At 46.6% G+C, this 127,078-nt stretch overlaps 5 protein-coding genes across 9 annotated transcripts; 3 read left to right on the top strand and 2 right to left on the bottom strand.

Annotated features, from left to right (window-relative positions):
• Window positions 1–2,543: 2,543 nt before the first annotated feature.
• On the top strand, window positions 2,544–14,498 carry Dhodh (dihydroorotate dehydrogenase (quinone)). Of its 2 annotated transcripts, none has more exons than XM_028768655.1 (9): window positions 2,544–2,718; window positions 4,631–4,843; window positions 6,974–7,173; window positions 8,673–8,755; window positions 11,983–12,170; window positions 12,483–12,596; window positions 13,193–13,346; window positions 13,483–13,642; window positions 14,129–14,498. In XM_028768655.1, the coding sequence occupies exons 1-9, from the start codon at window positions 2,698–2,700 to the stop codon at window positions 14,181–14,183; spliced, it is 1,188 nt and encodes a 395-aa protein (XP_028624488.1). In that variant the 5' UTR covers window positions 2,544–2,697; the 3' UTR covers window positions 14,184–14,498. The 2 variants fall into 2 exon arrangements, with proteins under 2 accessions (XP_028624488.1, XP_028624489.1); XM_028768656.1 differs by having other exon boundaries at window positions 2,692–2,821.
• A 14,231-nt stretch (window positions 14,499–28,729) lies between these two features.
• Window positions 28,730–32,873, top strand: Hp (haptoglobin). The gene is made up of 5 exons (XM_028768755.1): window positions 28,730–28,805; window positions 30,331–30,413; window positions 30,663–30,764; window positions 31,107–31,181; window positions 31,946–32,873. The coding sequence occupies exons 1-5, from the start codon at window positions 28,798–28,800 to the stop codon at window positions 32,722–32,724; spliced, it is 1,047 nt and encodes a 348-aa protein (XP_028624588.1). The 5' UTR covers window positions 28,730–28,797; the 3' UTR covers window positions 32,725–32,873.
• Window positions 32,874–33,997: 1,124 nt separating this feature from the next.
• Txnl4b (thioredoxin like 4B) lies at window positions 33,998–42,015 on the bottom strand. Of its 3 annotated transcripts, none has more exons than XM_028768626.1 (5): window positions 41,900–42,015; window positions 40,664–40,869; window positions 38,745–38,950; window positions 36,846–36,997; window positions 33,998–35,358 (listed from the first exon to the last, which is right to left on the bottom strand). In XM_028768626.1, the coding sequence occupies exons 3-5, from the start codon at window positions 38,874–38,876 to the stop codon at window positions 35,193–35,195; spliced, it is 450 nt and encodes a 149-aa protein (XP_028624459.1). In that variant the 5' UTR covers window positions 38,877–38,950; window positions 40,664–40,869; window positions 41,900–42,015; the 3' UTR covers window positions 33,998–35,192. The 3 variants fall into 3 exon arrangements, with proteins under 3 accessions (XP_028624459.1, XP_028624461.1, XP_028624460.1); XM_028768628.1 differs by lacking the exon at window positions 41,900–42,015 and adding an exon at window positions 41,807–41,883; XM_028768627.1 differs by lacking the exon at window positions 41,900–42,015 and adding an exon at window positions 41,797–41,883.
• A 184-nt stretch (window positions 42,016–42,199) lies between these two features.
• Window positions 42,200–59,423, top strand: Dhx38 (DEAH-box helicase 38). The gene is made up of 27 exons (XM_028768529.1): window positions 42,200–42,441; window positions 45,005–45,344; window positions 45,653–45,840; window positions 46,456–46,560; window positions 47,190–47,337; window positions 47,423–47,541; window positions 47,701–47,777; window positions 48,220–48,375; window positions 48,828–48,989; window positions 49,185–49,292; window positions 49,666–49,778; window positions 50,416–50,553; window positions 50,904–51,090; window positions 51,230–51,415; window positions 51,667–51,807; window positions 52,164–52,274; window positions 52,368–52,484; window positions 52,649–52,756; window positions 53,136–53,248; window positions 53,870–54,078; window positions 54,162–54,316; window positions 54,690–54,845; window positions 54,942–55,076; window positions 55,235–55,360; window positions 55,802–55,897; window positions 57,648–57,769; window positions 58,939–59,423. Exons 2-27 carry the CDS (start codon window positions 45,022–45,024, stop codon window positions 59,021–59,023), a joined length of 3,684 nt encoding a protein of 1,227 aa, XP_028624362.1. The 5' UTR covers window positions 42,200–42,441; window positions 45,005–45,021; the 3' UTR covers window positions 59,024–59,423.
• A 5,333-nt stretch (window positions 59,424–64,756) lies between these two features.
• Pmfbp1 (polyamine modulated factor 1 binding protein 1) lies at window positions 64,757–107,977 on the bottom strand. Of its 2 annotated transcripts, XM_028768738.1 has the most exons (21): window positions 107,897–107,977; window positions 107,058–107,118; window positions 101,804–101,959; window positions 93,988–94,236; window positions 90,927–91,148; window positions 84,306–84,476; window positions 83,639–83,749; window positions 80,703–80,829; window positions 80,460–80,617; window positions 78,814–79,054; window positions 76,226–76,415; window positions 75,907–76,060; window positions 74,809–74,976; window positions 74,294–74,431; window positions 70,123–70,287; window positions 69,416–69,583; window positions 68,929–69,096; window positions 68,079–68,182; window positions 67,522–67,596; window positions 65,507–65,745; window positions 64,758–65,013 (listed from the first exon to the last, which is right to left on the bottom strand). In XM_028768738.1, the coding sequence occupies exons 2-21, from the start codon at window positions 107,106–107,108 to the stop codon at window positions 64,997–64,999; spliced, it is 3,072 nt and encodes a 1,023-aa protein (XP_028624571.1). In that variant the 5' UTR covers window positions 107,109–107,118; window positions 107,897–107,977; the 3' UTR covers window positions 64,758–64,996. The 2 variants fall into 2 exon arrangements, with proteins under 2 accessions (XP_028624572.1, XP_028624571.1); XM_028768739.1 differs by lacking the exons at window positions 101,804–101,959; window positions 107,897–107,977 and adding an exon at window positions 107,574–107,699 and having other exon boundaries at window positions 64,757–65,013.
• Between the last annotated feature and the right edge of the window lie 19,101 nt (window positions 107,978–127,078).

The raw sequence follows: 127,078 nt of genomic DNA on the forward strand, positions 1-127,078 counted from the left end.
AGAGAGAGAGAGAGAGAGAGAGAGAGAGAGAGAGAGATCCAGCCAAAAGGGAAGCCTTGAACACTGCCTGTGTGTGTGTGTGTGGGGGGCTTGAATAGGAATGGCCCCATAGACTCATGAGATTGAATGCCTGGTCCATAGGGTGTGGTGCTATTAGAGAGGTGTGGCCTGGTTGGAGGAAGTGTGTTATTGTTGGGGTTGGCTTTGAGGTCTCAGATGCTCAAGCCAGGCAGTGTTTCTCTGTTTCTCTTTCTCTCTCTCTCTCTCTCTCTCTCTCTCTCTCTCTCTCTCTTCCTCTCTCTCTCTCCCTGCTGCCTGCATATCAAGATGTAGAACTCCCAGCTCCTTCTTCAGCACCGAGTCTGCCTGGATGCTGTGATGTTTCCTGTCAAGATGACTGTACTGGCTGATTTTGTGTGTCAACTTGACACAAGCTGGAGTTATCACAGAGAAAGGAGCTCCAGTTGATCCAGTTGTAAGACATTTCCTCAATTAGTGATCAAAGGTGGGAGGACCCATTGTGGGTGGGGCCATCCCTGGGCTGGTGGTCCTGGGTTCTATAAGAAAGCAAGCTGAGCAAGCTAAGGGAAGCAAGCCAGTAAGTAACATCCTTCCATGGCCTCTGCATCAGCTCCTGATTCCTGACCTGCTTGAGTTCCAGTCCTGACTTCCTTTGGTGATGAACAGCACTGTGGAGGTGAAAGCTGATTAAACCCTTTCCTCCCCAACTTGCTTCTTGGTCATGATGTTTTGTGCAGGAATAGAAACCCTGACTAAGACAATGGTAATGGATTAAACCTCTGAAACTGTAAGCCAGCCCCAACTAGATGTTGTCCTTTATGAGAGTTGTTGTGGTCGCTGTGTCTCTTCATAGCAACAGAAACCCTAACTGAGACACTGTGGGAATATAAACTGGCACTGCCATTACATGCAAAAGCCTGAGAGCCTGAATGCACAGGATACAGAATGCACAGGATACAGTGGCAAGCACCTGCAATCTCAGCACTTCTACTGGGAGATTCGGACAGAATTGTCTGGAAGCTAGAAGTCTAGAAACAAGAGAGGCCTTGCCTCAACAAAGCAGACAGAGAGAACAAACATTCAGCCACCAACCCAGACTCCTGGATATGTCACTTCTAGGTACAGTCCCTAAGGAATCCAAGCTGGCATATGACAGAGGCACCTGTACACCTATGGTTTTTAGAGCACTATTCAAAACATCCAACTTATGAAATCACCAGCAGATGAACAGATTTAGATAATTATATATATATATATATATATATATATATATATATATATGACACATATATCATATGGAACAATATTCAGCCACTAAAAAGAATGAAATGAGATACTTTACAGGAAAATGTATGGGACTGGAGAGTGTGTTACATGAAGCAAGCCAAACTCAGACCACCAAATATGCTTTTTTTCTCATATGCGGAATACAGACCTTAAAAGGATTTATTTTTATAATTTATGTACACACACACACACATGCACGCACACAGTCTGTCTGTTGGTATATGGAAACCAGCACAGTGATCCTGGTAGCTGAGAGCTACCTAATGTGGGTGCTGGAAACGGGAACTTTGGTCCCCTCCAAGAACGTCGTGTTAACAGCTGAGCTATCTCTCTAGCCTTCTGCAACTCACCCCAAATTATGACCTAAAGTGGGAGAATATTATTTCAGAAAAGGAAGGAGACAAGTGGGAAGGGGGACAAATAGGAGACAAACATAAGGTTAAAGGTCAGAGTGGGTGCTTGAGAGAGGGCTCAACAGTTAAGAGCGCTGACTTCTCTGAGGACATGGGTCCAAGCATCTGTAACTCCAGTTCCAGAGGATTCAATGTCCTCCTCAGGCCTCTGTAAACACTTGGCACAGAGGCACTTGGGTGCTGAGGCGGGAGGATTGTTTATTTTAGAGAAACCTGGCCCACACCATAAGATTATCTCAAAAATAAAATCATATTTACTTATCAACACAGCAGAGCTTCTTTTAAAATCAGTATGTAAATTTTTGTGTGTTTATGGTTTATAATGTAATGACTTGAGTGTGCTCGGTAAAACAGTACTTTTTTTTTCTTCTCCGTGTAGAGACCGGGTTTCTCTGTGTAGCGCTGGCTCTCCTGGTACTCATTCTGTAGACCAGGCTGGCCTCAAACTCACAGTGATCTGCTTGCCTCTGCCTCCCTAGTGCTGGGATTGAAGGCCGGCGCCACCACCGCCCTGATAAAACAGAATTCTCTGTTTTAGAAAGGGGTCTATGAAAGCCATACCGCAGCACTGGCATGAAGACAACCATGCGGAACCTTCGGACTGCATCGTCTTTGGTTTCCTTCCCAAGGACAGGGAAGCATTTGGGTAGTGCACACTGGCGGACGCCGGGGTTGGTCTGCAGACTTCGGAGTAGTCTCCCGACCCGAGGCTTCCGGAAGCCTCCTCCTCACCGATGCACTGAAGGAAGGATGTGCGACTTCAGAGCAGCGTTCCTTAGGAGGCGTGACGGTGGCAAAACAGAAGTAGGCACGTCCGGCCAAGGAGCTGGCTCCCGGCAGAGCGCACGCGTTCAACCGCCCAATCAACATCTAGGGGCAGGGCCAGGCCGGCCGGCGGGGCTTGGGAGATAGGTGGAGCCGAGCCCACATTCTCCAATGGAATACAGGCAGAGGCGGGCTTAGTGGCAGAAGGAGCATGGCGTGGAGACAGTTGAGAGTGAGTCCCGTGCGAGAAGCTCACTCGTGATGTGGATAACAGGCCGGGAGGAGGATGAGGCTGGGAAACCGAAAAGCTGGGGCTTTTGACGTGTGGCCTGCACGTGCGTAGCTGGGGGCATGCAAAAAGCAAGCGTGTGTGGGCAGAGGCTAGGCTGAGCCTGAGCGATCGCGGGTGTTTTTCTTTTTTTAATTGAGCGAGTATCGGGCCTTTGTGAGAACACGATCTCCTACGCTCCAAGGCGGGATGAAATAAGACATACGGCCACCCTTCTAGATTAAGTGTGGTCAGAATGGGAGTCCCGTGAGTAGAGTCCTTAGTTGTGTCCTTGACTTAGTGCTTGACTCTTGAGAGGCATTTCTGCAAACTCCCCGAGGAGAGAGAATGAATACTTTGTGTTGCAGGCAAATCTAATCATATCTGCTACTTCCTTGTTTAGTGGACAAATCCTCTTTTTTAAAAAAAAGTGTAGGCGCGCGCGTGCACATGCGTGTGTGCACGTGAGTGCAGGTACCCTCTGAGACCCCTAAAGCTCGAGTTGTGAGCCGCCTGAGAAGGGAACTGGAACCGAACTCTGTTCCTCTGACAGAGCAACAAGTGCACTTAAACAAATCTGTTAGCCAAATTTTGGCTGACACCTCTCTCACTTCTCCTGCCTCATTCCTTTTAGTTCCAAGCAGCTCTCTCCCCCACCCCATCCCCTGGCCCCTCCCATTGGCTTCATCCACCTAGAGATCTCTTCTCCTGCTGCTACCTCCTCTTTAGCTCGTGTCTAACCTTTGAAAGTCAGTTTTAACTTGCTTCCTCGAGATCCTCCCATGTTTTGTCCCTTCCTGTCACTTGTCACAGCTGTGTACTTACGTGGCCATTTGTCTCTTGGGTTACCCTCTCCTGAAGAACTCGGACCAAGGCTGGTTTGCTTGCCTTTGGTGAAGGATCGAATGAATGCATCAGCCACGTAGCATCTGGCAGTGATAGTTGTCAAGAGCATAGCGAACCACTTTTGAACTGGGGTTGTGGTTCTCTACCCAACGAGACTGAAGCTATGTTTATATTGCAATCGCTTTTATATTGTACACATACGACATTTCAGACCAGTAAACTTTCTAGGTATGATTTTAAAGTATAAACAAACACCATGTCCTTACTACAGTATAAAGGAGAAACGGAAACATGCATTTTAGTATGTAGAAGTCAGAACACCCCTATATTGATGCTCAAGTGTTTAAGCCTCTACGTAGAAACGACTGCCACAGGGGTGCACTGGTTTACAAGCGGAGCAGCAGACCTTTTCTGGTGAGGTTATAGGAATGGTGACTTATTCTTGGTAATGTTTTGTGTAAGCTGTACAATTGTCCTTCAATTACAAGGTACCAGCATTCCTGAAAAGGTCTCTGTGTGTATGTAAGATCATGTGAGAGGTAGTTGGTGTTTGGGGTGAACTATATATAGCTTGTCCCTTGGCTCAGATAATAGGAAGTTTTTTTTTAAAAAAAAACTTACATAAATATCAATAGCAAAATTCAAAGATCAGTACACGGGAAGTTAGTTTGTCGGCTTTAAGCAGGGAAGAATATTGACAGGGCGGATTTCTCTACACCAAATCTATTAGCTTTGTTTCCTCACTAAAATTTTCCCTGTACGGCCCCTAGGGGGCAGTACTGCCTGTCTTGACAATCCCCTGGCTGGTCCCTTGTTATTTACTCAGGGCTAGAACTTGTGAAAGTATGTAGATACAGCTTCTACAAAGACTGGTGTGTGAGTGGGCAGGAAATGAAGGGGTCGGTGAAAGCAGAGAAGGACTGTTGCTTTGTGTAGATGTTATGTCCTCTGGGTAGGTGTGAAGGGCCAGGAAGGGTGCTGCAGCCTGTCCTGATGGGGGTCCCCATGGGTCCTTTTTTTCCTCCACTAGAAGCGGGCCCTGGATGCAGTTATCATCCTTGGGGGTGGAGGACTTCTCTTCACTTCCTACCTGACAGCCACGGGGGATGACCATTTCTATGCTGAATACCTGATGCCAGCTCTGCAGAGGCTGCTTGATCCCGAGTCGGCCCACCGGCTAGCTGTTCGAGTCACCTCCCTGGGGCTCCTTCCACGAGCTAAATTTCAGGACTCTGATATGTTGGTAGGTACCCCTGGATCACTCTGTGTTACATTTAAGTGCCTGGGAGAGGTCAAACTCTTCAGCACTCTGCTGTGACTGTGCTTTTGAAAACCAGATTGACAGGTTCACAGGCAGCTGGAATCTGGAGCCCAGAATGAAAAAGCGTCTTTTATTATGTGTTACACCCTTAGGTACAGAACAGCATTAGGCAGAGGTCTTTCATCCTTACAACTGTTCTCTGAGATAGGTCCTATTCTCGTCTCTAACTACAGATCAGGAAACCATTGTGCAGACTAAGCAAGTGACTTGCCCAAAGTCACACAACTAGTATGTGGCAGGACCAGGATTCAAACCCATGGAGTCTAACTGCAGTGTCCAACCTTGGCCACTGTCCTGCCTTGCTGAGACCCCGGGGCTGATCAGGGACATCTTCTGGAGTCATTAAACAGCTAATGGATACAGGGGGACAGTGTTAGCAGGGAAGGGCTGTCACTTGTAGATGTTATGTCATCTGTCTAGGTGGGTGTGAAGGCTTGGTAGGCAGGATGCTATAGAGCCTGGCCTGATGGGTCCTTTCTTTTTCCTCATCAGAGTCAGGTCCTGGATGTTATATCATCCTTGGGGGTGAGGACTTAAGTCCTAGGCAACCACCTGCCCCAGCCACAACTCATTCTGCTGCCCCACCTGGCACCATTGCTGTACTGTGGTCAGCTTACTGCAGGAGACTCCAGGGAAAGCACATACCCTCCCAACGTCTGCTTCCCATGTTCATTTGGTAGTTCTAAGGCACTTCTTACCAAATGGGAGATGGCAGTGACTTGAACATGGGAACTCAGCAAAATGCCCGGAGACCTCTCTGGGGGAAGAGTCACTGTTGAGAATCTAGGACCCTTTTCTATGTATGTTTCCTTTCCATACCTGAGGGTTCTTCTCACCCCACAGCAGACAGTCTCCTGCAGCTGTACAGTTTTACCTCAAACACTAAAGGGCTTTTGTAAGACCAGAAAGAACATTTCTCTCTTAAAGTCTTCCTCACCCCAAACTTGAGTTTGACAGCCTTTGAACCAGGGTGAAGGGGATGAGGGCAGGCCTGGGTGACAGGGTTATGACAGAACCAGTGTGCCTCTTCCACTGTTTCTCTGAATGCCACCTTTTTTCTTTTGAGATGGGTCCACATTGTCCAGGTTGGTCTCAGACTTGTGGACTCAGATGATTTCTGAGCCTCACTTCCTGAGTAACTGGAACCTTATGGTACATCCCACTCTAGTCCCAGAGGTCCTACTCCTCTGTAGCTGGGAAGGCTGAGCCTCTTAGTCCGTCTACCTCCCTCTTTAGTTCTTTGCTGTTTCCTCAGTCCCCAGTTCTCTTTCGAGGTTAGACTCTCCTGGGAAGGTGCGGGAGCTTTTGAGATGCTTGGCTGCCCTGGCCTCCTGCTTGACCAATTTAACCATAGTCTCAGAGAGGCTTGACAGCACCCAGGCTCAGTGATGCAGCTAGGGTTGAGAACACCTACCCTCAAGGAAGGCCCGTTATAGTTGCACTGCCTGCCTCATGGTTCTGAAGTGCTGTGTGCATGCTTACTTTTTCTAGTGGTCTTTCTCATCTCTTGATTTCAGGGCCACGTGGGTTCTCCCTTGTAAACAATTACCTCACCTTTAAGAGCCCACTGGAGCCAGCATCAGTGATGTCCTCTCTCCAACTCTCTATGGAGAGCCATGGGCTGGCTTTTTGACAGTTGTGGAAGAAAGGCCAACTGGGGTTTGTGTACTAAGCTGGTTTTAGGCTTTGCTGCATGGTACCCATTGGTGTCAGAGTAGCACGACCCAAAGGCTGTCACCAAGGACTCCATTTCCTGTTCAGGTTGAGCAGGTAAGAAGATACCCTGTAATTGTACAAGATAGCTCCTGTCTCCTGTTCACTTGTGGTGGGACACTGCGTCTCCCCCAGCCTTGAGACCTCATGATGTCAGACTCCAGAAGGCACCAGAACACCTGCAGAGCCCCTCAGAGTGTCTTTCCTCCACAAGATCCCTATTCTGGGACCAGTGATGCTTAGGAAGCACCAAGAGAATTCTGATACAGGATGCTGGGAGCCGTGCTGTGAGACCACTTGATGTAGCCTTGTATATCTCTGACTTTGTCTCCTTCCCAGGAAGTGAGAGTCCTGGGCCGCAAATTCCGAAATCCAGTAGGGATTGCTGCAGGATTTGACAAGCATGGGGAAGCTGTGGACGGACTCTACAAGCTGGGCTTTGGTTTTGTTGAAGTAGGAAGTGTGACTCCCCAGCCTCAGGAAGGGAACCCCAGGCCCAGAGTATTCCGACTCCCTGAGGACCAAGCTGTCATTAACAGGTAAGTGGGGGCTCAGCATCACAGGGCTATCTTCCCCCCTGCTAGGATCTCTGATGGAAGACCTGCCTTGTGTTTTTCTCATATGACAGAGCAGTGGCTCTCACCCTTCTTAATGCTGGGACCCTCTAATATAGTTCCTCGTGTTCTGGTGACCCCTCTCCCCCAAACATAACATGATTTTTGTTGCTGTTTCGTAGCTTGTTTTGCTGCTGTCATGAGTCGTAATGTGAATATCTGATATAGAAGAGATCTGATATGGGACTCCTGTGGAAGGGGTTGTGACCCACAGGCTGAGAATGGCTGTGCTAGCTGGTCATTCTGTCACTGAATATTCAGGAGCCCTTTTGAACATCTGCTGTGTACCAGGCAGAGATCTCAGCCCAACCTTGGGAAACAGGGATGATGGTTTTCCCAGGTGCTCTGAGGGTTGGTCCTGCTCACAGGAACAACTTGGGAGGATGTGGGCCAGCAGACTTTACAGTATATGTCTAAAACATTGACTTTGCCTAGTGCTGGCCTATAGAAATAGAATGATGGCACATGGAATTTAATCTAATGACTACATTAAAATGGTCCCTGCTAGCTGTATAGAGCCTTGCCTTTGTTTTGTGCAGTTAGTAAGATCACAGAGGGAGGACCTTTCTACTTTTTGCTAAGTGATTTTTTTGGAGAGCCTCCTTGTGGGGATTTTGGCTGGCGTGTGGCTGGGCTTCCTACTTGTTTCCAGAAACTTCTCTACAGGTCACCGATCTTTCTGTTGCATTACAGGCAGGGAGTGATGTCTTTGGGAATGACCAGGCAACATACATGTGTTTCTGATTGGCTCTTACAGGTGACTTCAGGTCTCAGGGTAGTGGTACTTAGTATGAGTCTTGTGGGACAGGGAGTTGCGAGGGATAGACACCTGTGTTCTCAGGCACTTGTACACTTTGCCTTCTTGCTCATGTATGTGATATGTGTTTGGTATGGGCACACTGAAGGTCTGGGTGAGTATTTACTACATCAGCAGATCACCACGCCGTTTATGCTGTTTTCTGTGTAAGCAACAAAGTGCTGTGTCCAGATCCCATTAGCTATCAGTTTTGTTGCCAGGACAAAACGTCAATAGCGAGCAGCTTAAGGAAAGGAGGGATCACGTGGCTCACAGTTTGAGGGTACAAGGCCTCACGGTGGCAGGGGCCTGAGGCAGCAGGTCGCTTTGCACCAACAGTGAGGAGGCAGAGTGAAGAACGCTGGTTCTTGAGTCACTTTCTCCTTACTCAGTTTGGGACGTGAGCCCATGGGATGATGCTGCCCACATTCACGGTGGGTCTTCCTGCTCCATTAAACTTTCTGGAAACAGTCTCAGACACACCAGGTGTGTTTCCATGGTGATTCTAAATCACATCCAGTTGACAGTGAAGAATAACCAGTGGTGACAGCATGGGGATGGTCTCTGTGCGTTTTCTACATTGTCACCTTCTAACCCCGCCCCTCCACTGTGGGTTTATGTGCACCAGGTATGGATTCAACAGCCATGGGCTCTCAGTGGTGGAACATCGGCTACGGGCCAGACAGCAGAAGCAGACCCAGCTCACTGCAGGTAAAGTCAGGTGTTGGGGGAAGGTCTTTCTTCCTCTATTTGAAAGAAAATGGGGAAAACATGGAAAGGGCACACGATTCAGCAGTAGAGGGGAAAAGGAGCACACAAAGCAACGTAGCCTCCTCCCATTCAGGGACTGTCTAACCTCTACCACCAACTCGAAGGTCATAAGTGAATGTCACAAGTCAGCAGAACCTGGCTTGTGTCCTAACTTGGGGACTTGGAGGTGAGCAGAGGGCATGTGTGAGCTAAGATGTGAGCTGGACCTAAGTGCCACCTTCCCACATCCCACCCTGCTGTCCTTTCGTCTACTATGTTAACAGTGTGTATTCTGGGAGAGCTAAAGCAGAAAGTGGGGTTGTCACGCTCCCCCCACTCAGGACAGCCGTCGTCAGGACTCACTTTCCAAACAGCCTGCACTGTTGATGGCTTTCATGGGGAGCTCCACTTTGTCTTCTGTGGTCTGCTTTGTTCCATGAGGTGCATTTTGGGGTACAAGCCCTGGGTGGTGGCACCATGCCCGTGGTTCCTCTAGCGCCTTCTGCAATCCTTGGAGGCTTTTCTCCTTTGTTTGCTTTGTGTCCGAGTATGTGGCCAGTTTTAGAGAAAGTTCCGTGAGTTTCTGAGAAGAAGGTATATTCTTTTGTGCTTAGATGAGATGCTCTGTAGATATCTGTAGATAGGCACATATGGTTTTATGATATCAGTTAGCTCCAGCATTTTTCTGTTTTGTTTTTGTCTGGATGATCTGCCTCTTGGCAAGAGCGGGGTATTAACGTCTCCCACTGTGAGAGTGTAAGGGTCAGTATGTGGTTAAAGCGGCAGTAGCATTTCTTTTATGAACTTGGATGCCTGGGTGTTTGGTGCACTGGTGTTAAGAATTGCAGCATTCTCTTGGTGGGTCTTTCCTTTGGTGACTATGTAGTGCCCTTCCCTACCTCTTTTGATTATTTTAGTTTGAATTCTATTTTGTCATGTCTACACCTTCTTGCTTCCTTGGTCCATCTTCTTGGACTATCTTTTTCCATCCTTTGACTCTGCGGTGGTGTTCTTCCTTGATGTGAAAGTGTGTTTCTTGGATGCAGCAGAAGGATGGATCCTGCCTCTTAATTCAGTCTGTTAGTGTGTGTCTTTTTATTGAGATATTGAGGCCATTGATGTTGAGAGGTGTCAACAATGAGCGTGCACTGCCTCCTGTTGGCTTGTTGATGTGGTGTGGGTTCCCCCCTTCTTTTGATTTGCTTGTCTGATATTATTTATTCATGTTTTTCCCCCCCAGGTGTGGTTAACATCATCCGGGTGAAGTTTTCCTTCTAGCATCTTCTATAGAGCTGGCTTTGTATAGAGACACTGCTTAAATTTGGTTTTACCATGGAGCACCGTCCTTTCTTTCTCCATCTATCGTGATTGAAAGTTTTGCAAGGTAGAGCCATCTGGGTTCACATCTGTCATTTCTTTGTTTATAGAACATACATGCAGGTCCTTCTGGATTTTAGAGTCCCTGTTGAAAAGTCAGATGTTATTCTAATAGGACTATCTGCCTTTATATGTTATCAGTCTTTTTCTCTTACAGTTTTTGCTTTGTTCTCTACATTTTGCTTTTTGATTATTATGTATAGTGTGGAACTTATTTTCTAGTCCAGTGTACTCGCTTCTTGTACCATGTCAGGCAAGATAAATTTTCTTCTATGATTTTGTTGAGAATATCTTCTGTACCTCTGACCTGGGTTTCTTCTCCTTTCGCTAGCCCTATTATTCATAGAGTTGGTCTTTTCATGGTGTCCCAGATTTCTTGGCTGTTTTGTGCCTGGTTTTTTTTTTTTTTTTTAGATTTAACATTTTGTTTGACTAAAGGTATATATCTCCTATCTTGTCTTTAATGCTTGAGATTATCTCTTCCATCTCTTGTATTACATTGGTGAGGCTTGCTTCTGAGGTTTCTGTTCTAGTTCCTAAGTTTTTGATTTCCGGCTTTCCCTCAATTGAGATTTTCTTTTGTGACTCTGTTTCCTCTTTCGTGTCTTGAGCTGTTTTCTTCATTTCACCCCATTCATGTTTCATAGATTTTATTAATGGGCTTATTCATATCCTTGCTGAGGACCTGAGCATATTCCGAACAGCTATTCTGATACCCTTGTCTCGAGTTCCCCTATATTGCATTTCTCAGGCCTAGAGTGGTAAGGTTGCTGGGCCCTAGAGGAGACATGCCATCCTGGCTGTTGCTGTGTTTTTATGCTGCCATCTAGGCAACTGGGTTTGAGACGATTGTAATACTAGGTGCTCCTCTCTGCTCTTGCCTTTGTTGGGCTGGCATCCTGTTCCTTGGTTTCTGTTGCCCCCTAGGAGAGTGTGGTGGCTGTGGGTGGCCTGGTAGGGAGTGCTTCTGAGATGCTGCCGGTGTGGCCGCTGGTAGTCCCGGGGAGAAAGTGTTTCTAGGTGTTGGGAGCAGACTCTGAGGAGTGAGCATGAGCTAGAAAGTGGTAGAGCTGGGAGTCTACAGGAGGGCGGAGAGCTGGGTGTGCTCCTGGGGTCTGGGTGGGGATGGGGACAGAGAGGAAGGAGAGGATAAGACTGGGGGGTGGGATTGGAGGACAGGAGAAAGAGTGAAGATTACCTACGTGATCCCCTGACCAGTGGGGGTTGGAGGGTTTCCAGTGCCTCCTGGAGATGAAGGGGTAGGTGATGGAGGGAGCCTGGAGGAGGTCTGTGTGATCTGCTGGGAATGGGCCTTACTAAGTTTCTGAAGCTACCTTTTGGGTTTAGGGTTTGATGTTAGGGCCTCATGTAAGCCAAGCATGTGGTCCACCATCAAGACGATATCTCCATGGCCCTGCATTTGTTTGTTTGTTTGAGACTATGTCTCATGTAGCCCACATTGGCTTTGAACTCGATATGTTGCTAAGGATGATCTTGAACTCCTGATTTTTGTGTCTGCCCCTCCTAAGAACTGAGCTTACAAGTGCCTGATATGCCGAGTTTCCTCTAGTTTTTCTGTTATTTCTAGTATTTAGGACTTCTAACTTCTCCATTTAAAGTTCAAAAGAGAAAGGTTCAGTGTGCCCACACAGTTGGTAATCACACAGCGTTGACAAGCTAGTTCTCAGTCATCAGGCAGCTGGCTGCACCAGGCAGAGTGGTTCGTCTCTGTCATCTGGTTCAAGATTTGAAGACTTCCTGTACTTAAATTTTTTCCTGGTAAACTGTGAGGACAAACTTGGTATTTACAGATGGGCTGCCTCTGGGAATAAACCTGGGGAAGAATAAGACTTCGGCGGATGCCGCTGCAGACTATGTAGAGGGTGTTCGCATCCTGGGCCCCTTGGCTGACTACCTGGTGGTAAACGTGTCCAGTCCCAACACTGCTGGTCTGAGGAGCCTACAGGGAAAGACTGAGCTGCGCTGCCTGCTGTCCAAGGTGTGTCATTACACCACCACATGCTCCTTTCCCCAGTGTTTCCTCCTTATTCCTTTTCAGGACCACTAAGGAGAAGCTGTCCTCTACCTCTGGCCTAGGAACCCTCACCACACCTTCCCCAAGCACTCTCCGACCTCTCACATCCCCAGTCCTAGGCAGTAGGCAGTTAGTTGCTACAAGACCACAGGTCAGCCAGAGTAGGCACATCTCCCCTTGGGATAGTTGCTGATGCTTTAGTTGACTGTTTGCAAAATACTGATCTGCACCGCTGGGCTGTGCTCTGAGGTTCCTGTCTCTGGCTTGTCCACCTAGGTGCTGAAGGAGAGGGACGCCTTGAAGGGAACACGGAAGCCAGCAGTGTTGGTGAAGATAGCCCCCGATCTCACGGCCCAGGACAAGGAGGACATTGCCAGCGTGGCGAGAGAGGTTTGAGTCATGGTGGGGCAGGCAGGGCAGGGCAGGAGCAGCCTTCATTGTCCATTGCCTTCTGGGATAACCCAGAGTGGCCTGTTTGGTGACTTCCTTTCTGTGTGTGTTTGTCTGTCATCGTATAGTTCCTTTGGTGGCAGACAGTGAGTTTGAAAATATGTTTGATGAGTCTTTTTCTTGTTCCTGATCTACATTCATCCTGAAAGGATGTGCTAGCCTTTCTGCTAGTCTCAGCTGGGACTAGACCATTGTGTGTCCCCCTTTCCAGCTAGTCCGAACACCAGGCCTCTGACTACGGAGAGTAGTGGGAACACATGAGCCCAGCAGTCCTGGACTTAAATCCTGGTTCTTCTTTGCACTGCCTGGGGGCTCAGATATGATTGATTCTCCCAGACAGCTTGCTGTAAGGGTGCAACCCTGCTTAGGCACTGTGATGGGCCCAGTGTGCGACAGCTGCTGTGTCACATTGAGAGGCTCGTTCTGATAGCTTCTCCAGTCAAGATGTAGGTGAGGGTGAGGCCTGTGAGAGTCTTGGTTTTCTTTGAGTCCCTCAGGTCCATGGCTTAAGGCTGTTTCTCTGTCTCACACTGTAGCTGGGCATCGACGGACTGATTATCACAAACACCACAGTGAGTCGCCCTGTTGGCCTCCAGGGTGCTCTGCGTTCTGAGACAGGAGGACTGAGTGGGAAGCCACTCCGAGATCTGTCAACCCAGACCATCCGGGAGATGTACGCCCTTACCCAAGGCAAGGTGTCTTTGGACATGTGTGGAGCCTGGTTCCTTCCCACATCCTCTGTGTTTGCTCGGTCTGGGGACTGAGCCCTAATGGAGACCTGGGTCCTTACACCTTCCTTCCTGGTGTTGCTATGTGTTCCCTGCAGGCAGGATTCCCATTATCGGGGTTGGTGGTGTGAGCAGCGGACAAGATGCCTTGGAGAAGATCCAGGCAGGGGCCTCCCTGGTGCAGCTGTACACGGCCCTCACCTTCCTGGGGCCACCAGTTGTGGTCAGGGTCAAGCGTGAGCTGGAGGCCCTTCTAAAGTGAGTGGGGCTGGATGCAGCTTGGGACAGGGAGGTTGATCAGAGAGGTTAAATTAGAAAGTGACACTTGTCATTGGTCTGTTGTGCACCCCCAAAGGGCTGGAGGGAAACGCTGATGGCAGGGTGGGAAGATTTCTTTGCTGCACATTTGACCAAGGACCAACAGTGCCAAGAGAATTTAGAATGATTCTGAGGCAGTGCTGCTGGCTGCCAGGCAAGACTTGCTACTTTCTCAGGCCCCTGGGGATGGAGGAGCCCTAGCAAAACAAAGCAGGTAATGAATTTACATCGACTCAGTGTCTGGGAGCTGCAGGATATAAGTTACTTCCCTTCCTGCACAGAAGGCCTGGGGGGACATTTGTGCAGCTACCTGGGTAAGGGTAGAGTAGAGGTCACAAGTTGTATTGGGTGGCACGGTGTAGTAAGCAGTGTGCTCACAGTGAGCATGGGTTCCTTAGAGTAACAGACTGCTACTTTCCTTTCCAGGGAACAGGGTTTTAACACAGTCACAGACGCCATTGGAGCAGATCATCGGAGGTGACGGTCCCTGCCAGAAGCCCTGTCCAGAACGTGCCTACCAACTCAAGCAAGCCATGTGACTGCATCGTGAGAGGAAGAGCTGTGTCAAGCCATGTCCCTTGAACAGGCCAGTCGTGGGCATCGCTAGTCAGTGAAGGATTTCTCTAGTCACTTGATGAGACCACAAACCCCACTGTCTCTAGGTCTAATTTCACCGATTAAATGATTAATTTAATCCTAAATCTCTAAATCCTGGAATCACTCTGTGTCGTAAGGACATTGGCTTCTTGGGAGGAAAAATCATGGAGAAAATAAAGCCATTTAAGCCTGTTTTAAATCCTGTCCCTAGCCAGGCAGTGGTGGCTCACGCCTTTAATCCCAGCACTTGGGAGGCAGAGACAGGCAGATTTCTGAGTTCGAGGCCAGCCTGGTCTACAGAGTGAGTTCTAGGACAGTCAGAACTACACAGAGAAACCCTGTCTCGAAAAACCAAAAACCAAAAAAGAAAAAAAAAAAAAAATCCTGTCCCTTCTTGGGGGCCAAGTCTCTGCCCAGATTCCAAAGGTCCTCCTGAGCCTCCATTCCCTGGTCTGTAGGGGGCTCCCTAGGATCCTGTCTTTTAGTTTACCTTGGTTTATTTTAAATTTCTGACTTTGAGAATATTTCAAATGTAGTCAAAAGTTGCAGGAATAATCAGTGCAGTCTGTGTGTCCTTCATTCTGATCCACTAGGGGTCACTGTTTGTCAAGTGGCTTCTACCCCTCTCTTTCTGTGCATATAAACACATATACATAGAACAATGCTAGCATATACTGTTATTACTAAAACATTTTTTTTTTTTGAGACAGCATTTCTTTGTGTAACAACCTTGACTGTCCTGGAACTTGCTCCAGGCTGACCTGGAGCTCACGGCAGCATGTGTGCCACCACACTCAGCAACTGGCTCAAACATCTCAAAGACAGTGTCACCACAGCTTTCCCCATGAGTGCCTCACACACTTCTCAAACACACTTTACTGCTTAAATTTCAAAATTATTGTGTCTTAGTTAAGGTTTTTATTGCTGTGATAAAACACTGTTTCCAGAAGCAACTTGGGGAGAAAAGGGTTTATATGATCTTATAGTTCTGGGTCACACTCCATCACTAAGAGAAGTCAAGGCAAGCAAGGTCTCAAGCAGGACAGGAATTGATGCCATGGAGGAGTGCTGTCTACTTGCTTGCTCATGGCTTGCTCAGCCTGTCTTCTTATAATACCCAGGACAACCCACAGTGATCTGAGCCCTCCCATATCATTAGTCAAGAAAATGTGTCACAGGCTTGCCCATAGGCCAATCTTGTGGGGACATTTGCTCAACTGAGGGTCCCTCTTCGGATAATTCTAGCCTGTGTCAAGTTGACCTATAATCTAGCCAGCACACTATGCATTATTTTCGAAGATTAAAACATACAGTATTCTCGACTTTGTAAAAGTCCCTACGTCTTCAAACCTCACTCTGCAGACGTGATTTCTGTTTGTAGAATGTCTACTCAGACTGCCCTGTGCATGGAAACATCCACACACTTGCCGACTGTGCTGTGGGTAGTCCGTGCTAAAGCTGTTCAGCATTCATCCAGTAACACAAGAGCCTGCAGTTCCTTCACTGCCGTAAGATGGCGATGTGGCCTCCTGTGAGTCTGGCTGTCAGTAAGATGTAGGTAGCCAGTGCTCTTCTGTGATCACTTGATGATTTCCAGTATTTGATGTCTCCTGGAGCCCCAGTGGACACCTTGGCCATGCTTCTGGGCCCTGCTTGGGAGTTCAGTGGAGCTGGTGCTGAGAGTTGTCGCGTCTCGTCAGCCCTGGTGAGTCACACTTGGAGAAAGTCAGCAGGCTCCTCCATTGCTTTCCCTGAGGAGCTGCTTCTGAGGTGGGTTCTGTGCCCAGTACTTTTTTGTCCAGTTGCTCATGAAGACCTGAACAGGAGAACATGCCATCCACATAGAAAAGTGGGAGATGGACAGGGTGTGTAGCAGTGTGGGGATCTATCTGGAGGGCTCAGCAGATCACTGGAGGTGACGTCGTGGGCCTCATGACAGGGCTATCAAGTGTGAGCTCTTTGGGCTCTGCTCTTAGTGGAGAGGGTGGTCAGCCAGAGGCTCTGCTGGAAGAGGGCCTTGCCCTCTTGCTCTGGGCCTTCCACCCAGCCTTCTGACTTGGTTAGAGAAGGCTGAAATCTTCACACCTGATGTGGCATCTCCCCTTTGTATGATATGAGCTGATGAGCTAATCACCAGAACTGGCTTATGGGCCAGATGCAAATTTAGGTTTCCAGTCTAGGTCTGCCCCAGTGGGCGCTAATAGGTACATCTGAAGGGCTCACCCAGCTGGCGCAGGAGGTCCCCCACCTGACTCATTGTGTCACTGAGGTGGGGGGCAGGGAGTGGCGATGAGCTGGCCTGGGAAGTTACTTTAGGTCACTGCAGCTCGTTTCCTGTCAGCTTTGGATTAAATGTACCTGAGCAACTTTTAAAAGATGTCCACAATGTGCCAGGCTAATATTATGTTCTTATCAGCTATGGACATCTGTGTAATTTGTGTGCTTCAGTTTCCAAATAGGTAAAAAGGGAGTAAGGACTGTACTTGTCTCAAATGGACTATTGGGGAGTCCTTAGAACATCGCTCGTTATATCCCAAACTAAGAAACTTTAGCTGCTATTTCTAATATTTCTCATCATAAAAGTCTTGTATTAATATGCCAGGGGGAGAGGGGACAAGGCTTTTGAGGGATTAAATAACTTCCTCAAAGCACAAGTCCAGAAGAGTCAGGCCCCAAGTTAAAATCGTGAGGACCAGAGTTGATCCTTGGAACCTCGGTTAAGAAATCAGCGGGGTGTCATATTGTGTGTGGTACTCTTAGAGCTGGGGGAGCAGAGTCAACCAGGTCCCTGGGGCTCACTGACCACCCAGCCTAGCCTACTTGGAGAGTTCCAGGCCAGTGTGTGACCCAGCCTGAAAATAAGGAAAGCAGATAGTTGCTTGAGCAACAACATCCAAAGTGGTCCTCTGGCCTCCACACACATTCGAAGAACATGCACACTAGAGAGATGGACTTCCAATCAAATCTCCTTACTTAAAACATTTTTTTGGCAATACTTGGGATCAACCCTAGGGCCTTGACCATGCTCGGCAAGTGTTCTGCTACTGAGTTACAGCCCTGCTTCTACCACTACTTAACAAACAAACAACAAAAGGTACTTCCTCATCTGATAAGTGACACTGGTGCTGCCCTCCAGCGGGAGTTATAGGCGATTTCTTCAACGCCTGTTGGTAGTGTCTTTACAATGCTGTATCTGGCTTCTCAAACGTGTCAGTCTACAAGAGAGCAGCCCAAAGTTTTGGGTGCCTTATATGACTCAGACTTAGAAGTTAAACCGTTACTAAGCCACATTCACAGTGGGGTTGACAGTTTTAGCACTAAATAACAGGATGCACAATTAAATATGAAGGATAGTTATGCTTTTAGCGTAGGTCTGTGATACTACATGCAGAATGTATTATAGGAAAGTTCATGGCCCTTTACCTGAATTTCTCACTTAACTGGGCATCTCATATTCTACCTGGCAACTGTAGTTAAAAACAAGCCACTCAATCTAACCCACCATTCAAGACGGGAACCAGTTATTGTAGGCACACAGGTTCTTGTATAGCCAAGACTGACTTGACACTTTTTATGTATCCCAGGCTGGCACTGAAGTTACAATCCTCCTACCTCCACCTCAAGGGCTGAGGTTACAGGCATGTGCCACCACACCCAGCTCTAATTTCTACTTCTGGTGAGATGGACATTAAAGGGTTGGTGGTTAGCCGGCCAGTGGTGGTGCATGCCTTTAATCCTAGCACTTGGGAGGCAGAGGCAGGTGGATTTCTGAGTTTGAGGCCGGCCTGGTCTACAGAGTGAGTTACAGGACAGCCAGGGCTACACAGAAAAACCCTGTCTTGAAAAACAAACAAAAAAAAAAGAAGAAGAAAAGAAAAAAAGGATAAACAAAACAAAAAGAGTTGGTGGTTTTCTTTATTATACTCATTAATGTATTTGTTAGCACAGTGAGTATCATAACATCTTCCTACATAGGTACATGTATGTACCTCATGTAGGTCAAGCTGCCCTCAAACTCAGTAGGCAGCTGAGGATGACCTTGGTCTTCTGGTTGTCCCATTTCCATCTCCTGGGATTACAGTATGCACTACCATAATCTAGGAATCCAACAAAGGCCGTCGTGCACACTAAGCGAGCACTCTGCAAACACAGCCCAGCCCTCATGCCTGCTGTCACACCTTCCTTAGTGCCCCTCTCGCTGCCTTCTTGTTTCCCTTCCCTTTACCTGCCAGATACCCACCCCAAGCAGTCTCAGTGAGACAAGCAGTGTCACCTTCCTTGTCATCTTGCACACTGACAATTACACATGATGTCCTATGAGTCCTCAGACAGCCCTGAGGTGGTCATTCCTATTGTCCCGATGGATGTGAACTGACTGTTGTACAGTGACATGGACAGAAAGAGCTTCACAAACGGTCAGTAGCTCTGTCTACTCCCTCACCCTCTTGCTGTATGCTAGACCATTTTCTTTCATACACAGCCAGACTTAACCCCAGTTATTAAGGAGAAGGGTTGAGGTCTTTCATAACTGTGCATCAGCCTGGAAGAGATGTTATTTGCTTTCTGCTGAAAAGTGCTTCAGGCTCCTTTTCTTCCGGGTATGGATCTCAGTCCGTGTACCAGAGTATTCAGTGGGAGCCAAGGATCACTGACAGCCTAGTCGTGACTTCTATTGTGTTGTGTGAGTCTTGGCAGTCAGGTGGCATTCCTGTACGAACCCTTGTGGCTAGATCTGTGGGAAATAAAGCCAGTGCACCTAGACACCAGGAGACGTGGCTGGAAGGTGTCTGTGCAGGAGCCTAGTGGGAGTGACCTGATGTGACACCCAGCCGGGCTGTGAAAGGCCGGGAAATGACACACAAAAGCAACCTTTCAGCAGGGTTGGGAAGAACCTGAGAACTGACACCAGGGTCAGTTCTCAGGAGAGTTGAACCTTCAGGAGTGGGGGCGGGGCTTAGCCACTCACATTCCTCAGATGACCAGGAGGGGGGTTATGGGTGTGGAAAAACCCAGCTGGAGTGTACCTTACAGGAAATTCAAAAGGGGACAGAGTGGCTATTCCACCTGTGGTCCTGTCAACCTGTTGGCTTGAGTCCAGGAGCAAAACTGTTCAAAGGATCAGAACTGGTTCTTCCTGCCTCAGACAGTCATCGAACAGTGCCCTGGTCCATGTTGGGGATGGAGATAACTAGGTTTTGCTCTTCTTAGTCTCTGGGAAGCCACACATGAATGGGAAGGGGGTGGGTGAGTAGAGGCAACGAATCCTATGGATTATATACCCCATGGCAGGAGAAGGAGCCTGAGCTCTACAGTGGAAGGGGAGCCACTTCTGGGTTGCCTTCTGACTCCTTGGACTGACTGTTCAAAAGTTCAATTCTATTTTAATTCCAGCCCTGCTAGGGATATCTATCAAGGGATTAAGCTGGGTGGCTCCTCCCAAGATTTGGTTGGTACTCAGAAAGTCTGTTACCTGAATGCAATGAGGCCATTTCCTTGAGCTATTGCCTAATAATGTACTTCTCAGCCATGGTCCACATGTTCTGTGCTAGCATCTCACGTCCTTTCTGCCACAGTGTCCTTGGATGTCCCTGGAGGCCTGGTCTGAGAAGCCCCCAGCTGAGACAGCCTCACTTTCTGAAAAGCACTGGCTATCCCAGCTTTGGGGACCTTCCTTTTACTTTGCTGGGTGTCCCTACCATGTTCACAGTTTTAATCTGATATACAGATCTCCTCAAGACCCCCATAGCTCCTGAGAGATGATGTCAGCCTGGCTGATGTTCTGGGTAAACCATGCCTTAACCTAGGATTAAAGAGTTTGTTGCCTGCTGACTCTGAGAGGTGACTGTGGTGGGAACTAGAGGCAGTGATGTGAAGGACGCCTAATCCAGAGAAGGTCAGCATGTAGATCAGGACCCCCGGGTGATTGTAGGCTTGGTCTAGATCTCAGACCTGTCTCTCTGCTTACTGTTTCTTATTAACTTTGTTACTTTGAGCAAATTCCTAGTCCTGTGTCTCAGTTGTAAAGACAGCTTGTTAAATGATGATAGGACCACGTGCTTTAGTGATGTGGAAGAATCCAATCAGTAGGTGCTCAGAATCCACGCAGAAAAGTGCCTGGCCCAGAGTAAGGACCCTCACATGTGGCCTGTCCTTTCTGGCTTGGTAGGGTGGTTCTGGAAGGATCAGCCCTTCAGTTGTATAAGTTGAGAGCAGGGAGCACTTGGTAATGTTTTGCATAATTTCTGCTCTCTCCAAAAACTTGGAGGGCAGAGGTTCTGTTTACCCTCCATGTAGTTCAGCAAACAGTTCTGAGTTGTGTGCTGGCAATGCTGGAGAAACCGAGGGCAGAGAATAAGCAAATGCCAACACGGTCATGTGCAGCATGGGCCGAGAACCCCATGTCTTCCTGGGGTGCACATGGCTTTCCAGCAGGATCAGAAGAGGAGTGTGGGAACCCAGGGCATGTTGCTCAAAACTGCAACCTGTCTCAATAAACAAACTAAGCAGGCGCTCCCGTTCTGACACCCCTTTCTAGACCCCTGCAAACAGCTCTAGGGACTGCGAGGCACACCCAGCTGGGAACACAGGCTCTGCTTCCCAGCCATGCTTCCAACTGCCTGCCATTCTGTTCCCAAAACCCAGGCCTCTGGCAGACAAACTTGCCGATGTTTGCACCTTATGTACCAAAAGTTTCAAGATTTTAGAAAAACTTCTCCAAAATATTAACCTCCTCCCCAAAATCATCAACCCAAACATTGCATAAGTGAGGAATTTCCAAGATGTTGGCTGCCAAACTACACACAGCCCTCAAGCCAACCCCTCCCAGCAAGGACAGACCAACAGAGATGGGAAAAGGGGAATTCTGTCACAATTTTCATTAAAGTCTGCCTTTCTCCCTAAGAAACAAGTTAAGGCATGAGAGTGTTAATATAACTCTAAAAGCTGCTTGCAAGTCCTGGTTCTCTCTACATAGACCAGGTTGGTTTAGAACTCACAGAGATCATTCACCTACCTCTGCCTTCTGAGTGAAGGGATTAAAAGCATGTGCCATCACACCCAGCTAGTCAGTTACTTTTAAATTTAGCTTCAAGCAAGTTCCCAGGACTTTGGCAGAAGGAAGTCAGGTTCTTTGCAAACGTATCACAGCAATGGCCTCTAGCCCAGCTGCTAATCAAGTCCTTGCTTCTGTCTGCAACCTCACGAGCTAGGCCTTCAGTGTCTACATCACTCTCAGCACTGCTGACTTCCCGGCTCCTCCTAGAACGGCCCATCAACAGATGCTTATAACATCCAATGGCTTTTCTAGCCCAAAGTTCCAAACTCTTCCACAGTCCTCCAAAAACCCAACATGGTCACATTCCTCAGAGCAACAACCCCAATCTTTTTTTCAGATTTTTTTTTTTGTGTGATTACATTACAATTACACCCTTTGCCTTCTTCCCATTCCTCTCTTCAACTCCTCCCGTGTTCCCCCACCTGTTGCTATCTTTCAAGTTCATGGCTTCTTTTTCCTTTGACTGAAGACCCCAACCTTGATGTTAACTTCTATATTAGTTATGTTTCTGTTACTGTGATAAAACACCATGACAGACGCAACTTAAACAAAAAAAAATTATTGGTTTAGGCTCATGGTTCCAGACAGGGTACACAATGGTAAGGAAGACCTGGCAGCAGCTGGCAGGAGCAGGAAGCTGGCCGAGCATATTTCTACCACACACAGGAAGTAGGGCAAGTCTTTAAGCCCATGAGGCCCATCCCCAGTGATACACTTACTCTAGCAAGACTGTATCTCTAAGAATTCTACAGTGTTCCCCCCCCCAAAGCAGTACCACCTGGGAGACAAGTGTTCAAATACATGAGACTGTGGGGGACATTTCTTATTCAGACTATAACATTGGGATCCAGGTGTGCAGCTGGAAAGCATTCAGCAATGACAGCATTGGGATGGGAGATACAGAAATAACCCAAGGATGGAAGGCGGGGAGAGAGAACACCTTTGCTGTGAGGTCTTTGTGTTATCTGAGAAGTGATGAACGCACAAACCCAGACTGTGAATGGTGAAGAAACATCACTTGAAATCATGATGGTGACCAACAGAAAAGTTATGTAGGAACACACCACAAAAAGCTAGTGGAAGACAAAGTATTTTAAATGTTGCCAGATGTGGTAGTGCACACCTTTAGTTCCAGCACTTGGGAGGCAGAGGCAGGTGGATGGTTCTCTGTGAGTTCCAGACTTGCTGGAGTGAAACCCTGTCTCAAAAGAATTCTTTCAAATATTAAAAAACCAAGCTTTATTAAAAGTCCAAATTCATATTGTACTACTACTTTTAAGCTTGAAGTTCATCTTGTCAAAACTAGCACAAGATCTTAGTCTTTTACAGCATGTATGCTTACATGTATGTGGGTGCACAAATGTGTGTGTGTGTGCATGCGCACACGTGCTCACAGCTAAGTTGACACTGGATGTCTTCATTGATTGTTACAAACTTTCTGTACTGAGGCAGAGTCTCTGGCTGAAGCTGGAGCTCACCATTTCCAGCCAGTCTAGCTAGCTGACTTGTTCCGTGGATCCTGTCTCTGCCATCTGAGGGCTAGGATTACAGGAAGAGCCCATGGCTGCCTGACATCAGTGAGGTGCTGGGGCTCCTCACCATGGTCTTCAGACTTCTGTCACAACCATTTTATTCAGTAATCCTCCTCCCCAGCCCTTGGTAGAAATCTTTTTTAAAGATTGAGTTGGGGCCATGTTTTTGTGATAAAGGGTGCTCACCATGCAGCCCTGACAACCTGACACAGTCCCTGGAACCATGGTGGGAGGAGGGAACTGATTGCCAAGGTTGTCCTCTGACCACCACATGTGCACTGTGGCATAGGTGTGTACACACATGTACATACTTCCCTGCCTCACCTCCACACATAATAAATGAAATAAAATTTAACACACATGACAACATCTCCAAAAACCTAACAAAGCAAAATGAAATAAAAGCCAAGTAATACCAAAACTGAGTAATTAAAACAGGTGTGGTGGCTCATGACCCAGCCCGCAGATCAGTCAACAGGGTCAGCAAGAGAAAGAGTGTGGATGGAAGGGCAAGAGACATGAAGAATGGAGCCAAGACAGAGTGTCTTATCAAGTCTCGTTTATTGAAAGAAAATCATGGGTATATAAGCACAAGCAGGGGAGTGCAGCTGGAGACACTTTAACCACGAGTGCCTTGCAGCTGGGGACACTAAACAACAAGTCAGAGTGTGCTCAGGTGTTGTAGGGTTCATGCTAGAAAAGTCTCTTGTCAGGGTGGAAAAGTATCAACCTTCAAATATAAGGCCCGAGATGGCTGCAAAGATGATAGCTGTTTTCTGCTAGGAGTTGGCTCCCAACAGGTCCCCTTTTTCAATTTTTTCAAAAGGGAAGGTTGGGCAAACTTACGGAAACTGTGCCTGTCTTATGTTGGAACAGAAGACCCTAGCCTCCCTTTCCCATCTTTGAATACTCAACAGCCATTTGGTTGAGCTCCTGTCTTAGGTTGGTGAGGCCTCTCAGTTAGAAGCAGGGGTCTTAAGGTGTTCTCTTACCCGTCATTGACTATAAAGTTAGGGGCTAATCTTTGTTAGTCTCAATGACAGAGGTTTTAGAGTCCCCTACTTCCAGCCTGTAATAATGGACCTGCATGGGTTCCATTTGAATAGCGTCTATCCATTGTCATACAGAAGCCATCAGTTTGCTAAACAGTATGGGCCTGAGAGACAAGAGAACTAACAATGCCTGAATGGTCAGTATAAAAGCAACATTCTTTGTTAAGGGAAACACACAACCCCCTCTGTTCTTCTATTCTGTGGTATTATTTCAGCTAAGGAGGATAATGAATTTTACAAATGTGATATAGCAGATTCTGTTCTTTCTAAGTCTAAATCTATAGAAGTACAGAGCTGATCATAGCATTGATCTTAACAAAACATTCAAGGAAATTCCCGTCCCTGCCCCAGTCAATCCCAAACCCAAAAAGACAGCTATGGTAACTGTGGTAATGGGTTCTCTCCTGGGTCTAAACAATGTACTCCACTAAATCATAAGTCGGGGAACCAAAAGTCCAATAGAGCCACCTTGAAGGTGCTGGTGATGATGTCTCCTTCAGCATTGAGGACTTTCCAAGTCAAGTTATATGGCATATTCTGGTTGATCTGTTCCAGTTTGAAGGCAATTGTGAAGGATCTTCATGTTTCCTGTAAAGAAAAAGTAAGGTTCTTGGGGCTTCTCCTCCCTGGACTTGTTATTATTGTCTATTTGTTTAATCAGTCTCTCTGGCAGACAGCGTGTGGCATCTGCTGTTTGGGAATATATGCAGACAGAATCTCTTCCCCAGATAAACACTGGGCCTGGCCCATTTCAGGTTCCCATTAATGGATCTTTCCAGAGGACTGTTGCAAAATTCTGTCCTGGTGTTGCTTGACTAAGTTCTGAAAGGGGTTGTTGTTGTTGTGCTGGTATGAAATTGACCGCCCCATAAGCCTGTGTTGGCTTGTGTTGGTTTAGGGCCTGGGGCTGGCCCCTTTCCCATTTCCCTGATTATGGGAAAGGGTGTTTTCTTGTGTATCTGTCTTGAATTTACCTTGCTTTCCAAATTTGCAACGTGGGCATAGTCCAAGCTGTTTTCCGGGCTGTCTCTGGATTGACTTGTTTCTTGTCTTGCAGTCTTTTGCAAAGTGTCCAGGCTTGCCACACTTAAAACAGGCCTTTTTGTTTCTACTTGTCAAAAAATCTCTTACTGATTGTCCTTGCATGGCAGCCGCCATAGCTAAGCCCTGTTGGTAGCAGGGCCCTATGTCAGAACAGAGACTGATGTACCCAGTAGGGTCTGTCTTCTTCCTGTAGGGTCTAATGGCTGCTTGGCAGGCATGCTTGGCATTTTCATATGCAAGCTGTTTCACATAATCTACACTTGCCTCTGCTTTACCAAAAATCCTCCCCGCTGTTGTCATTAATTAATGAACAAAATCAGAAAATCGTTCATCAGCCCCTTGTCTGACTGCACCAGGATCTCCCTTTACCGGGAGTTTACACCAAGACTTCATGGCTGCGTTTTGAATTTGAGTGAATAAGCCTGGGTCATATTGCATCTGGTTATCAATAGAAGCAAATTGCCCTTCTCCCACTAAGGCATCAAAGGACCAACCATTGCCTGCCTGAACATTTCTCCTAGCTGTCTCTTTACAATTCTCATGATACCGATTTCCAAATAAGATGGTCATCACTGCTACAAACTGCTCTCACTAGAGTATTCCAATCCCCAGGAGTTAGCCACTCCTCTGTGACAGATTCTAAGATTGCAAGAGTAAAAGGAGCAGTGGCGCCGTATTATAACACTGCATTTTAAAATTATTCAATGATTTGAAAATTAAACCCTGTGTGATGTCTCCAAGCAATCCCTTGAGTGTCTATGGTCTCTGATACAGGGAAAGCCTCAGCCTTTCCCTCCTCTGGGTGATTTGTGGCTGAACTAAAGCCAGAGGGCAGGGACCATCTTTGGACTCCACGTTGAGAAACTCAAGGACCTGGTGGATTTTCGAGGGTAGCCTTGCCCTCGAGAGATGTCTTTCCTGTCTTTAATTTTTGTAACTGAATAATTAAGTCCTGATACTCTTCCTTTAACTCTATTTGTTGTTTAAGGAAAAAAACTGTCTTGTAACTCCTTCATGCGGTTCTTTTTCTTTTGAACATGAAATACAGGACAACAATCATTCAAACAATGAAACAAAAGCAGACAATTGGCACGCGTGAACAGCAAACAACAAAACAAGAACAGACAACTGACACACTTGGCCACATATGATTCATGTGGACTTATTTCTTGCCCCATTTTCATTACTATGACTTACATGGTCTCGACGTGACAGGTTCCAGCAGCGATCACCTTTGTTTCCTTTTTGAATTTTCAGTTGAACCTTCTTCCAGTAATGTCCTTTATGGAGTCTTTCATTCTCCCTGCCCCATATTGGGTGCCAGGTGACCTGGTCTGCGGGTCAGTCAACAGGGTCTGCAAGGGGGAGAGTGGGTATGGAGGGGCAAGAGATACAAAGAATGGAGCCAACACAGAGTGTCTGATCAAGTCTCGTTTATTGAAAGAAAATCATAAGCACAAGCAGGGTAGTGCAGCTGGAGACACTTTACCACGTTTGCCTTACAGCTGGGGACACTAAACAACAAATCAGAGTGTGCTAAGCTGTTGTTGGCATCATGCTATAAAAACAAGTCAGGGTTGAAAAGTATCAACCTTCAAATATGAGGCCCGAGATGGCTGTGAAGATGATAGCTGCTTTCTGCTAGGAGTTGGCTTCCAAAAGGCTTGTGCCCCCAACACCCACAATTTATAGCCATTTTTAGTAAATGTGATTGTAGCATTTTGCTAATGAGATTTTTCAATGCTCTTGAGTAGACTTTCTTCCTTGGTTTTATTTTGTGTGTGTGTGTGTGTGTACAGTTGTATACACATGTGTATGTGTGTGTGAACATGTGTCATTCTCATATATATATATATATATATATATATATATATATATATATATATATATATGAGTGTGAGCATTTGTGCATGCATGTGAGTGTATTTGTGTACAGGTGTGCATGTATATGCACACACATATGTTGTGTATAAGTGTGTGTGTACACCAGAGGTAGATGTTATGTGACTTTAATCTACCTGAGCATCTTTCCATGTTCTTTGGACATATGTGTGTCTGTTAAAGGATTATCTGTTCAAATTCTTTATATTTTTGCCTTTTATTTTTTGCCCAGCCAGGCTTCCACTCTACAGCCTGGGCCTCAGCCTCCCGAATGCTGTGATCTTTTGCCCATGTTTTAATTGCATTATTTGTTTTTGCTATTTTGCTGTAGGGGACCGTCACATATTTTGGATATTAAGCCTTTATCAGATAGAGCATCTGCAAATATTTTCTTTTCTGTGGATTTTGGATCTTCTTTTAAACTTGTATTGTTTCTATATGACATGTAGGTGTGTGTGTGTCTATATGCCTTGCATCTGAGTTCAGAGGCACTGGATGGATTCTCAGAGGAGCTGGAATGACAAGCTGCTTGTAAGCTGTGATTCCTGATTCTGGGAACTGAACCCAGGTCTTTTGGAAGAGCAGCAAGTGCTCTTATCCACCGAGCCATAGCTCTAGCCCTGTCTTTTCATTGCCTTGATGTTGTTTGTGATTTGGGTGTCCTTTAACAAACTGTGCTTGGCTTTGAGCTCTGTAAGAGCAGGGTACTTCTCCCTGTACTCCTCTGCTACTTTGTCCTTTCTTTTCAGAATTGTAAGATCAGCCCTGTTCTCTGTTGTCCGAGTGTCTGTATGGCCATACAATATCCCATCGAGTGACCATGCCGCACATTATTTACCCCAGTCTCCTACTGATAGGGATTTGGGCTCTTCCCAGATGACCTGGAGTAATTCTGTGACATGATCTAATTTAAAAACATTAAAAAAAATGAGTGAAGCCATTTACATAGAGTTGCTACATTTGGGTGAACAGCATACCAGAACAGGTATTTGGCTGAAACACAGGTTTTTCTCAGCTGCCCATTTGGACTAGCCACTGGACTGTGAAGCTACAGAGAGCCCTGCCGTTGAGTTTGCTCTGTGTCTACACCAGCTGTGTGGAGTGATTTTCCACTAAGAGCAAGAGCAATCAGAGGAAACACAGCAGGTTCATTTCACTGATTTCAAGTTGGAACACTTTTAGCAACAGGAAGATGTCCTCACAGGTGGGGTGCAACTGTGAAATGGAACCAATTTCTGTTTACTGCTCTCTCAATGAGATTGCAGGAATGTCTACACTGGATTTGAAATGATTCCGAGATAAACCTTTCTCAGCACTGAAAACTCTAGAGAAAAAAGCCAGTACAAAGGTCCCATGTCACTCTACATTATAGCTTTAGTCACTCTGAAATTAAATAAGAGCATTGGACCAAGACCCAATAAACCCAGTCTGCTATTTGCAACTTCCAGAGCTTTCCACACTCAGGAGAGGTCATACTTAGGTAGCATGGTTGAAAAAGGGAAATACTTACTTTATAGTCCCTGCTCAGGCTGGGTGGGTCACAAGGGTGTCTAAAAGGGCTTTGAAATAATAATAATAAAGGTCTAACCAACAACCTTTCCCAAGTAAGTGTCAGATTAACTGCCTCCATTCCCCATCCTACCCTCTGGGGGTTATCCACCACTGTGTTGGGTGGGAGGGGTAATGAAGTTGCTAGATTTCTTCATGATTTGTAAAATAACACCACTCGGAGAGCCAAGTATGAAGCAAGAGCTCAGCTTCTGACAGGGGTTTGCTTTGTGGTTTGGTTACTGGAACAGGCAGTGACCTGAGCAAGGCCGACATTGTGCAAACACAGAAATGGAAGAGGGGGAGGTGTGGTGAAACCCTGAAGCATAAAAGGTTCGGCAGGAGTCAGCACAGCGCAGCCCTTCCAGAGAGAGGCAAGAGAGGTCCATGATGAGGTGAGTCCACAGTCCACACTTCCCTTCCCTCTTTGAGCACTCAGTGTAGCATCTATGGGAGAGGTGAGAAAATGGGATGCAGGAATCGGGCCGATGGGCTAATGTTCTTTGGGAGTTAAGCCCACAGCCTGCAGTCCACATGCAGCCGAGGATAGCTGTGAATGCATGGCGATACGGAACTGTAAGCTTACCTAAAACGTTAGGAGATTTTTGTTTTGTAACTTGACTGCAGTTTGAGTGTGAATTTTGTAGGTGACGACCTCATGCTGAAATATCAAAGGCAAGATGCACCTTGACCCTCAGTGACCCAAGGGCCAGTGATTAAACCCTTTCCTCCTGTATCCATGAGAGATGGGCTGTCTATTTCTAAGGAGGACCTTTCCCATTGAGATGAAAAGGCTTTGTTTTTATCAGGCATGCAGCAGCTTCCTGGAGTGCTGACTGTGCTATTAACAAACCTCTTTTGAACGAAAAAAGGACAATAGTCATACATTTTAGTGACATCATCAAGGCACCTACCTTTTTTTTTTTTTTAGAAAGATAGAAAGACTTTGAAGGTTGCAAAAAGTCTAGAAGCATAGTGTCCAAAAGAACTTCCTGACTGGCCAGCATCTGCAGGGAATTGGTTACTGTTTAAGTGTAGTCTGTGTACCCATGATGGGCATGGTCACGCGGTTAGGAAGCTAGTTTTCCCCAGGTAACTTCTGGCATTCTTGGGTTTGATATACAGTCCTTCAAAGGCATATATGTATGTATGCATGCATAATGGTGCACACCCAGCGATTCTAGAAGCTGAGGCAGGGTGAGTCTGGCAGTTCAGGAGTTTGTGACAAGCCTGGGCAAAGAATGGGACTAAGTCTTAAGAACAACAGCAGCAACAACAATGACAAATTATACATTAAAACAACCTTTTCATTACAGAACATTTCCAAAAGTGAGAATAGCAAAGTAAACTATAGCCGTCATCTTTAAGCTAGCTATACTGTCCTAACAATGTCTTCATAGCCTGGTACTGGATGGGTGTGTGGCAGAGGCTACCCCTTGCTGGACATTGTGGATCACCACCAGAGCTAGAGGCTCACTTCGCTCTGTGCCTTCTCTCCACTCGACTCTCTTGCCCACCTCCCACTGCTCAGGTTTTTTTTGAGACAGGCTCTTGTTATGTAGCACTGGCTGTGGTCAAAGCCCTGATCCTCCTGCCTCTGCCTCAGAGTGTGGAGAGCCAGGATGACGAATATGCTACCACACAGGTGGTGCTTTCCTTCCTCTGTCACCGTGGCCCCTTTCTAAGCTTCTACAAAATTCCCAGTGACACCGAGCTCGCTGTGCATCTGGAATTTTCTGAAGACTGGATGGGGTGGGTAGGAAGCAGTTCTTTGATCCTAGCATCTCATTCTCTTCCTCTACTATCTGCTAAATGGAAGGGTGTGTGTCTGTGTGTGTGTATGTTGTGTACATGCACACATGCAAGGAGACCACACATGCAAGGAGACCAACTCCACTCCTTCTTGCCACTTCTCTACAGAGCCCTGGGAGCTGTTGTCACCCTCCTCCTCTGGGGTCAGCTTTTTGCTGTGGAGTTGGGCAATGATGCCATGGACATTGAAGGTTAGTCTCGGGGGTTTCCCGGGAGCTGTGGGCCCCAGCTCAGCTGAGCCCCAGGCTGGCCACATCAGTCCCACACTGTATTAAGGAAGACCCAGATGCTCTTCTTGTCTAGATCTTCGGGGTCCCCCTTCCTCAGCTTCTACTCAGGTGCAAGGAAGTCTGGTGTTCAGGGCCACTCCGTCTCTGCCGACTTTTCCTAGGGAACCATCTGAACATCCATGGCCTTTTCTGGCCTCTTTTTCTTGGCAGATGACAGCTGCCCAAAGCCTCCAGAGATCGCAAACGGCTACGTGGAGCACTTGGTTCGCTATCGCTGCCAACAGTTCTACAGACTGCGGAGCGAAGGAGACGGTAAGGCTGGGATGAGCACTCCTCCACCCACACCCCTGGCCCTGTTTGATGTTCCCATGATGGACAGGGCTGGGGTACCTGGCCCGAAACTTCTCGAGTACTGCCTGGAACTAGGGGAATAAGATTCGAATAAAGTTCCTGTCTTCCGTGGCAGTCCTTCCACCAAACTAACTTGTCTCAGCTTCCTGTTTTGTGTTGTTAAGGGGCCCGTTGCCTGGGAGTGTAGTCTTTACCTACAACACTGTGCGGCCTACATTCCTGAGTTTCTCACTTCTTTCTGTCCAACTCTTTAATCCCCAGGCCAGATTCATTTTCCCTGAGCTCATCTCCTTTTTGTTTCAGGACTGTACTCCTTAAACAGTGAGAAGCAATGGGTGAACACAGCTGCTGGAGAGAAACTCCCCGAATGTGAGGCAGGTGGGTGCTGAGGTCTTAGGGAATGGGGTTAAAATGTGGCCATGCTCCTCTTCTGTGGCCTGGGTCAGTGAGAACCACAGCTGCCAAAGGAGGGACAAGATCACTCCCTGAGAGCTCAGTGCCATGCTCATTCAGACTAAGGGGTTGGCTGAACCAGCTGCTTCCCATGGAGATGCTGTCTATCCAGAACACCTGCTTACAGAGCCTTGGTGAAGGTTAAAGAGGACGCACCCCAGGAAGGACCAGGCCATGGAGGAAATGACATAAGCTAAACCCACAAGGGCTAAGGCAGGATCTGGGGACAACTGGGACTCCCACATTCTGTAGCTCTCCTCTCTTCTGCCTGGACGAAGATTTTGCCCAACTTCAGCTGTCAGGTTTAGTTATCTGTTTTGGGTTGACGTCATCATCCGTAAAATCTTCGTTCCTGCCACTGCCGCTGCAGGGCCATCTTTGTCTAAGAATGAAATGCACACAGCTTCCAGCCTTTTCATTGACTTTCAGAGAACTGTGGAATTTATGTGTGTGACAATGTTTACATACGTATGTAGGTACATATATTTATATAGTAGCTTATCAGCCAGGGTTTTTTTACAAACCCTGTCTTAGACACTTAATGTGTAAATACCTGACATGTGGGAGCAGATGGAAGGGCAGAGTGTTCGCATCCTGTTGGGTGTGGAAGCAGCGGTGGCCGGTGCGTCCAGGGCCTCTGCAGGTGGGGCGTGCTCTGGACTCACATCCCTTCCTCTCTCCCTCTGCAGTGTGTGGGAAGCCCAAGCATCCTGTGGACCAGGTGCAGCGCATCATCGGTGGTTCCATGGATGCCAACGGCAGCTTTCCTTGGCAGGCCAAGATGATCTCCCGTCACGGACTCACCACGGGGGCCACACTGATCAGTGACCAGTGGCTGCTGACCACGGCCAAAAACCTCTTCCTGAATCACAGTGAGACTGCGTCGGCCAAGGACATTGCCCCTACCTTAAAACTCTATGTGGGCAAAAACCAGCAGGTGGAGATTGAGAAGGTGGTTCTCCACCCCAAATACTCGGTGGTGGATATCGGGCTAATCAAACTCAAGCAGAAGGTGCCTGTCACCGAGACAGTGATGCCTATCTGCCTGCCTTCCAAAGACTACGTAGCACCAGGCCGCATAGGCTATGTGTCTGGCTGGGGGCGGAATGCCAACTTCCAATTTACTGAGCGCCTCAAGTATGTCATGCTGCCCGTGGCTGACCAGGACAAGTGTGTGTTGCACTATGAGAACAGTACAGTGCCTGAGAAGAAAGCCGCTACGAGTCCTGTTGGGGTACAGCCTATCTTGAATGAGCATACCTTCTGTGCTGGCCTTACCAAGTACCAGGAAGACACCTGCTACGGGGACGCTGGCAGTGCCTTTGCCGTTCATGATTTGGAGCAGGACACCTGGTACGCAGCTGGGATCCTGAGCTTTGACAAGAGCTGTGCTGTAGCTGAGTATGGTGTATATGTAAGGATGACCGACCTGAAGGACTGGGTTCAGGAAACCATGGCCAAGAACTAGTTCAGGGCTGACTGGAAGGCTGCACACAGCAGGGCAGGCTGGGAGCTATGGAAGAGGGGGAAGCGTAAGGGTTGTGCTGTAATCTGAGGGGTGCTGCCCTGGATTGCTCAGTCAATAATAAAAAAACAAACAAACGTGCTTTGGACCCATCTCTGGGCTCTTACTGTACCCTGCCGCTTTTATTCTTATTTCCAGTGCTGGGCAGCCGAGAAGTATGGTCTGTTAGAAAAATGGGGACATCCTGACATACCAGGAAATCCCTAGGGTGTTATAGACTGTTGCCTACAGGAATCATGTTTGCAAGAGGCAGATCTCTGGGAGATCACTGCATTCCTTGCTTTATCCTGGGTCTGCTTGAATGCAAACTCTGGCTCTTCTCACATGACGTCACCTCTCTGGAGTGGGTGGGGAAAGCCTATGAGGAGAGCTCAGAGTGGGACGACAAGAGTTGTGACAGAGGCTCTGTTTGTGCTTCCATCTGCCAGTGCGCCAGAAACCCAAACAGGCACAGGCAGGCAGACTACGGGCTTAACAGTCCTTCCAACAGCTCAGCCCAGTTTTGCTCAGTGACTGAAGCTCTCTGGTCATTATCTGTCCCCAGACCTTTTCCATTAGGGATGAACACTAGAGACTGTAGAGTCCCATGGCTGGAATGCTCTGGGACTTGGCAGAGTTGGGGTCTCTCTCTCAATGGCTCTTCTTCCACGGCAGAGACTCTCACCCTGTTCTGGGGTTATAGACAAGCCACATGCCCTTCTACCTCCAAGATAACTCCATCTTCTGAGTCACTGCTCTATCTCCTCAGGGAAGAGCTATGGGATCAAGGGAGACCGAGACCTACATCCAGAACCAGGCAGAAACCAGCCAGAAACTGAAACGGCATAGTCACATACTCACACAGCACCTGACAGCAGGTGGCAAGGCCATTACTACAGAAAAATAAGAGACCTTTGGGCCCTCCCTCCATTACCCTGCTCCCCTCCCTGGCAGTGCTACTCCCTTTCTGAACAAGGGCCTCCTCTTCTCCCCTCAGAGACCTCTCTGCCATGGAGCCATAGCACTGGACAGGGTATGCAACACATGCTTAATAAATACTTGTGGAAGGTGCAGTAAGCAAGATAGGGTCTAGAACATGAGTCTAGACTACAGAGCCCTCCTACCTGTCCTAATCTACCCCTCAGCAAGAAAGCTGGTAGTGTTTTCCCTGTGCAAGCTCTGACATCTTGCTTGCACTGGAGTGCTTGGGCTGACAGACAGAAGACCAGGCTGACAATGAGTTGGACAAAGACCTTTTATTCCATCATAGGGATGTGGAGGAAAGTTTATCCTTCACCTAGAACTTCAGGAACATTAGGGACATGACTCTTAGATTTCGAACTTTTCTTCTATGTGTCCAGGGTAGCTGCCAGAGCCCCATGCATCCTAAGGAGGTGGTGGGAAAAGGCTCTTTCCCCATCCCTGAAGCATCTCTCAGCTTTAGGCAGAGGACACAGAAAACACACACAACCTTCTTTCTGTGCCCCATCTGTCAGAACCAGGTCCTGTTTCACTTTTCCTTAAAGGACAAGCTTAGAAGTGAGTAGCTGATGCCAGGGTTAGCCCCACAGTGATAGTGTTACCTCCCACACACCTGGGCCTCTGCTGACAACAAGTCCCTTGCTGCCCAGCAGGTCACAAGCTGCCAGCCCATAGCCCTCCAGCTCTGTACCTACTCTCATTTCAGAGTGACAAGGACAATCACTACCATAAGGCTTAAGAAAACACAAGTTTCCTGAGGTTGGGTCACATTCTTCAAAAGCCCGTGGAATTGCAAACCCCTCAAGGCATTTGTCCTTAACAATCTGACATCCTTTTGGTCTTGAGTCCTTGAAATATGAGGTGATGTCACTGTTTTTTGGGGAGCTCTGTCCCTCCCTTCCCAAGAGCAGTTAACCTGTTGTTTAGCTCAAACTGTGCTGGATGGTGAAGAGCCACATTTTTCTCATGGCAATTAATGGTCTGCCAGCTACAGATGCGTGGACGGGTTACTGCTTTCAGTCTGTGAGGACACAGATGAATTCACCTGCGTCTAATTGTTAGCTAGTTCAAGAGAACCTGGGATAGGAGCAGCAAAAGGGGCAAAGGAATGGAGGTGTGGGGGCGAGCGTGTGTGCGCAGACATGGCTGATCAAGCTGTCCTCAGTGTCTAGGAGGATGCTTGACCTTAAGGGGTAAAGTCAAGATAAAGGGAAGTTACAAACACCATGCAGACATTCGCTCACTGCTCTCAGGCTCTCAGGGAATGAACACTCAGGCATCTTGATTCTTGGAGTGCTGGGGCTTCTGCAAAGGGGCCGTTGATTACAGACACCTCAAACCTCTTTGCTCAGGCAGTGAACATGTCTCTGAGGGACTTCAGACCACAGGCCCTCTGGGTTCAGGTCCTGTTTCAGTCTCTGCCTCTCTCATCTCCAGCAGCAGTAAGTGTGTTAAATGTCTTGGTAGAGGAGGTCATATTTGGGTACGTTCTTGGGATCAATAGGACTCTGGACAATAAGTTTTCCCCTCATCGCTCCCCGGTAGATGACTTCAATCAAGTCTATGAAGTCTTGTTTGGTTTTGAAGCTTCCTACGAATTTAGTGTGATCCGGAGACCTGCATCACAGAGGGAAATGACCGTGGTCAGAGCTTTCCAGTGCGTCAAGCCTGCAGAGTCAGGAGTAAGCAGTGGGCTCTTCCTTCCTCCTTGTCTTGACTTAGACATACGGCCTGACTACTGGCTTTTCCGCAGGTCTAGGACACAGGACTCCATCCAGGCCTTTGAGCCTCCACATGGAAGTCTGGGTGTGGGAAGGAGCCTGCCTTTCCATGGCTTCCCACGCCACTATCACATGGAGCTCCCCAGTGCTGGGGTGGGCAGAGTCTGCTCTGTGTCTCTGAAAGAAGTCCATTAGCTCAAGTTCTCATCGCCGGCCTTCTGAGTTGTGGGGATTGATAAACAACCTTATGAGTTATTTTAAACATCAAGTATATTGGTTGTAGAAATTTAAAAAGAGAAACAAAATCAGCTGTTGAGGCCAGAAGTCACCTTTTGATGCATGCCCTTTTAGTTCTGTGTGTGGGTTTTTTTTTTATATAATAATAAGAATCACATCACAAACTAGTTATATGATTTTACAACTAGTATCTGCCTCAGAGTTGTAAAGTATGCATCATCAACATACTATTAAACTCCTGGAAACATAATTACTGGGTTAAAAGATTAAGCACTTTAAAGGTGTTTGATATTGTGTCCTGAATTCCATGCAGGAAGGTTGTAATAACCTAATGCAGTAACCAAGTCCTAGGAGGATATGCAGGTTTGTTTTTTTTTTCTTTTTTTTTTTTTTTCCTTTGTGCTGGGATTAAAGGCGTGCGCCACCACTGCCCGGCTGGATATGCAGTATTAAACTCTTGAGGACACATCTCCCCCCAAAGTAAAAGGAACCACAATCCCGGATATAGCCAATGGTACTCATATTGCAGTGTGTGGAGAGGAAGACATCACAGAAGACATCATGTGACTTATTTTAACAGGCATGCCTGAAGAATGACATCAAAATTCTCCAGAGAAATGTGTCTCTCTGGCAGTAATGCATCTTCTGTAAATGCCAAAAAAACCACCCCCAAATACTAGGTATTTTGTTGCAACTGATTTTTGTTAAGTTTTATATTTTATGTTCAGCTAATACATCTATTCCATATTGTCTATTCTTAAGGTTGGTTAGTCAGTCCTTTTAAAAGCTATACTTTAAGCTGGGCGGTGGTGGCGCACGCCTTTAATCCCAGCACTTGGGAGACAGAGGCAGGCAGATTTCTGAGTTTGAGGCCAGCCTGGTCTACAGAGTGAGTTCCAGGACAGCCAGGGCTACACAGAGAAATGCTGTCTCGAAACACAAAACAAAAAAACCAAAACAAACAAAAAAACTATACTTTTTTCATATTTAAGCTGAAAATTGAAATCTTTCAGTCACACTTAAAACACTCTCATTTAGCAGTAGGGTTTCCCATAAAAAATAAAGACCATAAAATAAGGAGACAATAGTCACAAACCTGGCTTGAGAAAACCAACTTTCCAGAACAGTATAGCCAACTTCACTCACCCATAATCCACTTTCATGTGCTGCCCATTGAAGAAAAATATGGTAGAGGGAATATAACTGATGTCGAAATACTGTGTATAGACTGGAGTGCGGTCCACGTCCACCAGGTAAATAGTAGCCATTTTACTCAGGTCAGCTGACGTCTTTGAGAGCTGGGAACGACAAGATGGATGGAGGTTACGCTGTACTATGTCAGTTGCATTCATGCTTCCTTAGTGAAACGTACTGTGATATTGTACATGAAACTGACTATGGAAGAAATTTTGTTTGAGGAAATTTTCCCATTTGAAAATTCCTCTTAAGACACTATTCTGGAACTTGCTATGTAGACCAGGCTGGCCTTCCAAGTGCAGGGATTACATGTGTACACTCTGCCCAGCTAGACACAGTATTACTGTTCAGAGGCTGGATCATTGGTGATACGGTCAGGAGAAGGCACTGTGTGGCTGTTTGAATGAGAGTGGCCCCCAGAGGCTCACATATTTAATTACTTGGGTCCCCAGCTGGTAGAACTGTTTGAGAGGGGTCAGGAGGTGTGGCTGAGAGGGGTCAGGAGGTGTGGCTGTGTTGGAAGAGATGTGTCACCGTGGGCAGGCTTTGAGGTTGCAGAAGCCCATACCATTCCCAGTTAGCCCTCTCTGTTGTTTGTGTCAAGATGTGAACTCTCAGCTACTTCTCCAGCACCATGCCTGCCAGCCTGCCTGCTGCCATGCCCCCTGCAATGATGGCCATGGGTTCTAACCCTCTCAAACTGTAAGCCCCAAACAAACTGTTCTGGTATAAGCTGCCTTGGTTATGGTGTCTCTTCACAGCAGTGGAAATGAAAATCAGGAGAGCCTGGTGCCCCCCCCCCCCAGCTCACTGTCCTCAGTGCTTTACACTTGTTAAACCACCTAACCTATAACCTATAATCATTTAACTTATCGGTGCTTAGCACCCCCATTTTACAGATGACAAAGCTGACGCACAGGAGGTAGTTACTTGTTCCAGGACACACAACTCCTAAGCAGTGGGGCTGGGATTTGAACTTTGGAAGTGTGGTTTCAGAATCAATCAATCTAATTTTCTTGATGACTTTGAGCATTGAACTCAGGATCTCATATACAAGAGACACCTGTTCTACCACTGAGCTACCCTTCCTTCCAGCCTAGAATGTGTACTCTTTTCCACAGCTAGAAGTAAGAGTTTCTGATCACTCCTACTTACTGATTGGTGTGAGTGTGAGTGTGGGTGTGCATGAAGGTCAGAGGACAATTTTCAGGGTTGGGGTCCCTCCTCCACTTTGGGTTCTGGAGACTGACTGAGGTTAGCAGTCCCGTGCAGGAAGCACTTCCCCGCTGCGCCACACTCAGCAGCTCCACACACTCGTCTTACGTTACATGATGACTGTTCTACATTTGGTCCCCACAGCTGAGTGTGACGGAGATGGGCAGGGAGAGATGTGAGAGTTAGTCTCCATGGTGAACAGAAACACACACAGTAACTCCTCACAATGTTCCCTTTACTGGCTGTGCAGACACGCTGTGAAGTTAGATCTCTCCACATGGCACATCCTAGGAGCTGCACACGAGAGAGCTCTGGCAGCCAGGGGAACAGTTCAGGTTTCTGTAGACCTTGGAGGCCTTTCCCCCAGCCCTCTCTCGGACTCTCTGCCCTTCACTGTGTGACTGTTGCTGTGCTGGCATTTCCTGATCTTCCCACGCCTGCTCAGGGAAGTGAGCTTTGACAGGTGCTAGAGGGGAAGGCGTCAGGACAGATGTCACCATCCATTTGGGTCTCAGCTCAGGACAGGGACTGGATTTACAGAAAGTGTGATCACCTACAGCAAGCCTGTTCCTTTCCAGGATGCCCAGTGCTAACAGATGAACTTTTAGTTAAGGCGGCTTCTTTAAAACTCACAATGTCATCCAGCTGCAGACAGACGGGGTCCTCATCCCTCCCAAACCTGAGAACCAACACCTTCTCCGCAGTGCTTTTGATCGCCTGGTCTACTTCTTTCTTGCTGGTCAGTTTGGGCAAGAGGAAGCTCATCTTGAAAAAGTCCAGAGCTAGTTTGTACTGTCAATTCTGCAGCGTCTAAAGGCTGCTTAGATGGAGCGTGAGTCCTAGCAGAAAGAACAAAACAACATCATTTAGCATTGACCAGACATTGAGGTGATTTAAAAAGAAACCTTTCAGGAAGCCCATTTTGTGAAGATGCCACACCCCTTGCTTGCCATCCTTGGGTCCATCCTGATACAATAGGTAACTTCTCACAGTAATTTCTCATGAATTTCTAAGTGAAGTTAAAGATTTGAATTAGAATAGAGTAGGAGGGCTGGAGAGATGGCTCAGGGGTTAAGAGCACTTATTGCTCTTCCAGACGTCCTGAGTTCAATTCCCAGCAACCACATGGTGGCTCACAATCATATGTAATGGGATCTAATGCCCTCTTCTGATGTGTCTGAAGACAGCTACAGTGTACTCACATAAATAAAATAAGTAAATAAATAAATAAATCTTTAATAAAAAATCTCTACTTCCAGAGTAGGAAGACAAGGCAAAGCTTTAAACTTCAGAGCGCTGTTCCCACCCGATAGGCCTGGTGGAGCCATAGGCAGCTGGGTAAGGAGGCAGGCATCTGCACAAAGGGAGGTCAGCCTATAGTTAAAGGATGTGGCTGTGCCTCCCAGCATGGCCAGACTGCAGATGGAACCGGAACTTATGGGAAGTACCGAGGCAGACAAACTTGACCTCAGCAGTCTAGAGTAGGAGGAAGAATGGCTGGAGGGTGGGGTGGCAGAGGTGGGTACAAGATTCACCCACCTTTCTGCACTTCACATTGCTTTAAATCTAACATTTAGTGAGCTTTCCATATCCCTACACAGACGTCCAGATTCTGTCATAGCGGTATACTATTTCATAGGCAGACTGTACTTCATTGGTCCTTCATTGATGGATGTTTGCATATTCTCAAGTCCTGGCTTAAGGAGTCTTCCTAGATGCACTTAATCACATGGCAAACAGACCAACTAAGAGCGTGTGAAAAATCACAATTAAATAAATGACTCAGAGGATACTGAGGTAGTGGGGCCTCATTTGTCTCCCTTTGGTGTTGGGCTTCTCATTCTATAGATTAGTTTGCTCTGTTACCCTGCAAGCTTTAAGACAAAGGCTGGAATTTGTGCTACAAAATTGCTAGTCTAGCTCCTAACTTTTGGCAAGATGTTTCCTATTTGAAAAATCTGACGATTGAAGACTCACAATCGAGAGCATCCACAGGAGATGCAACTGGGATATTAGTTACTCCGAATTTAGTTTCAAGGCTTGTTAATGCTATGAAATGGGATTTCCTTTTACCCCCCTTCAACAAAAATTATATTTCAAGGTCTGGATTAGGGCTGGGAAGATGGCTCAGTTAGTAAAGTGTTTGTCTGGCAAGTGTGAGGACCCAGTTTGATCCCCGCAATCCATCTCAAAAGCAGCCTGGCACGCATCGAGAGTGTCCTTAGGAACTCAGCGCACGTGGGCAGATCCTTGGGATCTGATGGCCGGTCAGCCGAGCCTATTCAGTGAGTTGCAGGGCAACCTGAGACCTTGTCTCAAACAATACAAAACAAACAAACACCAAACCCAAAGTGGATAGCATCCAAGGCATACATGTACAAAAGTGCATGGACGGGTGTACACACATATGAGCACATACAATGCACATACATATGCACATACAAGACAATGTATGCATGGGTGCACACATAAGCTATGAATAAAATTTATACAAGAAGTGAAATTGTTCCAGCTATAGGCCACAGTTTAATAGTTTGACGTGCATGTCTTACCTGCAATATATGTCAGATTCCCTGGGACAGGCGTTACAGATAGATGTGAGGTGCCACGTGGGGGCTGGGAACTGAATCTCTGGTCATCTGGAAGAACAGTCAGTGAGTGGTCTTAACCTCTGAGCCATCTCTCCAGTCCGTAGTTCACACTTTAAATAGCTGACTGCCAGGGAGGATTTCATCAACCGTGAGTACAGAACAAATTACTGATGAAAGAGAAGCACAAAGAGAATTTGGACCTGTCTCACCATTAGAATGAAATTAAACAAATCCTGTGCTACTAATAAAAAGAGGGAGGGGGGAGTGTGTGGCCAACAGAGAGGGTCCCTGTGGTACAGGACAGATGTTGGAAGGAGTGGGAAACTGACACCATATCCAAGACTATGTCCACATGAAGGATATAAATGGAGAACCATAAATGTTATGAACACTAAATACATTTGGAAAGCCCAGTTTTGCAAGTAGAAAAAGAACAGCAAGTTAAAAGGCATATTTAAGAATCACATTAAGTCGACAAACATTAAGTGAGACATTAACACTCAGAATGGCGAGAGAGCAAAGACATGCCTAGTTTTTGGAATTCGGAGACAAAAGCTCTTGGGAAAGAAAACCGGCCTCCTCTTTACACAACAGCTCTGCTTTTGAGAATATGAACGTAGACACAAAGACTTATGCTCGCAGACCGTTCAACACATTTATCATGGCAAAAGCTGCCAACAACCTAAATGTCTGTCAACAGGGCACTGGTAATAGTAGTCCTGCGATCTATCAACAGCCACTGAGAAAAGGTTATGAAACAGCATGTAAAGCCTGATTCTTCTTTGTTGTAGAAACTTGATGCATAATACTTTCATAGGAAAATGGAAATACGCATCCCCAGATATCATCAAAGGACATATTTAAACATGAACTTATTTTTCCAAAGGTCTCACTTAGTACCCCAGCGTGGCCTCAAATTTGTGGCAATCTTTACGCCTAAGCCTCACAACTGCTGGGATTACAGGGCTATGTCACTACGCCAGGTAGACGACTTTAATTTACTTCAGGGCCGACGGCTACAAAACATCCTGTGCGTGTTTGACAAGATGCTGGTGGTTGGGTTACTTCTGGTTCACAGGTGCCAGGGAGGATACCTCAAATCACCTGTCAGCAACCCGAGCTCCTCCACCGGACAGTAAGGTACAAATGCCTGCTTCCTCGGTGCCATCCCGGGAAAGGACTTTAACCCCAACTAACCTGGGCTGTTGCTTAGAAATGCTTCCTCCAACCTGAAATTATGACAAGCGGAAGTGAGAAACACGGACGCAGAAAATGAGCGTGCCACCGCGCGCCCAGTGACTAGCCCGGTAAGTCGACAACGTTATTTTAGTTCCCTTCCACTTTGCACCGGCCAGACAGGAAGTTATGTCATTTCCGCCCTTAGTAAATATGGCCGACCTCGGTTTGTCCTACCCCGCACACCCACAGGCCAGAGGCGGGCTGTTAACTCTTACGCCAAGCGCGATTGGTCGCAAGGAGACTCTGAGCCCAGAGGAAGACACTGAAGCTCGGAAGGCCTGTTCTCGTTGTTGCGCTCTGACGTTCAGGAAACCTCGGTTTTTGGGCTGCTCTCGATGGTATTTTTGGACGGATAGAGGGCCCTGCGCAGGGCATTATGGGACAACGATGGCCGCTTTCAAACAGCGGAATTTGCCTCTTTGAGACCATCTGATCGAGCGGTGGCCGCGCTGGCATCCCTAGATCTGGGAAAGAAGGCCTCGAGAGTCGTGCTTGGTGAGGTGAGTGTCTCCTTCTCTTTCCAGATCCGTCCTTCGGCAGCCATGGCGGCTCCAGGCGGCCGGTGTCGGCTCGCGGCTTATGTTGGGCACTGATTTCAGAGTTGCTCTAGCCCTTGTTACCCACGTTTCTCCGTTCACTTGGGAGGTCCTGTGTCCATTCAGCCTTCTCCGGACTTTGTCCTTATTCTGGTCACATCCTGGTGTTTGGGAACGGCCCCACGGAGATCCAGAGATCCTCCCTGGGCCCTTGTTTAGGATGGTACCGGAACCTGTTACCGGGTACTTGGAGAGCATGGGTAGGGCTCCTGGTGCCTTTCCTCCTTTCTCATAGAAGGGGCTCCACTAGATCTGACGGGTAATCTATAAGCAGAATGTTAACTCCAAGAGGGCAGGTTGTTTGTTTTTCCTTTATCGGTATTGTTGAGAATAGCAAGTGGCTTAAAGATACATGCAGTGAGCAATTGCTGACCTGAGAAGTCCATTGTGGCTTTTTTGCCACTGATATTTCTCCTTGATCTGGCCGTGGAACTCCTTGTTTGCTATTTTGAGCAGCTAATTAAGTTCTTCCTTGTCCTGTGTTGTGAGTACCTTCTTCCTGTCCAGAGAAATGTCTGACTTGTTCTCTTTTAATAAGTGATGTTTAATCAGATCTTTACTTTGCCATTTATTGGGCTATAGCAGTTAACAAAACAGACAGTCTGTATACAAATGGCATTTTAGGACATGCGTCATTGTTCAGGTAACTGCTGAGAGCCTGAGTATCTCAGCCTTCCTGTCAAGATTTCCTCATATGTATACAGATGCAACTTTGTTTTTCTCTTCTACGTGATGAAACTCTTGCTTCTTCATCCACATTGGTAGAGCTGTGCATGTTAATTACAACACGACCAAAGAAGTCTAGATTCCGAAGGTATAGTTCTCATGCTTTATCAACTTAATTGGAGTGAGAATTATTAACTACATGTCCAGCATAGGTTCATGCTTATAAGCGGGTAGTTTTAGGTAAAGATGAATTTGACATCAGCTGAGTGCCTGGGAGATCTAACAGCCCCTGACACACTTTCCTGAAATGCCGTTTCCTGACATTTCTCAGAAGTACTTTTGGTGAACACAGATTGCTATTCAAGAGATTTTTTTGCCTGCTGTGGGGAGTTTTTTTTTTTCCCCACAAACTACTACCGATCAACAACAAAGTCAGCAAGTGTGTAGAATATAGATGGTAAAATCATGTGCTAACTTCTCTGCTCTGTGGAGCTTTTGACTTAAAGGGAATGGGATCAGTGGGTGGGAGACTGCATATAAAACATCAGGAAGAGAACTAGTCAGGATACAGGAGCAAAATACCAAGTATGCAAGAGTCACATCAATGTACCAACTGTTGATTTTTCACAGTAGATTGTGTAAAGCAGAAGTGATTCCTGTTTCACACCGAGAGAACTAATGGCTAACCAAGGCAGCTGCTTACTGTTACAGAAATGGAAAATGCCAAGAGCCTGGAGTTTCTTTCTTCTTCTTCTTTTTTTTTAATGTCTCATTAGAGAAGGGAGGGTGTGGAGTTCAGATGAAAAAGGCAAGCATGTTTGACTGGTGTTTGGAGGCCGGGAGCTAATGGGGACTCCTAGTGGTGATTATTTGGGCCCGTAAGTGGGAGAAAGTGTGTTCTGTAGAAGAGTGAGATTCTAGGGGAATAAGTTAGATAATGGGCAGGGGAACAAACTGGGACTGAGAGAGCAAGAGAAGGAGAGAGAATGGATATGAATGAATAAGTACTTCATTAAGTAGCCTAGCTAGTATGAAGCTTACTTACTATGTAGCCTAGGCTAGCTTCCTGCTTGCCATCCTCTGGAGCCTCTGCCTCCCACATGCTAAGACTACAGGTGTATATCATGCCCAGCTCAAGAACCTGGATTTTAATTGGGGTTTCTGACTTAAATCCAGTTCCCCCATGCTTCTCTTTATAAATGTCATATATTCTGGTAAGAAGCCCTTAGTGAGGTTTATTCTTATCTAGATGATACTTTCTTGATCCTAGTGTTTGGTCTGTGTCTATGTGTGTGTGTGTGCCTTTTGGTTATGTTGGGGTAGGAACCGGCCAGCTTTTAGAGATTGTTAGTGATTTGGTGAGAAAGTCTTCACAGTAGCGAGAGAGGCTGGAGAGATGGCTCAGTTGGAGAAGTGCTTTCTTACAAGCCTAAGGACCTGATTTTAGATCCCCAGAACCCATGGAGAAGTCACTAGTAGAGGTGCATATGTGCTAAAGAGGCAGAGTCATGCAGATACAGGAGCTTCCTGGTTAGCCATCTTGGCCAAATTAGTTCCCAGTTCAGTGAGAGACTCCGGTAAAAAGTAAGTAAGGGACCAACTAAGAAAAATACCTGATATTGGCTTCTGGTTTTGTGTGCACCTGCATGACAACACACGTACACACACACACTAGCTAGTAGAAGATGCTCTAGGCTCAGTATAGAAGGTAGGGATAGCCACTTAAATGTACTTGTTATTTTGGGGTACAGTAGAGCTGAGTTTGCTTATGCCCAATCCTAATGGTTTGCCCTCCTTCCAGAGAAGTAAGAGCCTGTGATGGAGGACATTGTTGAGGACGCCTCAATCCATCGCTTAGAAGGCACTAATTTGGACTCTCAGGTTGGTGGTCTTATTTGCAAGACCAAAAGTGCAGCCAGTGAACAGCATGTCTTCAAAGCCCCTGCTCCCCGCCCTTCATTGCTGGGACTGGACTTACTGGCTTCCCTGAAACGGAGGGAGCGAGAGGAGAAGGATGATGGGGAGGACAAGAAAAAGTCCAGGATCTCTTCTTACAAAGACTGGGAGGAGAGTAAGGATGACCAGAAGGATGCCGAGGAGGAGGGCGATGAGCAGGCTGGCCGAAGTAGTCGGAGAGACAGGTAAGGGAAGAGGGTAAAATTGGTGGCCAGAAAATACTAGCTTAGATTTATCTCAGTTCCTGTTGGACATCTGAGAGCTTTATGATTTTATTGTGATTCCGTAATACTGGTAGCAGGTAGGAATGGCAAAGATGTGTGGGGAAGGCAGCTAAGAGGTGGATGATGGAGTTTAAGTGCTTGGGTTTTAGCCATGTCAGGCCTTCAGCACCAGGAAGTAGTGAGGACATATTGCATGTTGGCGTGGTCAGAGGTAGAGGGAGAGGTTTTCTTCCAGGAGGGCCCTTTCTTCATTGATCTCCCTGTTTCAGGCATTACCGATCTGCTCGGGTAGAGACCCCATCCCACCCCGGGGGTGTGAGTGAAGAGTTTTGGGAGCGCAGTAGGCAGAGAGAGCGGGACCGGAGGGAGCACGGGGTCTATGCCTCATCTAAAGAGGAAAAGGATCGGAAGAAGGAGAAATCCCGGGATCGAGACTATGACCGCAAGAGAGACAGAGGTAACGTGCCTGCTCCCCTTCCTGGGGTCCATTAGTGTTGACCCAGCAAGCCTTTCCTTTCCTGTCACAAGAACTTTTATAGTGATACTCATTAATTGGACAACTTGGTTTGTATCGTGTGTGCCCCGTGGTTTTGACCCTTTTAGACTAGGATTAGGAAGAAGTTTAAGGAAAGATACCTTGCTTGTAGTGCAGCTGCTTTGCTTGAGTGTGTGGTTCTTGTTTTATTGTGAAAACTGGTGATTAAGGAAAGGATGGCTAATCTATTGAGGAAACCAGTGTTTACAATGGCTCTGATGAGGGGAGGGGACAGTGTTGTGGGACAAACTGAGGCAGAGTCCCGCACTGGCCTCGCTCAGAATCAGGTCTGCTATACATAGAACTCCATGGCGGGCACGTAACTGGCCACTTTTGGTTCTTGTTGGAAAGTAGCTATCGCGTGAGTTTGACCTTTTTTGTCCGTTGACATGTGAGTGTGTGAGTCTCAGCCTGTGTGTGAGAGAGGAGGCTTGTGCTTTCTGCCCAGTGCATGGGTGTGTGGTGGCACTGCCCAGTGCATGGGTGTGTGGTGGCACGAGGTGCGTGGTTTTAAGCCCCGTGTGACTCTTACCACAGATGAGCGGGACAGAAGTCGGCACAGCAGCAGATCAGAGCGAGATGGGGGCTCGGAGCGCAGCAGCAGAAGGAATGAACCTGAGAGTCCTCGACACCGGCCAAAAGGTATTCTCAGCTGTCCTTTGCGGCAGCTGCTAAGGGCTCAGGTGCTTGAAAGGCAGAATGTGGGAGAGCTGTGGATATGGTAGATCAAGAAGGATTTATTGAAAGGGTACTATGGGTTTTAAGATGAAGAAGTTGCAGAGAGACATTGATTCTTTCAGCGTTGTTTTAAACAGTGAAAGCCAGACTATTAAATTTAGTCTCTTTAAACATCGTTTGCAGTGTTTTTATCAATAAAAAATTAAGAACAAGGTTATGAAACGGGAATAAGTTGTGCCTGTCTGGATGGCTCACCTGCTGAAGACACTTGCTGCCAAGCCTTTTGATCTGAGTTGATTTACCAGGATCCACATGACAGAAGGAGAACCAACTCCTGAGAGTTGTCGTCTGACCTCCACATACATGCTGTGGCACATGCATGCACACAAACACACACAGTTAGACGAATAGAGGTAATTAAGAATAAGCTGGGAAAGTAGATATGGTAGATTATGCCTGTAATCCCAGCACATTGGAAGCTGAGGCAGGAGAATTGTAAGTCTGAGGCCAGTGTCAGCTACATAGAGATATGCTGTCTAAAGTCGTGTCTCATTGACATTGGCTGTTTACTGTGGATGTCTCTGTGCCCCAAGATGCGGCTACCCCTTCAAGGTCCACCTGGGAGGAGGAAGACAGTGGCTATGGCTCTTCAAAACGCTCTCAGTGGGAAACCCCCTCCCCCACACCCTCCTATCGGGACTCTGAGCGGAGTCATCGGCCATCTACTCGAGATCGAGACAGGTGATGGATGGATGTGGGCAGGGAGTGTTGCTGGCAGGTGGGGACACAGTTCAGCTCAGTGACAGCTGATCTTGATGGTTCCTAGGTCTGTGAGGAGCAAGTCCTCAGATGACACGCCTCTGCCGACCCCCTCCTATAAGTACAACGAGTGGGCTGATGATAGAAGACACTTGGGGTCTACCCCACGACTATCCAGGGGCCGAGGTAAGGCCTGGGGGCAGGAGGCAGGAAAACAATTTGGCTGGTCCAGGCGGGGCTGAACAGAGGCTGTCCTTAAGAAGCTGTGCAGCTTTGCAGCTCCTGTTGTCTTCAGAGGTCATCTGGGGTCAGATGGACTGACCTCTGTCATCTGCTTTCCTTCAGGAAGACGTGAGGATGGCGAAGAAGGGATTGCATTTGACACGGAGGAGGAGCGGCAGCAGTGGGAGGATGACCAGAGGGTAAAGGCGACATCTTGGAGGAGGTGGATGGGAGGTGGCAACTGTCCCTATAGGTGTGGGTGAAAGGTATTAGAGCCAAGGGCTCGAGGGTCCCTCCAGCAGGGCTGGGCTTTGTGGTAGGTGGTGAATGCTGTCCAGAGCCCTGGAACCTTTTGAGAGGTCCAGGCTTGACAGAAGCTTTCGTACTGACACAGCCAGTCAGACTTGACTCCCTCTGGCTGGGGGTGCCTCCATGTGGGAAGTGTGAGACGCGTGGCTCGGGGGCCGGCCATGTGAAATCAGAGCTGTGTAAGGTCTCCTGCTCTCCCCTGGTCTCTCACACTGATTAGGAGGTCTTCTGGAGCTCTTGCCTCTTACCAGATACCTGTCTTGCCTCTCTCTGGCTGCATGTCCCCATGAGTATGACCTGGCCTTTCTTCTCGTGCTTTTCTCGTCTTTGCAGCAAGCAGACCGGGACTGGTACATGATGGACGAAGGCTACGATGAGTTCCACAACCCTCTGGCCTACTCGTCTGAGGACTACGTGAGGCGGCGGGAGCAGCACCTGCACAAACAGAAACAGAAGCGCATTTCAGCGCAGCGCAGGCAGATCAATGAGGTGAGGCCGAGGCGGTGGCTGGCACAGGCTTAGAGCAGAGGTGGGGCATGTGGGAGGAGTCTCCATGTGCCAGGCGATGACACAACACAGCTGGCTGTTTACAGACAGGACCAGGTCACGTACGCCTCTGCAGGACAGGAGCGTGAGTGGGAAGCTTTGGGTAGCTTAGGAATCCTGGCTCCTGCTTCTCTCTCATGCACTAGTCTGTGAGGATCCTGTCGGGGAGTGGTATAGTGATACTGCCCTGGGTGTGTGGTTTATGTCTCAGTGGGGTAGGCCTGGTGCCCACCTACTTCTTGGGACAAAGTACTGCCAGGCCTCAGCTTCAGTGATTTCTGTCTAAGGAGCTGCAGGGTGCAGAGTCCCATTACGATTCTGTGGACTTGCTTGTTGACCTTTCAGGATCACCTCTTAGCTGCAGGCTAAGTGTGGCGCTCCTTGTGTCCCCACAGGATAATGAGCGTTGGGAGACGAACCGGATGCTCACCAGTGGGGTGGTCCATCGGCTGGAGGTGGATGAGGACTTTGAAGAGGACAATGCGGCCAAGGTGCATCTGATGGTGCACAACCTGGTGCCTCCCTTTCTGGATGGACGCATCGTTTTCACCAAGCAGGTAAGGCCTCTGTGGCCAGAGATCTGGAGGTCAGAAAGTGCCGAGGAAGAGAGGAGGAGGGAGGAAGAGAGGATTGGTACAGTCCTGTCGATGCTAGCGGGTAGTGCCTGTTTAACTAGGGGCCATGAACAACAGGTTCTTTGGTCGGCTTTAGTGACCAGTGAGGAATTTCTCTTCCTCCCCTACTTCCTGCAGCCAGAGCCTGTGATCCCAGTGAAGGATGCCACCTCAGACCTTGCCATTATTGCTCGCAAAGGCAGCCAGACGGTCCGCAAGCACAGGGAGCAGAAAGAGCGGAGAAAGGTTGGTGGTGTGCCACTGGGGCTGAGGCCCTTGAGGGCTCTTTTTTTATTCCCGTTGAAAATGTCAAGACTAAAAGAAAAAAAAAAAGAAAATGTCAAGACTGCATACAGTGACTCCTGTTGGCAGTCAGGGGACATACTTGTGTGGATCAAGAGGCAGCCAAGGAGAGTACTGTGTTCTGCTCTACTTAGTTAGGCAAGGGGCCTGGTGTCGGGCTCTGGAGGCACGAGGATGGAGATGTGTGGCTTGGTGCTGCCAGTGCCTTGTGGGGATTGCTGTCTGCTGGATCCAGCCTGCCCTCCGTCAGAATTGCCTTCACAGCCTACCGTCTTGTCAGAGGATTGAGTGACTTAATTCTTGTTGTCATCGTCAGGCTCAGCACAAACACTGGGAACTGGCAGGGACCAAACTGGGAGACATAATGGGTGTCAAGAAAGAAGAGGAGCCGGATAAAGCTGTGACAGAAGACGGGAAAGTGGACTATAGGTGCGCAGTCTCGGCCGGTAGCCGGTTGGCTCCCGAGGCTGTGGCTTGTGATGGAGTCTGCTGTGTTCTGGTCCCTTCCTGAGTCTTGTCTCTGACTTTAGCTTACCCCTGTTGATACGGTGATGCTTGTGTGGATTGGGCCTCAGGGAGGTTAAGGGATTTGCTTCAGGGGACCCAGCAAGGAAGTGGGGGTCCAGGCAGGGCTTCTTTCCTTGGGAGGGAGGAATTCTGATCTTTGTTCGGTACTGTGTAGCTAGGACTTGGGAGACCCCTATGGCTGTTGGAACCCTTTAAGTCTGGTACTAAAATTGCCCGGGCTCTTCTTTCTAAACTGGTGACCTGCAGGTTACTTTCAGCCCTCTTCTGGGCACACTTTGTTTAGGACAGACAGTCTGCCCACCTGAGAGTCTTTGTTTGATCAGGGCTCTGGACCGCCTGCTATGGATGATGGAGTTTTTGTGATATCTGCTCCTTAGGCCTATTTAGAGACAGTCTCGGATGCCCAGGCTGCATTGGTGTCCAGGAGGTTGGACTGCTTCTTATCACAGTTGTTCACATTCTTGGGAGCAAGGAGAAGGGCAGCTAACTTCAGCATGAGGGACAGTGTGGGAGGTCATGTGTGTTCTGTGTTTCCCAGGACAGAGCAGAAGTTTGCAGATCACATGAAGGAGAAAAGCGAGGCCAGCAGTGAGTTTGCAAAGAAGAAGTCGATCCTGGAGCAGAGGCAGTACCTGCCCATCTTTGCTGTACAGCAGGAGCTTCTGACCATCATCAGGTAATGTCCCCCGGGCCCTGTGGCCCAGTGCCCTCTGTCTTCTGTTTGCCATTGCAGCTAATGGGGAAAGAAAATACATTTTCCCCTAGTGGGTTGGCTGAGTACATGCTGCGCACAGTAAGATGATATCACCCCCTTTAGTGGTTCAGGCTCACCTTGACTGTTTCCCTGGCATTTCATGTGGAAGCTGCATAAGACGCTGGTTTCTGCTGAAATCCTCTCTGGTCAAGCGTGCTTCTCAGAGAGCTCGTCTTTGACAGAGGCAGCAAGGCTTATGGCTTCTTGGGGAGTTTATTCAAGATTGCCTTTCCGCTCAGGCTGCTCAGTGTCTTGCTTGCTCTTCTCTGTAGAGACAACAGCATTGTGATCGTGGTCGGGGAGACGGGGAGTGGCAAGACCACTCAGCTGACCCAGTACCTGCATGAAGATGGTTATACGGACTATGGGATGATCGGATGTACCCAGCCCCGGCGTGTGGCTGCCATGTCAGTGGCCAAGAGAGTCAGTGAAGAGATGGGGGGAAACCTCGGGGAAGAGGTGAGTGGGCATGAGGTCTGAGCCTTTTCCTGATTGCTTCTGCCAATTGTGTGAGAGGGGTCTGCTTAAGCCTGACCCCAGTCTATGGGGACCAATAGTGAGTAGTAGCCACTTTCTGAGCTCTGTCTCTGACCCCAAGGTGGGTTATGCCATTCGCTTTGAAGACTGCACTTCTGAAAACACCTTGATCAAATACATGACCGATGGGATCCTGCTTCGTGAGTCCCTCCGGGAGGCTGACCTGGACCACTACAGTGCCATCATCATGGACGAGGCCCATGAGCGCTCCCTCAACACCGACGTGCTCTTTGGGCTGCTCCGGGAGGTAAGGGCTGCGGGGTCCATTTCTTGTGCTGCTAGAGGCTCTGCGGGATCCTTCCTCAGCAGCTCCCAGGTCACCTAGTCAGCCCTGCTGGTGTCCTCACACTGAGCCGAGTGACTTCTGCTTCGCGCTGTAGTTCCATTGCTCAGTCAGACAAAGCTACCGGTTTGCCAGCTTTGGCGTCTGCTCTGTCTGTGGTGATGAGCAGACCGAGGTCCCAGGCCCACAGAAGCCCTGTTGTCCCCTTCTCTCAGGTTGTGGCTCGACGCTCAGACCTGAAGCTCATCGTCACGTCCGCTACTATGGATGCAGAAAAATTTGCTGCCTTCTTTGGGAATGTGCCCATCTTCCACATCCCTGGGCGGACTTTTCCTGTTGACATCCTCTTCAGCAAGGTACCCAGGCCTCTGTCCTTTGATTCTCTGGTGAAAAGTCAGCTGGAGGGGTTCAGAGTTGGCGAAGGTTAGTGATGTGAGGTTAGTGATGGGAGGCAGATGGGGCAGCCGCAGCTCCAGAGCTCAGGTGGACACAGCCGTGTCTGAGGAAGGATCTGAGTCCTTGTTTCTGAAGTAAGGAGCCTGGGATACCAGCTCTAATTGTAGGGGCCTCAGCAGTCGGGCCCACCCCGAGGTTAGCACCGCTAGTCCAATGCTGCAGCTCAGACAGGATGAGGCTGTGTGTTGCTCGCCTGGGGGCTGCTGACCAATGGCGGCGCCCTTGGTCCCTTTTCATGGCCCTCTGCTGTGTTCAGACCCCACAGGAAGATTACGTGGAGGCCGCGGTGAAGCAGTCCTTGCAGGTACACCTGTCTGGGGCTCCTGGGGACATCCTTATCTTCATGCCTGGCCAAGAGGACATTGAGGTGCGTGCCTTGGTCGCCATTGGGGTGGATGGGTGAACCCTCCACATGAGCGTTTGGGGCTCCGGGGTCTCATGACTCCTTCCTGTGCCTTAGGTGACATCTGACCAGATCGTGGAGCACCTGGAGGAGCTGGAGAACGCGCCTGCCTTGGCCGTGCTGCCCATCTACTCCCAGCTGCCATCTGACCTTCAGGCCAAAATCTTCCAGAAGGTCCGATGCTTCCGTCTATGTGTCTCTTGGTGTCCTTCAAAGGGGCAAGAGGCGGGGGATGTTTCTTTCCTAGAAGAGCAGGCACAAAGTGGGCTTTTCTTGCCTCTTCAGTCTTTCCCTCCCTAAAACTTACCCTTCCCTTTACATGTCCCGATTGGCCCTAGGCTCCAGATGGCGTCCGGAAGTGTATCGTTGCTACCAACATTGCTGAGACGTCTCTGACTGTTGATGGCATCATGTTTGTTATCGACTCTGGCTATTGCAAATTAAAGGTGAGGGGTAAGACAGGAGGCAGGGTTCTGAGGCTTCACTCAAAGTGAGCTCAGCATGGAGACACTCTTTAGTGAACGAGGGTGGCGGAGGTATTAGGCTCACATTCAGTGAGCACTGCTCTTGCCACACATTTGGTTCAGCCTGTCCTTGTGGTAGGTTGACGGCACGGGTGACTCAGGTACCTGTAGTGGTCACAGGGCTGGTGCTGATGGAGCGGCCACTGAGGCTTTCCTCAGTCTCCTGGCTCTAAACTGACAGTCACCAACATTGCAAAGTCACATTCTCTGTGGTAAACAGTAACTGGGTTTCCCTTTGTCTCAAGACTCCTCTCCTTTCCCCTCACTCCATCCTTAATCCTTCTTTTATGTCCCGCACTAGGTCTTCAACCCCAGGATCGGCATGGATGCTCTGCAGATTTACCCCATTAGCCAGGCCAATGCCAACCAGAGGTCAGGGAGAGCTGGCAGGACGGGCCCAGGTCAGTGTTTCAGGTAGGAGCCCTGTGCTAGCCTGCTTCTTAGGGCAGTGCAGGAACTACTTACTGACCAAAACCCAGGTCGGGTGGGGGCTTGTCGGGTGCTGCTGAGGGCTGCCTCTTGGTGGTGCTGATGAGCGGAAGGGGCTCCTCAGGGAGCTCTGGGCCCTAGGCAGTTAGTTCTGTATGAAGGGACCTCAGTGAAGAGCAGCAAGGATGGCAGGCCGCCTCCACAGGGCGGGCCTGAGTAAAACGCGATGCTTTTTACTTGCCCAATTATTTTTCTTCCTGTTTTTATGATTTAAAAAAAAAAGAATTCATTCATCAGAAACTCAGAGATGATACAGATGTTAGATAGTAAAACCTTGCTGTAATTCTAGTCTTAGTCACTTCGGCTCCCACAGGCACTAGGAGGCTCCGCAGAAGAGCCAGGGCTAGAGGAAAGGGGCTAAGCAGATAAGTGGGTGGGTCGCCTCCCTGCTCATAGGTCTTGTCGGCTGGTTGGGGTCACTTGTGAGACTGGAGTAATTTCTGCTGACATTCTGCTGCGTGGTCCCTGAGTGTAGCTCATCCACATGAGAGGCTGGCAGGCCAGCACTGAGCAGGTGCAGCCCAGTCACTGGCTTCTCCCTGGCAGACTCTACACACAGAGCGCTTACAAGAACGAGCTCCTGACCACCACCGTGCCCGAGATCCAGAGGACCAACCTTGCCAACGTGGTGCTGCTGCTCAAGTCGCTGGGGGTGCAGGACCTGCTGCAGTTCCACTTCATGGATCCCCCCCCAGAGGACAACATGCTCAACTCCATGTATCAGCTCTGGATCCTCGGGGCCCTGGATAACACGGGTGTGTGGCCGGGCTCACGTGACTGGCACACTCTTCCCTTTGCCCACTGTTCTCTGCAGCTTTGGCTCTGCTCTCTCCTGCAGGTGGTCTCACGTCCACGGGGAGGCTGATGGTGGAGTTCCCACTGGACCCAGCTCTCTCCAAGATGCTCATCGTGTCGTGTGACATGGGCTGCAGCTCCGAGATCCTGCTCATCGTCTCCATGCTCTCGGTCCCTGCCATCTTCTACAGGCCCAAGGTAGGGAGGCCGTGCCGGCTTCTCTCTCCAAGACAGCTCGAGGGATCGTTGGCGGGGAGGCGGGCCTGTCCTCTGTCATGGGCATGGAATGGAGACTCTGTCTTTGCTGTCTTCTCAGAGGCTGGTTAGTGGGAGGTGGGAAGGCTGGGTCAGAGGTCCTTGTAGTGTTTTGGAAATTTGCAAGACCATCTTTGATCTCATAGTATGGTTCTGCCTGAGACTTAACGTTTTAGCTTCTTTTGTTATAAATGATTTTTATTCTATGTTGTGAGGCGCGTTGATGCGTGGGCAGGGATAGTGTGAGACGCCTCGGGATACGCCCTGTGGGTTCAGCCTTCCCATGCCTGTTCAAAGTCCCTGTTTCTTTGCCTAGGGCAGAGAGGAGGAGAGCGATCAGATCCGGGAGAAGTTTGCCGTCCCTGAAAGTGATCACCTGACCTACCTGAACGTCTACCTTCAGTGGAAGAACAACAATTACTCGACCATCTGGTGCAACGACCATTTCATCCACGCCAAGGCCATGCGGAAGGTGGGGTGGCAGCCTGAGGGGTGCGCTCTGGAGAGGGGGTGGTGTGGGAGGGGGAGGGAGGACGGCTCCATCCTGGCTTGCCTGTGTCATCTTTAGGTTCGGGAGGTACGGGCCCAGCTCAAGGATATCATGGTGCAGCAGCGGATGAGCCTGGCCTCGTGTGGCACTGACTGGGACATTGTCAGGAAGTGCATCTGTGCGGCCTATTTCCATCAGGCAGCTAAGCTTAAGGTACGCCCGGAGCCATAGAGCTCTGGCCCGTCCTCTCTCTTGACTCCTATGTAGAGTTTTCTAGGTCTGCCTGCTCTCTCAGGCAGTTTTGTAGATCTAGGCTTCCCCTAAGCATGTCAAGACCACACTGGTGATGTGTCTGCTATGTTCTTCTCCAGGGCATTGGGGAGTATGTGAACATCCGCACAGGGATGCCCTGCCACTTACACCCCACCAGCTCCCTCTTCGGAATGGGTTACACCCCTGACTACATTGTGTATCATGAGCTAGTCATGACCACCAAGGTGAGTCTCGCCCAAGGAGTTCCCATCTCGGGGACCCCTGGCTGGAGCCTTGTACAGAGCTCTGGTGGCTTGAGGCACCAGTTTTTACTGCAGGGCCTTTACTGCTTTTCAGCTTGGGGTTTCTGTGAGGATTATCAAGTTAGCAAAGAAGTACTGTGGCTTCAGCCAAAGGAGTGTCCCCTGTTGGCTGCCGGCAAGAGCAGCCCGCCCCTGCTAGTGCCTTTAGAGGAGCTTCCAGCATGGCGGCTTTCCCGTTGGATGCTGAGGGCTGTTTACTCACACATGGGAATGCGGGTGGAGAAGGGATGACAATTCTAGTGTCTCTTAGTGACATTTCCCAGCTTTACAGGACGGCCCTTCCTATATGGCTCCTTACCGTGATATCACGCTAGGAGGGACATAACTCCCTGGTGACCTCTTCCTCTGCCTCTGTGCCCACAGGAGTACATGCAGTGTGTGACTGCCGTGGATGGGGAGTGGCTGGCAGAGCTGGGCCCCATGTTCTACAGTGTCAAACAGGCAGGCAAGTCTCGGCAGGTAAGGCTCCGGGGCTTCTGGGGAGATGCTGTGTACCTGTGGGAAAGATTGTCCTTTCACGTGCTGTGCTAGGCTTGTCACCATCTGATTCCACACTCTGTCCAAATGTAAAAGCTGTCTGAGGTCCTGCGCTCCTCCGGTTGGTGGGTTGGCTTAGGCCTTTTTTACTGTTTAGACTTAGTTGAAAACTTCAGCTATTCATAAACTAGACTGTACCCTAAGGAAGCCACTGTAATGAACTAACTGTTATCCTCTGTAGTTGGCATCAGTCGTCGTTTCTTTCTTACCCGCTGCCCGCTCCTCCTTGTCCTCGTCTTTGTCCTCCCAGAGCATTTTCGTGTGCGCCTCCCCAGATGGTTATTTTATCCTTAAGTACTTGATGACAGCTAGGACATCTTTCGAGACAACATGGCCTCTGTGCCAGTGTCACTCCTAACAGTTAATCTTCTGTGTCACCTGAGTCCCTCGTTCTCATCCAGAGGTTCCCCATTTATCTCTGAGATAACATCTCACACTGATTTACTTGACTTAGGATGGACGTCACCGTGGTGGCTGTGTGTGTTAATACCTTTGTTCCGGGACAGGACCTGCTTTGTGTCTTTAGGACATTGATTTATTGGAGCAATTGTCATCTGTCCCACGGAGTGTTCCACAGCACACACTTGGTTGATTACGTCCCTTGGCTAACTTGTGTCTCCGTCGCGTACACTCCAGTAACTAACGGCCTGGGTGGGTCTGCTCACTGTGCTGCGAGCGTGTGCACACGCCGCAGCTGTGATGATGCTCAGATGCATTGTGGTCCTTGTGGTGTCGGCTCGCCTCTGTGTGGTTCCTTCCACCCATGACTCCACCTCAGGGATTTGGTGTCTACTAATGAGTGACATGTTGCTTTGTCATTGAGAGGTGTGAAATGTGGCTCTGCTTTTGTGTCCCCACTTTTTCACATACTTCTCTCCACACTGAGACAAACACAGTGTCTTCGGGATTTCTGTGTACCTCCTGGCATGGTCATGACTTGATTAGAGGACCGTGTGTCCTGGGCTGTGGCTGTAGCTGAGCAGTAAACCACTGGCTTGTGTTCAGTCTCCAGTATGGCCAGGAGAAACACATGAAACCTTGACTTGAGGTTGCCTTGACAGTTCTTGGGGTTGGGGAGGCTCTGTGGGTAAGGTATTTGCTATGTGAACATGGTAACTGAAGTTCAAATCCCCAGCACCCACATAAAAAAGCTGGGAATGGCCATGCATGTCTGAACCCCATTATTGGGGGTCAGACACAGGTGGGTCCTGGAAGCCTGACCTTCATCCTAGCTGAAGGTGAGTCTAGGTGAACTTCAGGTTCAGTGAGAGCCCCTGTTTCAAGGAATAAGGTGAAGGACCAGCCTGCCCCTGGGGCTTGTGCATGGCCTCATCTACCCACTCGTGTGCACGTAGACACACACACACACACACACACACACACACACACACACACACACACACAGAGAGAGAGAGAGAGAGAGAGAGAGAGAGAGAGAGAGAGAGAGAGAGAGAGAATGTCAGTACCTACCAGCTTGTGTGGAGTGCTGAGGGGTGACTGACTTAGACTAGCTTATCCAGTATCTATCTTGAATATTTTACAAACTCTCCTGAGCTGCACAACGAAAGGTGCCCTTGGTGCTGGGACACAGAGCTACAGAGGCCTAGGTTCTTAGAGCTGGTCCCAAGCACAAATGAAGCATTTGAAACCAGTCCCATCTGCCTTTCTCTAGGAGAATCGTCGTCGGGCTAAAGAGGAGGCCTCTGCCATGGAAGAGGAGATGGCCCTAGCTGAGGAGCAGCTGCGTGCCCGGCGGCAGGAGCAGGAGAAGCGCAGCCCGCTGGGCAGTGTCAGGTGAGGCCAGGCAGGTGCTGAGTAGGGGTAAGAAAAGTCAGTTTAAAGCAGAGAGTGATGCAGAGGTGGCGTTGTGCCCGGTGGTTGCATGTGGAGGCGGTCGTTGGACAACTTGGAAGCACAGGTGTCCTCTGCAGTTCTTGGTCATCTTGTAGATTCAGGACCTGAAGTGAATCTTGGTGTGGGTCTTACAGCTTTATTGTCAGGCAAGGGGTTTGAAAAATAATTCCAGACAGAAGAGAGCCTCTGGCTTCTGCACCTGTACTTGTGTACAGCAGAGAGTCAGGCCGAATGTGACAGTTAGGGCACTGTCCTCACTTCACACACCACCAGCAAGTTTCCTCTATAGATTTGGGGATTCCCACGGACTTGCTGTGCTTTCTGATTGGATTCAGGAACCCAGGACAGAATTCAATTGATAATTCTTATTACGGAAAAAGAGCTGGAATCAGCCAAAGGAAGGGATGTGTAGAAGGTGTCCTAATGTGAAGATTCCTTTGTCCCTGGCCCATTACCCTGGCACATTGGTTTGTGAGAGTGTACACTCACAGGGTTTGCCAGTCACGCACATTCCAGTGAGCTTTGTTGCTCAGAGGTTTTTACTGAGTTCAATGGCATTGGTGTGGATGGTCGAGTCATTGCCCTGGTTGATGAATGCAGCCTCTGGTCCTCTTCCTGACCCCGCCCTCCGTGGGTTAGGCTGATAGCATCTGGCTCAGAACCTGAGCTCTCAGCATGTGTCCAGTCTCTTTGGCCAGGACATCCAGTTCCAACTCACTCAAGGTGATCATGAGCTGCCAGGAGTGTTCTTTTTTGAGTAGCAGAGGTGGCCTGATCATTTGGCTAATTCCTCCAGGAACTGGGGACAAAGGCAAGTGCTGTGCTTTGTCACACATTTGAAGTAGGGACCTGATTATCTAGAGGCCACAAAGAGAGTTGTTTAAAAAATCCACTGTGACCGTTCCTTAAGAATGTCAGAGTGGATGACTTACTTTACTAATCTCTTTGGAGGTGGGGAAGCAAGAGAGGTGGTGTTTGCTGCGGATGAGGTCCTTCAGCCTCGAAGCTGCTGTGTATTGGATCAGAAACAGCAAGGCTTTGAGGCCTTTGGTTCTGTTGGTTCCAGCTCAGGGAGAAGCATTGTTTCCTACCTCTTTCTGTGTGTCCAGGTCCACAAAGATCTACACTCCAGGACGGAAAGAGCAGGGAGAGCCCATGACGCCTCGCCGCACACCAGCCCGCTTTGGCCTGTGAGTGGAGGCTGTCCCAGGAGATGGCGGTAGCTAGGAACTAAGTTCTCGGCTCCAGCCTGTGGTCCCTAAGGACGCCAACAAAGGCTTTCATCTTCGTGTTCATCTCTGGGTCATCGAGGCTGGGGCAGTTCCTGCTGAGTCAGACTCTGTCCCAGGAGGAGGCAGTCCTGATGCAGGGCCAGCAGGAGCCTAGTGCAGAGCGAATAAGAAGCCTGCTTGAGCAGGAGGAGGTGGCTGGACCATCTGTGCACTTAACCTGTCCCCAGGACGCCTGGCAGACGTGCCTCGCTGTGACTGAAACTTTTTAATCCTTGTGTAAAGAATTGAGATAGAGGCAGAGAAATGTGTAATTTGGTCATCACATGGGGTTTGGAAATAAATATATTATTTGTACAATGTGATTGCACTTTAAATCTCTTTTCTCTTTTACAGCTCTTACCCGTGCAGTAGAGACAGGAGAGGCAGGGCCCTTCTTTTGTCCTTGGGTCGCTTTTTCTAGAACCCTGGCTCTCGGGGAGGCTTTTATGTGGGCATGAGTGTGTGTGCACATGGTCGGGTGCTTTTGTGTATATGTGTGTGTGCACATGGTCGGGTGCTTTTGTGTATATGTGTGTGTGTGTGTGTGTGCACATGGCACATGGAGGAGGTCAGAGGGTGATCGTGGGTGTCTTCCTTACTTGCTCTCCACCTCATTTTTTGAGATAGTTTTTCTCACTGAACTTGGAATTCAATTTTGCTAGACTGGCTAGCAGGCTGCAGGGATCTACCTGTGTCTGCCCCTCCTGCACAGAGACGACAGGTGTAAGATACCATGTTTGGCTTTTTTCCTGGGTGCTGGAGATCTGAACTCAGGTCTTCATTCTTGTGTGGCAACCTCTTCACCGACTGAGCCACCATCTTAGCCTCTAGGCCGGGATTCCTGGGGAAGCGTTGACTGGGACCCAGCATAGGTGTAGACACTTGAGAATGGCTCAAGGCATCCAGCGCAGGACAGGCCACGCTCTGAGAACAGCAGCTGTTCCTGAGGCTGGGAGACGGTGATGAGGCCTTGTAACTTACATAACGGGAGGGAGTGGAGCAGGGGCTTCGTTTAGCTTTCCCAGGGATAGGGCGTTGCCGGGTGGGAGGGAATGGACTAGCTTCTTTAAGACATGTATGCTATCTAGAGACTTCCAGCTGCTTGCTTAGGAAACCTAATCTTGGCCCTGGATGAGAAGGCTAAGAGAGGGTATCTAGATGCCCAGAGAAGATGGCTGGATAGGGGCCCCGTTTACAGGTTCAGACTTAGCATACAGTGAACTGGGAAGAATGAAGTTCTGATGGGTAGTTTATAACAATTGAGCTGAGACCATGGGCAGAAACCTCTTTACTTGCTCCTCTGGATAAGAAAAACAGGATATACACATGCTATGGGTCCCCTGCAACTTAATTTAAAAGTAAGGAACACCTGGCTAAGGACATAGGTGCCATGAGATGCGTGGACAGCCTCCTGTGGGTCTGCCCAACGGTGACTCGGTGACTCGGTGTTAAAGCGCCTGTCTGAGATTTACTCTGGACCTGCCTTTAACAAAGCTTTTGTATGAGTACAGATACTTTCCGTTTAGGGCAGCCTTACCAGCAGCTCCTCCCAGCTTCCTCTGGTGATAGCCGATTCTCTTTCTAGTGGACAGAAACATTTCTAAAAACGTTCTGTGGTCTCTGTTTAGACATAGGAGCCTGAAGTGAGCTCCGAATGCTTTGGACTTGCTGGAGCTGGGACACTGGTGTCTGTGCAGTCTATAAAACGGCCCTGCCTGGGGCCAGGTGCTTTGTTCTCAGTTATCTGAGGTTATCCTTTGTGGTTGACATGATTTTATATGTGCTATGAAATAAAGTTCTTTCACTCATCTGCATATTGCTACCCACTCTTCCCAGTACCCATTGGTGAAGACTGCCCCTTTCCCCATCGAACGGTCTTGCTGCCCTTGTCAAAAATCATGTGGCCATATCTGCAAGGTGTTTTATTCTGGCTTTCTGTACAGTTCCATTGTCAATAGGACTGTTGATGACAAGACCGTGGTGGCTTTGATGGTTCAAGGGAGAAGCACATGGGCTGTTCTTGCAGAGAACCCAGGTTTGATCTCCAGTATCCACGATTACTCACAACCATTTATAACCCCTCCCCACTTCTGGCAGACACACATGTGGCATATAGGCAATATATCCATACACATAAAAGAAACATTTAAAACGATTTTTGGCATCAGACCATGAGTTCTCCGGCTTTATTCGCCCTTTTTATGATCATTTTGAGTTCCCTTGAAATCATATGTGAATTTTAGCATGGGTTTTTCCATGTCTGCAAAGGACATCATTGGAATTTTGATACAAGTTGTACCAAATCTATAAATCCATTTGTGTAGTATCAGTAGATCAATATTAAGGTTTTCAGCCCATGAACATGGACCATTTCTATTTATGTCTGTTTTATAGTTATATCAGTTGTTTACTCTGTTAATAGGGTTCCTTTTGCTCTGATAAAACACTATGACCAAAAGCAACTCGAAAAAGGAACAAAAGGTTTATTTCATCTTACAGCTTAACTGTCTGTCATGCAGAGAAGTCAGGGCAGGAACTTGGAGGCAGGAGCTGATGCAGAGGCCTTGGAGGGGTGCTGCTTACTGGCTTGCTCCTCGTGGCTTGCTTGGCCTGTTTTCTTATATACCCAGGACCACCAGCCCAGGGGTGGGCTCCACCACATAGATCATCAAGAAAATGACCCACAGGTTTGTTCCGGGGCCTATGTGTAGGGTATTTTCTCAACTGAGGGTCCCTCTTCAGAAATGACTGTAGCCTGCATCAAGTTGACGTAAGAACTAGCCAGCACAACGTTCTGGAAGCACAAAACTCCAATTTTTTTTTTTTTTTGTCTTGTTTTCTAGCCTGGCCTTGAACTTGTGATCCTACCTCAGCCTTCTGAATGTTAGTTAGGGTTACAGTTGTGCACCTCCATGCCTGATGCATTTGATTCTGTAATAAGTGGGATTGTTTTTTAAATTTCTTTTCTAGATTGTTTATTAGTAGTATATAAAAATGTGTTTTCTATTACCTTTTATCCTGCTATTTTATTGAGTTGGTTTACTAAAGCAGTTGTTTTCTTTTTTATGCATAGGATGTTTTGTTTTTGTTTTGTTTTTTTCCCTTTTTGAGACAGGGTTGTGTGTGTCCCAGCCTGTTCTGAGACTTGTTATGTAATCAAAGATGATTTTGGATTCCTGATCTTTCTCCTTCTGCCTCTTGGGTGCTGGGATTGCAGGTGTGGGTTATCATACATGTTTAAGTGGTGTTGACCCCAGGGCCTTGTGCTTGCTCAGGAAGCACTGTACTGACCGGCTACCTTCCCAGCACAGATATAAAATATGATCTGTGAACAGAGTTAATTGGCTGTTCTCCCCAGTCACCTTACTAAGGCAGAGTCTTGTTCTGCCCTGCTGCATACGCCAGGGTGGCCCATGAATGTTCTTGGTGATTCTTTCTCTGCCTTCCATCTTGTAGGAGTGATGGGCTCACAGGTGCGTGCCACCATATCCAGCATGTTTACATGGGTTCTGGGGCTGGGATTCAGGTATCCAGGTTGGCTCAGGAAGCACCTTAACCTGCAATTATATCGGTTTCTGTTCTGTTACCATGATAAAAATACCATGACCAAGGCAACTTAAAGAAGAGAGAGTCTGAGGGGCAGGAGACCTTCGGAGTGGAGTGGAAACATACAGCAACTGGTCGGCATGGTGGCAGGAACAGGAAGCTGAGGCCGTTATCTTTAAATGCTAGCAGGAAGTGGGATGGTTACTAATCTTCAAAGCCCACCCCACGTGACTTTCTCCAGCGTGTTGTGCCTCCTAAACCCTCCTCAAGCAGTGCCAGCAACAGGAGGCCAAGTGTCTAAATATCCGAGCCTATGGGGGAAGTTCTTGATTTAAACCACTACACCTGCTGAGCCATCTCATCAGACCTTTTTTCAATTTGGGTATCTTTTATTTCTTCTCCCTGCCTAAGCACTCTGGCTGCAACTACTGGTACTGTGTTAAACACCAGGGGCCCAAGAGGAAAAGTGGGCGTCTTTGTCTTGTTCTTAACCTCAGAGGTAATCTATTAGCTTTGAGCAGGAAGCCGTGGGCTTTTCATAGGGAGTTTTTTGGGTTTTGTTTTGTTTGTTTTTCAAGACAGGGTTTCTCCATGTAGCCCTAGTTCTCCTGGAACTTGCTCTGTAGACCAGGCTGGCTTTGAACTCAGAGATATGTCTGTCTCTGTCTCCCTGGTGAGCACAAAATACTGCCCGGGTCCTATGAACCTTTTATCATGCAGAAGCAGTTTCCTTCTAGCCCCACTTTTGTTGAATTTTAAAAATTTAAAGATGGATTGCCACAACTGTTTCTTTCTAGTATCAGCTACTAAATAGCTTCGAAGAGACTGGCTTCTGTGGTTACTTCTTAAGGATTAGCACTTGGCTTCCCCTTTTTGCTGTGTTCTCACAGTCTGTTCGTTCTGCCTACCCTGGTCTTCTTCCAGCCTGAGCTTTGGCAGCTAGCTGACTGGGTGAAATAGTAGAACATTCCCATCAACTTGTTTCCCACAAGCCACTTCTGCTTTCATCTACTTTAATCATCCCCAGAGAAAGTGAAAGACAGCTTTGGACGACTGAGTTACATTCACAGTATCTGGAGGTTGCAATTTTGGCCAATGTGGATGAAACCTCTTCATGAGTTATGGAGATAAGCCTACCTTTTTAGAAGACTGGACTGCAGACTTCAAGGATATTGAACTTGTGTTTGAATAAATGGGCTGTAGCTAAGACTAGGATGTAGGTCTCACTGGGATCAGGTGTTCCTCTTTTCCAGGTATTTCTACTTTTCTCTAGGAAATAAAAGCTATTCTAAAGCCAAGTAGGGAGACAAAGTTAGAAGCACTTAAGCAGACGGACATCAAACACCATGAGAGAAGTTTCCAGAGCTTCTCAGTACCCCATGTCTCTCTGCTTGTTGGAACTGAGGCTTTCTGCACTCTGGTGAGGTTGAAACCATGATTAACAGAGTTTTCTTGGCCTTGATTTGACTGGGGAGGGAGGTGAGAGTATTTGAGTCATTGCCCACCAATGGGCTTCTTCCTCCCCTCTTCCCACCCTCTCAGAAATGCAAGCTCTTCCATTTCTTATTTTACCCTGGTAGCTATTTGTCTCTATTTCCTATAGACTGGAAATATAAATTCCAGACATGTACTCCGCTTAACAAAATCCTACCACAATAAAATAGTTTAGCTGTCCTTGGAGTTTGTTATAATGGAATTTTACTTGTATTGTCCTGGCTGGGGAGAAAAGTAAACTTGTTAAAAGGAGGGATGTGATATGGCAGCCAGGGAGGAAACAGATGGCGTGCCCTACCCCCGCCACTTGGAAAACACATCACTTATTTCTAGCACTTTCTTTTGGGTCCTAGAACTGTTTCTCTTTTTTGGGGTGAAGAAAAAAAGTGTTTCTAGATTTCCTTTTTCTATTTAAAATTCCAGACAGAGACATAGGGGAAGAAAAAGGCACTACTCTTCTTGTTGGCTTAAAACCTAATCCAGGTAACTTAGTGGCTTACTTTGGGAACATGGTTTCTCCTACAGAAGTAAAGAGACCAACATGTTTTGACATGCGTGCGGAAAACACAGCAATGAGTGGGCTGCTGGGAAGACACCTCAGAGACTCCAGGCGCTCTTGGAGGCTTTGTTGTTTGTATCTTTATTTCAGAGTCTGGGCCCAGAGTCTGGGGAGAGTGGGGTACTAAGAATTCGACTTCAGGAAGTAGACAAAACTCAGTCAAGCACTAACATCTTGCAAACTAGGCAGGGGCCTTGATGGACGACTGTAGGAGCTGGTTCCGGTCAAGAAAGAGGGGTGGGAACTCACTGTCCTCCGAGAGTGTGTCGAAGTGATGCTTAGGGCGAAGAGCCAATTCTAGCAGTAGGAGGAGCCTGGGGATACAGGGAAGAAATGAGACCTTTTAACTGAGTGAGCACCTCCTTTAGGACCAGCCTCATGGCTAGGCAGCCCCATTGTAGGGTAACATTGGGGTGTCATGGAATGAGCCAGAGGCAGAGCCCAGGCTGAGTGGAGGGCTGGGGTGCTCTTGGGAGGTTTCCAGCCACATAACAGGAGGTAGAAGTCTCTTCTTTCCCTCTTTTCCCTACACCCCATATCAGGACTGAGTCAGGGGGCGGGAGAGATCTGAGATTCGAGGTACCTGTGTATTCCCAACATTCTCAGATCTAAGGGACACTACAGATGTTGTGAGGACTGACCACTGGCCCGAGGCAAGCTAAGTAGTAACCTGTTTTTTTTTCTTTCTTTATGACTTCTAACCCAATTATCTTAAAAAAAAAAAAAAACAACCATTATTGTTGTTTTGGTTCATGGGACAAAGAAAGGAGACCTTACGGTAGTCTAAAGAGCTTATAGTGCAGGCACCTGAGCAGTGAGGTAACCCAATATACTTGGTGAGGTCCATTTTCGGTGACGGGTCCTGGCACATCCCTCTCCAGCCCAGCGGACTGCACAGCTTCCCCTTTTGGACCAGCTCCAGTTTGCATGGGCCTAGGACCTTGGGACAGATCCTCGTGTTGCCGGCCTTCTGCTTCTTCTCTTCTATCTCATTCTTCAGCTTTTTGTTCTCTTGCTGCAGATGGACCATGACATTGTGGAGGTGGCTGTAGGAAGGAGAGGGAGGTGAGGCAGGCAGGCAGAGTCACAGGGGAGGGGGAAGGAGGGCCTACCTTTTTAGAGCTGGGTTCTTACATATGCCCTGTGTCCCATTGAAGCAGCTTAGACCTGAGCGTGAGGAAGACCCAGGCAGAGGATCACTCTGCCAGCTCAGTGAGGAAGACCCAGGCAGAGGACCACCCTGCCAGCTCCAGGCCTCTCATTTATACTTTTGATGGGGACAATTAAGCCTGTTTTGGAAGGATTCAGTTTGACAAATGATGGAAATCGGATAGAAGAACCAGAAGGCTACTCTGGCCACTTCTCACTTTGGATGCCCAGAGCTTTGTCTGGGAAGCACTCTCATTAAAGCCAACACTCTAGATCTTCCCCTTTTTGAAGAGGAGAAAGTACAGGGTTTCTGGCTCTGTTGAGAACATGGCCAATTTTTTCTTCCCATTTTACAGATGCACTGGTAGTGTTCTACCACTAGACTATGTCCCCGGCGCTTTTTTCCAATTTTTAATTTTTGAGACGAGGTCTTACTAAATTGCCCAGTCTTGTCTTGAAACTGGATCAATCGCCTAGGGCAGGCCTTGAACTTACGGTGGCCTGTGTCACTGGGTAAGGGGCCTTTGAGATTATGACAACTATTATTTTAGCTAAATCTTTTCATAAAATGCGTTTCCCTCCTTTGGAGAGTGTCCTGGTCCTTTTTAGAGCAATCACGTGACAGGACGGCTCCTCAGCCTCATCTCTGGTCACACGCTTTATCTACTTGCTCTCTGAAAAACTGGCCCTTTCTTCTGTAGTTCCCCAGTCCATGTGTCCCTAGGCAGGATTAGTATGGACCCTTCTCTACCACCATTGTATGTGTGTCCCCTACATTCCAAACAGCCCACCCTACAACCACCTGGCCTTGGTTTCTTACTCTCCATTCGCAGTGGTTCTGTTCTCCCTTTCAACCCATTATCCAACGTAAGGGAAAAGCCCGGGATGGAGCTTGCTCCCAGGAGCCACAAATGGGTTCCAGGTGTCAGACATACCGACACTCTCAGCCTTCACAACAGAGCTTGAGACAACTGCTGCTTCAGCCAGTGTTGCCACATGCAAACCCTCTCCAGACCTTCCTGAAATGTCAAACATGGTAGTCTCTATGTTCTCTGGAAAAAGCCTGGGAATCTCTATCCTAGGCCACGTCACCGCCTGAACCTCACCACCTCCAGGATTCTACTTTTAGACACTCATTTCTTCACCTCTGTTCTCAAATTCCCTACACGCCCATGCCTCACTTCCAGTGGACAAACCATTGACCAGGCGGTGAAGCAGGCTCACGGGGAGAGCAGAACCCTATGTACAGGGGTCTTGGTTTCCTGGGGGGCTGGTAAAGCAGAGGAACCTTCAACCTGGATTTCTTGCCTTGAATTGTTCTACCGGAGAACCATGGCTTCCTTGTGCATTCGTTCATGGACCTCTGTTCCAATCACTTAGTCCCTACACACAGCCTGTCTGTCACTGCTCATTCCTTTCTTAATGCCCTCAGCCTCTGAAACCCACAGGAGGTGAGTGGAGGAATTCGGGCAGTCCCTCACTTTATTGTACCATTGAGGGAGGGAATTAAAGGTCCAGTGTAGTCAAGTGACATGCCAGTGTTACAAAGCAACTGTTTCAGCTCTCAGGGTCTATCTGATCTTTGTTTTTTTCCCTGGGAGTTAGTCCCCATACAGAATGTCAATCAACCAGGGGTGCTCCCAAGAGGCAACCGTCCGGGGAGGATGACTTACTCCTTCTCGCCAGTCAGCTTGGCGATGTATTTAACCTGTTCTCGTAGCTTGTTGCCCAACTTCTCATTGGCAATCCTGTAACAAAACACACAGGGGAGGAATGACTCTTCCCTAGATCTGCTGACCGATGGGCACTGGGTCTTCCTGGCAGGGTTTCTGTTGGTTCCTTGGCCCTCACATCAATCACCTCTTCCCTGGAGGGAGAGCCTTGCCAGTCACTAAGGACTCACAGTCAGCTGATTCATTAGTCTGCAAGGGAGTGGGTTCCACGTGAAGTTGGACCCCCAACTTGGGAAGAGGAAGCTTGTACCTCATGGAAACGGGCCCTGCATTGGATGCTACTCTGTTGCTATGGAAACGGGCCCTGCATCGGATGCTACTCTGTTGCTATGCTGCAGGCTTTGCAAGATGGCCTGAAGGGATGAGACCCCTTTGTCTGATTCTCAGTTCCTGTGTGTGAGTGAGTTCTCGGGCAGACACGTGTGACTGACTTGTCACTGTGGTTCTCAGTTCTTCCTGGCCTTGGGACCCACCCTACTTCTGTCTCAAAGACTTACTTCTGCTCCTTTGCCCATTGCTCCACGTTGTTTATAATCTGGTCGTTATCCCGGTGGTGCCTATAGGTCTCTTTGGGCGCTGGCTTTGAAGGCAGGGGGGTTGGCTTTGCATACGAGAAGAAAACAAGACTATAAGATATGAGAACACCAACTGCTACCTCCCTCCCCCAAATATGGATTCTTCTTTGTGAGAAAAGAAAAAAAAATCAACTCTGCTGATTTTTCCAATCTGAGGCCAGAGTTGCTACATGCAGGACGTGTGGTCCTCATAGTGGTGACACCTCTGAGGATGTGTCATTCCTGGCAGACATATACACTTATAGCAATGACTCTCAGGCTAATGTCAGTGAAGTGACTTGTTCGAAAACAGTAGTGTTCTGAGCCAACATCACAGCAAATGGAAGAAAAGAACCAGGAAGAAGAGATGCTTCTGTTTAATTTGAGCAAGGGCCCTGTGGCCACCCAAGATGTCCCCAGACATGGCCCTGCTCTGGTTCCTGGATGTGTGGCTTGTCTAGAAAGCTGCTTAACCACTTGGATGGCAAAATCTGGCAGGGCATGCACAGAGGGCAGCAAACTGGGGAGGGGAGGTGGGGGGGCATGAGTGGAAACTGATGTCTTTTGCTGGGACAAGCCTTTGTCTTGGTTAGGGATAACCCAGAAGTATCGAGATTGCTCCTTGCTGAATGACGCATTCATGTTTGTGTGTGTGTGCACACATGTACACATGTGTGTTCACAGTGTATGTGTATGCGTGTGTGTGCATGTGTGTACCTTGTTCCTGGCATCCACAAAAACTGCCCAGTCAGGAGGGGTGGATAGGAAGTGACAGAATCCAAACAGTGCCCACCTCCTTCTCATCTGCAAGAAGGCTTTCTTTCAGGGCAGCCATTTCCTCCTGGAATTCCCGGAGCTGTGTCTCCTTAGCTGCCAGCATCTTAAGGTCACTCTGGTGCTGCCTCTGCCACTGCAACACCTGGTTACTCATCTCCTCCAGTTTCTTGTCAAAGTTGTGCACCTGTTCAGGAGTGCAAAGTGAGGGGAGTGGGCAGGGGCAGGTCCAGGCAAGGAGAAGAGTACCCTCTCTACCCTGGAAGAATTGCTTGGGGGTGGGGTGGGGTGGGGTGGGCGGTGTGCCTTTTATTTCCAGTGACCAGCAGAGGGCGCCCTCGCTCTGATCTTCCTGCCTGCCCGTCATTCCAGAAGCAGAGAAGGTGGAGTGAACCCAGCAGCCAAAGGGTATGGCTGAGTGCTAAATAATTCTGCCTGCCAAAGGTGACCTTGCGGACCTGTAATAGGAAGGGAGCCCGAGCGCCCCCTCCACCTCGGCCGCTCACCTCTAGCTCACTCTGCTGTTGGAAGCCCTGCAGTTTTTTTAACTCCATATTGAGCTTTTTCATCCTCTCCTCGTAAGCCGCGATCTCATCTTCCAGCTGCGCTTTCCTCTCCTGGGTCTGTTGCAAGCTGCGCTGCAGGCTATATGTCTCGGAGGTTGCATGAGTGAGCTTTCCGCAAAAACAGAGTGGATTAGAGTGGCCTCCAGAGAACCTTGGTCTTCTCTGCTGAGTGTTTAGTATAGAAGGTTCCAGGCCTTCTCTGTGGTGGTGCCCATGGTCAGGTTGCAGGCGGTCCAGAGGGAAGGGGAGGGATAGCAGGTGGCTTTCTACACCTCCCTTCCCAGTCTTTCATCCTTTCTCACTCTAGTTTTCTACTCTGATCCACTGATCTGTAGACATGACCACCAGAGCGGGGGCAGAGATTCCCCTAACAACCCAGACTTTGGGAAAAACCCTGTCTGTGAATCACCAGTAAGTGGGAAGACTGGTTAGATATTACCACCATCTCTGCCACCCTACAACAAATATGAGGACAACTACATATAAAACTAAGAGAATGTAGGCCTTCAATGGGCAGACAGCCCTGCCCAGGCAAGGGTTAAAAAGCACCGAGGACTGTCAAGTCATATAAGAAATTGACTCCTGTCCACTCATAGCTCCCGAATTTCTTTGAATACTTCCTTGGCAGAGAGTAGGCGTGGCCTCACCTTCTCCAGGGCCTGTGTCAGGTCGTCCTGGCAGGTGCCCGACTTCCGCAAGAGATCCTCGTAAGTGTCTTTACTAACCATGTTCTGGAAGCAGTTCTTCTCTTTCTGTATAGCTGAATCCAGCTGTGTCTGCAGAATCATGATGGAGTCTTTCTGGCGGGCTATCTTTAGGGAATAAGAACATCACTATCAAGGCTGTCCCAGGCATGCGCAGATGGTGACTGTAGGAGGTAAAGGAGAGTTGGGCTCTCGGCCATAGCTGTTGACGTTCATGCTTACGTCTCCACCTCACCGATATGAAGTGCAGAGCTCCTTCTAAGCTGCCCTGTATCTCCCCAGCTACATTTCTCTTTATGGCTACCATATCGCCAATATTTAAAAAAAAAAAAAAAAAAAGCACTGGGACCTGCTAAATACACGAAATATGTTTCACAGATGCAAAGGTGTCATCTGTCTGGGCTAGGGGAGATAGCTCAGTCCATACAGTGCTTTCAAGGACTTGAGTTAGATTCATAGAACCTGTTTTAAAAAGATGGGTCTCAGGGCTGGAGAGATGATCCAGGGAAGACCCAAGTTCAATTCCTGGTTCTCACATGGTGGCTTACAACCATCTGTAACACCAGTTCTGGGGGATACAATGCCTTCTCTGGCCTCTGCAGGCATTGCATGCATGTAGTACATAGACATACATGTAGACAAACCATACATATATGTAACATTTTTAAAAAATGATGCTGGGTATGACAGTATACTTATAATTAATCCCAGTCCTGGGGAGATTGAGACAAGTAAATCCTTGGGATTCACAGGCCAAGCAGACTAGACTATTTGTTGATTTCTAGGTCACTGTGAGACCTTGTCTCAGAAAAGAGAGAGAGAGAGAGAGGACGGATAAGGAATTACCTGAAGTTGCCTCTGGTCTCCACATACACACGCATGTATATTCACAAATACCTGTGTGCACCTGTACACACGCATATATAGAACCCAAAACTAGATCATAGATATGATACAGCATTCCACCTACCCAGCTCTGTTTGTATTTCTGTCATTTCTGCCTCCTTGTTGAACCGCAGAGCCCAACACAGAATAGCCACACAACGGTCGTATAATAAACCTTAAGGTTTTGGTCAAATGAAAAGTTACACTGTCTAGTTAGAGATTCAAATATCTTATGGTGCAAGGGGGTCCTTACTGAACACAACTTTGACAGAAGTATATTTAAAACAACTCTGCATCCTAAACTTGGCAACCAGTAGACCAGAGTGGTTAAAGGCAGTTGAGACGTGGAATCACAAAATGTGGGTTGAGATCCAGGTACTGTTGCTTATTTCTCAGGCCCCCCCAATCCTTTCTTCACAGGCTGGGGACCTATCAAGTCTTCCACGTGGTTTGGGATGACCAAATGAGATGACACGGTATAAACAGGCTTTGTAGTGTATCGACATCACATGGATGTGAAGCACCATGAATGGTGGGTCGTCTCCTCTCTCCTCGTAGACTTTAAGTTCAGGACAGAGATCTGTTTCTAAGTCTGGAGGCAGAAGGGAGACTTTAAGGATGAGTAGCCACTCAGCCATCCTCGATTCCAGGCTTTGTCCCATGGTCTGTCCCTCAGCCAGTCTTCTCTAGTACGACTCTGATCTCCACATCCTCCTAACGGGTCTCCCTCATAGCTACGCTTCCCTCTTGCCCAACACATTTCCATGCAACAGTCAGAGTTCCGGGTGTCTCATCCCTTTGAGGAAATCCCCTCAATGGCTTTCCATTGTTCTTAAAAATACAGCTCACAATTTCTTAACTACACTGGCCTCATTTCATTTCTTAGATTTCTTTAAGTATGTATTTCTTTAAGTATGTAAGAGATTAAGATTCTTTAAGTATGTAAGATTTCTTTAAGTATGTAAGAGAGACACGTGATACACTCAACAGGAGTCAAACTAGAAACACAAAGAGGAGGCATGACTGTGATTATTTCAGCTAGAGTATTGAGTTGAGGAGAAAGGTGGTATCATCTTGGCAGTAAGAAGAAGGCACTTGGGCTGGTGAGATGGCTCAGTGGTTAAGAGCACTGACTGCTCTTCCAGAGGTCATGAGTTCAAATCCCAGCAACCACATGGTGGCTCACAACCATCTGCAATGAGATCTGATGCCCTCTTGTGGGGTGTCTGAAGACAGCTACAGTGTACTTATAATAAATAAATAAATAAAGTTTAAAAAAAAAAAAGAAGTAGGCACTTGACACAATTCAACACCTGTACTGACAAACCTCTTAGTAACTGAGGCACTGAAGGAAGTTGATAAAGGCTGTACCACGCCCATCGGGTGCACTGTACTGAAGTGGCTGCATTGGCATTAAGAGCAAAGAACGAGGTGCCTGCTAGAACTGCAGCCCGTCATCGTACTGAAGACACCGTCCAATGTGATAAGACAAGACAAATAAAACAAAGATAAATATCACAGAGAAATACTTCGGGGACTGTGCTGTTCACAAATGATTTAATTATCTTACTAAAAATAACTCGTGGGCTGGACGGTGTGGAGCATGCCTTGAATCCCAGCATGCAGGAGGTAGAGGTGGGAGGACCATGAATTTGAGGGACAGCCTGGGCTAGTGAGACCCTGCCTCGAAATAAATGGATTCATTGGCCTAGTGTACGAAAGGCCCGGGGCTTGATCCCTAGCACAGTATAGCATGTACGCAAGCACACACTTTGTGAGAATAAATGGAAAGACGACTATAACTTAGAAGCGATCTTACTGAGATGTTCATAGAATTACTATATACAAATGAATGAGGTTTTATATCAAGATTAAAGCTTATAAAGTACAGTTGGGGACACATGAGACAGTCAAATAAATGCAAATGTTCTTACTACATATTTCCTTGTTTTTCAGATAGCAAAAATTCCAAATAGAATATAGAATATCGATTAAAGGAAGTACATATTTAGGAAGCAAACTTAAGCCCACCTCTAATGGCTGCTATTGATTCAGTCGACCTATCCCATCGATGCAAAATGCCTTTTCAAAAGTTGAGCATAAAAAAAAGTTGAAAATGCTCACACACTAAAAACAAAACAAAAACAAAACCAAACAGCAAAGCAAAACAGAACAAAACAACCAGATCTCTTTTTACTTTTGGAGAAAAGGGATTCCAATATTGGTGCTCTTACTTCCTGGAGTCTTGTCTTCTGAAGGAGCAAATATGGAAGAATACCTGGGCTGTACACTATGTAAACTCAAAACTAGTTAGTATTTACAAGTACAAGGTCAGTTCCTCAGTTCTCAGGGGCAAGATATGGCTGGTGGTGACATCACTCAGACATGTGACTTCTTTGTTACCACCATGGGTCACAAAGTGCTGCTGGGAAGTGTTCAATTTAAGCTTAGAGTAGTCCTGCGATTTTGGATCTTTTTGTATTATGAAAGAGAGGCCTGGGTTTTCATTTATAGCTCAAGAGACTGGTCTTCTAAGTACTATGTATTTTTTTTTTCTTGTCCAGAAAGGTATAATATATTCCGCTGGGGAAAGCATCACCGTGTGTGCTGGAGAAAAAGGGCGTGCGTCAAAGTTGGATGATCCAGGTTCAAACACTGGCACATCCCATCACTTACTAATTAGTGGCCCTGGGATTCGGCCTTTCTCTCCTTTGTAAATGAGGGATCACAGTAATATATACTCTGTTAAGAGGGAAGCAGACGGAGGAGGGTAGATCGCAAAGAAAATGAGACAATGAGCGAATTCAAGCGCAGCTCCTAGAAGATGTCACACCTCCATGCCTTTCATCTGCATAACGAATCGAGAGTCGGAATCAAATGCCCTCGTCCAGCACTTTTTTGATGCTTTCCAATTAGGTTTGAGAATGTTCCCTCTTAAGTAGTTCCAAACAACGAATTCAGAGTTCTTTGTCTAATTTGTAACGTTGGAAGATTTGGTGGAACATTTCAGGTAGTTTGGGGCAGGGTTCCCCATGTACAAAAAGAAATCTATTACTTACGGAAGAAGCTCCCCCCACCCACACCCCCCGTCCCCCGCCTTGGATATGAGGGTCCATAGCCACCTCCCTCACCTGTTAAAAGCCATGAGATGAGCTGTCAGGGCCTGCGTGCCTGTAGTCAGTGAAGGCAGAGAGAGGAGGGTCCCCTCTTTGGAGCTGTTTCTACTCACCTCCATGTTGAGCTCTTGGATGACTTTCTGGGAGTTGTTGTATTTGTTGAGCAAGGAGTCCAGGTGTGAAGAGCAGGAGTTCAATTCCGTCTGGAGGTTCTCCTTCTCCTCTTCCAGCTTCCTCAAATGTTCCTTTGCCTGCTCTCCCATTAAACAGTGAAGCCCACCCCGATCCCCGGATAGGGGTTAATCTGAAACTCCTTCCCCCACTTCCCTCCCCTCCTCTGCCCTGTGGCTCCTCCCCTTCCCTCCCCTCCTCTGCCCTGTGGCTCCTCCTCTTCCCTCCCCTCCACTGCCCTGTGGCTCCTCCCCTTCCCTCCCCTCCTCTGCCCTGTGGCTCCTGCCCTTCCCTCCCTTCCTCTGCCCTGTAGCTCCTGAGCTCTCCTCCTCTCCTCTCAACTGGTCCCCTTCTCTGCATCCTCTGGAGACCTCTGAGCTCCTCGGCTGTCTGGCTGCCACCCTCTTGGCCCCGCATCCACGGTCTGGTCTTCCCAGGTCCTCTCTCTAATTCTCACCATCTTCTCTTTCCTTTTCGCTTCTTGTCGCAAAGCCTCGATCTCTCCCTCCAGTGCCTTTTCCTGTTCCTTGCTCTTCTTCAGTTGCTCTCGTTTCTCCTCCAAGAGCCCTTTTATCTCCTGAAGTTCCTCTTCTAGCTTCCTTATGGAGTTTGCTAGCTCCCTTTGCTGAAAGGGTGCGGGGGTGGGGGTGGGATGGGGGGGTTGGGGGTGGGAGGTGGTGGGGAAGACAGTTTCCATACTATTATATTTGGGGAAAGAAATCCAGACAGTTCTACACAAAGGAGGGGACAGTTCTACACACTTCTCAGCAAGTGTGGTCAGAACATTTGCTTTAATGCTCTGTAAACAACTAAACCAATTTATGTATGGGTCCAGCTGCTATAACGGCGACCTTCTTGCCCACTTGAGCAACTCTTTCCATATAAACTTCTTTGAATAAAAAGCAAAGGAAGCACAAAAGGGATGCATTGGGGATCAGAGACTTTGAACTGATGGACAGAGGCGGCCTTGCGATCATCAGAAGAGCTGGGGATCTAGGTCAGGAGGGCGAGCATTTACTGCAAGCAAGCAGATGAATGAGCCAGTCCTGGTGGTTTGAATGAGAAGGGCCTTCATAGGTTCCTGCATTGTTCCCAGTTGTGGGCACTGTTCTCAGGGGAAGGTTAGGAGGTGTAGCCTTGTTGGAGGAAGTACGTCACTGGGAATGGGCTTTGAGAATTTAAGACCTTATCCTATTTCTGGGTTGTACTTGTGGTTCATGTTGAAACCTCAAATCATCCTGTTCCAGCCAACATGTCTTACCAAACCCTCCTCCCTGCTCCCCCCCTGCCCCACCATGATGGACTCGAACCCAATGCAACATAAACCCAAATAAGTTTCTTGGTCATGCCATTTTATAGCCAAGTAACCAATGTGACAATGTGATCTGCATTGCCCTCTGGTTATTTTTAAACAGAGTCTTTGAAAACACTTACTGTTGGCCATGGGAACTAGCTCCTAAGTGGCTGGCATAGCAGTCTAACACAGACTCTGGAACATTCTAAAGACTGAACTACGTGGCCTCAGGCGGGACAGGCTGCCTGCCTGCTCTCTCACCTTCTGCTCAGAAACTTTGGAACTATGAAGCAGCTCGTTTATTTTTTGTTCATCTTCGTTCAGTGTCTTCTGAAGTAGCAACTTTTCCTTCTCTGCATTCGAAAGCCTTCTCTGGCCTTCACTGAGTTCTGAGCTCAGTTCCTGCAACTGTTGCCTACAGCAAGGCGATCATAGGAGGAGCTTCAGGGCCTGTGGGGATGGGCTGTGGAGATGGTCCCACCCTAGGGCCTGCCATCTCACTACCCTCCTTCTGGGCAGCTGCCAACCTATGGTTCAGAGACTGGGGATGGGGCTGGGGCCAGGGCTGGGGTTGGGGTACCTGTTGTGTTTTCGTTCCTCTTCAGTTTCCAAAGACTCCTTCTGCAGCTTCTGTACCTGGCTCTGCAGATCCTTAATGACATCGTCCTTCCGCTTGTCCTGGAGAAGGCAGTTCTCGATTTTCCGGTGAGCATCCTCTAGGTTGCTTGCAGATAGGTGGGCTTCCTCCTTACACTGGGTTAGATTCTGATCTGAAGAAGCCAAGGAGGGCTCCGTGTGAGAGGAAGCATGTTGAATGCTTGTCAGGACTCATTAAAGATTTTTATTCTGTGACATACTTCAGTTCTCAGCCTGTCTTCACTCCCCTCGCCTGATGCCATCAGGAATTCTGCTACCTTCTGTCTGTCTTCAACTAACCTTTAGCCATGGATTCTTCCCTGACTAAAATGAAACGAATTGCTAAAACTGTATCTCCTGTATCATCCTGGGATTAGGGACAAATCCCAGTCCTCAAGGAGTTTAGTCTGGTAAGTACTATGATTACCCATCGAAATACAGAATGTTATTTATTGATTTAGTTTTTTGGTGCTGGGGACCAAACACATGCAAAGCACATGTTCTACCACCAAGATACAACCTGGCCTGAGAACTCTGCCATGTTAAACTCACCCTGCCCATAATGGACTCAGCCGTGACAGCTGGGAATGGACTTGAGTGGAGGGAGAGAAGCTGATTCAGACTTAGGAGGAGGAAGAATCTGTTCTAGGGAGGGGATTATTGGAACACACATGTTGTGAAAAGCTTGCTTGCAGGAGAGGGAGGATTAGTTGAGCTGGCATGGAAAATGGGAGGGATGGTTGGCTGCAGCCGAGCAAGAAGGTAGATAGATCGGAGGACGATCAGAAGATTGACAGCCTGAGAGAAATGCTTAGACTCAAAGCAGCAACCAGAGACCCAGTGTAGGGGAAAAGATCATGTTAGGAAAATCACAGTGCAAGTTGGGCTTGGTGGTGTAAATTGGAGGCAGAGGCAGGAAGAGCTTTAGGGAACCAACCTGGTCTACACAGTACGTTCTAGACCAAATAGCCAAATAGCATGACTCTGTCTCAAATAAATAAAGACAGACAAACAGGAATGTATTTGATTGGAGAAGACTTCCAGCAATACCCTTCCATCCCCCTGCCTCCACTGAGGGAAGTGGCCTGGTTGAGTTGTCATTGGGGATTTATTTATTTATTTATTTATTTATTTATTTATTTTGGTTGAGTGTGTTCCCTCACCCTACTCTTGCTTAAACACAGTCTGCCCATTCTTTTCTTGAAGTGTCCTGGTCTGGGATACTAGGAAGAAAGATGGTGTCAGTGAAGAAGGAATCATCTGTTTTGTAAAAAGGGGTCAGGAAGATTTAAAAAAAAACCAAACCCAAGCACAGAAGAGATTATTTCCAGTTTGGAAGAGCTGAGGGGGCCATGGGGTGCGGAGGAGATGCCGTCCTTCCAAGGCAGGGCTGATCACAGCTGCAAAGTTTCTGATCACAAAGTCTCTTTAAAGAATGACTATGGATCCAGAGAGGATGGAGGCGGCGCCTGGCGGGATGGAGGACTCTGGTCAGGGCGTGGAGACAAGGAAATATGTGTGAAGTCTGGGTCAGGCTGAGGGGTAAGTCTTCAAAGCCAAGAGATGAGTATGGGTGGCTAATGCTGTCAGGGCAGAGCTAGGGAGAGAGGAGTCGGGCTCTGGATCTTCTATTTACATGGATAACCAATTCACTTAGCATTGGCTGTACCTCTTTAGAGTGCCTAGTGCAGTGAGTTTTATGAGCTCTCAAGGTTGTATAACTATCAAGATAAGAACAGTGTCCCTGTGCCAGGTGTGGTGGTGCACGCCTTTAGTCCTGGCATTCTGGAGGCAGAGGCAGGCAGATCTTTGTGAGTTTGAGCCCAGTCTGGTCTTCAAAGACAATTCTAAGACAGGCAGGACTGTTACACAGAGAAACTCTGTCTTGAAAAAACGAAAACAGCCGGGCGGTGGTGGCGCATGGCTTTAATCTCAGCATTTGGGAGGCAGAGGCAGGCGGATTTCCGAGTTCAAGGCCAGCCTGGTCTACAGAGTGAGTTCCAGGACAGCCTGGACTATAAAGAGAAACCCTGTCTCGAAAAACCAAAAAAACAAAACAACAACAAAAAAAAAACCGAAAACAAACCAAAACCGCTCTGAAAAACATTGTCATCATCCCGAAGAAACCCTGTACCCAAGGTGAGAAAAGATTGGCGAGCGGAGAAAGCAGTCTCCTCAGAGAAGCGAGCACATGCTACAGAACAGAGTGTGTTTGGAAGCTAAAAGGAGTGGGTAGGATTGAAAACAAGGGAGAGGGAGCGAGAGACAGGATGCGTGGTGAACACAGAGCCAGAATGTTCTGTCAGGAAGCGAATGCAGAGCCCTGTCCTCTGGGGCATTCATTCATCTGAGGTGGCTGAGGAAATGGTGGGACTAGGAGGCTATAGCAGGGGCTTCAGAGGGGTTCTGGGTTTAGAGACAAGAGTTCAGGAGAGTTGAAGGAACTGCTGGGAGCTTCAAGATGAAGAAGCCTTGGGGGTGTGGCGAGAGAGGGTTGGAAGAGTGGTGTGGCAGTGTGAGCCTGGGTCTCACCTGACACCTTCAGCTGCTCTCTGGCTTCCTCGAGACTCTCCTTCAGCTTCTGGATCTCGGCCCGCAGACCTTCAACGTCTACTTTGGATGTGCTCTGCTTCACTTCTTGGAGGTTTGCGTCCAGTTCTTTTGTTGTATCCTGTAGCTTCTCTGTCTCCACCTCTTTTTCTTTGAGGGTGTTCTGCATCTGTGCCAGTTTCTTCTCCAGCTCTTGCAGCCTCTCATCCTTGTCTTGGAGCAACTGAGGATGACAAAGAAGGGATGCTGGGAGAGGCCCAAGTACCAGCTATTGGTCCCGTTACAAGTTCTATGGAATCTTTGCACGCCACCTGCATGCAGTGCTGGGATGTCCCAAGAAGCTTCTACCAGGGCTCCTTGCTACCATTTTGGGTTTCCTCAGGCTATTTTTACTGAAGCAGCCAGATGTGAACTTTCAGAGTGCCAGCCGGAGCTACCTATGTTCAAAACTCTCTGCTGGCTCCATTCTTACTTAGAAAAAGGTCCAAGTCTTTATAGCCACATCCCAGGAGGCTCATGATTTGGTCCTACTTAGGTTACCTGTCTGGCTTTGCAACCAGGAACCCACAGGCTAATCTCAGCTTCAGCTAGCCTCCTGGACCTGGAGGGTCTTTGTACCTGCTGTGCCCTCTGTCTGGACTGTTATTCCTTAAGACCCCTGCCTTCAGCTCTCTCTCAGAGTATTAGCCCTGGTAGTTCTGTCCCTGTGTTCCAATCTCTGCCCAGTGTTGACTTATCAGAGAGGTTCTCCATTACAACCCAATACAACAGTCACCAAGCTGTTTCAGGGATTTGTCAGTCTCCACTGCAGCTCTTTCAGGGTTAACATGTTAATTTTGTGACTCGGTGGTACCCATCTGCCTGTGCAACATGGTATGAGTGCTGTGAGGATAGGGTGGTAGCATGTTTCGTGGTGTATGTGTCAGTGTGTAGAACTATGTTTAGCATGTTGTAAGCACTCAAGAGTGCTGAATGAATGCAGGTATAGACTCCTTTTTTTTTTTTTTTGCTCCACTTTCCTGGATGCTTCTATTTTGCCTGGTGGGCTTCAGCCTTATTTTAATACAAGAGGTTTTAATGATGAAAAAAATTAACTATTATTTTTCATAGTGCTGAGGAAAGTACAGGGTTTGGATTGTGCTGACCATCGAGGCTTGTACTGGTTTCAAAAAATCTTCCCGTTCTTGGCAACTGGTTCTCAGCTTTTCCAGGAACAGGTTTATAACAGTAACGATAGACCTCACAGGCTACCACATAGCTCCACTAACATTCCATATGCCCCGATTTATATATGCAAAAGGCAATTGTGAATTTTTGTGTGTGCATGCATGTGATTTGTTTTTGACACAGGGAATCATTATGGAGCCTAGGCTGGCTTTGAACTTGTAATCTTCCTGCCCCAGCCTCCCAAATGCTGGGATTGCAGGCATGCACACCACCATGCTCAGCTTCACATCCTGTTCTCACTTGCTATTAGAAATGCCAAAGAAGTTCTGTGAGTGATGCCTGGCTGGAAGAGTCCTTGGTCTCTATGGTAACTACATGAGGCAGAGAAGCTCCTGGCCAAGAGTGGCTTCACACTTGCCTCCTTGGCTGTTCCAATCAGGACCCACGGAGGGCTGGCTCACCTTGTCCTTCTTTAGGGACAGCTTCTGTGACTCTGTGTACTGTTGCTGCAGATCTTGCAGCCGGTACTGCAGGAAGACAGTCTCCTTGTCTTTCTTCTCAATGACAGATGATGTCTCCTCCCGTAGCCCGTGGAGGTCAAGTTCCAGCTTCATCATGTCTAGTGTGGGTAAGACAGCACTGCTTACCCATCAGAGGCCGGGTGCCCTCCGGCTTCCCAGCTATGCCTCACAGTCCTGTTTTACCCTTCATGATCTTTTTCTTCTGCTCTGACACGGCTTCCAGCTCTGTGCGCAGGTCCTTCACAAGGTTCTGGTACTCTTCCACGTGCAGGCACTGGCTGTCTTTCTGCTCTTGCAGGTGCTTTAGGATCTAAGTGTTGGAAGGGAGCAGAGCAGGATGAGAGGTCAAGGGAATCAAACTCCTTTCTCCCTCCCTCCTTCCCTCCCTTCCTCCCTCCCTCCTTCCTTCCTTCCTTCCTTCCTTCCTTCCTTCCTTCCTTCCTTCTTTCCTTCCATGTTTTCTATTTCTTTAGTGTGTACATGTGTGTACAGGCATGTGTTTGCACGCAGGTGCCAGAGGTTGATTTCCGGTATCTTCCTCAATCATTCTCCATTTTATTTATTTATTTATTTATTTATTTATTTATTTATTTATTTAAGACAGTGTCTCTCACTGAGTCTCACCCACTTGGCTACAGGATCTGTCTCTTGCTTCCTCAGCTCTGAGATCAGACATGTAACTTCATACTCCGTTTTTCCGTATGAGTGCTTGGTGTCAAAGCCAGGCACCTGTGCTTGCATGAGCAAACACTTTTGACTCAACTGTCTCTTTTAACTATTGGGAGGTTGCTTTCTCAAAGGCAAAATGTCTATAGTACAACCTCATGGGGACAAACACCAGAGAAGAGAGAGTATCAGGAGGCCAGTGAGCGGTTGGTGTTCCTCGGGGGTGACGAAAATCTTCTGGACTCGGACAGTAGTGTAACTGTTACCTAATCTTGTGGATATACTAACCACCAACGTGTTTTTATCCATTACATCTCAATCTGACAGACATTTAAAATAACTCATTTTAAGAGGGAAAAGATGACTTACCATGCTCACACAAAATGTCATCCTGGCAACAATATCTAGCTGGAATTTCCAGCTAGGAACCATCCTAGGTACCAGGGAGAGTGGGGCATAGAACACCGACCCACATCCTTGCTGGGGGAAGCTGGTCTTTAGCAGTGAGGGACAGTGTTGATAATAGTGACCTACAGAGCTGACCAGAGGTCGGTGAGGGCTATGGAAAATACCTCAGAGCAAAGCGAGCATGGTGGTGTGCACAGGGTGTGGTAGAAGGGCGAGGGCCGCCTTTGTGAATAGGATGGTGGGTTGACCTTATTGGGAAGGGGATCTCCATATAGGAACTTACTGGAGAAGGGTTGGGGACGGGATGCTGGAATACCTACGGGAGAGCTTTGGTATGAGGACTGATGGGCCACGGTCAAGGAACTAGATGGGGACTCGAGAGGAGGCTTGAGGGGTCAGCTTGGGAGCAGTGGAGCAAGGGTGGGAAGAGATGAAGCGCTCTTGTCCATCCCATTGTGGTGGGGGCAGATTCTTCAAATATTTCCTTTCATTCCAAAGAAGGCATTGCCTTCCCAGTGCCGAGGAGCCAGAGCATGGGGCTGAGGCCTGGAATGGACTGCCTGGCATCCAGCATGCTGAGGGAATTGTTAGGTGATTTTTAAGTCAGTAGGGAGAGCTACAGCATAAAGACAGAGGTGACAGGGGCTGGAGAGATGGCTCACCAGTTAAGAGCACTGACTGCTCTTCCAGAGGTTCTGAGTTCAATTCCCAGCAACCACATGGTGGCTCACAACCATCTGTAATGAGATCTGATACCCTCTTCTGAGGTGTCTGAAGACAGCTACAGCGTACTCATCATATACATAAAATAAATAAAATCTTAAAAAAAAAAGACAGAGGTAACAGCTGGAAAAATGCATGGAAGTCACCCAGTGACCTTGTGTGGGTACTGTAGGGGTTCAAAGACTTAGAGCAGCCCACGCCAACAGTGGGAAGAGGAGGTTTCTGGGAGAAGCTAATGTGCAGACAACACATCTGGACGGGGAGGTGGGCAGAGTTTTGGGTAGGAAATACGAAATGGTGGGAGAAAAGTTGTTATGGCTGATCTTTATGTCAGCTTGACAAGATTTACAAACCTCTGGGCATGTCTATGAGAGTGCTTTCAGAAAGGTTCAGTGAAGAAGACGGCAGACCCACTGGGAATGTTGGGCTGGGGTCCTGGAGTGAATGCAAAGGAGAGAGCAAGCTGGGCACCGACATCCATCTCTCTCTGCTTCCCAACTGTGTATAAAATGTGGCCAGCCACCCCATGCTCCTGCCACCAGGACTCACTGATACGAGGACACATGGCTGCATTCTCAAAGTGTGGGCCAAAATAGACCTTTCTCCCCTTAAGGTGTGCCTGGCCAGGTATTTGGTCACAGCAATGAGAAAAGTAATACATAGTTATTCTTTCTCTCTGCCACTCTGTCTGTCTCTGCCTCCCAAATGCTGGGATTAAAGGTGTGCACCACCACTGCCCTGGGTGATAACTCTTCTAAAAATATTTTACGCTTATACATGTGAGTTTGTGTGGGGGTAAGTGCATGTGGGTACCAGTGCCCATGGGGGTTACGCTCCTGTAGCTGAAGTTACTGGATGGAGATTATGAGCCGTCTCATATAGGTGCTGGGAACTGAACTTGGGTCCTTTGTAACGTGAGAGCTCTTAAGTGCTGAGTCATTTCCTTAGGCCAAGTTTTGATATTGCTTTGAAGTTACAGACTTAGAAAAAGACCAATGGGTTTGCATTGATAACTTTTCCCATCTTTTCATCTCTAGACATAATGTTTGTAGAGTATGAATCTGTCAAGCCAACAGGAGTACTATTATGCCGGGATGAAACCTTAGAAGTGGATTAGAAGGTGGGTGAGTTCTACAGTCTATCTAACGTTGACACTGTCTTTGGGCTGGAGTACGTTATCCACAGTATCATTTTGGCAGGGCTGGCCAAGATAACACAAATACAGAAATACATACTATCAAAATAAAAAAAAAAATCAACCAGAGAAACCCAGAAGCAATCTCCCTCAAGTCTAATCCCACGGAGAAGCAAAGGAACCCCACCTTTGTGATGTCTTCACAGTCTTCTGAGGAGGTAGGGGGATGCCTGTGGGTGGCTGTGTAGGAAGCAAATTCAGCTTGTAATTTGATCAAAGCCTCCTCACGCTCCAGAACCTGTAAGAGGTCGCAGGCCAGTCAGGGTGAGCGATCAGTAACGCACACACACTTGGTTTTGCAGTGGGCTCTTCCCTGTGGCATAGATTAGTGGCATAACCACAAACATAACTACACAGTGCCTTTCCTGTGGGCTTGGGATAGAGAGGGAATTACACTGTCAGTGGCCTCACTTTGGATCCTTTCTGAACTTCCATGCTTCATAAGGTCTGCTTTAGGAAGAAGGCTTAGGGAAGGCTATGGGAAACACATCTAATTTACCAGTGGCCAAGAGCGATGGCTAAGGAAGTTTCTTGTGGAGTGGGTGAAAGTATAAATACTTCAAGGAAAATTAAGGAACACAAAATTTGTGTTCCCTGTATCTCTTTAGAATATTGAATTGAATACAGTAGGACACATGCCACACCCCCCCAAAAATATGATCACGAGGCAGGGTCAAATTTATGTGACATTTGAGGAGTCTTGGCTAAAGAGATTAGGTGACTCTCTCCCTTCTCCCTTCCTCACGGCTCTACGGGGAGTCTGGTAGGACAGTGTTGCAAAATGAGGCTTGTACCAAAGAGTTGCTGCAGGCCAGTTTATTCCGAAGCTCCTGGATTAGGTCATCCTGCTCAGAAACCTTTTGCCAGACTTCAGACAGTCGCTTCAGGGTCTCCTGATGCTCCTGAATCATGCACGGGGAAGTGTAGATTCGAACCTTCGAGTGGTCGCCTTTGTTCTCAGAGTCCTGGGACATTTAAAAACAATGAATGGGCTTTGTTTGGAATTTTCAAGTTAACTTCCGAGTCTTACTAGATGTTGCAGGGTATTTGATCATACTGTGAACCCAAAGATTGTGCTATTTACTGAAAAAAAATCCTATGTTTCTAGTGTTCTTAGCACACACTTTTAATTCCTCTGGCTGGAATACAGACAGGTCCTTAGGGCAAACCCATCCCAAACAATGCAGGTATAGTTTGTAGAAGGAAACACCTGTGCTTGAAAGTGATGTCTAGTTGAGAGGCAGAAAAAGTGATGAATCAGAAAGATGAATAGGATATTCCTAACTCTCACATGGAGAGAGGGGAAAGGGATGCTACTTGAGGGGTCAGTGCAGAGACGGGGAGGAAGGAAAGAGGCAGTTTTACAAGGAGAGTTGTAGAGAGACAGGTCGCAGAGCAAGAACAAGCTAAACACTAGAGAAGACAGAATGAGAAGGAGCTAGAAAATCAGAACAGATTTCCAAAGTTAGTATCTGGTCAAGCAGAGCAATTCAGGACAGGCCGAGAGAGAGGGAAAAAAAAAAAAAACCAGATTGAATCAGTCAGCTGGGAGAGGAGTTTGAGCCAGATCAGCTGAATTGAACCAGCCAGAGATCGGAAAGAACTAGGAATGGGTGAGATTATTCAGCAGCAAATCTCAGAGGCTGAGAAAACATTCTAGGCCTAGGCAAGATTGTATGGAGGCTAGAAGCTTCCAGACCTAGGCCTAGGTTAGCAGACTGAGGTAGTAAGCCTCAGAGACAATTACTACAGGAGAATAAAAGTTCTGGTTACAAGTAGACTCAAGTCCTAAAAGTATATGTTTACCTTTGGTTAGAAGAATGTCCTTATCAAAAGAAAAAAATATCAACCAGTGCAGACTCAAGATGAAAGTCCACAGCAGTCTTTAAGAGCATGCATCTGTGTCTTCTGTGACTCAGGTCCCTCCCCTGTGACACTCTGTGTTACCAATGTTTTTGGTAGCGGTGAGTCAATGTTCCAGGCATATCTGGATAGTTTGCTTTTACAGATGAGTGTTGCTGCACACTGTTTTAATGATGTGCTCACGTGACAATCTGTTGAGGATACTTTCCATACTGTTATTTGTAGATCTGTTGTATTCTCTGCCCCCTCTCTTTGTGTGCATGTGTGCATGCATGCAGATACATGCATGTGTATGCTCATGTGTGTGGAGACCAGAGGTCACTACTGGGTGTCTTCCTCAATCAATCCCTGATTTATTTTCTGAGACAGAATTTCCTCCTGAACCTGCAACTCACTGATTTGGCTGGACTGGTTGGCCAGCAAGCCCCAGGGATTCTCCTGTCTCTTTCTTGGATGCTAGATTACAAGAATACTTTCAAGGTTGACTTTTTTTACTCGACTCCTGAGACTCAAACCTGAGTCAGCATGCTTGCAGGTTAAGGACTTTACTGAGCCATCTCCTCCAAGTCTATCTTATTCTTTTTTTTTTTTTAAAAAAAAGATTTATTTATTTTATGTATATGAGTACACTGTTGCTGTCTTCAGACACACCAGAAGAGGGCATCAGATCCCCATTACAGATGGTTGTGAGCTACCATGTGGTTGCTGGGAATTGAACTCAGGACCTCTGGAAGAGCAGTCAATGCTCTTAACCACTGAGCCATCTCTGCAGCCCAGCCTATCTTATTCTTAAATTACTTTCAAATTACATAAACATTGTATCTGTCTTCTCTCTACACCGAGACCTTGTCGGCAAGTGTGTGTTTCTCTTTGTCTCCCCCTCTAGTACTGTACCCTCTCCAGTTTTCAGAGAGGACAGAAAGTACACATCCTCCTAGAACTTTTATCCCTGGGCTGACATGATAAATGAATCTATAGGATAACGGGTTGTGTTGGATTTGTAAGATGTGACAATGGATTTTGAAACTTAAGATGTCTTAGAGATTTACTCATGGTACGTGGGCTTCCGTTCTGTGCTGTTTTTCAATTGCTTTAAAATGCATTTAGCCAGTTTCTTGTTGATGGGCACATGGGCTATTGGTAGTTCTTTTCTAAAACAAAAGTGAACTGAATACTTTTGCGCATCAGTCTTTGAGTACCTTTTGGCAAGTACTAAACTCTTAGAATTGGGACTGTAGTCTGAGGCCCAAACTGAAATAGATATTATATAACTGTCCCTCGAGAAGGCTAGAACAGTGGAGACTCTCATCAATAGGACTGTTTGCCAGGATGTTTTTTAGTGTGTGTGTGTGTGTTTGTGTGTTTGTGTGTGTGTGTGAACATGCATGCAAGTGTCTGTGGTGGCCAAAGGAAAACTTGAGGGGTCACCTTTAGGAACGCTTCCCACCTCCTTTGAGACAGGGCTTCATTGGTTAGAGTGACTGGTCAGTGAACCACAGGGATCTTCCCATCTCTGATTTCCCAAGCTGGGATTGCAAGCTAGTGCCACCACATTCAGCCTTTTTACATGGGATCTGAGGGATCGAACTCAGGTCCTTGTGTTTGCAAGGCAGGTGCTTTCCTCACTGAGCCACCTCCTCAGCTCCACTATATCTAAAAAGTTTCCTTAGACAGCTGAAATCATGCATGAAGTTCATTAGTCATCTAGTAACGGGGAAACCGAGGCACATAGCTAAAAATAGCTCAGAGTTCTAGAGTGGATGGCAGGCCTCGTCTCCCTAACTCCCAAAGCACTCTAATTTCAGGGAAAGTTGGAAATAGTTCCTGTTCACTGGGCGTGAAAGCTGCCCCTGAGCAAGCTGAAGAAAGGTCAGCCAGGAACCCAGAATTGATCACACATGACGCTCACATAAATAATTTAGCATACAGGAGGCAAAGGGTTGGAAAACATAATAGAGAACAGAAGACACAGCAAGAAAATCCCTATGGGTTCTAATATCATCTCCATACTATAGAATAAAAATGGAAATTGAGTTAAGTCATAAAAGAAAAATTCTTGAGTATAGATCATTGGGTGAAAAGTAGAGTTAAGCTTGTGATAAAGATGAGACGAAAACATCTTTAGACTGTCCTGTCCCCCGGGTCCAGGGGAAAGAGATGACCTCTGACCTCTGAAACACAGGATAGAGATTGGCATCACCTGCTGGGCTTTGGTCCTTGAGCAGCACAAAGTGGCTCAGCAAGGCTTTCAGAGACCCCCCCCCCACAGGGAAGACGATTTGGTTAGTTTGTACATCCAGCTGACTAGCATTCGAGATTATGTCCAAACAATCTTTGGACAGACAGGACAATGTTGAAAAAGCTTGCCACTCACAACCATTTTTGGAAGAATTGAGAAGAAATTATTATAGGAAAAAGGAAAGTCTGAGAATGTGGGTTGGGTAGAGACCCCGATAGGCACAAGGATGAGCAAACACTGGCGTCATTTGTCATCTTAAAGAAACAGCCGTTTCCTCTGAGACGTGAGCTGTTGTAAAGCCTTAGAAAAGTGCTGAAAGCTCCTCACTCATCTTAGGATCACAGATGTCAGAGACGAGAGCACGAGGGGCCGGGGTCATAGCTCAGGTGGGAAGCTTTGCCTATGTGCCAGGCCCTGGGTTTAATTCCCAGCCCCCCAAAAAATAAATAAATAAAGGTAGACAGATAGATAGTTATATTGATAGATATTTTAAACTGTCAAACTAATCTTCTTTAAATTTAATTAAAAAAATGTTTTAAAAGTGACATCACAATCAAGTAGAATTTATCCCACAAACACAGGATTATTCTATATATGGAAATTTATTAACACGAGGACATAATTATCCATTTCGTTAAAGGACAGGTCTAGCCAAAGCTGGCCTTAAATTTCCTTTGTATCCCTGGCTGGCCTTGAATTTACAATTTCCCTGCCCCAACCTCTCCAGTGCTGGGATTATAAGGATGTGCCCTCATGTCTGGCAGTGACATAAACAGTCATACCTTCAGCTTGAGAAAAGCTTGCTAGCAAAAGACTGAGACCATGCTTAGTGGTGAGCTCTAGAAGGAAGGTGTTCTGGAAGGCGGCTCAGTCCAATGAGAGCAAGCGAAAGCTAGTAAACCCCGCCTCCTTCCTCTCTCTTTTTGAGACAGTCTCACTATATAGTCCTGGCTGTCCCGGAACTCACTATATAGACCAGGCTGGCTTCTGACTCACAGAGGAGATTCACCTGCCTCTGCCTCCAAAGTGCTGGATTAAAGGAGTGTGCTACCACACCCGGCTTGAGTAAAATTTGAAGATAAAAGTGAAGTTTAGAAAAAAAAAATCCATGATGCTCAGTTGCAAATCTAGCAAGTAAGCTTGGTAAGGTGTCTGGTAAGAGATAAATTCTTCTATATACCCATAATCATTCTTTTTTTTTAAGTATGTATGTGTGTTTAGCCTGCATGGGTATCTGTGCACCTTTGTGTGCAGTTCCTGATGAGGACAGAAGAGGGCATAAGATCCCTGGAAATGAAGTCAGAGACAGTTGCAAGTGGAGGGAATCGAATCGGGGTCCTCTGCAAGAGCAGCTGGCATTAGTGGTCCTAACTGCGGACCCACCTCTTCAGCCCCATAACTCTTAAGATTACATATACAGAGAAGTTCCTCTTCAGGCTGGACATAGTAGCACTATGTAGCATATTCAGTCAGCACTCAGAGGCAGGAAGATCTCTGTGAGTTCAAGACCATCCTGTTATAGATAGAAGATTCCCGGCTAGCCAGGACTGCATAGTGAGATCCTATCTCAAAGCAAGCAAGCAAGCAAGCAAGCAAGCAAGCAAGCAAGCAACCAAACAAACAAAACCTCCTATTCATAAAACCAGGCCTATAAAGGAAAGTGTAAGCCCTTAATGAAAGCAAATGAATAAAATCACAACACATTATGCTTCCCAGGGCTCGCTAATCTCCCACAGTGATATATAATGTGAGCGTTAGGCAGCGTATGTGTGAATTTCATCAAGAAGTCAAAATGCTTGAGAAAAGTTTGAAGTACACAGTGAAGGAGGAGGGGCTACAAGGTACTGTCAACAGGCTGTCAGTCATAGACCCTGAGAAGCTCTGCCACAGGCAGGAGGAAGGTAAATAAGAGAGAGGCCTGAGAACCTTGTGTACCTCAGCATGGTTCCTGCAAGTGGACGCTTCAATTAGTGGGGGAGGGTTGGGATGTTCAGCAAATGGTTCGGGGACCCCAGGAGAGTCACTTACATAAGTGTAAAATTAAAGCCACGTCTCATTTCCTATGCACATATGGACTGAAAACTAAAGACATAAAATTGAAAACTTACAAAACTAATAAAAAAGAACACTTTTTATGATCTTAGGCGTCGAGGAGACCTTCCAAAGCAAGATGTAAAGCTTGACTCTATAAGGGTGTGTGTGAAGGGGTTCAACTCCACAGATGTTTAAAGCGTGCACATGGTAAAAATGTCCTTAATAAAACCAAGTGAAATGCTATGGGCATTGGGGAAATACTTGCAACATAGCAAAGAATTTTTATTATAGATAATAAGAAGCTCCCATAAGCCAATACAAAAGGATTAAAACTACTAATTCAGTGGAAGCCAGATCCCTTTGGTAGTGAAAAGCTTCCTAGGGATTCTCGTCAGCTGTTGCAAGGGCTGCTGTTAGCTGCAGGCCATGTAAGGGCCTTTCCTGGCCCTTGAAGAAAACTGCTTTGCCCAAGTCACAGAGGGGCAGCCCACACTCAGTAGTTGATAACTTGCAGGTGGCAAGGTGACCTTTTCCTCAACTCCAGCTCTGGGACTTCCTGCAGCTCCCTGTCTCTCTTTGGAGTAGGCCAAGGCCTTTGGGACACTGCAGGGCAGCTTCCCTCTCTGTGTAACTTAGCTTTGCTCCTCTTTCTCCTGCAGGCTAATGCCAAGATCTCTGTCTACAAACACTTGCATGCAAATCTACCTGGGCCTTTTCCTGGAGAACCCAACTGACTTCTATTAGGATTAAAAAATAAATAAAAATTGCATTGAAAGTTCCTTGCCCCACTCTTCAGTTTAACACACTTAGAAGGATCAGAAAAATATATAAAGCTTCTTTTACTTACTGCTGGTAAAAGTATTGAATGGTAGAACCATTTTGGTTTACACGGCAATCACTCAAAATGCGCACATCCTTTGATGTAGCAGTCCCGGTAATCACGACTCTCTCTTTCCTCTCTCTCTCTCTCACCCACCCGTTTCTGAGATGGGGTGGGTCTTATGAAGCTGCTTTGAACTCATTGTGTCCTGCTAGGGGTTGAACCCAGGGTTTCAGGGATGCTAGGCAAAAACTCTAACCAGCTGAGTGCTGTTCCCCCTCCCACAACCCCCAAACACCTGGTTAAAAATCTGAATGCGACAAAATTGTATGGCGGGTGGAACTCCTTTGGCGGGAGGTTCAAGTCTTGGGTGGAAGAGACTAGGACCTGTAGAGGGAACCACCCGAGAAATGTTTGCCTGCTGGAGCTCCTGGCTAAGGGGCGTGGCTTAAGTCCTACCTGACCAATGAGTCCGCTGAGCTCCCCCTCCAGCATCTTCACTTGGCACTCCAGTAACTCTATGTTGCTCAGGGAAGTCTGGTACTTGTCCCTGTAGAGGTTTAGGCTCCTTTCTAAGGAGAGAATCTTGTCCCCCGCCAAGGCAAGCTGCTCTTGAGCCAGTTGGAGTCTCTCCCCAATGCTCTTACTATGATTTCCCATCTCCTCCTCGTAGAGAATGACCTGTTAGTGTAGGAGGGGAAGCACACTGCAGCCATGCAAACAGCCAGCACGGAGAAGACCACGAGAGCCCGTACTGAGCAGGTCTCAACTAGAAGCCTAAATGAACAGCATTTAAGTACGGTGCAGGTCTGAAGGCCCCGGTTCAGGGTCGGACTGTGAACGACTAAGTACTAAACAGGATGTCTTACTTAATATCTTCTCTCGTTCTCTCTGAATAAACACCTGATGCTTAACAGGAATGGGTTTGAGCCATTCCCTTTACTGAAAGGCCTTTCCTAGGCACTCTCTAGGGATCTCATTTGGAAAGCATGGAGTCCCACATGGACACAGTTTCATGTCAGCAAGTTCCAAAGAGAGAGATGGGGCCATGATCTGAAATTCCTCTGAGATTTGTGCGATTCTTATGCAAATGATTTTTTTCTAATCTGTCATCCCCTGACAGGAATCTCTAGGATGCTCACACTGGGTGCGGTACGTATAGGAGACAGAGCCTCACCTCTTTCATGGTGTTGAGGGGACTAGATCTTAAATTAGCAAATGATCGTACGTGGCTGAGCGCGCTAAACTGCTTGCCACGTTATATGCGTTCGAAGAGTCAAGGGGAGCATCATCATGGAAGGCTTCCGGTTGCTTCAAACTGTCCAACTCTCGACAGAAATCGGCCCATTAATTAAGCTGGCTAAACAAACTGCTTCATATCTGAGATTCCTCTCAAGAAAGGATCATTTAGTTTAAGGTATCTCTTAGGGCAAAAGGAGAGGGGCATTTGATAGTCACGTATCATAGCAGGAAGAGTTGGTCCTATTCACATTTCTATCGCGCTATTTTTAAACATGTCTGTGAGCATGCATGCACATAAGCATGCATCTATATGCAGTGTGTATATAGAAACAGCTCTGTTGGCGTCTTTTTACATGGGTCTGAGGATCCCTGTAGATAGCGAGCTCTGAGAACTCACTATTGTTTTGCACACAGCCCATTCCAAGTCTAAGAACGTTTGGCTGCTCGCTCTTTCAACCAGAGGGGGAAGATAGGTGAGATGTGTTAGTGAGTGAATGCCCCCAGGAGCGAATACCAGGAGTGGTATTGGATTGGAAAGTTCACTCTGAGGAAGGTTCCACAATACCTTCCAGAGATTTCCCAGGGCTTGAACCCTCATTTGTCTAGAGCAAGTAATCCACTCCGTTCGGGATTTGCCCTTCTTGACCACACCCCCCTCCTGCTTCTTAGAATCACTTCCTAGACTCGGTACATGACTGTGCTCATAGGTTCACCTTAGGGTCTGCTGTTGGCAGAACCCAGCCTTGGATGTGGGTGTGATGCTTCTGTGTTAATGGCATCGAGAGAGGTTGGCAGAATGTTTAGAATAAATTTTGCAGTGCTTTATCAGATTGAGGCCTGGCAGTGACCACTGCCAGAATCTTTCTTCCTAGCAGCTGAACATTTATTTGATTTAGACTGGGGGCCATAATATGTCTCCTTAAAAATGGCATTTCTTGGCTTCCTAGGGACTAGCTGTAGTCATGTGGAGTGTGTGTGTCTGTATGTGTGTGTGTGTGTGTGTGTCTGTGTATGTGTGTGTAACTTTTGGCAAGTGCCCTTAAGAGGAAGGTGTGTACTTTCTTCCCATCTTCCCTTTCACTTGGGTTATTTGGAATAAGGATGTGATTGCTAGAGCCACCTCAGGTGACTGAGGGAATGGATGTCTTGGGAGGATGTGGTGACAGAACTAAAAGACAGACTTCAGGTCTGTGGTGATATGTGTGCAGTTGTCACAACGGCAACAGGTCACCCATCTCTGACTATTGGTAATAGCTCTTTCTGGTCCTTGTTGCTAAGTAGCATCCCAGCTAACTTGAGGGTTCCTTTATCTAAGCCTGAGACTGGCTTAGGGTGTAGAGAACAGCCAGTCTGAACCTTAAGAGCCTTATTAAACCACAGCTGAAGCTCACAGACTTTCCCCAAATGGCATTTTGTGGGATTAGCTTTCTTCCTTCCCCTCCCAGTTATTTCTAGCAAACTCATTCTAGGCTACACTATGCCCTTTAAAGAATGTTCTATACTCCCTCAAAAGCCTGCTTTAAAGTCCTTGGAGTTAGTCTTTCAGCAAAAACACTGTCTAAAACACTCCTCAGAGATTTTGTTAAGCCTGAAAGAAGCAACTGTCAGGGGAAGCCACACCTGAGTCCTGCCTGCCCTATTACATAGAACCACAGTGCTAAGGCTGGCTGCGTCCTTCTTGCTAAACCCATCTGAGTTCTGTGGGTCTTTGGAATTTACTTGGGATTTCATAGGGATGCTGTTCTTTGCTTTAAAAAAAAAAACATTGCCCTGGAGCATCAATATAAGTGAATGTCCAGATGCACTAAGGCTCTACAACTCCAGCCCAAAGAAACAAAATGGTACTCAGTAACCACTTAGAACCAGCGCTGGACCAGAGGCTGGACGTCTTATCGTCTATGCAGCTGACTTTCCTAAAAATACTTGATTTAATGGGCCTTTTGTTCTTTCCCCCCACCCCCTGAGAGACCTGGAGTCTCTTGTATTTTAACAGCCATAACAATATGGAGAGGACAGCCTCTCATGCCACACATGTGTGTACACAAACCCTATACCCCACACCTCATACACATTAACGCTGTTTATCTCAACCAAGTCATGCCAGTCCATTTCGTTTCCCTTTGCTAACCTTGAGACCGGTCATGAAGTAAAGAGAGAAGGCTCTTAAGCCCACACAAGGTGGTGCAAAGCCCTCCCTCCCTTTGAAATGTTAGGCAGTGCCTGTGTGCTGGACATACAAGGGCAACCTGGGACACATCAAAGGTTAATCTCATGATACCTCGCCTTCCTTAAGTTTGCAGTGATGATGGAGAACAAGAAGGTCGGAAGTCTGCTTTTCTAGGATGGACTGGTACTGCAGGAGAGAGCAGTAGGAAGCCTGCAGCTCCTGGGTGCGGAACTCCAGTTCCTGCTGAAGGGTCAGCAGCTTCTTCTTCAGTTGCTGGAGTTGCCTGAGATGATACTGCTTATTGGACCTGAAGTCCATTTGTTTGTCTGTGAATACTAATGTCTGAGGTTGCTTCTTGTTCTGTAGCACAGACAGGATATAGAGAAGAAGGTTAGAAGGCCGCAGAGAACACAGCCACTCTTTGGCTTTGATGTTTTCATCCACAGAGAAATTTCTAAACATTTTACTACATCCCCCGAGCACTCTGTCCCTTCCTATTCCTCTTCTGCAAGAAGGAATCTGAAGAAGACAAGACAGTTCTTTTAAAAATCCTGTTATTGCCGGGCAGTGGTGGCGCACGCCTTTAATCCCAGCACTTGGGAGGCAGAGGCAGGCGGATTTCTGAGTTTGAGGCCAGCCTGGTCTACAGAGTGAGTTCCAGGACAGCCAGGGCTATACAGAGAAACCCTGTCTCGAAAAAACAACAACAAAAAAATCCTGTCATTGATAAGCAGTTGTGCTATATTTATAGAATTATGAGAGTGGTCTGTGGAGATGACTTAGTGAAGTGCCTGCTGTATCAGCATAAAGACCTGAGGTCAAACCTCTGAAAGCCAGGTAAAAGGCAAGTATTGCCACCAGGGTCTGTAGTGATAGCATTGGTTAGTGAGAAGGGAGTAGGGACGGGTGGGGATAGGCAGGTTGCCCAATCAGTGAGCTCTGAATTCAGTGAAGACTCAAGAGATAAAGGAATAGTGGAAGACGTCTCATGTGGCTTCTTCATGTATATAGATATATGTACACATGCATTCTACATTCACACACACACACGCATGGCACACACACACACATATGTGCCTGTGTGCAAGACAGACAGGCACACGAGAGAAACTAGAGAACAGTAGTGTGCTTTGTGGGCAAAAGTACCACAGAGCAGAGTGAAGCAGACAGGGGGATGGGACAGGTAGAGTAGAGTGGAGGTTATCATTTCAGAATAAAAGTTTCTTATGAAAAAGTTTATAGAGAAGGTGGGATGAGTTCACACGGGAAGGAGGCAGGATGAGAACAATAGATTCAAGTAGCTGGAATGTTCCAGAGACAGATAACTGCAAGTCTGTAAGACAAGGCGCAAAACCGCCTGGTGGGATCCGAGATGCCTGGGGAAGCTCCAGCCACTGTGCATGTTACGAAGCAGAGATCATAAAGGCAGGAAATCGGTGCCAGGGGAGGTGAGAAAAACGACACCAGGTCCTGTAGGGTAAGGAGGCCACTATGAAGTCCCCAGCTTCTTTCAAGAGGTGATAGTCCACTTGAAAGTACTGTGAAGGGAATTCCATGATCTTTTGTGGAGTTTACCATGGCATGTTCTGCTGAAAGTCAACTGGAAGAAAGCAAAGAGTGGAGAAGTCGATGGATTCTAGATATATTTTGAAAACAGAGCCGGTGGAATTCCCTGCTGGGTTAGATGTTAGACTGTGGAGGAATCATGGCCATCCAAGACAGAGTGATTTTAATGGGTTAGCTGGAGTCACTGGAGAGATGGAGTTTTAATGAAACTTAGCTGAGATCCTAAGGAAAGAAAGCTTTAGTGAGAAGGGCGGTGTAGCAGAGGGAAGGTACAGCCCAGCTCAGAACCAGAAGGGTAGATGCTGACTGTGTGAAGCCTGTCTCACCCACAGGCTTCAGAGTTGAGAAGATGAACAAGAAATGGACCACCACAGAGATATTCAGCTGAGAGGGAGTGATCACTTGGACCAAGAAACTCATGAATGCAGCTGCAGAGAAGGCGATGAGACTTCTCGCCAAACAAAGATGAAATTTGTATTTACAGCATGCAGCCGTGACTGTCTATAGCCATATCAAACACTGAATTGTTCTCAGTCTTCCCAAGCTAGGAGTGTTGCTGGTCTCACAGCTCTTCTGTAAATGAGGCTTGGAGAAGAGACAGTTTGGCATGCATGTTTATGCACAAAGGTGTATGTGACTCTCTGTGTCTGTCTGTCTATCTCTGTGTGCATACCTTTGCACACAGAATACAAATGTATGTACAAGGAAGTCTCCAAGAACCCAAATCCTCTTGTTTACATGGCTAGAGGGACTTTGGAAGCTATGCAGGGGTAGATGACAGGGGGTTGGGGGTAGTTCTTGCAGCTAAATACTTAAAGTGGACTGAGTTAAAAGGAGGTGTGAACATTTTGGGTTAGGGTTGATTTTGAGGGACTTGCTTCAGTGAAGAGAATATCCCCAAGTTCCCTGTTATTTTTGCTCTTATTTTTTCCTCCCTCTTGGCAGTTTGAAGGTCAAGGGTTAGGACCTTGGATCTAGTATGTAACAGATTTGGGTCTGCTTGTCCGCTGCTGGACATGGAAGGCCCCAGCTGAAAATCAGCTGCCATCTCCTAATGCCTATTTGTTCATTACATCTCCTTTTTTCTTATGTCTCCACCTGCTCTTCCTTGTCCAAAAGAATGAGACAAACATTCTTTGAGAGAGGCAAAATTGTATTTCAGGCTTTTCCTCCCTGTACCTGGGAATGCCAGGAGAATTCAGAATTGCTCGTTGGCTTTGAAGCTTCCTGTGGGTATAGAATGTCTTCCCCTGAATTCTGTGTACAAAGCTCTACACTCTGGCAGCAATCCTAATGAGCTCTGAGTCACTTTTCCTCCACAGGCCACATGGAAGTTTTCTGGATTTTACTTTAGTTCCGGTAATTCAATGGACCAGCCAGATAATGGGGGTGTTTTGAGCTCTTGCTGTCCATAGTAAACATAGCACTTGGACTAATATATCTGATGAGGAAGGTCCAAGAACTGCTTAAATCCACAGAGAGGCTGAGATTTTATGGGATGGGAATTTTAGACATTTATACATTAAGAGATACCTATGGGTTTGGAGAAACCAAATTTTAAAGACTATGAGAAATGTCTAAAATTTAGTTCAGACCTACTAAATGTCTACTTATTTGTCCTTATATATTTAAAAATTCACTCTTAACTCTCGATAAGTGTGAAATAATACATGATAGGCTAAATTCATATCTTACTTATTTGTGTGCAAAAGGACAGATTCAGAAAGTCAACCCTACACTTTTTATTGTATGTGTGTGCACAAACAGGAGGGTGTGCATACATGTGGGGCCAGAGGTTGATGTTAGGCGTCTTCCTTAGTTAATTGTTCTGAAACAAGATCTCTTACTGGATTCAGAGCTTGTTGTTTTGATTAAGCTAGCTTTGAGTTCCAAGAATTTGCCATCTCCTCCTGACCCCAGGTGTTAGGCTCACAGATGTGTGCCACCACACCTAGCTGTAAGATGGGTGCTGGGATAAGAATTCAGGTCCCCATGCTAGTACTTTACCCATGGAACCATATCCCCTAGTCCTAGTCTTTTTAAAAGTTTTTTTTTTTCTAGTGAAGATACAGATATTATAGTCTTCCTTGATTTTTGAGATCTAGAAAAAAAAAAAAACAAGTGAGTTTGAAGTGCTCTTCTAGAAGTCATACCAGCTCTTTAGGTGACTGTCCAGCATTGGATGTGACGCTTGAGGCCATCTGGTCTACCAGATTTCTCAGCTAGATTTACACTCTTGTATCAGCCACACACAAAGCTGGAGATCTCTGGCTGCTCAGAGAAACCATTTCCATATTTAGTCAACCTTTCAGTCCCACTGTGGTCCAAGTGATTATAGCTGTTGTTCCTTCCTTGCCTACGAGGCCACTTGATCACAGAAGGAAATTAATTGGCCTGGCATGATTCTTTTTTTTTTTTAAAGTCACATTTGTTACCACCCAATACTTTGTGCTTTGGAAGTAGCTGCTAATTGATTGATGTGAAGTTCTGTATTTTCCCTGATACTGAAGTGAAGCTGACAGGTCTATAATTACCAGGATTGTCCTTTCTTCCTTTTTAAAAAGATGAGCACTTCATTTACCCTTTTTTTTCAGTCTACAGGGACTTTCTTTATCCTCTTGAGTTCTCAAAAATTATCACTAGCAGCTATGTAATAATACCTGCCAATTCCTTAAGCACTCTGAGAAGAATATCATCAGGCCCTGCTGATTTGCCTAGAGCTGGCTTTTCAAAATATCTTTTAACCCTTTATTCTCTCTTCAGCTTGCACGCTCTGCTGTCAAGGTTGGCATTGTTCCAATAATGGTGTCTCTGATGCTTTTCTTTACCCATTCAAGAACTTAGTTTCTCTGTCTTTTCCCCAGTCACTGCCATGAACTTCTTTTCCAGTCTTTGAGGTGTTGAGTGAGCTATTCCCTTGGAGAACCGGGTTAGCCTTCTCTATCAGTAGTGAAGGTTGTCTGTCACTTCCTATGTCATCCATAAACTATGTGTACTTTTCTTGTTGAAGGTAGAAGAGCTGTGTGTGCAAGCGACAGGCATTTTGTTAAAATGAATGATTGTGGTTTAGACATTCTTCTCAGCAGATCTCTGCTTACATAGGATCCATTTTTTAAAAAAGTCCATTTGGAATGATTTTTCTATTCACAGACAAATTCCAAACATAGAACAATTTTCCCATGGATCCTCCTTTGCACTTCCCCAGTCCTAACTTCATATGCAACCAAACTAAGAAATCAACCCTGGTCGGGTGTTAGGAATGAAACTAGATACCATTTTTTGAATATCGTGTATTTTTCCATTAGTTTTTATTTTCTGTTCTAGGATCCAATTCAGGACCACACATTGGAGTGAGCAAATTCATTAAAATTGCCTTCATTACGGATGACTCAAAATGATATCTCACGATAATGCTCACCAGGCTTCTGCTAATCTTTAGTCAACTAATTAGCTTCACTTGAAAGGATAACGTTTGATTTTATATCTTTTAATGCTAAAAATGGTGCCCTCCATACATCTTCAAAAATAGTTCAACAATAGGTGTTCCAGTACATTGGAATGGATAAATTGCTATTAAGGGCTTTCTTTTTCTGATTATTACTTATGTGGTCTCAGCTTGTGTGTACATGTGACATGTATGTTTCTGAGTATGCATGTCTGTGTGCATTTGTGTGGAGGCTACCAGTTGGTATCAAGCATCTTTCTCAGTTGCTGTCCATCTTATGTTTTAAGAAATGGTCTTTCAGTAACATGCAGCAGTTCCTCTTCAGTTTGACTGGCTGGCTGGCAAGGCTCAAAGATCCCCAAGTGCTGAGATTATAGGGCATGACCTGCCACAACATTTTCTAGGAGTACTTTTGATTTGCCGCATCTCCTAGAAGTTCTGAGGATTCAAACTAAGGCCCTTGTGCATCAGAGACTTTACCTACTGAGTCATTTCTCTAGCTTCTGACTTGTTTTTAGAGATGTGTCTTGCTGCATGACTCAGGCTAGCCTATAACTTGCTACATAGGCCATGATAGTCTGAAGCTGGTAATCTCCCTACCTCAAGCTTCCTAGTTCTGGGATTTCAGGTGTGGACTACACCAGTCTTTGATCATAATGTTATTTTAATACCTCTATTGTACGTTCTTTTCTTTCACTTTGAGTCACTATGACTAGGTTGATGGGGCGTAAGGTATGAATTAAAGAAAATGCTCAGTCTTATGGTCAGGCATGTACCCCAAGGACAGTACCTAAAGGGTGAAGTGCCCGTAAGTTCTGCACCCTGGCTACCCTACTTTCAAATAAATCATCATCTTAAAATGATTTTATTTTAAATTGTTAATTGTGTATACTTGTGTATCTGAGTGTGGGTTTGTGCGGATGAATGCAGTAAACATGGTGGTCAGAAGAAGGCGTCAGATATCTTGGAGCTGGAATTCTGAGAAGTTGCTTGCTGCCTAGTACTGGGAATCAACTTCAGTCTTGGGTCGTTTGCCAACAGTGGTGTGCTTTTAATGGCTGAGTCAATTCCCTAGCTCCAGAACTGTATTCTTGTTGCCACAATCTGCTTGTTTCTGGGTTTTGAAGTCTATATATTCTTTGATTTACAGGGTTATGCACTTTCTCTTCCACCACCAGTCTCTCTCCTGTTTCTTTTATTATACATAACATCTGATAGAATATTTTAGTTTTCTTCCTTAAATGTGGTCCTCAATCATGACCTCCTGCCTATTTCCCCAGCTCCTCATCAGAATTAGTCAAAATTCCAGAAAGCCTGGTGTTTCTCCTTTGTCAACATAGTACATTTCCCATGGAAGGCAGGTCTTAACAGGGTTTTGAGAAGAGCAGAGGTCTGAGTGTAATTGTGTATTTGTATGCATAGTCTGCAATTTACATTTTGTGGCTAAGTGCTAGGGAAAAAAAAAAAAGAGAGAGAGCTTGTTTTAAAGCTTGTCTCAAGCTGTTAGACCTTCTCCTAGGCAATTAGAATAATAAAATGCAATTTAATGCCTTTCTCCCTCTAAGTTGCCAGATACATTTATAAACCACATGGCTTTCTCTGACTGGGGCGATAAGTAAACTCGCGATAGCTCTAGTGGAAATATCCTAAAATGTTAATATTTAGAAAGAAATTATGATCATCCTCCCGAGATTGATTTAGGGAAACCAGTGGATTTCCACCCCCACCCCCCTTTGTGACTTCCTGAGGAAGGGGTGGCGAGGCCAGTAAGTGAGGTGAAATTGTTTCATTGATAGGCTATGTAGGCAGCTGCCAAGAATAATGTGAGGTTTCTATTGTCAAGTGACGAGTCCTGGAAGCACTGACACAGGGTGGAGAGCCCAGGTCCTTAAGCCCCAGAACGTGTGGCTACCTACATAGAAGCTGAAGGTCTAACCCAGGGATCCAGCAAGTGCCTGTGTGACCACTAACTTCTTCACATTTACATCCAACCCAGTTTGTAAACAGAAAAGGTGACCACATCTGGTCTCCAATTTGTGTCAACAAATTTAAAGACTGGTGCAAACACTTCCGGTTTAGAGATCCATAAGAGAAAGAGAACCGGAGGTCAAAGTGAAATTGCTCAGTTGGTGAACTGCCTAGACTTCTTGGTTAGTCAGTCTTGAGAAAGATAGCCACGCTGTGAGGTCTGCCCTTTCCACACTCGAATAGGGTTACCAAGAGAGACCCTCTCGCTTGGGCTGTGAAATCAGGCCCTGTGCCAAGAACTTTAAGCAGGTGCTGTTTATAGAAAACCCAGACAAGTTAGGGACTGAGACAATGAAGGGAGGGATGTAGACCAAGCTGGTTAAGACTGGTCCACTGGGCTCAGTCCCATTGAGGAATTCTGGGAGAGAGCCAGCTTTGAGTTGACTTGGACTAAAGGGAAAAAGATATGGTTATTTGGTCAACTTTTCCCTATTTGTTATTGGTTGAGGACTCTCTGGCACATTAGCCTATTGAATGACTGGATTCCAGGCTCCAGAAGGACAGCAGCAAGGTACAGACAGGTAGGGCATTAGGAGCTCCTCTTACACGGAGATGCCTCAGAGCAGGTGCAGTGGCTCTCTCATTGCCATGGCTAATGTGGACGATTGTCTGAGACCCATCCTAGTATTTTCCAGATGAGCTAAATCCAGATAAAGAAAAGGGATACTATTCAGTATCTCGATAATATTGGAAATAGCTAAATTGAAAAAATCCCAAAGATAGGAATAGTTAGTTTCTTCTATACTGGAGTATGTGTGGTATATTTGGTTCTTTTGATGCATGCTCAGTTAGTACTCTGAGTGGCTCACAGTGGAACATCCCCTCATTCCCTTCAGAAGTGACAGCAGTCAAGGGAGCAGAGACAGGCAATGCTGTCCAGTGCCTTACGTGGTTGGTTTTCAGCATGGCTTCCTCCACACAGAGCTGGTTCTCTTGCAAGGTCTTCCCCTGTCTCTTGCAGACATCGTGGAGATTCTTGATGTCCAGCTGCAGGCTCAAGAGCTTGCTGTTCAGGTTGCTGACTTCTCTGTCTCTCTCCCCAGCCTAGGCAGCCAGAAAAACAAAAGCATCAATTATGAACGATCAAGAAAACGCTTGCTTTCCTTCACTTAACGGGTTGACAGGGAGCTGAATTCGCTGGAAATTTGTTTATTGAGCCTGGGCTGTTATTACTCATCTTGGGTAACATTTACACAGGATCCATTTGTGAGGTGTCTTAGAGCCTTGCATTATTCAGACAATTACTTATTTATATTAATTAATCTTCACCACACTGCTCTGGGTGCATCAGACAATTCCCCTGTTTTTCATGAGGAAGTCAGTGCTTAGAATGATTCCAGGCACCCAGAGAACTGTCTATAAATATTAATGGTTCTGCCACTGATGAAATAAACATATCGAGATGTCAAATGAACTTGTCAGGACTACAGTGAATTAGTGATAGAGTTGACGAGGGATTCTGAGATCTCTTAACTTTCTCTTTATCTATTAACCAACCCCCCTCTTGCCTATAAACCTAATGCTTTTCTTTAATGGTGTTCACCAATGGAAGCAAAAGAGAAAGCCCTGGCCTGATCAGTAGGATCTCCTTGTCTTTGATTAGGAGTTAGAGGGGTTAGCTAATTGTTGCTAGGTCAGAATGGAAAGGAGTGATTGAGATCAAAACGGATTGTATAGAGAGTAGCAACTTGGGTGGGGAGGGGTTGGGTACAAAGCAATGGCGGATGTGTGGGCTCTCCATCCAGTGTGGGTAGTGAGAATGTGAGAAGAATTCAGTGGGGGAAGCACTCTGGGGGGGCTCTGCAGGGCTTCCTTCCTAGCTCTGTACTGCTCTCTGTCACATTCCTGAGGAAAGATGGAAGAAAGAGAAAAACTCCCAGGCAAACCAGCGAACCAGCTCACACAAAGGTCTCTGGCTGATGATGTTAGCCTGATCCTACTGGAGATGGCAGAGTATAATTACATCCCAGAGCTGATCTTGATTAGTGGGAATGAAAGCTGAGCTCCATACCAGTGATGTTACTGGCCAAACACTACACCATGCCACTGAGCTCCCAAGCACTTCCAACCTTCTATTTTTAGAGGTGAAGTGTCCTTGGTGGCCTTAAAGCAACTGCTTTAAAAGGAAACCAGGGAAGGACACACAGTAATGGGGCAGAGATCTGAGCCACCTTTCCAAAGTCTCGTAACTTAGAAGAGCTAGGGCTTACGTTCCTTTTCATCGAGGAACCAGGGTTCTGCCGACCTACCACACTGACTTGGCTTCTGAAATACATGAGCCACACGACACACATTCCCATGGAACTGGAGACCTGAGGTGGACATAGTAAATCAGGCATACTATGGACATGCCATCTAACAGACCTCTGAACAGGCCAAGGTGGGCCAGAGGACGGTGTGGGAACCGGAACCACAATGTCAGAGTACCGGGAATCCACATGGTTCCCAGAAGCACTGCTGTCTCAGCTGATTCAATTCATTTCCATTTAATACCTGCAGGTTTTTTTTCTTCTTCCCACTTTACAGTTTAATTAGGTTAACGGCATGGCTCTGTCATTAAAAGGATTTCATTATCTCAAAACTCTCCCTCCTCCTTTTTAGCTCTTGCTCCTCACTCCTCACTTTCAGAAAAATAACAGTGGATGTCAACTGCCCCAAGCATGTAATTACCATTAAGACAATTACTGGGGACTCTCTTAAGAGAATACGTGTAGAGTGGTTTAAAAAAAAAAATCTTGGCATGTAGTCACTGTTTTCTAACTTGAAAACAAAATCCATGATCCCAACAGGGAGCAGCTGTTTCACTGTGGAGTACTTTCAGTTTCTTTTCTAATGGTTGAAGTCCGAGGGATGGCTGTGGAATCTCGGGGGTGGGGTGGGGTGGGAACTGCATGATCAGGATGCTACAGAATCATTTGTATGATCTGTGAGGTAGACGGCAATGCTATGCTTGTCTTACAGGAGAGTCTGAGATTGCTGTGCATGCCAGTCTCGATGCTGAGCTTGTCTTGAGTTGAGGACCATATTCCCTGGTTGTTCTGAAGGAGACATGCCTGCTGAGGGCTCATGGTCACAAGCCAGTGAGACACAGCTTGGCCTTTCTTGAGTCAACAGTTGAATGCACTCTCTCCGAAGTGAAAATATCTTTCTCTCTCCAGGTTGGGCTCCCACTGAATAGAAAGCCTAATGTCACCCCATCCTCCTCTACCATCAAGACTTCAGGGCCAGGCCTTCAGCATCATCTAATTTAGATATTTAGGAACAGCTTGGAGTCTCTGAGGAAATGTCTTCATTCATAAAACAAGAGGGCCAGGATAAATCATCTTCTGTGGAAGGTTCTCTAAACCAGTTGAATAACAAATGTGTTTTGCTAGATGTCAGATGAAATTTGCCTCTAAAATAAAAATGTGACCATTCATTCCCAAACAGCAAATCATCACAGTTCCGAGGTATCAGAGCAAGAGTGAAGGCTCACGAGCAGCAGTGAGCACCTCCCCAGCATCCATTTTTAATGCAGTTAGTTGTAAGAGGAAGCCGTGCTCAGAAACTCAAGAAAGGTGAGTTTTCATGGGGTCCTAATAAATCTAATTTCTTTCTAATACCTTGCTCAAGACATTAGCTGTGAACTATTTATAATCCTATGTACTTTATAGAGAATGAATTCCAGGCAAAGCCTTCAGAGTATCAATATGCATTAGGTATAGATGTGAGCCGACATTTCATCAATCATAGCTCTGTAACCAGTACTAGAGGTAGGAGATGAACCAAGGGCTTTAATGTTGACCCTTGGGTACCGTTGGATAGCATCCTGGATCTCAAGTTGTTAGTGATGGCTGAAATAGCAAACCACTGCAGCTAGGTGAAGTTTCATTTCCATAAGCTGTGGGTTCAGATACCCGGTTTTACTGATACAAGACTCAAACCCGCACAGACTTACATGACATTGGCCAAGCTACCCACCTATAGGCAAAGTAGTGAGTGTTAATACTGCAGTTGCTTCCATGATCATGGTAATTATTGGAAATTCAGTTATTTAATGACAGTTAATTCTGTATTGATTAAATGAGCTTTTTCTTAATTGTTATGCCTTGTCAAGCATATATTTCAAGCGGGGAAGACATTTTTCCCTGACAAATAGTTTCCCGTATATTCCCAGGGAGAGCTGTGTCAAACTTAGGCTCATGACTCAGCAGCCCTTGGAGAGCTAAGAACATCTAGGATTCAAAATGGTAGCATTCTCAGGCTTTAGGAACCTGAAGGAGGCTTGGAAAAATTGTGGAGTTGCAGTTCCTAAGGTAACTTTATAGTCAAATGGTAAACCAGTTAACTGTCTCTGGGAAATCATTTGTCCAAGGACAAAGGTCAATCTTCAACAAATGATGAAAAACCACTTTTAACCATCACCAATACTACAGCCATCAGACAGATACCATCAGTTCATGGTGAGAGTTATATTTTAGGATGCAGAAAGCTTGGACTGGTGAGGTTATGACTCTGGCTGCTGAGCCTCAGCTGAGTTTGAGATCAGGGACCCACATAGTGGAAGTTGTTTTCTGATCTCCACCTTGCCCCTCTAAATAGGTTATCAGAAAGGCAGCTAATGTTGCTTCAAAAATTTTTTACATTTTACTTGTAATAATTGAGTTTACAGTTATCTATAGCAATCCCAAATGTGAACACTGATCTTGCTGACTTGGGACTGAAGTCCCAGGTTCACTGTGATAGAAACGCTACAGTTTTTGCATTACTTTAGATGGAAATGAATGGAAAGCCATTCAAGGTTTTGCCATGTGAGCACAAATTTTAGAAACAGCTCTACTCACATAACAAAGACTATGGACATGTTACAGTTCTGGATCCAGTGACACTAGCACGCTGGGCAAGTAGGTACTTTAAGACACACGAGGTCACCGGGAAGTGGTGGCGCACACCTTTAATCCCAGCACTTGGGAGGCAGAGGCAGGCAGATTTCTGAGTTCGAGGCCAGCCTGGTCTACAGAGTGAGTTCCAGGACAGCCAGGGCTACACAGAGAAACCCTGTCTCGAAAAACCAAAAAAAAAAAAAAAAAAAAAATAGACACACGTGGTCTGTGGTAGATACTGGCTACCTGTGGAATGTTGATGCTTTTTGTTGGCACTTCATATCACTTCTCCCATCATGTCCTGAGGGGGCTACTCTGCTAGAAGGTAGGGTCCAGGAGAATAGGGATCTCTATGTTGTTTACTTCTTGAACCTTCAAAACAGTGCCTGGCACATTGGAGGTGTTCCAAAGACATATGTTAAATGAAAAAAAAACAAACAAACCAAAAAAACAGTAGCCTAGAAAATGTATACCAGGCCCTTGTTCCCAAGTAGGACTAGCAGCAAGTCCCATATGGCAATAGTAACACGGCAGGAAAGCAGCAGAAATGTTGGTTTTAGAAGCAACTTCCTTCTTGGTGGAAGCATGTGCCATGTGAGACATCTTTACACTTATCCCAATGGACTTTTTCCATCCTATGGGGAACAGTTAAGGAATATATACACAGAATCTGGCCAACACTTTATTATACAAAGCAGAAAACTCCATTTTACAGATCCCTGCCAGATAAAGTGAAATGTTGGCAATAACAGGAAATGTCTGGGGCTGGAGGGATGGCTCAGTGGTTAAGAGCGGTGGCTGCTCTTCCAGAGGTCCTGAGTTCAATTCTCAGCAACCACATGGTGGCTCACAACCATCTTTAAGGAGATCTGATGCCCTCTTCTGGCTTGCAAATATATATGCAGCATTGTGCTCACATTAAATAAATAAAAAAAATATATGCACATATACACATACACATACACAATGTCCATTAGGTGCCTTTTGCACACAGCACCTGATAATCTACCTAGCAAGCATGTGAAATACGTGTTCATCATCTCTATTCTTCCTGAGGAGGCTCAGGGAGAGTGGGCAACATGGTCTGAGTCACTCTGCTGTTAAATGTGGACCCCAGAGCTTCTGAGACTCGAACCGGGGCTCTTAAATCTATGTTCTGATGTCGCTCTCCCCATGGTGTTTCGTGATGCTTATACCTGGAACTTGGAAGCATGGAGCTTGGAAGCAATCCCCTTCAAAAAAGATTCACCTTCACGTGAGCAGGCAGTTGGGAGCCTTACCTCATCTTTCAGTCCCTTGGCAGTTTGCAAATCTCCTTTAAGCTTTAGCATTTTTGTAAACCTGAAAAAGTCCAAGTGTTAAAGATGGAAAAAGCATAAATGATTCCATCCCTTCAAAGGATTTTTTTTCCCAGTTGGATCTATGCCCTTGGCAGGGGAGTTGGAAAAATCTCCTAAACTGTTAACAATACCCTGACTTTCCTACCCATCTGTATTTTCACATGGGTTAAAACCTCTGTGAGGGAGGCAGGGCCATAGTTTTACATCTTTCCCAGAAAACCACTATGTGGTAGACCAAAAAGTTCCTGAATTCACTGTTCTAGGGAAGAAAAAGGGCTGAGCTGAACTTTCTTTCTAGATGTCCATAGGTCAGACCTAGTTTTTTTATGGACCACACAGGATGTATATGACCTGTTCCCATAGTAACTCAGGGGCTGGGTGGGGGCAAGAAATACTAATATCCCCAGCACCTAGGGACGGAAGGAAACTTAGGCCCGGAGAGGTTAAGTAGCTTACCTAAGGTCACAAAGATTTTCTTACTACTCCATGAAGCTTGCCCACTCATTTTACCACAACGACTACAAAATGCCCAATGATAGGACTTGTTTTTGAAGAACAGCTTGCCATGGCAGGGATTATAAAGTTAGAAATCTTGTGAAGTGATGAGAATTATCTCGATTAAAAAGCTTCCAGTGAAACCAAAGATGGCCACACATGTACTGGTGTGTAAGTACAGGATGATGCGGTTGAGGTCACAATGCACTGGACTTCTCCTAAAATAATCTCACTCATTATGTTCTTAACTATGGGGCTGGAGGGAATTTTCCACAAGCACTTACCTGCAGAATGGTTCCAAGAATGAGGAGCCACCAAATACTCATTCTTTGTAATAAGCTACATCCCCCATCCCTAATATAAGCCAAGAAGAAAGAAAGGCTATGAGGTGTGGAACTTGGAATGTTTTATGGAGCTGCATTCTGGTTTTCTGCATTCTGGGTCCTCTTACATCTTCGTGCACAGAGATGCATCATGGGAATGATGACATCGCTCCATCTTACCTGGTAAGGCTAGGTTGGGTGATTTCACACCAACAGACCCCAACTCTCAATGGCTTAAAACAAGAAGGGTTGCTTTTTGCACGGGCTACCTGTGCTTTGTGAGTCGTGTGGCGCTCTGTCCCACATTGTCCTTACTCGGCTCCTTATTTTCCTCAGTTAGTGGAACCCCTATTATCTAGTACGTGGTCTGTTGCCATGACGGCAGACAGGTAACATGGTGAAGTACACATTGGTTCTTATATAAAGTGGAAGTGGAGCACTTTACTTCTGTTCACTGGTCTAAACAAATTACATAACCACACCTAACTTCCTTTGATCTCCAAAAGGGATATTAGCAAACATCACAAATAATTTCCACACTAGGCAAGCCAAAAAAAGGTTAAAACCATGTGAATCATGTCCCATCGGAAGGCCTCATCTCTCTGAGTCTTCATCTTTGCCTCTGGAGATAAAGATGCTTTAGTAAGTGACCTGCCTGGTCTGTCCTAGCTCTCAACTTCACCTTGCTCTTCTATCTTGACAAACACCTTTATTTGGTAAGAACTATAAACTCGGTCTGAGTATCACACACTAAAAAATGTGTTCTTGAGAATGATATCTCTCTACAGGAAAGTCCTCGGGGTTATCAGCAGATGAGTCTCAAAATTGTATATAAAATTAGGCAGAAAGAAAAACCCACACAAATAATTTTCTAGATTGCCTTGCTTTTAAAGAGTATTTCAAAGGGAAATTAGAAGGCGTCGGTTTCATTATTCACATGAAACATACCAGATTGTAGCAAGTAAAAGGTCAGAGGAAACAACAATGGAATTTTGTTCCACAAGGAAGACACGGGGCTCCCATGAGTCATTTGTAATAATGGTGGTGGGCAGTTTGGAAGTACTTACGGTTGAGAGGAAGGAAGAGTTGTGTGGTACATTTTAGAGGCACTTCACAGTAATGTTTGCCAGGTGGATAAGACAGGCAGCATAGAGGGAGGTTCCGTACTTCATAAGTAATCATTTGGAATCCTCACAACGCCCTTTCAGGAGAATGTCTGACAAACCTTTTATGTAGAAGGAGACCCATCCCAGAGGGAATAGGAGAGTCTACCAGATACCTGGTTACTGTTCTTTTGGACCCAAGACTTCTTCAATGTCATCTCTTCTCAAGTCCCTGATTTCATCCCTTTGTCTCTGTTGAGCCCATTGTTTCTTCATGCCTCATCTGTTACATTCGCCCAGGGAACTATTTTCTCCATGTCAATGTCTTGGCATCTTTTTTCATGTGTTTTTCTTGGTGTCAGCTGTGCCCAAGGGAAAAATGATTCATAATCTAAATAAAAACTCAGAGGCCTGTGAAGATGGACTAGTAGGTAAAAGCAGTTGTCGTGCAAACCTGATGACTGGTGTTTGGTCCCTGGGACCCATGTTAAGAATGAAAACAGCTGGATATAGGGCACGCATCTGTAATCCCAGGGCTCCTATGGTTAGGTTAGACAGCTGGAAGCTTCTGGGGCAGCTAGCCTGGAACATGCTACAAGAGAAACAAAGAAACCCCGTCTCAACAAGTAGAAGGTAAAGCCTGACCAAAAGACAGAGGTTGTCCTGTGTCCTCCACATGGCATGCATGTGTGTATATATGCACATACAGTTTCATGCACACACAAAATAAATACAAGTTTAGATATTTGCTCCCTCATCAACCCTTTCTCAGAGCACTAATCTATGCATGCAAGAAAAAATACTTTCTCCCACTTGGGAGTCAGCTATGAACTCAGGTAGAGAAGAAAAAAAATCTAGTTTTCATTCTAGAGTCTCTTTTTTATGCTCCGTTCTACCACTCAATGGAAATTTACTCTGAGTTATTTCTAAGAAAGTGTCATTATTATCAGGTAAAAATTAAATCATATATATTTTTTAAACTTTTAAAGTCTCTTTAGAGTGTGCCTAAATTCTCAGGTCCTGGAATCATGGGGGTGGCAGCTTCTGGTTCATGGCCACGGGTCTCGCTTAGCTATAGTGTGCTGCCCTGTCTTCGTCTGGAGCAACACGTTATATATTGTATCTTCCTTTCCTATAGGCTTTGAGTCGCTTAATACCATCTCACTCTTGGAGGCTTGTGTTTTATGATTTTGACATATATAAATATTTGATATGTGTATATATGTTATATATATATGTACATATATATATATATACACACACACGTGCACACACACACACACACTCTCAGCTTAGCTCTTCTCACAATTGCCCTACTCAAAGTCTGTGTTTTGCCTTGAAGATATATAGGATCCAGGCTCACTTAGCCCACTGTGCTCAGCTCTTGTTGGAAGTCATTGTTTCCGTCCTCGTTGGCCTCAGCTTATGTCTCTCACTAGGACCCAATCTTTGTTCCGACTAACTCATCCATTGCTTTTCTTAGCCATTGTTTAGTTTTGGGAAGAGGAAGGAAAAGGTGAACATGTGAACAAATGACACAGAGGCACATATCAGGCGGGCTTTGAACTCCCTATGTCTTCCAGGCTGGCCATTCATGTACAATGAATTACCCAGCCTCTACCTATGAGTGCTAGCATTACAGGTCTGCACAACTGCACAGGCTCCTTCTCTTTGACCTGAGTAGACTAGATCAAGGACTTATTTTTCCCCAAATAAAATATATTTACTGATTTTCAGAGAAGGAGGCCTTTTCATTTAAAATGAAAACAAGCGTCAGGGGCTAATCAGAATCAGATTTACCTACAGTCAGTTCTAAGTATTCATACTGGGTTTTAGACTGTTCTTCAACATTCTGCATCTCAACAAGGAGTAACTATGAATCTCAGAGACATTAGTTTCCGAATGGATGATAGGATGGTCAAAGTTTTCTTGATTTTAAAAATATTCGACCATCAGAAATGGACTGAGATACCCTTCGTGAGATAATTTTTTTTTCTATCCAGGATACATGGAAGGAGACATAGTATATAAAGCCTCATTTCTTTGGGTTTAAACCCAGTAATAAAAGAGAAAATCCTTGGTCTTGGAGGGCGTGTCTGATGGGGAGGGGGTGGAGTCACAGGAGCAGTTGATGTAGAAGTAGGTTTTGCTTGGGTGTGAGGGAAGAGGACTCTGGTACTGAAGTCCAGTGACTCTTTCCAGAAAAACTTTGGGATAAAGGAAGAAAGGAGGCATCTGAAGGTAAAGGCAAGTGTTCTAGGATTTGTCAGGACTCTCTGTCCTGGGTTAAAACCTCCCATTTCTTTTGGTACATTTCACAGAGGCTTTAGTTGCCTGTTGCAACATCCACTCTCCTATCTTTCTCAGTAACAGAACTCTAATTTTATTGAAATGTCTACGTACTTACTATAAAACTACATCTCCCAGCATGCCTCCTGCACAGGTACGGCTATGCATTTAATTTTTGGCTAACAAATGATGAACATTACGAGGATGTCTAAGACATCTTAAAGAGAGGAAGTGTACAACTGTTTCTTCTGCCTTTCCAGTCACCTGGGATGCCGACTCAGTGCCTGGCTCACCAGCAGCCATTTGGAACATGAGATGCTCACAGAGATGAAACTCAGGTCCTTAATGATGTGGAATGACCATGCCAGCTCTGAGAGAGAGAGAGAGAGAGCGCAATTTTGGTCTTATTTAAGTAATTGTTATCTCCTTTTTCTGTTTCATGCTATGGAATTTGGAATTTAATGTGGATGGACACAATAATCTTTGTCTATTTTCTTTTTTGGAGAGACTTCTCTAATAATCCACTCTGTTCTAGCACCATGACTAGCTTTATAATGCGTTCTGGACTGGGTGATGGAGAAGTTGCTCTGCTGTTAAGAGCACTGTAGGGGACCTGGGTTCTGTTCTCAGAATGTACAAAATGTAGCTCAAGCTCCAGGGGTTCCGATGCCCTCTTCTGGCCCCTGCTTGTACTGGATACACATGGTGAAAATCATATAAACATGGAGGCAAAACACTTAAAATAACAAATTCTAGACTACATAGAAGACTGCACATTTTATATACTGAGGACAAATCTTTGACATCAGAGCATGACATTTTTGTTTTTTTTTCTTTTTCTACAATGTTTTTTTACATTCTCTTCCCTCAATCCCAATCTCTCCTCTCTTCCTCCCCAGTGCCCCTCCCCCATCCAAGTGCACCTCCTCCATCCACTCCTCCTCCCCTTGTCTTCAGAAGAGGGCAGGCCTCCATGGATATCAACAAACATGGCATATTGCAATGAGACTTGGCACCTCCCCTTGTATTAAGGCTGGATGAGGCAACCCAGTATGAGGAAAAGGGTCCTGAAAAGCAGGAAAAGGAATAAGACAGCCCCTGATCCCACTGTTAGGAGTCCCACAAGCAGACCAAGCTACATAACTGTAACATATGTTCAGAGGTCCTAGGTCAGTCTTGTTCAGGCTCCCTGGTTGTCTGTTCAGTCTTTGTGGTACCTTATGAACCTAGGTTAGTTGGTCCTGTGGGTTTTCTTGTGTTGTCCTTTGTGGGGCAGTGGGCTGTGAGAAGCAGATGGGTACCTGGTTGAGCATAGGCCTCGAACCCCGGATAATACCCTAATGGGACAGTAGGTGTTCAGCCTTGCTCCTGGGCTCTGGTTCCTTTCACTTATCCAAAGCCCCTCCCAAAGAAAGGTTTGTGGCCTTAGGCCACGTAGCACAGGTAATACAGGTAGAGGGTGTGACTACAGGCCGCAGAGCCTCAAGAGATTTTCATATTCATGAGTTACCTAAAGGCCAGAGGTTGTAGCCAATTAAGCACTCCTTCCCAGACCCTCCTCCTTGCAAAAGATATTTAACCTCAGGCCCGCCCCGAGGACAGGGGGTACAGCTTCATCCACTTTCTGCCATGACAATAAACCTTTTAAAACCATGGACTTTTCTTTGGGACCCACACGGAGAACTGTAGAGGGAGCCTTCAACTAATGAGCTGCTGCCTAATCTCCTGCCAGAGGACTTCTCTACATCCTGCCACGGAGGCCCACCAACTCAAGCAAGCTAGCCCAGCCAGCCATGACCCAGCTAAGTGAGTCGCCATGACCAAGAGTCTCTACCTTGCGAGGCATTGCTGGAGCTTCTCTCCCTCTTCCCTTTCAGCTGCTGGCCAGTCCAGCCCGTATGCCCCCCCATCAGTCCTTCTGCCATCTCCCAGTGGGGGTCTCCCGCCAGCTGCCTCGGCCTGAAGACCTCCGACCCAAGAGCTCTGCCCCCTGGGGGTCTCAGACTGAGATCTCCCCCTGTCCAGAGCAGAGTTCTGCGACTTCTTACAGCCTGACATCCACATGGCGCTGTGTGGAGTAAACTCAGTCAAATTCACACACTTCTGCCTCCCTGAGCCATGGCAGATATGCAGGACCTACAACTCAGTCCAACAGAACCCACACCCATGCACGAGCAACAGAGCCACAGTTCTTGATGCCTCTGGTTCCTACAATCCATCCTCTCCCTCTTCCACTGGATTCCGGGGGCTCTGCCTAATGTTTGACTGTGGGTCTCTGCGTCTGTTTGCATCAGTTGCTGGATGAAGAAGCATCTCTGATGACAATTGGCCTAGGCACCAATCTATGAGTACAGTAGGATATCATTAAGAATCATTTCATTGACTATTTTTTTTTGCAAGTCATGTTTGTGTCTATTTTAGGTATCTCAGCTACCCAGCCTCTGGGTACTGGCCCTCTAGGCTGTATCAAAAGTGGGCTTCTTCTTGTGGCATGGGTCTCAAGCTGGACCAATTGGTTGGCCATTCCCACAATTTCTGCACCATCTTGCAGGCAGGAACAATTGCAGGTGGAAGGTTTTGTGGCTGGGTTGGTGTCTTGCTGGTTACAGAAGGATGGCCAGTTTGGGCTTAGTATCTCCCATTTCTAGGAGTCTTAGCTAGGGTAACCATTATAGATTCCTGGGAGTTTCCATTGTTGTCGGTTTCTAGTTCATGCCAAAGATGCCCTCATGAAACTGAAAAGCTTCTGTAAGGCAAAGAATGCCATCAGCAGGTCAAAATGGCAGCCTACAGAATGGGAAAAGATCTTTACTAACCCACATCTGACAGAGGGCTAATTTTCAAAACATGTGAAGAACTCAAGAAACTAGACATCGACAAACCAAATAACCCAATTGAAAAATGGGGTCCAAATCTAAACAGAGAGTTCTTGACAGAGTACTCTCAGTTGTCCAAGAAAAACTTAAAGAAATGTTCAACATCCTTAGCCATCAGGGAAATGCAGATCAAAATGACTCTGAGATTCCATCTTTTATACCTGTAGGAATGGCTAAGATCAAAAACTCAGGTGACAGCTTAGGCTGGCGAGGAGCAGGGGGATGCTTCTCTATTGCTGGTGGGAGTACAAAATTGTACAGCCACTTGGGAAATCAATATGGTGGTTTCTCTAAAAGTTGGGAACCAATCCACCTCAAGACCTAGCTATCCCAAAGGATGTTCTACCATACCACAAGGACATTTGTTCAGCTACATTCATAGCAGCCTTATTCATAATAACTAGAAACTGGAAACAACCTAGATGGCTCTCAACTGAAGAACAGGTAAAGAAAATGTGACACATGTACACAATAGTATTACTCAGGTGTTAAAAAAATAACAACATGAACTTTTCAGGCAAATGAGTGGTACTGGAAAAAAATTATCCTGAGTGAGGTAACCCAGACCCAGAAAGACAAACATGGAACATACTCGCTTATAAGTAGACATTAGCTGTAAGTAAAGGATAACTATGCTATTTGTAGATCCAGAGAAACTAAGTAACAAGAAGGGCTGGGGGTGGGGTGGGACACGTGAATCTCCCTAGGAAAGGGAAATAGAATAGATGTTGTGGGTGGCCAGGGGCCGGGGTCTGGGGGCCAGGAACAGGTGGATCAGTTGGAGGGAGAACGGAGAAAGTACTTGGAGAGACATTTAAAAAAAGACATTTCTAAATGTCCCCTTCCCTCTTCTACTTGACTTGCTTTCACTTCCTCCCCCTCCTCTTGGTGCATGCAGTAGGAGGACAGGATGAGGAAGGGACTTACAGGCCCAGGCTTCCTACTGCCACCATCATTAATCGCAGGCCCTATGACAAACCTTCCTCTTTGGAAGTACATAATGCTGCCAGTCTTTGTTGCCCGTCACTGATCACATGATCAGTGAGGGGGAAAGCCCTGCCTCCTCCTTTTGTCTGTCTCTATGAGATACATTCTATATGCTTGCCAAAATAGTATTTCTGTCCCCATACATAAACCAACTGAACGGACACTCCAGTCATCCTCCTCACCGCCATAAGTAATAGTTGTACTGGAAGGTTCTATGTGCCACACCCTGTTTTAGACATAGATAGTTGCTTCTCGAAGTGGCCTTGCCAGGTAGGTGAGCTTCTCCCGGTCACAGCATGTGAACATCTTTGAACATGACCTCTTGGCTTTACTGTGAATGTGGGTAATACGTGTTTTCTATCTATCTAGGTAACAGCTGTCTGCTCTAGTGAGGGGACAGGAGCATACAGACCCCTTTTGAAATCATTTTAGATTTTCAGAAAAGCTGCAAAGGCAGTCACTTGGGATTCTTTTTAATCTGACAGGCCTTTACTCTTCCATGACCTAGATACTTTCAAAGATTATTAGCCAGTTAATTTATAGAATGATGCTCAATTTGGATTTTCCTCATATTCTCTCCATGCTTAGACCAAGGCTGGACATTTTGGTCATGGGTGTCATAAGCCATTTTAGTGGATCATATCAGGTACTCGTGACATTAATACATTTCATCCCAAAGATCTTAATCCTGGGTCACTCTGTTCTTCTGGGCTTTATTTACTGTAAACCGATTTCGGTGGATGTACATCTGGGGAGATACAGCTATTCTGCTTGTCCTCCAACTTTACCCATTTATTTTACAGCAAGATAGATCTCTCTTGCAAATATGTGTGCTGTGTTTTTCCCTTTCGTCTTTTTGTTCTTTTTGCACGCACACATGTGCTTGCGTGACTGGAGATGCACATGGGTGTGGGTATCGATGGAAGCCAGAGACTGATGCTGAGTGTCTTCCTTGATGCTCTTCACGCTTGTCTACAGAGGCCGGATGTCTTCCTGAGGCCAGAGCTCACCAGTTAAGTGCTTGTCCTGTGGATCCCGTTCCTATCTGTGGAGTGCAGGGATTACTGCAGGCTGGCATGCCTGCATGGCTTTTATGTGGATGCCGGCGAGTGTTTTCCCCATTGGCTATCAGTCCAGCCCCACTACTGTGGTATTCTAAGATTTTTGATTTCCCTTGTTCCTCTTATATACTTATTGGGGTGCTTCTGGACAGAAGGACTGCTCCTTATCCTTGGTTAATCGTTTATTTGTATTGGTATGAGCCCATGGATATCTAGCTGATGAGATGTAGTCTAGAACTATTAATTGTGTTGCCCAGCTGTTCCTACTTCAACCATCGGAAGTCCTTTCACATCGACTGCTAACTCTTGAATAAACTCCATCACTTCTTCTCCAGCATATCTGTAATGTCCAGGGCCACAACATGCAGACTTCAGCCTCAGGCTGCACTTCCTGTCCTCTTCTCCCATTTCTTCCTGAAGTTGGGGATCACCTATTCACCCAGTTCATAAGCCAGTGGTCACAGTAACTTCTTTCAAATCTCTGCATCCTTACTTGGAAACCACTGGGACAGTAATAGTCACCTTACAGGATGGTACCAGATGATAAAAAACACCTGTGTGACTGGCATTATATTTTTAAAAATTGAATGGACTCCCCCCCTTTCTTTCTTTTTCCTTTCTTTCTTGCCTTCAGGAGGGTAGAATTTCTCTTGCGTTGCCTTATTTGCCTTCAGCCTGGCATTATACAAGATTCCTATCTGGAGAAAGGATTTTTCCAAATCCTCCCCCTTTTTCTTCTTATCTGAGCCCTTCTCTATCTTCTCCTAGTTTTTAAACATCACAGAGAAAAAGATGAGGACTGTCAGGGACCGTTGTGATAGCACCAGCGGGCACGCTCCTAGATGCCTGCTCTCCGGCAGGGAAGGGGTTAAAGACTTTGTGATAACTTCAACTGCCAAGTCTCTTAGGTTCAGCTCAGCAATCAAAGCATAACCTAATAGAGGCCCCTGGTGCTATGGGAAGGCACAAGACACTGATTTATATTTTAATATCAGTAATTTCCACAAGAGCAACATTTCTGAGTGTCATTTTACAATTTCTGTCAAATGCCAGCTCGGTTTTTCTTAATTCTGTTTATTGTGTCTGAATTTGCAACCTCATCGGCAATGCAGATTCTTGGCTCCCAGGGGAAAAGAAGAGTTTTCATATTTCTCTGCAATGGGAGGGCTGGGGCTGGGGGACAGAAATGAGTCTATGGAAGAATTGGAAATATTCGTGAAGTGCTGCTTATTAAGAAGTGGTTATGAAGTACATTTAGCCTTTAAAAAAAGCAGGCTTTGAACAAACTGAGACAGAGAGAGAGAGAAAAAGAAGAGAGACAGATGAGAAAGAGAGAGAGAGAGAGAGAGAGAGAGAGAGAGAGAGAGAGAGAGTGAGAGAGAGAGAGAGAGTGTGTGCTTGGAGTTTGAGATCCACAATGGAACCTTTCCTCCCATATCCAAGAACCATGTATATACTGTAACATAGAAAACGGGCGAAGAGAGGTATCTGGCCACTTTCCTAACAAGTAGTTGCTGTGTCCATTGGCAATGCAGTGGTCTGTGAAGGGCTTTGGGATCCTCAAAGATCAAAGGTGCAGAGCTACATAAACGCCAGATGTTGCCCGTAGAAAGCAGGAGCCTGGTTCTCTCCTGGATTCTTTGAACAGCTAATAAAAGAACAAAGCTGGCGCAGCTGGCACAGACCTCACCTTCTGGTTGGTGTGCTTAGGGGGCCGTGCTGCCTCTCGAGGCTGCCTGCTGCAGATACACACTCTTGCTTGCCAGCAGCATCCGCGAACTCCTGCCCGACCCACAGCACCCGTTTCTGCATTGATACTTTCCCATACATGTCAGGGTGACCTCCTGTAAGGAATCAACATATAGCCTAAAACTTAGCTGGTTCAACTGGATTGATCAACTCCCTTGATTATCACAAAAAGCCAGTAAGAGTCATACCCGAGGCCCCTCATGAACGCGAGTGGTGTTAAGTGACCGGAATCCTTCTCTCCAGCGCCTGAGCTCCTGCGGGTCCTTTAGAGCCCGAAGCCACATGCATTGCGTCTGGTGTTAAGACTGAACACGTTTTACCATTATCCTTCAGTTTCACATGTTTGAAATCCAACATCGCGTCTCATTGCCAAACCTCTGGCAGAAGCTGTGTTGAGTTTCTCAGTGGAGCTATCGACCACATTGACTGAAGCTGCGGCAACGTGTTTCTCCCCATCCAAAAGGGTAAAAATAACAGGAACAAGTTGTCGGAAATGAAATTTCAATTCATCCACGCCCTTTCTACACTTCTGCTGCGACTCCCAAGCAGGGATCGATAGTGTTTAGACAGCCAAGGAGATTTTTTCCCCTCTTAAAGCACCAGATCAATAGTTTAAAAAAAAAATCTTGCAGCCCTCTGTATGTGTTGTAGTAAATGTGAACAAATCAGAGGCCTTCGGCTAAAGCGATTGACTGAAGGCGGCGGCTGTCCGCGCTTTGTAACCAAGAGCGCATCAACACACAGGCGGTGACGAGCAATGAAACCCCCCAGCGCTCGCAGGGGTCCAATAACAAGGAAGGCTTCAAAGGGAATTCCTGTACCCAAAATGAATGGAGAAAATGAAAAGCCCCCTGTGCATCACAGCGTTTGGGTGAGATGTCTTTAAGAGCTGTAAGGATCAGTGGCCATCCTGGGCACTGGGTAACAGCGCGGATCCTGGAGCATGTCCTAGGACACTTCCTCTTCTTCCTGTCCCTTGCCTTTTTTAAACTTAAGCGTGTATTTAAAGTACCTGGCTACCTGTCTTTCATCCCATGGTCCTACATGTGTTCTTTCCGTAAAAAGCAGTCTCCTTTCCACCTGTTTCCTCTAGCAGACTCCGAGTATTGCATTTCTGGTTTACCCACCATGCCTCTCGCATACCTGTTTTCTTCATTTGTCATCACAGATGTCCTCCCGGGCCTGTTTCTCTTCCTCTTTAAAATCTTATTATTCATGTGAGAGAGAAATTTGGTCAAAGCTCAATTCTGACTTTCCTCAAATGGTTTACCCACGAGCAGCCTTTTTCCGTTATGAAAACTTCTATAATTTATTGAACCTTTTTCCTCCCCCTAACTAAAGATAACACAGTGCCCAGATACATGAGTTAGGCTGACAGCTAAAGCTGGTCTTTCAGTTTCAAGACTGGGGAGCTGATAGACCAGAGCCTTGACCACTGGACTTCTGAGAAGCTGAAGCCTTCAGTGGTGAACCATGCCAAAACAACAAAACAAAACAAAACAAACCAAACAAACAAACAAAAACAGAACAAAAAAAACCCCAATCCTTAATTTCACTTGGAAAAGCCAATCCAGAGATTCAAAGACTGCCACACAGTTGAACCTCTTTTGTGAAACAAAGCAAAATACTGTAACAACAACAACAACAACAACAACAATAAAAACAGCTCTTCCAAGTTGTAAAACCAGATGGTAGATACTGTGAACAGATGAACAACAGTCTTCATTATGGAAGACTTGCTATTCTTACCAAAGGTCCCTGGGCCAAATTCTATATTAGAAACAGTATTCTGTTCAGATCTAGTGCTGAAGTATACACATAGCTAGCACAACAGGTGTTAGTTTTTAAAACAGCGTTTATTATTTTTTTCCCTGTGGTGATGGCCATTGAACTCATGGCTTCATGTATAATGTGGTGGCTTGAATAGATTTGGCCCCCACAGACTCATGTGTTTGAATGCTTGGCTCACAGGGAGTGGCACTATTAGGAGGTGTGGGCTTGTTGGAGAAAGTGTGTCACCATGAGGACAGACTTTGAGGTCTCCTATGCTCAGGCTCCACCCAGTATGACAGTCCTTTCTTGTGCCTGCTGATCAAGATGTAGAACTCTTAGGTCCTTCTCCAGCACCACGTCTGCCTGCATATCACCGTGAAAATAACAAACCTCTCAAACTGTAAGCCAGCCCCATTAAATGTTTTCCTTTATAAGAGTTGCTGTGGTCATGGTGTCTCTTTACAGCAATAAAACCCTAACTAAGACACATGTTCTGCAAGTGCTTTGCTGCCAAGACACCTCCCACCCCAAGGCCAGCAGGTTATTAGTTTTGCTAATATATATATATTTAACTAGCATAGAGTTAGTTAAATATTTGTCTATAATCATGAAGAAAAGGAACTTTTCTTACCATTTGTGCTATAGACCAAAGCTTAGAGTCACTTTCTGCTTGGTATGAGTCCTCAAGTCACAGACTTGTTCTCCAGGGGTACTGGTGTGTATCCAAAGCACCCCCAAGAAAAGGGAGCTACAACAGTTACTTCTAAAGTGGAGACATTGGGCAGGGTAGCAAGGGATCTCTCCCTTGGGGGTTGTTTCTAAAGATAGAAAATGAGAAGCTAGCTGGGTGTGGTGACCCTTGGGGCACGAAACAAGATTGTGAGGTTAGTGTCGCAGTGGCTACCGCAAGATCTTGTATCAAAGCAAACCAAGCCAAATCACAAACAAAGATCAGGGAAACAGACTAAATATTAGTTTATTCAGCAAGTCATAAGTTCCCAGAACCCAGTACATAGCAAGTCAAATGGAAATGTACAATAAACACAACTCAGAGGGGGAAAAAACCTACGTTTCTCCTGTAAGAGCTCATGCAGAGCTTCTTTCTGGTTGTTGCTGTTCTTTTTCTCCTCTCCTCTTCCTCCTCCTCTTTTATTCCTCTGCTTCTTTTTCCTCTCTCCTCCTTTTCTTCCTCCTTCCCCCTCCTCCTCCTTCTTCCCTCTCTCTTTCTCTCTCTTTCTTCCTCTCTCTCCCGCACTGTGCCTATATGTACATGTGCAGAGGACTACCCTAGCTGTCATTCCTCAGGAGCCATCACCTTGTTTCTAAGACAGGTTCCCATTGGCCTGGGGCTTGCTGTCCGTCCAGGGAATTCCAGGGATCAGATTGCCTCTGCATCCTCAAGGCTGAGATCACGAGCACACAGCATCATACCTGACTTTTTAAAATGTGGGTTCTGGGGCCAGCATTTAGGTCTTTATTCTTGCATAGTAAACACTGAATAAATGGGCCTTACTGTGTTTGATCAACTTGATGCCAGAGGCTACTTCTAGAATACCGCCCTATCCCACTCCCAGAATCGCTTTCTGTCCTTGGATTCTGAGATTCTGTCTCAGGTTACCTCGAGGTTTTTTTTTGTTGTTGTTGTTGTGTTTTGTTTTTATGTTTTTGTTTTTTTTTTTGTTTTTTGTTTTGGCTGCTCCTTAGAGTTCTTGGCACATACTCCTCCTGCCTGTGCCTGAACTGGTCTCCAAGGTTCTCTCCTGTCCTCTTCTTTCTTATCCTGTAACATCTAAGGGCCTTTTTTTTTTTTTTATCATCTTGACATCAATTACCATTCAGCATTGCTCCAATACAGAATCTCTGGCATGGCTTTGCCTTCTAGGTGGTTGGGCTACCCTGTCTGTTTGTGTAATTCAGCATCTCCACCAGGAAACCTGTAATCCTCTATTCCAAAGCTCTCCTCTGTTGCTGGTTGGTTATCCAACATATAACTATGTGCCTTATGCTGCCCTGTAAAAAGAACCATCGCCTACTTTATTTGTTAAAGTCTAAGAATCTGGTGTTGTCTCAATATATTCTGTCTGTCTGTCTGTCTGTCTGTCTGTCTGTCTGTCTGTCTGTCTATCTGTCTCTCTCAGTCCTCTTAATCCATAATTTACAAAATTCTTCCTACCACACTTCCTAAATAAAGCTTTTGTTGCTTCGTTTGTTCTCATCCAAATGTCATACTCATTCCAGAAACGATCGAAATGATCCAGTCATTGATTTGTTTGAAGTCTTTCAATCGCTCTCTATTGATATCATGATAAAGTTTAGATCAAATGTCTCAGAAGGCGTCCTTGATCTGGGCCATGTTTCTGACCATCTTCTCCATCTTCTTTCTTCCATAGTTCTACTGAAGTCTGCCTTTGCCCCTGCTTCTTATGCCACATGCATTACCCTGCTCTCTCTTTCCACCATCCTCCGGCTGGTGTTGAGGGTCCCAGTTGATCTCTCCAGGACTCACGTAAATACAGTGTCTTATGGAATGCCCTTTCTGGTTCCCAGAACCTGGGTTATTCCTCTGAGAACATACTTCTGACCTATTCTCTGATCCCATGACCAGAGCAGTCATCACACTGCATTAGAATCATGTGTCTACGTATCCACATCATTCTCTAGAAGACCACCAAGGGACCATATTTTCCTTGTTAGCCATCTTGTCTCCAATTAATGGACAACTACCTGTCACACATTGATGCTGAATCATACTGACAGAGAGATGGAGACCAGCACACTAATGGCTATAGAAGGAAGTCACTGTCACTGGGACTGGGATACTCGGTCTCCATGACTGGTATACTCTTTTCTTATGGGTAGACTGACATAGGACACTGAAGAAGTCTGTAAGGTGACAAAGCAAAGGACCCTGAAATAATCCACTTGAATGGCAACAAGTTAAGATAGAATCATGAAAGTATCTCAGATCTTTACTGTGAGATTGACACTCTCAATCTGTTGGCCAAGCTCTCTCTTCTGGATGTCTCTAGGAGGGCTCTGGGTACCTCTCTCTCTATGAATCTATTTTTTCACTACATCACAAAACTGTTAAGATTTCCCCTCCTATGTTATTAAGTCTCATTCATTCTGGGTCTGCTGGCCTCGAGTTATTTTGTCATGAGTTAAGCTCTCCCCAAACAATCTTTCTTATTTTAAGTTCTAAGAGATGCCTCTGCCCCTCTTAAATCCCTTTAGACTTGCAGACCCACTGTTGTGTATTGGCACAGTGGATCACAAATCAAGAGAGATGTTATGGAGACGATTGATTTTGATTTTGCTCTTGATTCTGATGAACGGTGATGGGCTGTATTCTGGGATATGGTGGAGAAATAAAAGTCTCTAACTAGGATTTGAAGTCTAGAGGCAGTAGGGGGCCCTGACAGGTATCTGAATCTGGGAGTGACATCAAAATTTGCTTCAAGGCTGAAGAGATGGTCTATTTATCATGTAAATATGAGTGGATCCCCAGAGTCCACCTAAATGCCAGGTAAGCATGGTGGCTGGCCTGTAATCCCAGCACTCCAAAGACAGAGACAGGATCCTCAGAGCAAACTGCCTAGGTACATTAACTGTGGGTAAACTTTGAGTTCATCTGGGAGACCTGTCTCAATGAATAAGGTAGAGATAACGGAGAGACTCTGCCTCAGTGAACAAGGTGAAGAGTTAGCAAGGCAGACTTAAACCTCAAGCATCTACACACACACACACACACACACACACACACACACACACACACTATCTCACTTCCTCATATTCATCTCTATAGAAACGAACATACATACACACACCTACATACATTACGTATAGATACATACGAGAAAAAAACTGTTTCAGTCAGATTAGCCTCACCTTCATGTATAAGAGATAGGGAGCCAGAACTAGGAAGAAAACTGGAAAGACCTAGACACCTACACAGAAGTTAGGAGATGACTCTTCTTAAAGAAAAAGAGCCAGCTGAGTAGAACAATAGCCAAGAAATTGATTTCTTTGCTAGTGTTATAGTATAATATTTACTCCAAATATGTAAGTATATCCCCATAGAGAGGTTCAGGTTCGTTGAACACTCATTAAAAGCAAACAAAGGGACTTAGTATCTGAAGAGTTAGTTCCTAAATGAAGCCTGGAGGTGGGTGAGATTTAAGGGGGGACTATACCACCTTTGGAATGGCCCATTTTCTTTACAAACCAGGTGAGTGTTTAGAGCAGGTCTTCCTGAGTGGTCTTCAGGAATTACCTACCTTCACCTTGTTGACTTAAAGCAGTGTGAGGTACCTGTCAAGTGTCTGGGACTTGGCAAAGATTTTGCTGTAAATACTCCCTGTCCTAGGATTCACCTGTACCTTTAGGATAATTTGTCAAACTTTTCTTTGTAATCATAAAGGTTAAAAGTGAGATGGGGTAAGAGAAGGTTTTGGATCAGGGTAGGTAAGCAGCCTAATCCTAATAACTCACTGATATTTGCAAGTCTTCGCCTGTAGCTGTGCCCAAGGATCTTGTCCTGGAAAGCAAGGGCAAGTGGGCTGGTTACCATGGGGTGCTTACATGTGGGTGCCACTCTTGTTACGATGGAAAATACTTTTTGATGAACAGTCATTTCCTTCCACTGCCAGAGGGTGTTGATAATGAGCAAATTACCTTGTACTCCCTCTGGTGTGGATGTGAAATTGCCTGTTAATAGAGTTGCTAATGCTACCGGGTTAGCATGTGATTGTTCTATTTTAAGCCAATTTAAGTTATATTTGGGGAGTAGCCAATGAGACACCTTGCTAAGAAGGCGGCCCTGACTGGAGCATTTAATATTGAGGAACCTGCCTCACCCACAGATGTAGCTAGGAGTGGAAACTGCTAAGCACGCTGTCATTAACACGCAGTATTTTAATATAATGTCTTTTTTTTGTGTGTGTGGGCACAAGAATGGTCTCATTAGGCAGAGACCAAATGTTTTCATCGTGGGCTAGGACCCATTTTCAAACCCCAATCATACAGCATGTCATCAGCCAATGGCGCACTCTGTTTAATCTAACAACGAATGGGTTAATGTTGGTCATTTCATTAGTGCTTGTTATGTGGCGAACGCTTATGAGAAAATGAAGTGTTCAGATATTCGTTGAAAGGAGCAAAGGAGGTGAGAAAATTCCCCGAGTTCCATGCTCTGCTGGGCTAATTAAAGGTACAGGTCCATTAATGATGGTGGGCGTGGCTTTGATTTCCTTGGGCGGCTGATGTGTCTTGAAGCATCTATGGCATCGCGAGTCCTCAGGGGCAGAGGACACGGCTTTTCCATCTCCCGTGCTGTCTAGCCCTGTTGTCACCTGGCTCCCATCCCCCTTGACGTGCCTGTTGCCGCCTGGCACCTGGTGGGTAAATTGAGTGTGTTACTCGAGACAGTCTCTTGATTAAACAGGACGTCCTTGAACAAAGCACTGTTGATGTGTGGGTTTTGTGTTTTATTGGTTTTTCATGTTTTAAATATGAAGCTCATTACGCGCAGAGAAGGAAACAGGTATGAGGGCCGGGAAAGAAAGCGCCGTTGACGGGATACAGAAAGGTTCAGCGTGAGCCGGTCTGGTTTGGATTAATTGGGCTTGGCACGATGAGAGGTCTTGTCACCTGATCAGTTTACAGAATTGGAGAAATCAGGGGTGTGGAAAGTGCTGTTGCCTAACAGAACCCCAGCCTCACTCCTGGCCAGAATACCTCCCAAGGAAAATTGAGGCCCACGATCTCTAATTTGCCATGGAAAATTCACCCCTAACGATCTCCCACTCATTCAACAAACGTGCTGAGACCTGTCGTGTGCCAGGCTGGGCACAAATGACTGGAACGGCATTCCTGAACAATGGATCAGAGTGTCTTGGGGAGACAGTGGCACTTTAAGTGACAAGACACGGTGATGTAACAGGCAGGGGAGAGGTGGGACTTGTAAAAAAAAAAAATCCAACTTTTAGTGTTGATTATTTTCTCTTAGCACACAGTGTATTCACAATGAGGGCCAAGCTTCACAAATATTAGTTTATTAATTCCTTTAATAATCTTCAGAGGGGTCGAGGAGATGGCTATGCTACCAATAACATACCTGCTGTGTAAGCATGAGGGTCTGAGTTTAATCCCCAGAAACTGTAAAAATGTTGGGCGCCTGAGACAGCTCAGTCCATAGAGCTACTGCCAGCTAGCATAGCCTGCTTGGTGAGCAGTACTCCATTGAGGGACCAGGTGGATGGTGCCAGAGGAGGTACCCCTGACTCTGGTGTGCATGCGTGCACACACAGATTGACACACACACACATATACACACACATGTACACACACACGTACACATACATACACATATACAGATGCACACACACATACATATACACATGCACACATACATATATACATACACACATGCACATGTATACACATATACGCATGCACACACACATGCACACACATATACACATGCATACACATACATATACACATACATATACACATGCATACATACACACATACACATGCACACACACATGCACACACATGCACATACATATACACATGCATACACACACATACATACACATGCACACACACATGCACACACATGCACACACATATACACATGCACATACATACATATACACATACATATACACATGCATACATACACACATGCACACACAGACACATGCACACACATACATGCACACACACATATGCACACATGCTGTACACACATACAGACACACTTGCACACACAGACAGATACACATGCACACACAGACACACGTACACTCCTCTTTACAGACAGATACTTCTATCTTATTCTCTAGGAGAGAAAGGTAAAGCACAGAGAGGTCAGGAAACTTGCCCTAGATCACACAGCTCAGATCTAGGCTCTTGCTCTGACGTTCATGCTTAGTCACCATTTGCTGCATTCCCTGTGAACCAGTCTCTAGAACATGGATGGGCAGGATTCAGGAAGATGGAAGAAAGGGCATGAATGAGATGGGACATTAGAAACTGTCCTGGTACAGGGACAAGCCTGCCCAAAGACACTTGTAGGCCATGAGGAGAGTCCCGGAACTCAGAGTGGTGGGACACAAGGAGGCGGGTTTGGAATCTGAGTATTGATCCTGGGGAGGGGTAGGTATGGTAGGGGAGCAGGCAAAGAACTCACTGAAGGAAAACCAGAAAGAGGGTCTTGGCACAGGGGAGAAGGCAGCAGGGTGATAGTTATGGAAGGAGACAAGAGAGAGAGAGAGAGAGAGAGAGAGAGAGAGAGAG

The sequence above is a fragment of the Grammomys surdaster genome, unplaced genomic scaffold (assembly GCF_004785775.1).
Source record: "Grammomys surdaster isolate TR1022 unplaced genomic scaffold, NIH_TR_1.0 187, whole genome shotgun sequence".
Lineage (NCBI taxonomy): Eukaryota > Metazoa > Chordata > Mammalia > Rodentia > Muridae > Grammomys > Grammomys surdaster.

Excerpts from the sequence above, each read along its gene's own strand:
- Dhodh (XM_028768655.1), top strand. The coding sequence starts at position 2,698 with ATGGCGTGGAGACAGTTGAGA. Across the intron at positions 13,347-13,482 it reads GATGTACGCCCTTACCCAAG|GCAGGATTCCCATTATCGGG; the intron begins GCAAGGTGTCTT and ends TGTTCCCTGCAG. Across the intron at positions 13,643-14,128 it reads GAGCTGGAGGCCCTTCTAAA|GGAACAGGGTTTTAACACAG; the intron begins GTGAGTGGGGCT and ends TTTCCTTTCCAG.
- Hp (XM_028768755.1), top strand. Across the intron at positions 30,414-30,662 it reads TGATGCCATGGACATTGAAG|ATGACAGCTGCCCAAAGCCT; the intron begins GTTAGTCTCGGG and ends TTTTCTTGGCAG. Across the intron at positions 31,182-31,945 it reads ACTCCCCGAATGTGAGGCAG|TGTGTGGGAAGCCCAAGCAT; the intron begins GTGGGTGCTGAG and ends CTCCCTCTGCAG.
- Txnl4b (XM_028768626.1), bottom strand. The coding sequence starts at position 38,876 with ATGAGCTTCCTCTTGCCCAAACTGACCAGCAAGAAAGAAGTAGACCAG. Across the intron at positions 36,998-38,744 it reads GTCTGCAGCTGGATGACATT|CTCTCAAAGACGTCAGCTGA; the intron begins GTGAGTTTTAAA and ends TGTCGTTCCCAG. Across the intron at positions 35,359-36,845 it reads CACATGAAAGTGGATTATGG|GTCTCCGGATCACACTAAAT; the intron begins GTGAGTGAAGTT and ends TCTGTGATGCAG.
- Dhx38 (XM_028768529.1), top strand. The coding sequence starts at position 45,022 with ATGGAGGACATTGTTGAGGACGCCTCAATCCATCGCTTAGAAGGCACT. Across the intron at positions 51,416-51,666 it reads TCTTTGGGCTGCTCCGGGAG|GTTGTGGCTCGACGCTCAGA; the intron begins GTAAGGGCTGCG and ends CCCTTCTCTCAG. Across the intron at positions 57,770-58,938 it reads AGCCCGCTGGGCAGTGTCAG|GTCCACAAAGATCTACACTC; the intron begins GTGAGGCCAGGC and ends CTGTGTGTCCAG.
- Pmfbp1 (XM_028768738.1), bottom strand. The coding sequence starts at position 107,108 with ATGCTAAAGCTTAAAGGAGATTTGCAAACTGCCAAGGGACTGAAAGAT. Across the intron at positions 101,960-107,057 it reads CCAAGGGACTGAAAGATGAG|GCTGGGGAGAGAGACAGAGA; the intron begins GTAAGGCTCCCA and ends CTGGCTGCCTAG. Across the intron at positions 67,597-68,078 it reads CAATGGGCAAAGGAGCAGAA|GATTGCCAATGAGAAGTTGG; the intron begins GTAAGTCTTTGA and ends GTTTTGTTACAG.